The sequence below is a fragment of the Hydra vulgaris genome, chromosome 10 (genome assembly GCF_038396675.1).
Source record: "Hydra vulgaris chromosome 10, alternate assembly HydraT2T_AEP".
Taxonomy (NCBI): domain Eukaryota; kingdom Metazoa; phylum Cnidaria; class Hydrozoa; order Anthoathecata; family Hydridae; genus Hydra; species Hydra vulgaris.
The window spans coordinates 34,088,680-34,232,858 of record NC_088929.1 but is presented as its reverse complement, the minus strand read 5'-3'; the positions used below and the strand labels follow the sequence as shown (position 1 = coordinate 34,232,858).

At 27.7% G+C, this 144,179-nt stretch overlaps 7 protein-coding genes across 7 annotated transcripts in view; 6 read left to right on the top strand and 1 right to left on the bottom strand.

Annotated features, from left to right (window-relative positions):
* The window catches only part of LOC100209554 (CD2 antigen cytoplasmic tail-binding protein 2 homolog), a 6,214-nt gene extending 5,558 nt beyond the window's left edge, over positions 1–656 (top strand). The window contains exon 4 of the mRNA XM_065807886.1: positions 2–656. Within this exon, the coding sequence (XP_065663958.1) occupies positions 2–567 (566 nt within the window). The 3' untranslated portion in view covers positions 568–656. The remainder of the gene's footprint in view (position 1) is intronic.
* An 18,890-nt stretch (positions 657–19,546) lies between these two features.
* Positions 19,547–20,485, top strand: LOC136086298 (uncharacterized). Its single transcript, XM_065808591.1, has one exon. It carries the CDS (start codon positions 19,547–19,549, stop codon positions 20,483–20,485), a length of 939 nt encoding a protein of 312 aa, XP_065664663.1.
* Positions 20,486–21,010: 525 nt separating this feature from the next.
* LOC136086297 (uncharacterized) lies at positions 21,011–22,306 on the top strand. Its single transcript, XM_065808590.1, has one exon. It carries the CDS (start codon positions 21,011–21,013, stop codon positions 22,304–22,306), a length of 1,296 nt encoding a protein of 431 aa, XP_065664662.1.
* A 2,951-nt stretch (positions 22,307–25,257) lies between these two features.
* On the top strand, positions 25,258–26,322 carry LOC136086296 (uncharacterized). Its single transcript, XM_065808589.1, has one exon. The coding sequence runs from the start codon at positions 25,258–25,260 to the stop codon at positions 26,320–26,322; it is 1,065 nt and encodes a 354-aa protein (XP_065664661.1).
* Positions 26,323–40,889: 14,567 nt separating this feature from the next.
* On the top strand, positions 40,890–42,902 carry LOC136086568 (galactose-3-O-sulfotransferase 2-like). The gene is made up of 2 exons (XM_065808809.1): positions 40,890–41,325; positions 41,439–42,902. Exons 1-2 carry the CDS (start codon positions 40,908–40,910, stop codon positions 42,221–42,223), a joined length of 1,203 nt encoding a protein of 400 aa, XP_065664881.1. The 5' UTR covers positions 40,890–40,907; the 3' UTR covers positions 42,224–42,902.
* Positions 42,903–59,361: 16,459 nt separating this feature from the next.
* On the top strand, positions 59,362–101,749 carry LOC100206079 (leucine-zipper-like transcriptional regulator 1). Its single transcript, XM_065807885.1, has 22 exons — positions 59,362–59,563; positions 70,069–70,131; positions 70,368–70,516; positions 71,883–71,979; positions 72,095–72,178; positions 73,073–73,127; positions 73,239–73,378; positions 75,812–75,958; positions 76,442–76,490; positions 76,574–76,783; positions 86,884–86,967; positions 90,515–90,698; positions 91,180–91,244; positions 91,359–91,475; positions 93,909–94,031; positions 94,122–94,164; positions 94,546–94,652; positions 96,820–96,842; positions 97,491–97,542; positions 97,872–98,021; positions 98,155–98,208; positions 101,430–101,749. Exons 1-22 carry the CDS (start codon positions 59,418–59,420, stop codon positions 101,643–101,645), a joined length of 2,358 nt encoding a protein of 785 aa, XP_065663957.1. The 5' UTR covers positions 59,362–59,417; the 3' UTR covers positions 101,646–101,749.
* A 19,228-nt stretch (positions 101,750–120,977) lies between these two features.
* LOC100201138 (matrilysin) lies at positions 120,978–132,381 on the bottom strand. Its single transcript, XM_065807884.1, has 8 exons — positions 132,231–132,381; positions 131,745–131,780; positions 125,576–125,828; positions 125,366–125,486; positions 123,065–123,195; positions 122,820–122,990; positions 121,292–121,492; positions 120,978–121,132 (listed from the first exon to the last, which is right to left on the bottom strand). The coding sequence occupies exons 1-8, from the start codon at positions 132,291–132,293 to the stop codon at positions 121,011–121,013; spliced, it is 1,098 nt and encodes a 365-aa protein (XP_065663956.1). The 5' UTR covers positions 132,294–132,381; the 3' UTR covers positions 120,978–121,010.
* Between the last annotated feature and the right edge of the window lie 11,798 nt (positions 132,382–144,179).

Below are 144,179 nucleotides of genomic sequence, written 5' to 3'. Positions count from 1 at the left end.
GGAGAAACAGTTTTAAAATCATTAAGGCGTCTTGGTGGCAACAAGAAACCTATAAGCTCTGCTGATCGGTGGAAGAAAAAAAAAGCAAACATCCCGATTGATGACAATGAAGCAAAGAGTAAAGAAAGCATGTTAAAATTAACTGGTCTAGCAGATGACGTTTTACAAAGTGGAGACTTTCAAATATATGAGAAATCTTATGAACAATTAGCTTTTGAAACTAAAGATAAATTATCTTCTCAGTTTGAAAATGCTGAAGAAGAAGAAGATGAGGATGAGCTAGAAGCAGCTTTTAAATCTGCTGATCAAAAAAATAAAGATAATCAACTGATTGAAAAAGTTAAAAGTCCTCCAAACACTATAGAGACAAAAAAAAAGGATGAAGTCCTTTGGGAATACAAACTTGAAAATAATGAAGACTCTGAAGTGTTTGGATGTTTTTCTTCTTCACAGATGTTAGCTCTTCAGGATGCTGGAAAGTTTGAAAAGGATGTTTTTTGTAGGAAAGTTGATTCTAATGGGCCATTTTATTCTTCAAAGAGAATTGATTTTGAATTATACATTTAAGTAATCCAAAACTTTTTACTTTTTTTCTTTTTGTATGTTTTTACTAGCATACTACTAAATATATTAAACTTGATTTCCTTGGCTATAAAGTTTTCTATTAACTGTTGTTACTTTTTAGATATTTGAAGAGAGCTTAAGTCAGTTTGTGAGTTGTATTTATTTCATAAAGAAGTATTAGAAAATCAGTTTAAGATAATGTATACCAAAGAGTGTTATTAAAGCATAATTTAATTAATATATAAAGCTATTTAATTTTTTTTTCCTGCTTCTTTTTTTTTTTTTTTTTTTTTTTGCATCACAACATAAAAAAAATATATTTTATTATCTGGTCTGTTTAATGAATGTGCTTGGGTTTTCCTAAATTCTTAGTTTTTAATGTCTTTTAGCAAACTTTTCTTTTTTAGAAAATATCTTTTTTTTTCAAGCTGTTGTTAAACTTTTTTTGTACCTTTTTTTTTTAACATAAACATAAGACATCAGAATTTCACTTTGAAAAAAAAATGCATGAAAATGAAGTTAATATAAAAACTTTTTATGAATTTTCTTTTATGAAGTTTAAAAAATATTTTTAGTATGTAACATTTTTCATATATCACATCAATTTTGAACATATTATCACAAGACATAACTTTTACCAAAACTATTGATTCTATACAAGCTACAGACTGGCATTACCAGACTAACATTAAGGTTGATATCCAAGTTGTGCATTAGCGGATATTGTTGCATTATCACACATATTGGAATTATTAGTTTTCTGTTATCTAGAGTTCAGTATTGCTATTTTTTTTTTTTTTTGTCTTTTTTTTTTTATTATTTATGTATGTCATTGCATCATGTCAAAACTAAATTATAAAAATTAAAGTTTATATTTTAAAAATTATTTTTCTTCTTTTAGAGAAAATATAATTAAAAAGTGTAAAATAATTTCTTTAGAGTTGCTGATGCAAGTCAATAATAAAAGATTAGACGCCAATCTATAAAAATTATTTTATAAAGTTTTTGTCACCTACATTTTTACCACTTATTTTTGTAATATGGAAATCATTATAGTTCATATAATGAAAATCTTTTCTTTTATTTACTTTAAAATAATCCGCCATATATAAGCAATACATACATGCAAATATTATAGTTCGGAAATAAAAAATTTTGCAATTTATTTTTACTGAAAACATATAAAGTTTTTCAGTAAAACTGAAAAACATTATTAGTTATAAACAACGTTTTTTACTTGATTTTTTAAAAGTAAATTAGTTCATTGTATATTGGCCTTTGACTAGTGGGACACCATCTTTGATTTTCCTGATTTTTACATATTCTCTAATTTTTAATTTATTTACATTATGTAAAGAGATTAAGTTTGCAATTTCAGACTTCCAAGTAGCTACTCTAAGTACGACTGTTTTTTTAAAGAAAATTATATAAAAATGAATTATCATATAACTACATTAATATATTATCGTTTTATGAAAGAATAATTTTTGTTTTTGACGTAAAGTTAAAGAGAAGCTTATGTTTTCAAAATATGCTCAATATATTTTACTACATTTTTTTTTTAATATTTACAAGAAATTTTTGTTTTCCTCAGGAAAGTTAAAACATCAATGTGATGGAAAATTTTGATTCAAGATCATTAAATCTCAAGAAAAAATTTATCAGGCAAAAGGATAATCTTGAAGTAAAAACTTGCAAGTAAAGTTGTTTGCAGAATTTAACTACTTTCATTCAGTGGTTTTAGTATCTTTAAGTCTTTTAAAGGGCATATTGGTAAATTCTTGATCTTGTAAACATGTAGTAACTGTATTTTATTATTTATTCGAAAAAGGTTATTTGTTTTTAATAACTCCATTTAACTCTGATAGTTAGAAAAAAATATAAACATTTTTATTTTCAAAACCTAACGGTCATATTTGTTGGTAATCTTGGATCAATACAAAGTGTTAATAAATTTACAAGCTATCTCATAATGGTTGAAAATTGGAAAAAACTCTTTAGGTGAATTGGCTCCTTTTTTCTAGATACATTTGAGTTTTAGAATGTAACCAGCTGTTCTTATTTGCCTGTTTGGTAATCAGAATACTAACCTATAAAAACTTGTTATTAAATTATGGTATTTATGAAGCTATAATTTCTAAACCATTTTACTTTAGAGGTATAAAAATGCAAAGTTGTTTTTTTAAATTTATTGAGTAATTAACTCAATAAATAAAGTCTCAAAAGATAAAGTGCTTTTAACAATGTCTACACACACCATTGTAGACATGATTACAACTCTACAATAGACAGATTAGGCATATTGTGCATTTGAATGTTTCCTTATGATGTGAACACAAAAAGCAAAGAAAAACTCTCTAAAACAATATAAAATTAATGTACCAGATTTTTAATGATTTTCGACGTAGCATGTTAGTTTTAGTAATTAGTCGTTTTTTTTTTGTTGAGTTTTTAAATTGTTTTAAAGTAGTTTTTAAATTGCTGTTTTTAAATTGTTTAAAAAGAGTTATTATTAAAAAAATTTTCATCAACATAAAAGTAAAAGTTTTAGTTTTTACATCTTTCTTATTTTGTGTTTTACTCATTTTTTGCTCAATTTTGCAAATTTGATCACTATCAAGAGAAAAACCTAATTCATTAATCAGACCAAATTATAGTAATGCCGATTCTCCATTCAGGTTTCTGTTAGAAAATCGCGCGTGGAAAAGCATTTTAAGCATACGCAAAGAGCGGTAAATAAGCAAGTTGTGATTATTTGGCAATGCTTCTGTCAAAGAAGTTAACTATAAAAGAGAAAAAATGGTGTAAATTTCAAGATGTTTTTTTGTCAATGTCTTCATAAATAAATCTTTGGTAAATTTAAATAACGTTTAACTTATATTCTTATATTTCTTTATAAAATTATGAAGAAAAACTTTATATAAATGTAAACCAATATTTATTTTTGTATTTTTATTTAATGGTATTCAAAGTTTGAACAATAGTATTCTGTGACATGATAATAATTAAAACAACAGTACTCTTTGACATCATAATTAATACAATGATATTATGACATAATTTAAACAATGGTTTTCTGTGATATCATAATTTAAACATGATTATTCTGTGACGTAATTAAATCATTTTTATTAAATTTTAAATTGTTAATTGATAATAGTGATAATATTACGATAACATAATTGTCTAATAGTTTTTTTTCTTGTATTTTTTAAATTGCAATAGGTCGGGTGAATAAAAAAAAGCAATTGATCAAAAAATCGTTTTTCAAGTAATTGCTCAGTTTTACGTGAACAAAATCTTTTGCGATTTTGCTCAAACATTTATTCACGTAAAGCTGAGCTCAGCGTTTTTGGATTGAATTGCTCAGCTTTACGTGAATAAAAATTTGAGCGATTTTCCTTAAAGTTTTATTCACGTAAAGATGCGCAATTACTCCAAAAACGCTGAGTAAAAGCAAATGCTTTTTTTTATTTTCCCGGCCTAATACAGAGTAAAACTAGCATAAAATAATCACTTAGCAATAGAAACCTAATAACTTTCGAATTTTGAAATATTTTGAATAGAATTTTTATTTTCATTTTGACTAGTTAGACAATAAAAAAAACAGACAATAAGAATTATTAACATCATAATATTAAAAGGATAATAATATTACGAATTGTAATTGTTACATATTATTACAAATTATATTGTATAATTTAATAATTTGTAATAATAATTTGTAAATAATATTACGTTTTTAAAAAATATTTAAAAATATGAAGACCAAAAAAAAAAGTGATTCCTTTTGACAGACAATCTGTTAATTCAATTAATTTATAATACATTTAATAACATTATAACTTTACATACCAAGTTTAAAATATATATTTTATATAGTATACAGAAATAAATTAAAATTTTACAATTTTGACAACAAAAAATTTAGAACCAAAATTTAAAAATTATTTTGCAAATTGCAGTGGCAAATGTTGCAACTGAGTTTATTTTAAGACTTGTCTGAATATAATTTTTTTTTTTAAAAACACATTTTGCATTTGACAACTTTTTTTTTGCAGTTTTTTAAGTTATAATTATTTTCATTTTTAGCTGATTTTATTTGCTCTATTATTCCTAACTCTTTGAGATAATTGATTAAACCGAGTTTTTTTATACTTTGGTTCGCATCTTTTAGAATATCAGATAGCCTAAATTTTTTTGCATAGATTTTCTTTTTATTATTATTGTGATGTGCTTGGTAAAACAAGAAGCTGTAGTGTTGAAAATTATTATGGTAATGACTGTTTAGTTAACATGATGATTAGTTAACAATGATGAATTCCTGAGATTGCTAATAGCTTCTAATTTATGCTGTTGTTTTTTTGTAGAAATAACCTGGTAAAATGTAAACTAACAATAATATGCAAACGTGTAAAACACCTGTTTCAAAAAAACACCAGTTTCATAAAAACACCAGTTTCATAAAAACAAGCAGATTACACAGGTAGAAAATGAAATCTACTTTGACGTTTAGATACAGAGAATATAAAATAATAAGGTATCAATTTTATCCGCGTAAATTTTAAATTTTTAAAAAATATTTCAAACTGTTCTCCTTGAGTCTAAAAAAGTTTAAAAATGGTTTTGTTTTTTCTAAAAAATTCAAGAAATTTATTTATCACAGACACAAACAAAATAAATTGATTTTATGTTATCTTTAAATTTTTTTATGAAGAGAGAAAAAGGTGATAAGGCAAATATTTAGTTACTTTATGATTTTTTTAATCTCTTTGTCTATTTTAAAACACGCCGGTTATATTTTCTTTTCTTTTATTATTTCTAAAGTCTGTATCAGCGGATAAGGTAACATTTCAAATTTTTCATAGCTGAATATTTGTATCATTTGTATCATTACACCCAGTGCTTGAATTAAGTGAAAAAAGTAACGGGATAGTTTTTTTATAATTTCTAAATGCTATCCCCTCTAAGTATTGTTAGGTTAAAAAAGATGTACAAAGATTTTTTAGCAGGTTGGCATACCGCCTCAGTTTTTTTTTTATTTTTTATTAGTGACTAATAATGGTAACTAAGTGTTACATTTTTTTGGTAATGATTCTAATAATGGTAACTAAGTGTAATTTTTTTTTTGTCACTATTTTAAGATGATTTTGCTTTTTATTGTTTATATTATAATATTTAGGAGTAAAATAATAAAAGTAAATATTTAAAATTTTAAATGTGTTAAAGTTGTTATTTTTAAATCCTAATTTTTTTATTTTTAATTTCGACATTACCATCTCTAACTATTTTTGTTATAACATTTTAATGACATCTTTACCCTTAATAATTTTGTATGCCACTTTTTAAAATAATGTTTTTTATTTTAAGTTTTTTTATAGTGAGTCTTTAATTTTATTCTATTTTGTAAACAATTTGTTATTGTCTCTATGACAATGCTTTTATGATATGTTTATTTTCTGGCAATGCATTTGTGTTAACTTTAACAAACCTTTTTTTAGCTTAGATTAAGTTATAATGAAAATAAATGACAAAAGTTTGATATCATATGCATGTTCTAAAAGTGGGTTTGGTAAAAAAGGGTACTTAAACAAGAAGGGAGAGTTAAACCATAGTTATAAAAGAAGATGGTTTGTCTTGAAAGGAAACTTGTTATTTTATTTTGAACAACCCGATAAAGCACCTCTAGGTATGATTGTAATTGAAAATTGTAGTGTTGAAGTGGATGATGCTGACCGCTTTTCGTTTTGTATTCGTTATCAAACTGAAAACCTAACCAGTAATAGCAGGGCATATATTCTATGCGCAGACTCCGAAAGCGATATGGAACAATGGATAAGATCGTTAGCGTCAACATCATATATGTTTATAGCAATGGTTGTAGCTGAGTTTAAAAAAACTTTACTCGGTTTCAAAACTGATAATGATATTGGTTCACCGTCGAAAACAAACGTCTCACGTAATATTGACAGTAGCTTAAAAAAAAAAAACTCATACCACTCTACCTCTTCCTCGATTTTTCCAACTTCAAACGACGATAGTGTATTAAGAATAAGAACTGCTACATCAAAACCTCTTGATATAAATTTTAGAAACGATAAAAACAAGACTGACATGTTTACTGTTACACATAATCCTAAAAACAAAACAAAGTATAAAACATTAGATACTGTGCGTCGTACTAAAAGTACGGAGAATATTCATAAAATTGGAAATCTTCAAATTGGCTGTCCGCAAAACAAGAAAAATGGCCTCGCTAATAATTCGAACAACGATTTTTGCAGAGATTTTATATACAAAAATGATAGAACAACATTTGAAATTTTACATGACAGGTTCGGTGCAGCAATATGGACAAGAATTGGAGAGACTCTATGAGCCCATATATCACCTCTTAAGCTATTCTTTTAATCCGATTTATTGAGGTTTCTATAGTTGTTTTTTTCGATTTTGTACAAAATTCATTACTATATTAAGAAATGCATTTATTCTTTCTCAGTACCTAGCGCCTTTTAAAACTGTTGCGATAAAGTTGTGCAATTCGATGTATAGTATGTGCAATATAGTTCTGCAATATAGTTCTGCAACTTATTATATAATATCGTGTGATATCAATTGTACTATTTAATATTTAATATCACAAATTATAGTTAAGCATATGTAAATTAAATTCAAAATTTATTTTCTAATCAATAACAAATAAAGTTACATAAATTTCATTAATGTAAATTTTTTAAAAATTGTTAAAAATATTTTTTGTAATGTGTATTTTTATAATAAGGTTAAATTATTTATAATCATCTGTAGCCTTATTGATGCTACCGACAGTAGCCTTATAGATAAAAAAACCTCATCTCAAAGAAATCGTTATATCTGCTAAAAAAAACTCTACTCTAAAAACGACATCTTTTTCATCTAGTAAAATATTCATAACAGTTAGGAAAATAACCGATACGCACATAATCAGGGTTCATGCGGTCTGGAAAAGCCACGAACAGAAGTGCGGTATTCATCTGGGTCACGGGATGTCAGGGAAAATCCGGCAATTCGTGTAGTGAACAGGAAAAACTTTTTTTTTTTAGTGAGTCAAAATGTAATATAGAATTTCATTTTAAATTTCATTTTTTAAGTATAAAATTTGAATGTTTTATATTTTGAATTTTTTTATTTTTATGACGCTTTACTTCTGTTTATCTGATTTAATAATCTACCATCGAATCTTCGTCAAAATTTTAAAATCCTTGTACCCTTATTAAACGAATTTAAAAAAATTTAATGCTTATTTCGAAATATTTTCAAATTATGTTATTTTAAAATAATTTTAAAATCCTAATGATTAAAACTTTCAACATAAATATCAATTTAGTGTATTTTTAATCTATTTCTTGTATATTACATTTAGTTTTTATCTATCTTGTATTTTAAAGAACTCTGATTTATAATAGTTATACTTATATATTTACTGAAAATGGCAATCCTATATAAGCATTTTTAAATAAGTTTTTCTGTTTTATTAAGAAAATGTATGGAAAAAATAAAATCTGGGGTCTGAGATTAATTTAGTAGTGAAATTTTGGGTAATTCTCATTGAGAAAGATAAAGAACGATATTGGGGTTCTGTGTTTTTTAGATGTCACTGCATTATACATCAATTATCAATTGATAGTCCTGTTGTGAGCTGGAAGGTTCTCCGGGAAATGCAATTGAGAGAGGAAGCTAGTTTGACTAAACTAGTAAATATTGACAATTCTAATCTTCAAGTTATTTATGGAGCCCTCTAAACAGCTACAGTAGCCACAAGTTGGGCCAAAAAGCTGTCAAGATAGGATCTTTCCAACTTTTAAAGAATTCTCCTGCTAGGCGTAACGATTATATTTCTGTTACAGATTCTACAGTCTTTTGTTGTATTTTTGTTATTTTATATGGTCTAGGATTAACAGGTGGCACTAAGACTAAAAAGGGATATAGCCAAATGCAATAAAGATTGATTTCTGACAAATCTACTAGCTTTTAAAATCAAATAGTTATTTAGCTATAAACAAAAGTAATTTAAAGCTTCAATTTTTCTCCTATATTGCGAGAATTTTGCAACCATATTCAGAAAATATCAAACAAATAATGTAATTTTTTTTTGGCAAAAACCTGGAGATACTAAATAAATCTCTAATACAATTTGTTTTTAAATCTGATGCTCTTGTTAAATGTGCCATTGCTGTTGACTTGTTAGAGCTGAATTTTTTTAGTAAAGGTAATTATCTAAAGATAAAAAATACCCAATTCGGTTTTTTAAATAAGAAAAATCTTCAGAATTTATTACGTAGATAAAACCTGCAAAAATGAGAGAAAAAGATTAAAAAGGAAGCTACAAAATTGGTTATTGTCATATTGGAGAAAATCAATCAAAAATATTGGTTGCATTATTGCGTAGTAAGTAATGTATTTCATCAACGTTTAATATCCTTTATACTACTAGTCTAATTACGAAACAAGATGAAACAACTCTTCTGCATCACCAAAGATTCTTAACATTTAATTAGAGGAAGTTAAGCCACAATATATAATATATAAAATAATATATAACATTTATGCCCGGACAGGTCCGCTGGGATACATTTGCTACTTTTTGTGTAATGTAACTTTTTGAACTTACATAACCCTAATTTATTTAACAATTGTTAATAACAAAATCTATAAAATTTCAGATCTGTTGACAGTGTTATCTTAAAATTTCAAAAAGAAGAAATCTTTCAGTTGCAAAGTATTCGGCTATATAACTTTTTTTTTATAAACCCTCTATCAATATAGAACATCATGAATTAGAATATGTTTATACATATAATATTTTAGTTACAATTCATGGTAAAGCAGGTGTACAGAGCGGATTTAATGTCAATAAGATTGTAAACAAAGTTAATTTGAAGGAGAAATCTTTGATATTAAGAAGGATTATAATAAACGATATGCAAAAGAACCTGATACCTCCAACAATAGAACTAACAAACAAGTTTTTTATGGGGTCTTTCACAAAGTACGTAGGCAGATATAGGGAGGGGGAGTTACCCTAAAATATACAAATGGTTTCAATGGAGGCTATATTAAAGGTGTAATAAACAAAACACACTTCTTTTGAATAATGATAATGATCTAGATGTAAACTTTTTTGAGGACGTCATAATAAACTCTAACTATTTTGATATTGAGGAAGTATCTAACCTCATGAATGGCGCGTCACAAATGTTATTTTTAGCTCTGACTTTAAACATTAGTAGTATGAATAGAAACTTTGAAAGTTTTAAATCAATGCTCAAAAATATAAACTCTGAGTTTACGGTAATATGCTTAAAAAATAATTTTCAAATTCCAGGTTATAAGGCAATTTACCAAACTCGAGGTGGTGGCATTGGTGGTGGTGTATGCATTTTTGTTCATGACATAATCCAATTTCAGAAAATAGAACTTTTATGTATTCAAAACGCGGACTTTGAATTTCTAATTATCGAATTATTAAACCACAATAATAAAAAAAAACGTTTTAATAACTGCATTGTATAGACCGTCATGCGGAAATCTTTTTTAAAACACTTAAAATGCTACTTAAAAAAAGTAAAACACAAACAAATTTACATCACGGGAGACTATAATCTAAATCTTCTTAATGTTAAAACCGATAGCGATGTAAAACGTTTCTCAAACAGTCTATATCAGTACAACATTATTCCCTTAATTAACAAACCTACTCGCGTAACTCTTCAAACCGAATCTCTCATTGATAATATTTTTACTAACAACTTTACAACATGCAACGTTCAAAGTGGAATCATAAAAAGCGATATAAGCGACCACTTTCCAATCTTTTTCATTTTAGATTTTTAAAAAAAAAGAAAAAAAAAGCAAAGTACTAAGGGAAGTAAAAAGGTAGATTAATGAATTTGATATTGAGCCGTTTAGAAATTATTTACTTAAACTAATATGGAAACTACTTAATAATTGCAAAGGTGCTTATATAGCAGTAGTATATATTGAGAGTTCTGGGCCATGCTGTTTTTAACCATTAATTCATCCACAATTTCAACATCAATTTTAACCATTAATTCATCCACAATTTTAACAATAATTTTAACCATTAATCTACCTGCAATTTAATTATTATTTTAACCATTAATCTAACCACAATTTCAACAACAATTTCAACCAATAATTCAACCACAATTTAATTTATTATTTCAACCATTAATCTAACCACAATTTAATTTATTATTTCAAGTATTAATGTAACCACAATTTAATTTATTATTTCAAGTATTAATCTAACCACAATTTAATTTATTATTTCAAGTATTAATCTAACCACAATTTAATTTATTATTTCAAGTATTAATCTAACCACAATTTAATTTATTATTTCAAGTATTAATCTAACCACAATTTCGATTCATAGTATATTTAATTTTTTATCTTAATTATATGCATAATGTTCTAACTTCATGTTTAATCTAATTTTTTATAAAATATAGAACTATTTTATAAAAAGAATTTCATTCTTCATTCTTCTTCTTTGTCAGAATCTTCATCATATTCACTTCCTAAATCTAAATCTGTCATAATGCTAGTAAGATTAGAAATCTTTTTTAGAACTACTACTTCTGGTAATTTAATTTGTATTGATTCAATCATTGAACCGATAAAAATACCTTCAATTTTTAAACATCCAACGACATTACATCTTTGATTTATATAATCATGACCTGAAGTTTCAGCAAGTGATTTATTATTTTTACGATAAAATAGTGAAGTTATTCTTAAATCTTTTTTCTTTTGTGTAAATAACTTTCCATATATTACGGGAGGTGCATTTGGTTTATCTGTATTATATCTTAAAATCTTTAAATTTGAAGTATTAACTTGGGATTTTCGCCCACCTTTTCTTATTTCATCTTTATAAATTTCAATTTGTTCTCTACAAAATTCTTCAATAGCTTCAATCATTTCAATAAATTTTTGTTGTTTTTCAGTTTTACCTTCTTTTTCATCAAAGCATACTAAAGAAAGTGAATAACCATTAAGTTCATTCGTTTTTCATATCTTTATTTTCGCAAACACCATATGAAAATAAAGGTAATGTTTTTACAAGAACAGGTCCCTCATTTCCATTAGCATATCTATATGCAAGATTTAATTTTTGATATGGAACGGGTTTGTCAGCTTTAAATACTTTTTTTACAAATAAGTTTTCAATGTTAAATTTTTCAGGAGTTATAAATATTTCATTAGCATTTTTCATTTCCATTTTATATATGCAAGAAAATTATTTATATTATTTTCAAAAAAAAATTTATTTTGTAAAACTTAACTGTAATAATAAAGTACTCCAATGACATGAAAACTTCCAGATTGTCCTACTTGTTCATCTCCAGAGTTTAATGTAACTACTAATCTTCTTCCAGCTCCAACAGCAGGCATTGAATCTTTAAAATGTCTATAAAATGAGATAGTAGTTGTAGATGTAATTGAAGGTGTTGGAGCACCATTAGTGTCTACTTGAGCTAATAGTCCAGATTCTTCATTATTAAATGAATAAAGATTAGCACTATTCCATGAGGTGAGATAAAAATCTTCTAATCCAGATGACATGAATATACATATACTAGTACTAGACTGATTATATGCATCTACATATCCACCAAATATTGAATAATTAGCATAATTATATGGAGTCCAAGGTGTTATAGCATTGCTAGTATGTTTGGGGGAACACTACCATCATACATTCGCACTCTTGATTCCCACCAATTTCCAGATACGCCAATAACATGCATTCTAATATATTTTAGATAGATTCCTCTACCATATCCTGCAGTGTCCATTAAAATATATTCTTTACCATAAGATGTATTCATATATCTAAATACATCAGATCGTAAACTAAGATCTGAGATGTAAGGTGGTAATGATGGATTTCTACTAACAAAAGGTTGTATCCAATAGTTAAGAACAGCTCCAGTAGCGTTATAAAGTTCAATTTTTAAAGTTTGTTTAAATGGCATATCAAATGTAAAATATCCTCCAAATTGAGTAGCATTGTGCATATTACATCCTTGCAAAGAGTTAGCATAAAATGGTCCACCAAGTGGGGAACACAAAAAATCGCAAGCTAGACCAGTAGCATCCATTCCAGTATTAACTGTAGTATAAGCATGATTTCCTATACGAAGTTTGCCATCTGCGTATATTTTAATAAATACGTTACCTGCAACACTTGGTCCAGTAGTAACTGGTTTATATAATGCTAGCCATAGTTTTCTTAGAATACCACTGCTATTATTATTAAATGATATAGTGTATACAACTGTTCCCGCATCACCTGAACTCGGTGGAAGAGTTTGATTTTTTGATCCAAGACATGTTAAACTTGAATCAGGTACTATTTTTACAATGTGAGAAGCAGGTACTATATGATCGATGTAATCTTTTGTAGCAACATTATTTGGTAGTATAGGATTTGGTAGATTTTCTATTGTGTTACCATTCATATCAATTTTAGCAGTCATATTATTCATTCCATCTCTTCTAAGAAATGTGTTATTAGCTTGAGTCATTGTTAATCCATCAACTACTGTTTGTGAATTTGAATTTGAATTTGTTGTTCTTCCGAATATATCAACAGGCATTTTTTTATATATAAGATTTTTTTGATTTAATTTATTAATAATATCTTGAAAATCAACTCCTTCATCAAGCTTTTTCAATACGTAAAGGCACAAATGTCCACAGAATGAAGTGTCTCCAAATTTAACTCTTTCACTATTATAATAGACATTATTTTTAAAATAATCGACAAGTTCAACAGGTGGAGGTTGTGCATAAGAGTCAAAGACATACTTTTTGTCACCGACTTTATACCAACAGATCCAATGAAACCCATCTGTATTTGAATCTCCTGTATTTACTATTCCGCATTCTTTTTTATTCATATTTTTTGGTAATTGATCTCTTACAAATACACCTCTAAAATTTTTTATTTTTAGTTTTTTTGCTGCTTTTTCTAATTAAAAATTTGTAAGTGGTACATTAGGTAGAATTATTCCTTCAACATTTATAAATTTATTCATTTTATATATGAAAAAGGATTTTTTTTTCATATATAGATTTCAACTAAGTTATAGTATCCTTTATGCGGATCATAATTATCAATTTTTTGGCTGTAGATGATATTAAATTCGACATTGCCAATACATTTTGCATGGTAAAATTTGTAACATTTTTTTACTGCGTTTATGAGATCATTTGTTCTATTTTTAAGTGTCATTTTATCAGCATATTTTGTTAAAACTGTTATTTTACCCTTTTTTCTATTCAATATAGTTTTTAATTTATATCTTCTTTTCATATGCATTTCCATTTTATATAAAGAAAAAAATATTATTATAAGTTATAAATTTTTTGTAATTTATAACTTTATTTACTTAATTTTATTATATTTATGACATTATTACAATAATTTTCAATTGAATTAAATTCGCCAATGTTTTCGATGCATAAGACGTCAATAGCTAAATCGTCTTCAACATAGTCATTCTCGTATAAATTTTTTGCTTCTTCTATTGCTTCTTCTAATAAATCTATATCAGAATTATTAAGGGCTATTACTATTTTATCATTAGTGCATATAGATTTGAATTTTAGTTGACGTGAAGATTTCATTGTCATTTTATATATATAAAATTTTTATAAAATATTTCTATAAGTTTCTTAATTCTTTATTATCAATCCAAGAGTTAAACGAATCAGGATGCCCATACCACTTTACAAATGATTTGTCTTTGAGCTTTTGAATTACTTTTTCGAATATAAATATTTCCTGATTTGTTTTTTGCAATTCTTGTTCATAAAATGTACCTTGTATTTCTTCACCGTTATAGTCGTTTATTTTATAAGTTGGTGGATCTGTGTATTGAATTTTTGATATAGTATAAACTTCTTCAGTCCATCTTGGTGTATATCCTTTTTCAAATGTTTTCTTCTTTTTAGTTATCCTAACTTTATCACCTATTGAAAATCTAGGATGCATTGGTCCTGATCGTGTATTTACGTTCAAGTTTAACCAAACAATATTCTCATTCTTTTTATCACTAGCTTCAACTGGTGTCATTTTAATTGAAGAATGTCTTGTATTGTTATATTTATTTACCATTTCATCTAAAATATCAATATATCTTCTAGTTGAATTAGCTGAAAAGTATTTAAACATTTTCTCTTTCATGGTTCTATTCCAACGTTCAACTACAGAACTTTTTTCTTCATTTTCAGTTGAATATATATCTATCCCTAACGATTTTACATACTTATTATAAAATTCTTTACCTTTATCTACCCACAATTTTTCACACTTTCTATCCTCAAATATTTTATTTAAAGCATGAGCAACATCAAGTCCAGTTTTACTCTTCAATGGAACAATCCATCCATACTTTGAAAATACATCTATGACCATGAGTAAGTATTTTATACCGTCATTGAATTTCGATAAAGATTGCATATCAACTAAATCAGCAGCCCATATTTTATCAATTCCATTGACAATCACTTTTCTTTTTTTAAAATGTTTTATAACAGGTTTATGAAGTTCGTTTGCAAGTTCGTTAGTCCATATTAATTTTTTTTCCTTGTCTTTTTTACTGGTCGATTGCAGTTTTTTTGATCTTTCATACCTACTCCGCTTGGGTCTGAAAGACCTAAAGATTATCAACTCTATCTATAGGTTTACTCCATTCTTTATATGCATCATTAGAAGTGAGCCTTTCATCTAAATTAGTACCAGGACCAGCAAAGTTCATTCCAGGTAAATGCATTTCACCAGGAAATTTTGCCCATGGTAATTTTATTTTTTTAGTTATTGAATTAATTGAATTCACTAAATCTCCACCTTTCGAAGCTGAGACAAATTGAGTTTTTTTTGTTTCGCAAACTTCACAAGTTCCACGTAACATATTTCTATTGTTTTTACTAACAACGTTTTGTAGGTTTAGTGTATCTGTTTTTCTTTTACATTTGAAGCAATACATTTTTATAATGTAAATATTTTTTTATATTTCCAATAAAAAATGAGCATCATTGATTTATCATGGAATAAGAATAAGAATAAGAGAAATAATAGCAAGTTGCTCCCTAGAAGTATAAGAGGCTTAGTTGTTGGAAAGTCAGGTTGTGGAAAAACTACTTTGTTATTAAATTTACTTTTGAGACCTGGTTGGTTAGATTATAATAATTTACAAATTTATGGAAAGTCGTTATCAAGATGAGTATAAGATAATAAAAAAGTGTTTTGAAGAAAAATTACCAAAAGAAGTTATTCTTAATTTGTTTAAATATCAAGACAAAATAGAAAATCCAGATTTAATGATTGAAGAAGTTTCAAAAAATATAAAAGATAAATCTGATATTGAGTGTAGTTTTTTTGAAAAAGGAGATGATATACCAGATCCTGCAGATCTTGATTCAAAAAATAACAATTTAATAATATTCAACGATATTTTGCTTTCAAACCAAAATAAGTGTGAGGAATATTATACAAGAGGAAGACATAGTAATGTAGATTGTTTTTAATCTTTCACAAAATTATTTTAGATTACCTAGACAAACTATAAGAGAAAATGCAAATTTTATTTGCTTATTTAAGCAAGATTCGAGTAGTTTAAGGTATATTTATAGGGATCATGTTATAGGTGATATGCCAATAGAGGAGTTTAAAAAATTATGTAAAACTGCTGGGTCAGAATCTCATGGGTTTGTTGTTATAGATTTATCTTCTAAAATAGATAATGGAAAGTATAGAAGTGGACTAGATAGTTTCTATTTTACGAATGAATTTTTTAATAATTAATTTTTTTCTTTTATATAAAAAAATGCCATGTATACATGTTAGTGGAAATACAAGTTTAATAAAAACTAGATTCTCATCCAGTATATCTCTTGCTGATGATAGAGAATATGAAATGGCTCTAGTAAGTTTAGAGACGTATTACAGTTTTCCGAATATTGATTTATCAAATAACAATTTTAAATATAGTTCAGACAATGGAACAACTTGGTTTAATATAAATATTCCTACAGGAGCTTACGAGATTGGAGATATAAATGAATATATTCAATTAGCTATGATTAAAAATGGAAGTACTATATCAGGAGCTGCAGCTATTACAATTGGAGCTAATAACATTAAGTTCAACTTTAAATATTCCCACTAGATATAAAGTAGATTTTGCAGTTCCAAACTCAATTAGAACGCTTTTAGGTTTTGAATATCAGGTTTATTCATTTGGATATTATGAACCAGAAAATATTGTAAATATATTAAAAGTGAATAGTATTCGTATAACGTCTGATATTTTAGGGGCAACTTATTTAGATGGACAAACATCTACTATTGCATATTCATTTTTTCCAGATGTAGGCCCTGGATATAAAATTGTTGAAAAGCCAACTAATTTAATTTACTTGCCAGTAATTATAAAGCAAATTTTTCAAATGGAAACTAAAATAACTGATCAAGATGGAAATTTATTGAATTTACGAGGAGAAAAAATAGATATTAGATTTCATATAAGGAGAGACAAGATTCTATCCTTGAAAGAACATTTACAAATGCTAATAGTAAATTTTTTCGTAAGTTATAATTTTTTTTTCGTGAGTTATAAAAATGACTAATTACACTAATATTAAAGTAAATATTTCAGAAGGGCAATTGAAAAAAATTAAAAAAGCAGTTAGTAAAGAACTCAATGCTAGTATCAAATTATCGTATGATGATTTAAATGGCGAGCATGTATTAGCTGTAACAAAAAGACAATTGAATAAAATTAAAAGTGCATATGAAAAAGGTACTGGAGTTGTTATTAATTTAAGTAAAGCTCAACTTATACACAATTCTAAAATAGAAGGAGGATTTCTTAGAGCACTTTTACCTTTTCTAACATCAGCTGGTAGCTTTTTAGCATCAAAAGTTATACCATCACTTGCAACAGGTCTACTTACAGGAGTAGGTGCTGCAACTGGAAACAATTTAACTAATAAAATTGCTGGAAATGGTATTTCTAAAACATTATATACTAAGATGAATGGTAAAGGAATTAAATTTACTAAATTAGGAAAAGGTTTCTATCTATCACCATGGAATAAAGGAGGAAATTTGGGAGACGGTCTATACTTGAATAGTGTTAATGGCTATGAAAAGACTAGTAAAGGCCTAGGTCCTAATTCACCATTTGCTAATATTCCATTTTTAAATTTAATTTTTTAAGTCTTTCGGACTCATGCGGAGTAAGTACTTTGAACCCATGAAAAATATTAACATATATAAAATAAATTTTTATATATGTAAAAACATGTCTAGATATCCAATACATAAATTTATAAATAAGATACCAATGGTTGATACTTATGCATCTAATTCACATTTTAAATTTAATGAAAAATTAGATCATCCTACAGTATTAATAAACGGTACAAAATGTGAAATATTTGCACAGCAAGATATTAAATTAGATTATGTCTCAAAAAAGTATTTCATTAAAATTAGGTATTGAAATTAATGGCAATAGTGTTGCATTAGTTTCACTTAAAAATGAACTTAAGTTAAAATTGCTATGTTTACAAAATTCTGTTATATCAGAGTCTGTAGATGATATAGTTATTATCATTAAAAATAATTCATTTGAAGATGTAACAATTAATAAAGGAGATAGTTTATGCTTTATTAATTTATTATAAAATTTTTTTATTTCCTTTATAAAATGGAGTATTCAGCTAAACCTAATAATAAATTATATCCGTCTTTACCAAACGAATATACTGAAATAGAAACTCAAGTAAGTGCTACTGTATACCGTTTGAATAAAATATGTGAAATTCAAAAAGAAATTGAAATGGAGAGAGAAAAAAGATCTACATTAAGTAAAAAGTATAATAAAGCAATAAAAATAATTTCAGCAGTTGATGTTGCATTAATTGGAAGTACAATGGCACTTGGAACTGTTGGTATTGGTTTTTTAGCTACAATAGTAGCAGCACCAATAGCTATTGCATGTGAAGGAGCAGCATTAGCAATAGGAGCTCTTTCATTGATAGGAGGACAAGTGAATAAAGAATTAAGTTTAAAAGCACAAAAACATGAAAGTATTAAAATACTTGCAAATTCAAAATTTTATACAATAATGGATCATATTTCTAAAGCTTTAGTAGACGGACAAATAGATGATAAAGAATTTGAGCTGATACTTAGCGAATTTGAAAAATTTAAAATTATGCTTGAAGATATTAGATCAAAAATTAAAAAAGATATTGATGAACAATCTAAAATATCGTTTATTAATCAAGGAAGAGAGGAGGCAATTAATCTATTACAAATGAGATTTAATAAATCTGAAAATATTAATAAAATAAAATAACTTAAGTAAATTCTTTCTTGTTATTAAAAATATGTTTTACTTTTAACCTTTCTTTTTAGAATGTAGCAAGCGTGAAAATGATTTGAATAAAAAAAGGTATTTAGAAAAATTAGTATTTGGAGAAGCAGGCTTTATAAGAAATAATATGCTAATTACTGATAGAGGTAACTTTGAAATACCTACTCAGTATAGTGATGAAGCTAGAGATAAGCTATATTATCTTATTCAGTTTAAATATTATAAAGATAATGATTATCGTAATGTTGAAAATATGATTAAAGAATCATATAAAGAATGGAAAAATACTAGTAAGAAAGAAAAATGTAGATTAGTTGATAGATATGTATATAATTTAGATTGTAATCTTAAAGAAAAAAAATTTACAAGAAGCAAACTATTGTCTGATTTAATATTTAATCCGATAGAAGATATTGATATTAATTATAGTGATTTTGAAATTAAAGATATCATTTATAATAATTAAAAACACATAACATCTTTTGTGTTATGTGTTTTATTTTTTTCTTAAATATATAAAAATGTCGTTATTTAAATTTACAGATCCAGATAAAAGAGATCAACTTGTAAAAGAATACATTTATCTTAAGAAAAAAGTACAACAAGATAATATTGCTGAAAAGGTGGGTGACTATAACCTACAGATGGATTTATCAAAGTTATATAGACCCTTAATTGATAGTCAATCTGGAATAAATAATACTATATCTAATTTGAAAGATCAATTAGCACTCACTTTTTCAAATCCTGAAAAGGATCTTGCTATACTTCGCATGGGTCCTTCAGAACTACTTCCTCCTGATGGTATGGTGAAAACACTTACTGACTCCAAAGTACAAGAAAAACCTAATATTTTAAATTTTGGAAAAATTGCAACAAATTATCTTAGATTGTATACAAAAAGTAAAAAGTCTACAGATCCTATATTTGGTATACATTCAAATGGAGATGAACTATATATTGGTAAAAAACCAATTACAATTAATAATGATGATATAACTGTTGATGGAAAGAAATATGATGGTACACCAGGTCTTTGGGAATTAGTAACAAAGTTTAAACCTAATAAAGAGGTATATAGTAATGAAGGTCTTAGAAATTATAGAGAAATATTAATAAATACAGATGCTCTTACTACTGATAAAGGTAAAGTAAGATCATCTAGAAGTGAAAAATATAATGAGTTAATATCTCCAATTTGGAAAGATATAAGGACTCCTATATTATCGAAGAGAAAACTTGAATATGGAACTGGAGTTAAAAGAACAAGAATACAAACTGTAATTCTTCCTAGCGATCCTAATGCTCTAGTTGAGATGCTTGAGTTACGTATAGCTGCATGGGAAGCAGGTAATAGTTCATCAAGAAATGAAGCTGTTGCAATTAGCGATGAATTATTAAGACAAGGTGTATTAAGTAAGGGTAAGTATGAAGCAATACAGAATAATCTTGCAATATAAAAATTTTTTTTCTCTAATTGAAAATGATTATTGTTCAAAATAAAAGATTTGTGAAAAAACATGTTATTGGTGGTAGTGGATTTTTTGATACTTTAAGAGAAATGTTTAGACGAGCAGCAGCATCAAATGTAACAAAAGTATCATCAGCTATGATTAAAAAGCTTGCAGCTACTGATTTAGGACAAACTGCAGTAACTGCTGCTAAATCAGCAGGAAAAGAACTTGCAACATCAGCAATAGAAGTTGCTAAAAATGTTACAATTGAAAAAGGAAATAAATTAGTTAATAAAGTAGCTCCAAAAGTAAATCTTAGTAAAAAAAGTGAGGATATATTATCAAAATTAGCAAAGTCAGGAGATGAAGCAGTAACAAATTTAAATAATATAATTAATGGAAATGGAGTAGGTTTGAAAGGCCCAAGCGGAGTAAAGCTATCACGTAAGAATGCTATCAGAATAGAGGATATAGTTAAAAAAGGGAGAGGCCTTCGGAGTATATAAAAAAAAATTTTTTTCTATATAAAAAATGACAACTTCTCAATCAATTTTAAATATTACAGAAACACCAATTGTAGATGAATCAATTGAAAAATATTATTATCGAGATTATGATCCAGCATCTCGACCTAATCTAAATAATAGTGGAAATATTATAATAAATATTGAACAATCCAATTTATATTCAGTACCATCTGATGCATATCTGTTGTTTGAAGGAAGACTTCTTAAAGCTGATAATACAGCTTATGCTAATGCAGATGCAGTAGCTCTTACAAATAATGGCATTATGTATCTATTTAGTCAAATATCTTATCAATTATCTAATCAAGATATTGAAGTAGTTTTTAATCCTGGACAAGCAACTACAATGTTAGGGATGCTTAAATACCCGAACGATTATCAATTAGCTCAAGGGTTGAATCAATTATGGTATAAAGATTCAGCAACAACAGCAGTTATTGCAGAAAACACAGGATTTGCAGCAAGACAAGGATACTTGATTCAAAAACCAACTGCAAAAGGTACATTTTCATTTTGCGTACCTTTAAAGCATACCTTTGGATTCTGTGATGATTATGATAAAGTTATTTATGAATTTAAACATACAATAATTCTTACTAGAAAATCTGATGATGATGCTATTTTTAGAGGAGCTACTGTAGCTGCTGGAAAAGTAGACCTCCAAAGAGTGACATTGTTTATGCCGTATGTACAGCCAGCTCTAGCACAACAAAATGAACTTTTAAGTATTATAGCATCTAAAGCAACAATTCCAGTTGCTTTTAGAACTAGACAATGTGATAGTTTAGAAATCCCACAAACTCTATCAACTACTTGGAAACTTAGTGTAAAAACATCTAGTGAAAGACCAAGATATATTGTTGTCGGATTTCAAACAAATAAAAATGGAGATCAAACAACTAATCCAGCAATATTCGATCATTGTGACTTGAAAAGTATTTACGTTATGCTAAGTTCTGATAAATACCCAGTAACTGATTACAGCTTATCATTTCCAAATCAACAATTCTCAAGAGCTTATAGAGATGCAGCTGTATTTAGTGAAAAATATTATGGAATGAACGAGTTGATTACTCATAGTAACATACAACCTCTTGATTATAAAGATTTGTTCCCTATATTTGTTATTGATGTAAGTAATCAACCAGAAAGATATAAATCATCAGTAATAGATATACAAATTAAAATGAACTTTAATACAGCAGTTCCTCAATATACGATAGGATATGCTGTAGTAATATCAGATAAATTAGTGAATTTTAAATCAGATGGAAGTAAATTAGACCTTATTATTAATTAAAAAATGATATAAATAATTTTTTTTCTTTATATAATAAAAATGTATTATACAAGGACAGCATTGCAAAATTTATTAAAAGAAAATAACATTTCACAAACATCTAAAAATTATGTCACATTATTAATGCTTGCTATAGATAATGGTTTGATTGATAAGGATGCAATCATGTCAAAAGCAACAGAATTAACTGATGTGAAAAGACCTATTGGAAGACCTAGATTAAATAAAGTAAAAGAAGAAAAAAAAAAACAAGAAATTGATCCAAAATATGAAAGATTAAGAACAATTAGGAAAGAACCAGTCACTATTAAACTCACAAACATAGAAACAGGAGAAGAAATAATATATAAATCATTATATAGGGCTATGAAAGAAACTGGACATGGATATGGTTATTTTGAATTACGTGATGGAAAGATTGAGGATGGTTATAAGATTGAAGTACTCAATTCTAAAAAATTTAAAAAATCTTTAGATTTTTGATGTGCTAAAAGCGCTTAAAAAAAAAAGATTGATATATAAAAATGGGAGATAAAGGTATGGAATTTTATAAAATGTTTAAACCAACTTCATGTCAATTGTATTGGAAAAAATCAAAAGGATTTGTGCAATCTACTTCAGATCCTTTTGAAAAATGTGAATCTTACAAAACCGCTATAAAAAGACCAAAAAAATAATATTAAATTTATAAAATATTAAATTTCATATGATTTTATCATATAAAATTTTTGATAAGAAAAAAAATTTTTAAAAAAAAATGATATAAAGAAATTTTATTTTTATAAAAAATAAAAATCTTATGGATATAAAAATGGAAAACAACACGGTAAAAGAATTAAGACAAATCGCCAAAGAGCGAGGAATTAAATATTACTATACAAAGCCAAGACGCGAACTTATTAATGAATTATCGCAATTAACTAATTCACAGGAGCCTATTAGACCAATTCCTGCTCCACGTCCAAATGCCATGCATTCTGATAGATATGTTCCTGGTAGATATAACTCTGTAATTCAAAGACCTATTCCTGCTCCACGTCCAAATGCCATGCATCCTGATAGATATGTTCCTGGTAGATATAACTCTGTAATTCAAAGACCTAATCCTGCTCCACGTCCAAATGTCCCGCATCCTGATAGATATGTTCCTGATAGATATGACTCTGTAATTCAAAGACCTATTTCACAGGAGCCTATTAGATCAATTCCTGCTTCTAGTACTTTTAATCAAAGACAATTTAATAATCAACGTCATTTCAATCAAAGACCAATTTATATTCAACGACCATTCATACAAAGACAATTTAATACTACTAGAAATGTTAATCAAAGACATGTAGAAATGTTAAACAAAGTCTAAAATTTTAGAAAATTTATCATTGTTTCAACAGGAAGGATCAAACTGGGCATTTGTTTCTATTAAAAAAATAGATATAAATATTATAGAGTATAATCCACTTAAAGCTAAATCTTATATTCCATTTGATAAAAAATTAACAGCTAAAAAAGCAATCATTAATATGCAAAATGAAGATAATCAATGCTTTAAGTGGTGTATAGCTAGATTTTTAAATCCAACAGATAATCATCCTGAAAGAGTAGATAATGATCTTATAACTCAAGCTGAAAAAATAAATTGGGATAAAATAGAATTTCCAGTTTCATTAAAACAAATTGATCTATTTGAGAAAATCAATCCAGATATAAGTGTGAATGTATTTGGGTATGAAAACTTTTATGTTCATCCTTTGCGATTATCACATAATAGTGGTCGAAAAAATTTAATAGATTTATTGTTAATAACTGGTGATGAAACAACTCCGAATGGATCTGAAGTATCTAATCATTACTGCTTGATAAATAATTTAAGTAGATTACTTTCAACGCAAACATCAAAAAGAAATGGTGCAACTCACTATTGTAGAAATTGCTTATTAGGATATAGTTCAGAAGAATATTTATCTAAGCATAAATTGTATTGTGATGCACATGATTCAGTTCGTATTGAACTTCCAAAACCAGGAACAACAATGTATTTTAAACATTATTATAAATCGATGAGAGTACCCTTTGTAATATATGCAGACTTTGAAAGTTTTATTAAACCTATCAATACTTGTACACCTAATCCAGATGAATCCTATACGAAGCAGTATCAAAAACATATACCAAGTTCATTCTGTTACTATATTAAATGTTATAATCAAAGTATATACAAAGATAGATTAGTAACATATACTGCAAATAATGAAGAAGATAGTATTGCTCAAATATTTATAGAATATCTACAAGAAGATATTATAAAAATTTGTAATGAAGTAGATTTTAAGAAGCCTATGATATTTACAAGTAAAAACAAGAAAGCATTTGATGCAGCAATAAAGTGTCATATTTGTGAAGAATATTTAGGAGAAGACAGAGTGCGAGATCATTGCCATTTAACTGGAAAATACAGAGGTGCTGCTCATAAAATTTGTAATTTGACATATAGGATTCCAGAGTTCTTCCCAGTACTATTTCATAACTTATCTGGTTATGATAGTCACTTATTCATAAAGAAGTTATCAGGAGGTAAATTAAGTTGTATACCTAACAACGAAGAAAAGTATATTAGCTTTTCTAGGGAGATTAAAGTTGGAGAGTATATTGAAGAGGATAAGACTGTTGATATTAAACGAGAGATTCGTTTCTTAGACAGTTATAGATTTATGCCATCTAGTTTAGATGTCTTATCAAAAAATCTAACAAAAGACCAATGTAAAAATATTGGAGAATTTTATAAAGGGAAACAATTAGATTTGTTAATGAAAAAAGGTGTATACCCTTATGATTGGGTTGATTCTATTGATAAATTTAATGAAACACAACTACCTCCAAAAGAATCATTCTTTTCTAAATTAAATGATAAAGGAATTAATGATGATGCTTTCGCACATGCGTAAACTGTATGGATGGAATTTAAATGCAGATCATTTAGAGATTATCATGATTTATATAATGTTTCAGATGTACTTTTACTAGCTGATGTCTTTGAAAATTTTAGAGATGTTTGCATGAAAAATTATAAGTTAGATCCAGCTTGGTATTATACATCACCAGGATTAGCTTGGGAGGCTGCATTGAGAAAAACAAAAGTAAAGTTACAACTGTTGAGTGATTATGATATGATCCTCATGATAAAGAATGGAATAAGAGGTGGAATCAGTACGATATCAAATAGATTAGGAAAATCTAATAATAAATATATGGATAATTATGATGAAACTAAACCATCACAATTTATCCAATATCTAGATGCTAATAATCTATATGGATGGGCTATGAGTAAACCACTTCCAACACACGGATTTGGTTGGATGGATCAAGATGAATTGAAAAACTGGAGATCATTTCCATGTATACTTGAAGTTGATTTAGATTATCCAGATCATCTTCATGATGAACATAATGACTATCCACTTGCTCCTGAAAGAGTCAAAGTGGATAAAGTTGAAAAACTTATACCAAACTTGAATAATAAGAAAAATTATGTAGTACATTATACCAATCTTAAATTGTATGAAAGATTAGGATTAAATATAACAAAAATCCATAGAGGAATAAGCTTTGAAGAAAGTGCATGGTTAATTGATTACATTGATCTGAATACTAATCTTAGGACTAAAGCAACAAATGAATTTGAAAAAGATTTCTTTAAACTCATGAACAATTCAGTCTTTGGAAAAACAATGGAAAATATTGAAAAAAGAGTTGATGTAAAGTTAGTCACAAACAGAGATGAAGCTGTTAAATTAGCATCAAGACCAAACTATGAAAGTAGGACAATATTTGATGAAAATTTAATAGCGATTCACATGAAAAGAACTAAATTAAAGTATAACAAGCCAATTTACTTAGAAACGTGTATATTAGATTTGAGCAAAACCCTAATGTATGAATTTCATTATGATTATATAAAGAAAAAATATTCTGATAAAGCCAAACTCTTATTCACAGATACAGATTCATTAGCATAAGAAATAAAAACAGAGGATTTTTATGAAGATATTAAAAACGATATTGAAAGTAAATTTGATACTAGTGAATTTGTTCCAAATCATCCAGCAATTAATAACGGATTTAAAGTTGGATTAAATAAAAAAGTACTTGGAATGTTCAAAGATGAAGCAGAAGGAAAACAAATAGAAGAATTTGTAGGATTAAGACCCAAATTATATTCATACAAGATTCATGAAAAAGAAAGCAAAAGATGTAAAGGAGTAAAAAAGAATGTTGTTAAGAACTACATAACACACGATGATTATAAAGATTGTTTACTTAATAGAAAAGAGCACATTAGGAAAATGAATATTATAAGATCACATGCACATGAAGTTTATACAGAAGAGATTAATAAAGTAGCATTAAGTGCAGAAGATGATAAAAGAGTCGTATTAGAAGATGGAATACATTAGCATATGGTCACTATATATTAAGAAACAAGACAACAGAACAAGATGCAGAACAGGAACCAGTAGAACAGGAACCAGTAGAATGTGAAGAAGATAAAAAATTAAGTATGCTATGAATCGAAATTGTGGTTAGATTAATACTTGAAATAATAAATTCAATTGTGGTTAGATTAATACTTGAAATAATAAATTAAATTGTGGTTAGATTAATGGTTAAAATAATAATTAAATTGCAGGTAGGTTAATGGTTAAAATTATTGTTAAAATTGTGGATGAATTAATGGTTAAAATTGATGTTGAAATTGTGGATGAATTAATGGTTAAAAACGGCATGGCCCAGAACTCTCAATATATACTACTTATAGCTTATGATTTTTTTTTACAATGAGTTCATTAATGTTTACAATAAAGCGTTTCCGATGAAGGAGTTAAAAATTAAGCTTAGAAGCCTGCAAAGTCCATGGATTACAAAAAGGCTTATTAAATCTTCAAAGAAAAAATAATGACTATATGAAAAATTTTTGAAAAATAAAACTTATCAAAACGAAAAAAAATATAAAATTTACAAAAACCTGTTTGAAAACCTGAAAAGAAAAACTAAAAAAGTTATTACTCAAAATCCCTTAAAAATGATATAAGTAATAACCAAAAAACTTGGGATATAATAAAGGAAGTGATAGGGAAAAATAAACAAGATCATGGTAATACTTTACCAAAATATGTATACACTGAAGATAAAAGAACAGTAATTAATGAGCGAAAAGTTGTTGCAGAGAGTTTTAATAATTTTTTTATAAACGTCGGTAAAAACCTAGCAAATAAACTCCCGGAAATAAAAATTTTAAATCATATATGAAAGAAGAGGACTGTGTGATGGATGAGCTTGAAGTATCCAAATGATCTTCGGTTTGCTTATACTATGTTAAAACCAAACAAAAGCTCAGGTCTTGATGACATTTGCCCTAGGTTTATATTGACCTCTCAAAGGCCTTCGATACTGTAGACCATAATATCCTTCTTTACAAACTTAGAAATTATGGAGTCAAAAATAATAATTATAAATGGTTATTTTCCTATCTTTATAATCGAAAACAATGTGTATCTTGTGACAAAACCTGTACTAAACTGGAAAATATTTCTTGCGGAGTTCCACAGGGATCTATTCTAGGGCCTTTATTATTTATTATCTACAAAAACGATATTTACTTATCTTCTAGTGCATTAAACTTCAATCTTTTTGCTGACGACAATCAGGTTTTTTATACCCACTCAAACATAGAGTCAGTCTTTATCACTATGAATCATGAGCTTGACAACCTCAATGAATGGTTGAAAGTCAACAAACTATCTCTAAACAAAACTAAAAGCAAATATATTCTTTTTTCTAAACCCTCGAAATCTGAAACTTTGCCCCTTAAACTTCCAAATATTTCATTAGACGTTTTACTTGACGAACAAATAAGTTGGAAAGACCACATTAATTTAATAGAAAATAAAATTTCAAAGAGTATTGGAATTATGTATAAGACAAGAGATATGTTGGATAAAAATTGCTTAAAACTTATCTACTTTTTATTTATCCATAGCTATATCAGTTATTGTAATATTGCGTGGGCCAGCACTTATCCATCAAATTAACGCGTATCTTAAATAAACAAAAACAAGCAAGCTGCTTTATATTAAATGCTAATAAAAACACATGTGGCAATCCGCTGCTTAGAAAGCTTGGATTGCTTAATGTTTATCAATTAATTATTTACAGTATTCTTTTATTCATGTTTAGATTGAAACATTGTATGCTGCCAAATATTTTTGACGACCTTTTTTTTATTATAAATCATGAATATCATACAAAGCATTCATTGCATAACTATCAGGTACCAAAAACCTTATTAAAACAATCTAATTTCTCAATAACATACCGAGGGCCACATTTGTGGAACTCATTCCTTCCAATTGAAAGTAAAACTATAAATTCACTTCAAACTTTGAAAATTATTTTTAAAAAACACTTGATTATGACATATCTCAAATGATTATGACATATCTCAAATGATTATGACATATCTTAAATGATTATGACATATCTCAAATGATTATGACATATCTCAAATGATTATGACGTCATCTCAAATTCTATTTTATTTTTAGTATTTTCTTTTTTTTATTCTTAAAATTTTCTTTCGTTTGCTAAAAAGCAAAAAATATTTTTTTGCTTATTTTTTTAAATTTGTATTCATTTCCTTTTTTTTATATATATATATATATATATATATATATATATATATATATATATATAATTTTCTGCGTGTAAAAATATTTTTTTTTATGTATAAAAAAAAAGTTTAAAATGTTTATTTAAAAGTATTTATATTATTTTACTGATACTGTAAAATTTAATGATAGATTAGATTTATTATAGTGTAAACGATACAACGGGGCTAGATGATACGACTTTTGTCTTCTGCCTGCTCCGGTCATATCTTAACTCAAAATATTTTGTAAATAACTTATTATGAAAATGACGAAATAGATTTTTTTTTAAAAAGGCATCGTATAAACAAATGCATTGAATTTCATTAGTTTAAAAATATTATGTAACGGAAATTTTAAGGTAAAAACAAAATTGCAAAAAGATAGACAAACACAGTCGGAAACCACTCAACAAGGTTCAGAAATGTTGCGATTTTCTAGATTATGGTTATACTGTGAATCACTTTCTTGAAGTAGCCCCCAAATGTAGTCCCACATCATGTTTTTGTTATACTTGATGAAAGGGCTCGTCTTGCTCCTTGGACTTGTCGCTATGCGAATCAAGGATATGATCTTTCAGAGACATTCTGGATCCCATTTTGGCATAATTCTTTATGAAAGTCTGCATCAACTTCACATAGTTTTCAGCTTTGTGATTATCTAGGAAACTCTGAACAACTGCTACAAAAAAGGTCCATGCCACTCTCTCCGTCCTGTTCAACAGCTTTGCGAAATCCTTATATTCTATGATCTTCTTAATCTGAGGTCTGACTAATATACAAGCCCTGACCTTAGCCTCGGACAGCTTCGGAAAAAGATCTCGGAGGTATTGAAATGCTGCTGACTCCTTGCCAAGAGTCAGCAGCATTTCAATACCTCCGAGAAAAATTGCTTAACGAGCAATGCAACATTTTGACATTTAGGTGTTATTTTTTAGATGCACAGTGGGCCATCGGGAGGGACGGGTAGTTGTTTCCATTGTAAAGCAACACGGCTTTGAGTCTCCGGAGTGAACTGTCTATGAATAGGCACTATTCAATAGGATTACACGCAATACCTATATACCAATATATTAATGAAGAAGTTGCAGAATCTTTGATGCCGCTTCTTTTGATCCGTGACTTGTACGCTATCATCAAACAAGTGCCACTGTTTGAGCCTGGATATCAGAAGCTCAGCATTTAATTTTGTAAGCCCGAGGTCCCTAATTAGATTCTTCACGTCTTTCTGGTTAGGGAAGTACAGCTTTCCATACCCAACTTCATCAGCAGAATTGCAGTCCATATTTACAGTATCTGCCTTGCTATCTGATTTGCTACTGTCTCCTGAAGATGGTCAATGCCGCCTAGGAAGAGTTGGAACAAGCAGATTGGGGCTGTGTGGTACTGGGGCAATGGAAGAAGTTATGTCCGGATAAACAATCTGAAAGACATTTTTACCACTGCGACAATTTTTTGGGTTTACCATCCAGAAGTAGCAGTTGCTTGAGTGGTCCGTCAGTTCTTGCCAAACTTGTGGGATAGCAAACTTTATGGCTCGCTTCTCTTCTCTTCTCCAACCTGTAACATAGCACATAATAATACATAAGAATTATAATAATTTGAGGACAGGAAATTTCAAAATATGGAACGAATTCATGGTGGAACGTATTTGCCTACAGTACACAACTTATTTTAAACTACGACTCGTTGAAACGAACTAGATCTAAAGCATTTAAATTTTATGAAAATAAATTTAAACAAATCTAAGCGAGAAGCAACTGTTCATTTTACCTTCAAGTTTTTTCTTGCAATACTTGCATGAGAAATGCGGTGCTCAAAATTTGTCTTGGTCCCCGACCAGCTCGCCGAAGTATGTCTTTTAGGCCTTCAAAATTATGCGACTTGCTTCAAAGGAATCATTTTTTCGCCATTGTCTTTATGAATTGTCCGCACACGTAGCAGAATGAATCAGCTGGATGCAAATAACCTTTTGATGCCATATCAAATAAATAAATTCTCTTCAACTAAGAATCGTTATCCTTTCAGTCTGGAATAACACAAATTAGAATCTTGGTTCTTGACACCTGTGCTTTTATACTTGTACAGCTACTTTTAGAACGTTCAAGAATGTTCTAAAAAGTTCTGAGATTATCTTGAAAGTTCTGAAAGTTTCTTGAACATTCTAGAGTGTTTAGGAGAACTGTAGAAACATCTTGACAACTCTAGCAGTTCAGGAATGTTATCGGAGGAAGCTTGGCATTGGAAGCAAATCGGCAAATTGAGAATTTTCTCGTAAACGTGTGATTTTCCATATTTCATAATCCTGGTCACATAACCAAAAGGAAATTGCGGGTATGCGCATATACCTGCGCGCTAATATAGGGTAATTATATCTTCCATCTTTCAAATTTTGATAGAGTTTTGTCCGAGAGACATATTAATAAAAAAGTTGGAAAAGTTCTGATTTACGTAATGTAAACCATTTTACATAGGAATAAATTTATTCATCAAACAGAAATAATAAGTGGATATCTGAATCATATACTCAAATAACTTTCCCAATCTTGCAGCCGTGGTGTAGTGATTAGAGTTCTGGCTTTAGAACTAGAGTTCTGTGGTTCAAAGACGGTATTAAGAAATATATACTGCCCATTATAAAATAATCCCCCGCTCAAAATATACTTTCCGGGGGAAAATTTATATCGAAGTAATATCTCCCCCCTCGTTTAATTTTTTCCCCTATCAACGAAATAAAATTTTCTCCATGACATTATTTCCCCCTAAATATTTATTTAATGCATACTTTAAAATACACAAATTGATATAATTGTGCAGTTAAATGTTACAAAATAGATTATAAATTAAATAATATGTATAAATATACAATCTGTTTAAATGCCAAATTAAAAAAATCAACTGACATTATTACAAATTTGATTGTTAACAAAATAACTTCTTGCAGGCTTAGAATGTGTTTGAATGTTTTAAAAAACAAACGCTTGTTAGTTTTCCAATTTTCTTTGGACTATATATCACCTAGTTATTCAATATTGCATATTCTATATGCATTTTTTTTATGCTTAGTAAAATAACTTTATAAAATTGCGAATCATTTTTATATGAAATAACGTATTTTATATATATAACAACTTTATATGAAATAACATAAATTTTGCATTTATTATAGTTATTTGCTTTCCAAATAGTAAAACTATTGATTACGTTTTAAATTTATTGATTCATCGTTTTCAAAAATCACGTAAACATGGACGCGAGAAGGTGTTGCAAATTATCAACAATTAAAACAAGCTGAATGATATTTTTAACTGTATTTTAACTTCTGAATCACGTTTTTACTTTTTCTTTAATTATCTTTCTTTTTTTTTTTTTTAATAAAATACTGGGGGCCGTATGAAAATTCTGCATCAAGATCCTCCAAGCATATCAACGCTCCTTGAAAAGGCAGATCCAGCATTTTTTGGTCTTTGAGAAAGTTGATAAAATATTTTTTGTACTATTCTTAATTAAACTTATATTTATCAATCAGTTTTAAATTTTATAGTAAATTATTTTAGCGTTCAAAAATTATGACCATACAAAGTTTAAAACCCCTCAATTTAAGGAGGTTACAAGTTTTATATAGTCATAATTTTTGATTGATGGGAGATTATACTATTAAACTGATGAATATAAGCCTAGTTAAGAATAATAAGAAAAATATTTTATCAACTTTTTCAAAAACCAAAAAATGCTGAATCTGCATCTGCAAGGAGCGTTGATGTGCATGGAGGATCTTGATGCAGAATTTTCATATGGCACTTTATTTTATTTATTTTATAGTAATTTATTTAAAAAAAAAAAAAAGAGAAAGTAAAAGCGTGATTCAGCAGTTAAAATACAGTTATCACAACTTAGGGTATTTTTCTTCCCAGGCTCCAATCATCGCAATTTTTTGTAAAGCATCCTTATTTGATGTAAGTATAAACATATAAATGTTATGGAGCTCCAAGTCTGGAAGTTAGCTAGATCCGCCCCTGGCTCCTTGGTTTAGTTTGTTTAATAATTAAAAAAGCATAACAGTAATTACAAAAAAAAAAACTGTTTTATTAAAAAAAAAAAAATTTTTAGTAAAAATTTTATCCGGGGCATATTTATTACGGGCCTCTGCCTGAAGAAATAGTGTATCTCCCCGGAATGTTTATCTTAGAATATACTTTCCGAATAGAAAGTTTGTCCCGATACAAACTTTCCAAGGGGAAAAAATTTGGTAGGAACACCAGTCAAGCAACACCGGCTCTGGCCATATGCGAGTATGCATATTGGTAAGGAAAATGGTATAAACTTTCCGGTTAAATGGTATTTTATGGTGCTCTGTGATATAAGACTGTTGGAACTTTTTGGAGCACCTAAAAATAATAGTTTAAAAAAAAAACGCTATGTTGAATGTTTTGAGAAATTCTGATAAAATTTTATGGTAATAAAGAAATCGTAACTATTGAAATTTTTCCAGCAAGATCTTCAAGATCTTTGTTCACATACTAAGTTAATAATGTTAAACTTTTATACTACAATTAATGAATTTAAACTTTAAAAATGCATGAAGTAAATTTTAAAATTATCAAATGACGTTTACCCGTCATTTAATAATGCTACTCCGGCAGTAACCCGGTGGTTGGTGCCCGGGTATCCGTTGACAGCTATACTCAGAAATTGACAATGGTTAAACTGCTTCCTGAATTTTTATTTGAATTAATATAAAGGTAGATACGCCTTGAAAACAACAATAAAAATTGGTGTTTTAATATGTTAACTTTAAAATTAGGAATGAAAGTTAAAGCACTAAAGCTTTTTATATCTTATGCAATCTTTAATTTAAAACAACAACTCATACAAATGAAATGCATCAGTTAGCTGCTATTTCTGGTTCAGGCTTCATTTCTTATTGTATTTATGGTGTTGAAAAAATTATTTTTTATTAGATTTACCATAAGGACAAAAATCTAGTGGAAAGGACTGTAAAACATTAAATGTTTTACAGTCCTTTCCCCTAGATTTTTGCATAATATGTTAGAAAGAACAGCTCCATTACTAGTAAAGTGCAATACAGCAGAACCAATAGATACAGAACCTGAAATTTTTAGCATTGGCAGAAATGACAGGAAAAAAAACTAGTACGTTCCGTTCGTTGTGTTTCCTGTACATTACTTGTTTTGATTTTACATTGGCAATCACAATATTTATTTATTTGTATTTGAAAAAAAATGTACAAAATACATCATGGACAGGTAGTTATTAAATTAAACTTATGTAACAAAAAGTAGTAATAATAGTAATAAAAAAAACTTCAACGAAATTGTTAAGAAACCAAGTTAGTAGACTGCACAATGATATTTTAAATTTAACTCAATATTTAAGAGATTCGAGTCAATAAATCTTGATAAGTAATCGGTGTATGTAATATGACATCTTTTGAAGACAATTCTGGTAAAATATTTTTGAACTTTTTCTATGCAGGGCTCCAAACTAAGATGCAAAATTCTAATACAGGATGTAAATATAATGCACATAAACTCTGTTAGCTTTTAACAAAAGTTGAGAATTGTTAGAGATGAAGGATTTTAAGAGTAGATAAGAGCGAGAGTGTAAAACTTCATATTAAAAGACACAGTGATCCTAAATTGATTAAACAGTTTCAATATTAGTAACGGAGTTTAATGAATAAGGATGAGTAGGTATATCATATCTTCCTTAGCATAAATAAAAACATTTGTTGGTTAATATTTTGAGTTACCAAATATTGGACCACGTAGAGATTTTTTTTAAAGTGTTTACAAGATGAATGTTGTTGTAAACATTTCTCGGTTGATACAATTTAACATCACCTGAAAACAGCTTAATACCAAAATTTTTTTTTTTTAACCCATTTATTTAACCATAAAATATAAAAATTTACAATAATATTTTATAAACTCACATAAATAAGGTTAGGTGTCACTCATATAGTTAAAAACTAGTCAATGGAGTGACACCTAAAAAAAAGAAAAACAAAAAAAAGAAAAAAAAACACTATAGATAAAACATAGAAAGAATTTAAATTAAAACAAAAGAGGGAAAAAAAAAAGAAAAAAAGAAAAAAAAAAAAAATGAAGAAAGAAAGAGAGGAAAATAAGTACTTATAAATAAAGATAGTATTAATAACTGCAATTATAATAAAAATTATAATACATAATAAAAATAATAATAATATCAATAATAATGTGAATAAAAAAATAATACAAATAGTAACTATATCACTATAACTTTACTAAAAATTATAACCAATGATAAAACTATGGTAAAAATAGTTATGGTAAAGTTTATAACTATGACAGAAATTATTAAAATAAACATAACCGTTGCAAAAATTAGGAAAATAACCATAAAACTATTACTACAATTGAATCACTATCACTATCATTATAAATAATATTAATAAGATTTATAAAACAAAGGTAAATTAATGATAATAGTAATATGAGTAGAGTTAAAAAAGACAGTATAAAATGAAAGTAAAAATAGTTTTATAAATACAGTAATATAAAAAGAGCAATAATAATAAAAGATAAAATTAATATTCATTAAATATATACTCAAATAAAAATTTCTTAACTTGGTTTCGATTGAGAAGAAGAATGTTGGTAATAAAAGGGTATTTAGTTAAAACCTTTTTTTTTATAAATGATATTATTTGGTTCCAGTGAGAAATACATTGATGTTTTTTAGAGAGCTTGCCATATTTGATAGTGTTGAAAAAGGAATTGTGGAAATTAAAATTTTCAGTATTTTGAGTGTAATATTTGTGTGTGTCACGTGTTTAAATAAAAAAGTTATAGAACGAATTTGTTAGTTTATTTTGAAGAAAATTAAACACAAAGAAACAATTATAAAGCTTTACAAGATCTTAAAATTTTAGAATTTTTAATTCAGAAAACCTATTTTCGATATTAGATCGTAAAGGAGAAAATGTCATAATTCTTAAGGAAGTGCGTTGTAAACTGTTTATACAATGTAATAGAAAACTACCTTTTTGACACCAAACAGTGCAACAATAACTTAGATGTGAGGAGAACAAAAAATAGTAAATTGATATTAGAACATATTGGGAAACATAGTGTCGTATTAATGACAGCATACTATTGGCACATGAGAGTTTTTTATTTAATTGAATTAGTTGATAGTACCATGATAGGTTTTTGTCAAGAAATAGCCAGAGGTATTTTATATATTTTGATGGGAAAAGTCTTTTACCATTAGTTCTAAGTTTCACATTATTACTATCAAACTTTTTTTTGGAGGGTGAAAAATAATAAATTCAGTTTTATTGATATTTAGGGAAAGGCGGTTACTATTTAACCAATGACACAAATGATGGAGATCTGAATTAACTTTTTTACAAAGCTGAGCGAGTGATTTATTTATGCATAGAAGATTAGTGTCGTCAGCGGAATGATGAACAATCGAAATATTTATAGAGTGAGGCTGATCGTTAATATGTATTAAAAACAGTAAAGATCCAAGAACAAAACCCTGTGGGACAACATACTTAATAACTTTACTTGTGGATTGAAACCCATTAATCGAGACAAACTGAGTACGATTGGTAATATAGGATGAAAACCAATCATTAGCAATACCCTGTATACCATAGTGAAACAATTTTTTGTTTAAAATCTTAATGGTCAACTGTATCAAATGCTTTTTGGAGATCAATAAAGACGCCACAAGCAAAAGAACCACTATCAATTGCACCACGAATCATTTCAGAAATGTTAATAAGAGCATGGGAAGCGGAGTGTTTCAAACGAAGTCCAAACTGGCGACCGTAGAGACACTTAGAATTATCAAGAAAGTGGTAATCTCAATCAGTGTAGTAAACTATGTCGTTAATAAATGTTAAGAACAATATAGGTCCTAATACAGTTTCTTGTGGTATTTTACTCTTAACTGAAATATTTTCAGAATCTGAGGTACCATTACACACACATTGAGAGAGATTAGTTTCAAAATTTTTCATCCAAATAAGCAGTTTGTATTTATTACCATAGATTTGCATTTGAAAATTAGTTTAGGTTGGGTAACCAAGTCAAATGCTTTTTCAAAATCAACATTGATGATGTCAACTATTTTATTGTTACTTACAGCAGTGGTCTATTCGTTAAATGTTGCCAGTGGTCCATTCGTTTAAAGTTTGTGAGCATATGGATCTGTGATTTAAAAAACAAAATTGAGGTTGAGAAATAAAGTTATTTTAAGTAACTTCTCAACAGGTTTTTATAGTTTTAGCAATGATTGGTTTCATGACTTTGCAAACAGTTTAGGTCATTGGAATAGGTCTGTGTTAGTTGGTTGGAAAAGGTTGCCTTTCTTAAAAATTGGACAAATTATTGTATAATTACAATTATTTCCAAATTTTAGGTGTAGTATTAGTGGTGACATTGATATTTTTAACAAAATAGAATAAGGAATGGTAATGGTAGTTGCAATTAATTTTAAAAATATTGAAGGTTAACCATCCGGAGATTTGGAAAACTTTGCTGGGAATTTTTTTAAATAGTCACAGGAACTAGTTGAAGGGACTGTAATTACCACGTTTTATACATTTATTTTATCATTGGTTAATATAAAATCCAAAATACTGTTGAATCAGGTACTGTTTGATACCAGTTTGGTTAGGGTGTTTACCTTACAAGTTTCTATAAACAAGTTGTGAAGAGAATCGCCAACGCTATAGGTGTTGACCAATCAATGAGTGTTAGATTAAAATCGCCTGATACTACACAAGTATGATCAAAAGTTGATGAAATTATACATAGCATCTTAAATAAGACTTTGGTTTCCAAAATACATGAAACTGCACATGGGGGAGGGGGGTGTTAAATGTATGAAACGCATAACTTTTTGAGACATCAAAATTATTTTGTATAGAATTACTTTGCACTAATTTGAGTGAGCCACCACAAACGTCATTACCATCACGTCAAAGTATTTGGTAATCATTTCCATTTAACAATAGCGAGTTTGGAGTTTTGTTGTTAAGCCAGATCTCCGTGATGAGAATAGCATCAAGATTACAGTTTCGGAGAAGATTATGTAAATGATGTAGTTCATTTTTAAGTGAACTTCCATTGAAGTATGCAAAACTAATGATTTTATTCAGAGTTCCGTAGAATTATGTTGCAAAGATTTATTAACAAATGTATAGGTGAGATGGAAAATTTTAGTGAAACATGCTGAATTGATAAATGTGTGGTTGTTGGTGTTGCTAGTTGATTTTTGATTGACATTTGTGGCTAATGAATATTGCTATTTCTTTTATTGTGTTACCTTGAATAACATTGATTGTTGTAGCAGTTGGACTAAGAGCAACGTTACGTTTTTTGCATTCAGCTCCTTTTTTTTTTTAATTTTATTTAGGTGCCCCATGAAGTCCTTACGGTCTTATCACAGAGCACAGCGGATGAGCATTCAATTGGAAGTTCACGCCTCCTTCCTAACCGATGTCGCAAAACTTGCACAGAGGTGGGGTTCTGAGGAGGTAAGACTGGTTTTGTTTGTTTAAAGTTATATCAGGGTGATGAATAGGGAACCGTGATCTACTCTGTTGCTGGTGAAACAAAAAAAAGTGAAAGCTTGTTTAAGTACTTTGTTTCTGGATGATTTGTCCGTGAGGACCAATATTATTGGACTGGGTTGTTCAAGGGTCCTTACATTAGGTTTAAGACGGAAATGATTCACAATTAAAGACTTATCTGTCACCAACAATAAAAATATTTTTTCTACCTTATTTCTGTCATGAGCTTTTGCAATTAATGGATCGGTACTGTTAGATTTTGGGGCACTACCTTTTACTATGTTCTTAGCTCTGTTTTCTCGTTGTTTTGATTCGAGGGCAATTGAGTTGATAATATTCATTTGTTCTTGGTCTTTCGGTGTGGGTTTTAACTCTTTGGCGACTACAAAGTTCCATGCAGTGGTGTTTCCAGTTCTAGATTAAGTTTGGTAATCCGTTCTTCAGCAATATTGAGTTTATCCACGAGTGTCCGTATAATCGCATCGTACTTAGTAGACAGTTCTATTCAAAGATTTTCAGTTACTTTAGTTATTTTATAATGTTATATGGGAAAAGAATTTAATACTATAGGATATTTACAGTTTAAGTTGATGTTGATTTAGGAAACGATTTCGTATAGTTATTTACAAATGTCTTGTAAACACTGTATAGAACGTTTACATGTGTTTTTTTTCCTTCATGTAATGTGTATTGGTGTAATATCAGCTGAAAGTTTTGCATTCAATTTGCTCAAAAATTTTTAACTGTTTTATCATATTTTCAATTTTAGTAGAACATTTTTTTCAGAATTTTATTAAACTTTTCTTGATAATTTACCACCTAAATGTCATTACATGCTCCACTTTGTTCTACTAATTAGCAAAAATGGGTCAGTATAATTTTAGTAGTCCGTGTGTTTTGAAGCGAAACATTAATAAAAAAAAATAATTTAAACGTTGCTTCTTCCATTAGAAGTTTTAAAAACAACCAAAGCGGCATCAGCAGAAACGCACTTTTCAATGAAAATTATGAATCGTCTAATCTATGTTTAACTTACCTTTAGGAAAAGTTATTTTATTTATTTATTTTTGTTTTATTTTGTAATAATATTATTAATAAAATGGGAAAAATGTTTTTCAAAATTTTTACATAATATTCTTGTGATGTTCTTAAAGAATTTTGATATACTTAAATCTTTAATTCAGGTTGTTTTTGTAAATTTATTCAGAGATTTGAATAATGAACATCTATTTTGCCAGTCAAAAGTCAAATAGGTTCTTTAAAGAACCTCTACTGGTGCTCCCTCAGCACTAACGTCAACAATCTTTTAGGATTCTTCAAAGAACCGTTCGGTTCAAAGTACACTGATATACTTGTAATAATAACCGATACAAAGCTAAAACATTGCCAAACGTGATTGCAGCAATTTTTCAATAACAAAAAATATGTTTTATTCCTTGGTACAGCAAACATTTTATCTTTAGTTTATAAAATAAAAGAGAAATATTTTCATAGAACAAGAAATGTGTTTGTTCAAGTTATGAGATACTAACTCAGTAATTACTTGTTCTCCACGTGTTCTCCTCCTTTCTTTTTTACAGAACACTCACAAATAATTTTATTTGATGTTGTTCTACTCAATTACTACAACTTTACCCCAAAATTGGATTACATTAGCCTTTGGTTTGTCTAAAAACCTTTATAAATCTTTGTGCAAAATTAATGCGTTTAAGACTAAAGTATTTAAGAAGAAATTTGTTTTGTTTTTGAAGAGGTTTGCTATGACGGGGGGAAAGATTTTATTAAGGTCTTATTAAGCTTAGAGAGGGTGAGAAAAATATTCGAATTAAGTCCCCTTCCCTTGTATTAAGTACGCGAGAGTAGCCATTTTGGCATCAATTTTTGATTTTAAATGCTTGGTTTTAAAATTTTAATTAATTTAATAAAAAAATGACTATAATAATAACAAAATAAATAGTAAGAATAAAATAAAGTGAGTGTAAAAGTATACTAGTATAACGTTTAAGTATTTTTTTTTTTTTTAAAGCAGAAATTTTAGGTCGCATTTATCAATTAACTTTGTTGTCTCGCCTTCTATTTTTTTTTTTAACGCTAGGTACAGCCTCACAATTAATATCGAGTAGGTACACAACAAATTCAAAAAATAGAACGGTAAAAAATTAAGACAGCAACAACAAAAAGAAAAAGTAAAATCTCTTAATAAGGTTGCTAAGAGATTTTATTTTTATATAGAGAAATGTTTACAAAACAACCGGAATTATACACGAAGATAAAGACTCTTTATATTTACAAAATGTTTTTTAGAAATGAGGTTACTAAATCGAAACATTGTAATTATCGTATTCTTAATTGTGTGTTTTTGCTCGATTTCTCGAATAAGTATAAAACTAGTTCTAAGCTACTTTACAATAAAAAATTTCAAACAAACTTTTGGCGATATTAATCCTTTCTTTAAAAAACAGCAAATTTGGCAGAAAACATGCGGAACAGAAACAAAACCACATAGTTCAATACTATATCTAAAAGTACAAAAAACAGGCTCAACAACTCTGCGCAGTACTCTTCTAGTTTACGGAAAACGGTATAATTTAAGTATATGTTTTGATGCAACAAACCTGTGGGGGTTGAATTGGCCATATGCAGTTGACGAACTGAAGTTAACAAAATTACACAATAAAAAATGTGACTTAATAGCAGAAGAGTTTATTTTTGATCCTGTTAAAGGCAAGAAATAATTTTTATTAGTTAAGTAAAAATATTTTTTAAATTAAAAAAAAAAAACATAACAAAAATTTTCTTTTTTTGTTTATAAAATAAAATTTTTATTTTTATTTTAGTGAGAAGACTTATGGAAAAAGATGCTTTTTTTATGGCATCTGTACGGCATCCAGTAGAACATTTTCTTTCTTTATTTAAATATTCCAAAATACAGGCAGCAGTAGAACGATTAACTATGAAAAGACTCGATAAATGGGATAGCATGAGATTATTCTTTAAACACTATCACTTGGTTCTAAACATTTACGCAACTTACAATGAAAATGAAGTAAGAGACAAGTATCAAATTGATTTTATTCTTCCAAACCGCCAAACACGCAGTTTAGGAATTATTGAAGGAACAAAATTAGAAATAATTGAACGTGTTGAATCTTTTCACTTTGTTGTTGTTGCAGATAAATACGACGAATCCATGGTTATACTGCGAGAAAAACTATGTTGCACAGTTCAAGACGTACTTTATCGGAGGCAAAATGTCGGACGAACCAATGAAGAAAATAAAGAGCAAGTTCCACCAGATGTTGTTAAATCTATTTTAGAGTTTAATTCAGCTGATCTTACCTTTTATAATGTTGCAAGATATAGGCTGCTTGAGGAAATTAAAAAACACAGCTACTTTGAGCAAGCTCTAGGAATTTTTAAAAACGAATTAGAACTGTACGAATCTAAATGTAACACCCAAAGTCTTGTTCAATCATTTAAATATAGCGTTTGTCCACCGATATCAGCAATGCACACAGGTCATTTTGTTGAAAATATAAGAATAGAGCAGAAGAGAAAATTGTTGAGTGAACTAAGAGTAAAATACGAAACCGCATGCAATAATACTTTACACATCGAATAAAATTAGTTTCATCTTTTGCTCGCGAGTAATAAATGCTAGTCATTTTTGTAGCTTATTAACTGTTACGTAGAATAATTAAAGATGGTAAAATCTTTTAAGGTAAACAACTTTTTAACACCGCAAGGTTAACCACACTAAAATTGTTATCAATTAAATTGATTACTTTTTGCAATTTAAACTTTCATAATAAACTTAAAGTTGTGTGCTGCACATTACAGAGTATTTAAAAAGTTTTCAAAAAGTTACGATTTTAATTTTAAAATCTTTCAGTTTCCTTTAGACGGTTTTATTGAAAACGTTTCTACAAAATCTATTCGAAAGTTAATTGAGAAAAATTTTGATCCCTTAAACTGCATCCTATAAACAGCACCTACTTCCCTGCAAACTTCCCAGCGAATAGAAGATGTCTAACACGTTTAAAAGACGTATTAAAAAAGCCTTTTTTAGATCAAATGTTTGCGTCAAACTATGTTATTACTTATCTACACGAATACAATGATCCGAATACTCATGAAACTAGTTGTATGTAAATAATTAGAACAAGTTTAAGAATTTTTGTTTTACAAATTTTGTTAAAATCTTTCACATCAAGGGCGGATAAACAATTTTTTTGGTGCTTGAGAAAACTTTAAAAATTTAGTTGTTTATGTCATATAAACATATGTCAAATAAAAAAAAAGCTTTTTTTCTTATTTTTTAAATAACTATAATAACTATAGTAACTATAGTAACTATAGTAACTATAGTAAAGGCGTTAAATATACAGTTTGTGGTGAAAAACAGCTCGCAGCTTATCTATGGTTTTTTAACTGAAAAAAATTAAGGTTAGATTATTTTTAATAATCTAACCTTAATTTTTTTAGGAAAATAATTAAATTTAATGTTTTTTGAAAAAACCACAAAAACGTAAATTAAAAGACTACACCTTTTCAAGATGTAATTGAGAACTAGAAAGTTGTAATTAAGAAAAGTAAAGTGTAATTGAGAAATACAACATGTAATTAAGAATTTTTATAAATGTAATTGAGAAACCCAGCATGTAAATAAAAAATCGCAATATGTAATTTGAAAAGCAAAAGTTGTAATTAAGAAATCCTTATATGTAAATGAGAATACATTATTTGTAATTGCGAATTCAATGTAAACTTAAAGGTCATTATAAAAGACCTTCTTGGACATGCATTTTAATTAGTTAATAATATCAAATTTAGCATTTGTATGCACCAGCAATACAGTAATACAGTAATGGAATTGAAAGATCGTTTTGTTATTTGTCAATGCAATATGAATAGAAAGTCTGTTACTGTATTGAATCCGTGCAAGCATTTATTTCACCAAATTTGTTTACAACCTCTTCTGGAACAACCAGAACTACCTTGACCAATTTGTAGACATAAAATACATACTAAATAAGTTGAAAGAAAACACGTTTTATCTTCATCGAATGATAGAAGATGATTGATTAAATGTGCTGAGCGAAACGGCGATTGGGTGACTCTGGCGCAAACTTTAGGTGTCACATATAAGACAGCATACAATTGGGTCCGCAGCGGAAATTTAAATTTTATTGGAAGAGGTGGTTTTAAACCAAAAAAATTAACCGATGATCAAATCGAAGAAACACTAACATGGATTGAAAGTGACTGTCAGTTGACATTGGTGGCCATTAAAACAAGGGTATTAAGACAATTAATATTAGGGTCAGCACAACCACAATTGCCAAATACCTCAAAGGCAGACTATTTTCATTCAAAAAAGTGCGCAAGAAGCCTACTAAAATGAATAGTAATGAAAACAAACAAAAAAGAACTGAATATGTTAGGAACATTAACGAACACATCACAAATGGCATCAGATACTTTAGTCGAATGCAACAAATTTTATTCTTTTGTGTAGAAAAACTCAAGGACATGCCAAACAGGGGAAAAGAGTAATAATGAAAATACCTTCTTCAAAAGGTGCAAACATACATTTGATTGCAGCTATATCAACAACAAATGTCGTCGTGATGAAAACTCGCAGAGGATCATTTAAAGCAGATTCAAGTAACAATTGGATGTTGGCTTTGTTTAACCAGTGGGTTACATCCGGGAATCGTTTAGAGGATTTGGTCGTCGTAACAGACAATGCTCCATGTCACGCTCGTTTGGAAAGGGTGTTTGAAAATTCACCGGCTTAGTTGTTACAATTAAGACCCTACATCCCAATGTTAAACCCAGTGGAAGCTATCTGGTCCAAAATAGAAATAAACGTTAAAAATGTTATTCGCATTCCACCTGTATTCGGCGCTGGGATTATGGAACAACGAATGCAGTATTTAGAAAGAATTGTTACTGCAGCAAAAAATACAATAATGGGAGGTGATTGTAGACGCGCTGTACAACATACGACGACGCATTACGCAACAATTTTAAACATGGAAGACGTCCAAGTTGGTGCTTAACTTAATATTGCAATGATTTTTAATGACGTTGTTTAAATTTAAATTTTAAATTTTTAAGTAAATAAATTATTTGTGTTTTATTTATTATTCATCTGAAATCTCAATTAAATTTTTCACAAACAAAAATAAAAAAAAGTTTTAATTGACACCCAATAGGATTCTTCCAGTTACCGTCTAAACCTCAAATGCCTTTTTCGTCACTTTATATATTTTATTGATATTATTTTATTATTTCAAGCCTTAAATTACAAAGTATATTAGGACTACAAAATTCAAAGTACAAAGAACTTTGTATTCTTTATACTTTTCTCAATTACATCTTACGATTTCTTGTTTACAACTTTCATGTTCTAAATTACATCTTACATTTCTCAATTACAATTTTCATCTTCTAAATTACATCTTACGTTTCTTAATTACAACTTTCAAGTTCTCAATTACATCTTGAAAAGGTGTAGAATAGGTAAACCTAGTTAAAAAATACAAATGTAATTTGTATTTTTAATCTCGGTTTACCTACAGTTCTTCATTGCACTGTAGGATAATTATCTAAATGACAAAAATTCCGTCTGGATCTCCGGTACATCCCTACTTAAAATCTATTTTTAAATTTCAAGATTTTAGACTAACTTAATTCTTACTTTACAATGCATTGTGACGTGAAAAATTTATTTGTCTTGAAATTTGAAGTTTATATGATGTTAAAGACTAATTAGTTAATAATTGCTGCGATTTGATTGCAATTGTGTTCCGAAAGTAATAAAATTATTTGATTAAATTTACATTAAATTATAGATATTTAAATTTTCTCTTGAAGTAGCATTATTAAAACTCTTATCTTATAAATAATAAGTTATCTTATAAAAATGTTTAATAACATAACTCGACTTGAAGTATTTGAAAAAACTAAAGACACTATTTCATCACAACTTACGTCAAGACATATCGTAGATCAGTATGATAATATGCTAAAAAACGAATTAAACTTATCCATCAATTTAAATGATGGTTTTACTCGTTTTGAAAGCTCTTCTTGAATTTGTATGAAAATGCTGATCAAAACTTAGCAAAAAATATTTTCGCAATAAGAGCATATTTTTAAGTGTTGAGTCATTTTGGCTTAATAAAAAATTTTTGCCTTTGATTATTCAACAACCTAGCAAACAATCATCACAAACCGTCGATTTAAATGTTTCTTGTTTAAATGAACACTCATTTGAGAGAACATGTCAAAAATACGAAGATATGTCCTACCAAAGTAAACGTTAACACGCTTCCATATTGTTAGTAAATCATGATCATTATAAAATCTTACAAGCAGCAGAAATGGGGTTAAAAAAGAAAAAGCGATATAGTTTGCTGTGCATGTTAAAAGAAGGTTTATCAAATACAGATTCGGTCAATGAAATAAAATATTTTATTCAGGATAAAAACAAGCAAACTGTAACTAATACGCCACAAGAGGGATTAGCATTAATGACAGCTATAAATTTATCGAAGACACAATATCAAGTTATGCAAAATAACTCAATTAAGTGTAATGCGAATATATATCCTACATATAACAACAATCGCGACGAAAAAAAAAAGTGTTATCCTGATGGTATTTATATCGCTGAAGATGGAATGAGAGGCGAAGTTCCACTGAAAGAATTGGTATGCCATACAGTTCATCGAATGCTGCAACTAACTACTGTTAAAAATGAAATATCTCAACTTGATTCCCTTGAATTCTGTTTAGAAATGACTTTGTATTGCAAATGAGGCTTTAACGTTGCAAGTAGCCAAAAGCAGTACACTGTAAAAAAACTCCGTAGTATTTATCAGACTTTTTCCGTTGTTATGTTACGATAAAAATCCGTTTTCAATAAATTACGGTCATTTACCTCTACTTTTACGACTTTTAAGGAAATTACAATATTTTATATGATTTTGTATGTATTTATGATAAGGAGAAGTTCCGTAACTTTAAATTACGGACTTTAACCGTATATTTCAGCATAGCAGAGCGCCAAATTTTTTTTAGGAGAAATTTTACATGTATATACTTTCAAGTTAGAGATTTTAATATATTTATAATTGTTTTACTGGAACTAAAGTGCTATATATTTTTAAAGAAGTGTATTCGCAAAATATTCTTTTTAACTTGCAGCAACACTCCTGTGTAGCAGCAAGCTACAAGATAGTCAATGTAATAGCATTCCCAGAGCAACAGGCTATAAGATAGTCGATGTATATACTGAAGCCAATAAAGATTTCTTAAGTTTAAAAAGTCTCCACTTTGAGCAAGCCTCCACACGAGAGCGCAACAAGCGAAAAAATAAAACTATTTTAGACCGCTTGATTGTAGCTTTACCCCTTTTTTTGTGTGTTAAATTTTTTAAAGTTCATATTATTTAGTGTTAAGTTTTTATAGTATATAAAAGAAACACTAAACAATATGAACTTTAAAAAATTCAATTCATAAGAAAAGGATTTTATTGGATTAATAATGCATCTTATTGCATAAATAAAACATTATCTACTAATAAGTCAAGTTTTATTTACAATTTTATTTAGGCATTATACTAAATTTGCGATTGACAGTGTATTTATTTGAGATTATTTATTTGTTTCCTAAAATATATATATATATATATATATATATATATATATATAATATATATATATATATATATATATATATAAACAACTTTAAAATGTATTCTACACAATAGAGTGCTCAATGTTCTTAAAAGAACAGAGCAATTATGTATTAGTAGAAAGTCACTTTACAAAAAAAATTTTTCATTTTACACTGTGTTTCATCAACAAAGATTTATCAGAAATCTGTATACATACATACATATATATATATATATATATATATATATATATATATATATATATATATATATATATATATATATATATATATATATATATATATATATATATATATATATATATATATATATATATATATATATATATATATGTATACATATATACAAATGTAATAAAGTTTATGTAAATTATGTAGTATGTTTCAAAGGAGTTGATATATCTGTAATTTTAACCATGCTTTTAATATTTGTTAGGTTATAAAATGCATACCTAAATAATGTTGATGGTTGGTTAAAGCTATTGTTATACACCTTTTTGCGTATACTTCATGCTATCTTAACTGGTTCTACCTGAATGGTTTTCAGATATAAAAGAAAATTGAGATCTAGAGCTTACTAGGACTATACCAATCAAAACTTAGAGCAAGCCTGTATTAATATTGAACATGGAGCTATGAGTCAACAATTTGCTGAAGAACAACTTAGAATCAGCTGTTCCAGCATTAAGAGAGCTCTTTGAAGACGACACCTTTCTATCACAAAGAAAAATAAAAGGCATCCAGCTGTCTTCATGCCTGAAGAAGAACTGTCATTTTGTGATCACTTGAATAAAGTTTCAACTTTTGGCAACCCACTGATGTCATTTGATCTTCGAATTATTGTGAAATCCTATCTAGATCGATTAGGGAGTGATCTTAATTGTTTCAATGAAAATCTCCCAGGTGTTGAATGGGTAAAAGCCTTTATTAGAAGACATCATCAGCTATCCGAGAGATATGCCGGATACTTCAAAAGAGGGAGGGCTTTTTACACTATGGGTTCAAGTAGCCCCACAACAAGGGCTACTAGAACCCAATCTTAATCCCCCCATAAAAGGGGGACCGAAGTCTACCCAAATATTTTTTTATCTACAATCATCATTACTAATTAATAAGTTTATGAATTAGCAACAACAAGTTTTTTTTACTTTGAAATAAATATGAGAGTGAACCACAAACATCAAACTTGTATCAAATTCAGGTCCAAGTAGTCCAAGTAGTATGACATTATTTGTTTGTATTTATATAATTTACATTATATTTATTAATTTTGATTGTTACTGTAAAATAAAATGCTAATATTGGAAGTTTTTCTCAGGTTCATGCTTTGGTTTTGGTTTCAATCCAACCTTGAATTTCAAATGTACTTTCATCTGAATCTTCCAGTGCTATGCTAGACAATTGGATATGTGTTTTCAAAGTTTCCTGGAAAAGCTGCGAGCTAAAATCATGGATTTACTCCACAAAAATGCTTTTTTTCAAAAATGCTCATAACTTTATCTACTTCTGACCTACACTTTCTTCTATCACTGCATCTTGATTATCTGCAACTGTACTCTCGAGTCCTTAACACAAGGGAGGAGGAGGGGGTGGGAATTTTAGTCCAGATGACTTGAGTCAAGAAAGATTAAATCTACCGGCTTTACATTATTCAATCTGTCATTGATTTGAATAAAAAAATTAGCATAGCCAAATATGAAACATATTGTTTGGAAACAGCAAATAATTTTGCTCAGTACACAAACTACTCATTCATAGTAGTCTGACAATACCTAGATTTATGCTACCAATTGGAATGTACTCTGAAGAAACAATTGAAGCTCGGAATAAAAATAATAATAATATTCGCTTACAACACACTCGTAAATTTGATCGAAAAGCTACAATGACGGACCAATTCAATTATTTAATGCTTTCGAGTGACCCAATTCTTTCATCTCTAAACAATGCAAGATCAAAATGTAAACATAAAAAAATGAATAAAGAAGCAGACAGTTGATCTACTAATTCAAGAAACTGAAAAGGAAAATACAAATGATGCTAATAATGATATATGTGCGGATGAAGAATATCTTGCTGCATGAACAGAAGTAAACGGACGTGTTTCTGCAGCGTGGTTGTTTTGAAAATTTAAAAAAAAATTATTATTTTTTAAATTGTTTGCAATTATTTAAATAAACAAATATACATAAAAATATATTTTTAAATAAAGACATATTGGTTAATTATGGCTATTACAATGGATCAAGTAAAAAAAAGATGTTTAAAGAATTTAAGAACGAAATAGACAAGATGATGAAGTAACAGGAAAAAAACGTGTTAAACATATTAAGCGCAAACACAAAAGTTATATACGATAGGTAAGATAAAAACTAGGAGAGATGGAGGATAGATCTCGCAGAAACAATTTAAGGGTTAACTGGTTAAAAGAAAACAAAGGTGAAACGTGGATTGACAGCGAATTAAAAGTCAGTAAAGTTTTTGTAAAGCATTTGGGGTTAACATATATTAGGATTGAAAGAGCTCATAGAACTGGTCAGAGAGATTTAAGCAAACCAAGAACAATTTTATTAAAACTGTCAGGTTATAAAGATAAAGTTGAAATTCTAAAAAAAACATCTCAATTAAAAGGTAAAAATATTTATATAAATGAAGATTTTTGTGCTGAAACTGTTACAATTAGGAAAGCTCTACGGGATCAGATGAAAGTTGAACGGCTGGAAAATATGCATTCATTTCTTACGATAAGTTGATCATTCGGGATTGGGCAGCGAACAAAAGTAAAGCATTATTTTTGTAACATTAGAGGTCAAATTTTCATTTAATTTTAATGATGAGAATGGTAGTGATGATAACTATGGAAAAAATGGAAAAAATTTAGAAAGCGAGTATTAATGGAAAAAATTTAGAAAGCGAGTATTTTTCAATTTCTGAATCTACTCAATATCTGTGTCAGAACAAAAATAATTTTTCTACATTAAATGTTTAATAATTAATTTCAAATAATTTATATCACGGAAACTTGGCTTAAAACCAGCAGAAAAAATTCAAATTTTGAATTAAGTAATTACGCATCAGTTCACTTACGGCGTTTTAACTACGCTGGTGGTGGTGCTAGTATTTTTGTTCACAAATCAATTAACTTTATTTTACGTAATGATCTTAATGTTAATGAAACAGATTGTGAGTCGTTGTGCATAGAAATTATAAACAAAACCACCAAAAATATTGTAATTAGTTCTATTTATAGACAACCATCTGGTAGTTTAAGAAAATTTAAAACTTATTTAAGCAGTTTTTTATCCAAAACTAGTTTAACACAGAAACATGTTTACTTTGCTGGTGATTTAAGCTTAAATTTGCTTAACTATGCTTCAATAAAAATGTTCAATACTTTTTAGATACTCTATAACCCAATATAACCTAATACCAACAATAAATAAATCAACGAGAATAACTAAGACTACATCGTCATTACTTGATAATATAGTTACTAACAATTTTAAAAACTGTCGTTTAGGAACGGGCATAATCAAAACTGATTTAACAGATCATTTTCCAATATTCTTAATTACTGATAACATTACCCAAAATAATCCCCCCTCGAACTCTACAATTTTAACGCGACAGATCAATGAAAACTCCTTCTTGTATTTTCTAACTCTTTTATCAGAAAATATTGATTTAAATCTTATTTTACAATCCCATGAAGTGAATAGTGCATATGAACTATTTTTATCGCAATTCTGTAAACAGCATGACATAGTATTTTCTGTTAAAAAAATAATTATAAAATCCAAGTCTCTTTTAAACCCCTGGATGACCAAGGGACTAATAAAATCGTCTAAGAAAAAACAAAAACTTTATGTTAGATATTTAAAGCATAAAACATATAAAAATGAAATAAACTACAAAAACTATAAAACTTATTTGAAAAAACAAAAAAGCACACTAAAAAAATTTATTGTTCAAAATTGCTGGGAAAAACCAACGGCGACACTAAAAAAACGTGGAATATAATTAAACAAATAATCGGTAAAAATAAATGTGTAAAAAATAATCTCCCCCAAAAGCTTTAAATTGGCGGGGAAATGATTTATGATAAAAAAAAAATAGCTGAAAAACTAAACTCATTTTTTCTTGAAGTAGGGCCGAACTTGGCGAGTAAAATTCTGCCTAGTACCATAGAGTTTGAGTCTTATATTAAACCATGTAATACTATTATGAAAGAATCTAATTTAAATCTAAGCGAGATAAGGAATGCTTTTAATAGTCTTAAAAGTAATAAAAGTGCGGGCATTGACAAAATTAGTGTAAATGTTGTTAAGTCAGTTTTCGATACCATTGAACCGTCATTGTTTCATATTTTTGACCTTTCATTAAAACTAGGTGTTGTGCCAAAAAAACTTAAAGTTGCCGTAATCACTCCAATTTTTAAATCTGGTGACAAAACTAATATTTCAAACTACAGACCTATTCCCGCCATACCTTGCTTCTCAAAATTATTGGAACGAGTTATGCACAACAGACTTTATAACTATTTGATGTTAAACAGTTTGCTGTACAGTAAACAATTTACCATGCGGTAATCGAACTGATTAATCATGTATCAGGTGCATTCAATAATGACTGTTTTACCTTAGGAGTTTTTATTGATCTGTCAAAAGCCTTTGACACTGTTAACCATAAGATACTTATAAAAAATCGGGAACTCTATGTAAAAAGTAAAAAACAAAGACTTACTTTGGTTTGAAGATTACCTGGCGAACAGGTCACAATGTATTATTTATAAAAAATTGAAAAAGAAAAACACATTACATGTGGTGTGCCCCAGAGTTCATTCTTAGGACCGTTATTATTTTTATTGTACATAAATGATTAGTACTTAGCATCAAATATTTTAAATGTTATACTGTTTGTAGACGACTCAAATCTTTTTTATTCCAACAAAAACATAAAAGTTCTCTTTAATATATTTAATAAAGAACTATTAAAAATAAACGAGTGGTTTACAAGTAATAGGCTTTCGTTAAATGTAGAAAAAACTAAATTTATTTTATTCTCCAAACTTAGTAAAGATGATGATGTTCCTCTAAAATTACCTAATCTTTTAATCAATAAAACATTTATTAAAAGGGAGCCAATCGTTAATTTTTTAGGAGCAATACTAGATGAAAATTTGTCATGGAAACCTCATATAAAATACATACATAGAAAATAAAATCTAAATAAATATTTCCATATTATATAAAACTAAACCATATCTTTACACTGCTTCCTTGAAAAAAATATACTTTTCATTTATTCATTGTTTTATCTCTTACTGTAATATTGTATGGCGTAGTACTAATTATAGTAATTTAAAAAAACTTTATAGTAAGCAAAAACACGCATGCAGGATTGTATTTGGTGCACACAGAACTTTTCATTGCGAACCTCTTTTAAGTCTTTGGTGCCCTAAGTATCTATAAACTTAATATACACCAAGTTCTACAATTCATGTTTAAAATAAAACATGGACTTTCCCCTGTTGTATTTCAGTCTTACTTTATTGAAATCTCGCACAAGTATCCTACTAAATTTTCAATTAACGACTTTATTGTATCAAAAACTAATTTAAAACTAAGTTCTTACCAAATCCAGTACCGTGGATCGTTTTTATGGAAACACTTTTCAAATTTTATAACAAAAAAAATAATATTCATAACATCTCTTTGGAACAATTCAGGAAAGAATCTAAGAGTCTCTTATTACAAAATGACTTTGATTAAAAATATCTCTTTAAAAATAAATTCATAAATGATACAAATTATCTAAAAAACTAGTTATTGATACTCTTTTGTTGCAGTTTTATTTTTATTTAAATTTTTGTTGAAAAACTTTAATACTTTTATGTTATTAACCTTTGATATATTGTGTTATATTTCAACACTAATACTTATATTATTTTAATATTTATATTGTAACTAACGTGTGTAAAATTCTTATTATGTACTTAGCTACTTTTCATTTTTGTATATAAACTGACGATTTTTTCAATGTAAATGGGGCTCGATGATAAGACAGTTTATGTCTTCTGCTTGCTCCAGCTCTCTTATTTAATAACACGATTTATTTCATTGTAAATTTTAATATACGGCATATAAAAAATAATAAAATAAAAATATAATGAGTTGGATGAGGATGATGATTTTGATGATAGAAAGGAGGAACTAAAACCAATAAACATAAATGAAATAAAAAATTTAAATGAGCAAAATGAAATTGAATTATTTAAATTATCGAATCATCTAAAAATGAAAACACTGATTTGCCATTTTATACTATGCTGACTTGAATTTACTGACTAAAATTTTATTTATATTATTTTAACTTTTTGATTTGAACGAAATTATTATGTGCACTAATTTGTAAAATAGGAATAAATTTTTAAACTTGAGCTATAAAAAATAAATTCTCAGCTTTCAATATTTATTTAACTAACAATATAAAATATAGTTAGTCTAGTTCACCAAAAGTCTTTATGCAGGATGTTAGTGACTAATAGTTTAACTATTTTTTAACATTTACAGTATATGCAAGTGTCTAACTTCAATTTTCTCATAGTGTCTATGTTAATTTTTTATGCTTAAGGCTTGTTAAAGTTTTTAACGTTACAGTTTTTTTAATCAAACTGCTACAATTATCAACTAATAAGTGTTCAATATCATATAAACTTCAAATTTCAAGACAAATAAATATTTTCTCGTCACAATACATAGTAAAGTAAGAGTTAAATTAGTCTAAAATCTTGAAATTTAAAAGTCGATTTAAAGTCTAAATTATAGCTAGTCGCAGCTGATTTTATTTAATAGTATTAAGCAACCTTTATACTTCCTAAATATCATTAATTCTAATTTCAAGAGAGTGGCATTTGGTTGGAATCGAATACTATAAATATTTGATTTTTATGTATTTATAGTGAAATGATTTTCTTTTTTTTTCCTTTTTTGAAAACATTAAAATAATTAAAAAAAAAAAATTAATTTTAAACAACAATGGTTCGGTGTGGTTAATAAAATAAAATAAAAACTATATTCCTTAAACAAATATCTTAACTTTAAATCGGTCTTTTTATAAAAGCACAAAAAAAGTCGTTGATTTTGAACTAAAAAGTATATCATAAAGAATACATAGTTTTTTGTTTTTTTTAAACAATAACTGCCGTTATAATAAATGCAAAAATCAGAAAATTAAACAATCTTCGAGTGGCATTTAGAAAAAGGAAGATGAGAAAATTTAGAAAAACACTTTTAAAATACTAACGATTCTAAGACATATTATCATGAGCGCCGCCAGGCAAAAGCAAGGAGGGGAAAGGCGGGGGGGGGGGGGGGTAGGGGATGAGATTGCTCCCCTCCCCCTGGAAAAGCAAAATAACAAATTTAAATATTCATAAAATTTATATCAACTGTTAAAAGATTTTATTTTGATATCTCATCAATTTAACTCATTAATAGTGTTTACTCACCGTAATGTAAATGACACAGTTTAAATGAAATATTACTATCAAATGCAATAACTTTCACGATGGCAGAAGCTTTTTCATGAAGACATATTTTATAATTAAAAAAAAAGATGTTTGAATGAAAGATTAAAAAAAAATGACACAAATAGATCATAGAAAAATAAAAAAAGGATAAATAGAAAAAAAATAGATAAAGGAGAAGTATAGAAACCAAAATGAAGTGAGAAAGAAAATGAAGGAAAATAAAGGAAATAATAATAATAATAAAAAAAGAAATTGAATTACAATAACAAAGTTCTTACGCAAACAAATAAACTTCGAACTAACGAAGAAAGAATTGGATACAGAGATCAAATTTTTTAAATTATTTTTTAAGGTGTCAGTTTCATTTACTTTTCATTTTATTTCATTTTAAAATACTTTAGCGTTCAAAAATTATGACCATATAAAGTTTAAACCTCCCTCAATTTGTGGGGGTTGCAAATTTTATATGGTAATAATTTTTAAACGCTAATAGATAATACTATGAAACTTAAAATGTATCGATGAATATAAGTCTAGTTACGAATAGTACAAAAAATACTTCATCAACTTGTTGCTGTCACGTTTGGGGCAGGGGGGGGGGGCAAAAACTTTAGGGCTTTTTTGTTCCCAGCCTCCAATCATCGCAATTTTTTGCAAACCCTCATTATTTGACATAAGTATAAACATATATATGTTCGGAGTTTGCTCCATGTCTGGAACTTATCTCGAACACCAAAAAAATCTTTCTACGCCAATGTTTGTATATTTTATGTTTTTGCGTAATTCTCTAGTGGCAAGTAAAACTTTATTGCGTTCGCAGTTTTCTGGAAGTATGTCAATAATGGGCGGAGGAGTTTTTGAATCTTTTTTGTTTTTTAATCTTATTATTTTAATAGGTTTTTGATTGCCTTAAATACCAATTTCCTTAAATGTCTGGTCAAGTATTTTTTCATCGCCGTTTTTTCTTTTTCAAGTTCGTTTAAATTATTTGATTCTGGAATTACAAAAACAATAATGTTCTTTTCACACTTTTTTTCTCTTCCTGCTCAGATAATATAGTTTTAGTACTTGAGTTTACAACCATAGCTTTTTCTGCAGATTTATTTTTGTGACCAAAACTTAGCTGAATTATTTTTGATTTCTTTTTTCGATTCTAATAATTCAATTCTTTTTATTACACTACTTTTTTTTTTTAGAATTGTCATCGGCTCTGTAATAATGCAATTTGTAGAATAAAACATGTAAAAAATTGAAAAATCAACAAGATTCAAGACAAACAATCAATCAACCAAACGGGTTAATTAACAATTAAATGTCACTAGAAGTTTGTAGAACATTCCGGCATTTTTTTTGTGACGTCAGAGTCTATCAATTTTCATGAAACAACTTATTTATTAGTTGTGTTTCATGAAAATTGATAGACTTAGTAGTTTACTATAGGTAATTAAAGTAATTGTAAGTAGTCCTATGCAATGCGTCACTTATTATTGCTTTAATTTTCTATTAAGAAATTTTAAAAAACTATTTGTTAACACTTTATATTATTAAACTAGTTTTAATATTATTAAAATAAATTTTCATAGTAGAATTAACCCTTTTTATCTTGTTTTTTATTCAAGAGTTTAAAGATAATTTTAAATCCAAATACGTTTCAAAATTGTTATTACTTTTTTTAAAGTTACATTATCATACCTAACATATGCATATGGTAGAAATATGTAAAAAATAAAAAAGAAATTTTAACCATAAGACTTAATTAAGGTAACAGTTGGGTTGCTTTTGTTTGTGTTTTTTTAGATGTTTATCAGAAATTTTTATAATTTAAAGACGTTTCATTTTGTTGTTATTGGCATTTGTGGTTACAAGTTTTTTGTTGATTTGAATCGATTTTTTCTGCATCCTCCAGATTTTAAGATAGAAACGCATATAGTTGAAAGCTTAGAACGAGTTCAATTTTTGAAGAATTCTTTGACAAACTTTTCATCATTTATTCAACCAAATCCTGAAATTGTGATTGTTATTATTTCATCTGAGCGAGATTATGAAGGTGTAAATCTTGATTATCCATTTCAGACCGTTGGTACTTTGTTTCTGGAAATGAAGCACAGTAAAAAAAAACTTGGATTTCTTTTTTGCAGCACAACATATAAAATTAATGGTTATTCAGGAAGTTTAGATTCTTTAATTGGGTTACCATATATTTATAAATTTAGCAATATACTTGCAACAAATGACAAACAAGGAAGGTGGCAAAAAGAATTACTTGATTATATTTCTTGTCTTGTTGAAACTAAAAAAAGATATCCTTACACAAAATACATTTTAGTCAATGAAGATGATGGGCTTGTTATAAATGGTTTTTATGATAGTTTAAATAATGTAGTTTCACAAATTGATTTTTTATCACTTCAAGACAAAAGGCAAAGAAGAAAAATAAGTCATATCAAGTTATTTCATCCGTTGCGTTTAAGAAAAATTCCTTGGTTTATTTATCTTTTGGTTGTCCCAATACTATTTTTAAGCATAGTAAAGATGATTTCTTTCTATTTTTCACTTCCTATTTCTAAATTATTTTTATTGACAACTTTTTTGCTCAGTTTTTCTTTTCTTTTTGGACTTGGTCCAAATAAAGTTGGTTTTTTACATTATGCAATAACAAACAATATAGCACTTGTCGATCAAGAGTCCTGTTGCACAGTTTCTATGCTTTTTCCATCGTATACTTTGGATGCAACAATTCAATATTTGATTAAAGAAAGTAAAATTTCCATTGAAACAGGTATTTATAGAGCTAAAGACACTATTTTAGACGAATTACCTCTAAAAACAGATATGGATGTTCTAATGACAGAGTTTAATCTTGTTGAACATATCGGAATGTTTTCAACAAAAAAAATACAGTAAAGAAAATAAGTTCATAAAATAATATATAATAATATAATTATATAATAATAATATTGTAATAATATTATTATATATTTATATATTATATAATATATAAATAATATATAATTATATTATAGTTATAATTTACCTTTTGTTTGAAAAATTGTTTTTATTAAAAGTTATAGATGCTAATTTATAGTAATAAAATTAAAGTAATAGGCCGGGTGAATAAAAAAAATGAATTGCTTTTACTTAGTAATTGGTCAACTTTACGTGACTTAAATTTTTTGATATTTTGGTTAAGTTTTTTTTCACATAAAGCTGAGCAATTACTGAGTTAAGTGCTTAACTTTATGTGAATAAAAATTTGTGGAAAACTGCTGAAGTTTTTATTCACATAAAACTGACTGATTACTGAGTAAAAGCAATTGCTTTTTTTATTCACCCGGCCTAATAACTTTGTAATGCTAATAAAATATAATTTAAGTAATAACTTTGTCGTCTATTTTACTTATGCTGAAACAAAATAATGCAGTGAAAAAATAATAGTTATGTACTCACTATTTTTTATATAAAATCATTGAACTTCAATAAACCATTACTATATTATTGAAGATAATTGGAAGTATATTAGTATAATTGTACCATTGATGATATATTAGTATAATTGTACCATTGATGATATCACTGCTAAGTTTTACAGTTACTGTAGAATTATAATTTACATTTACTGTAGTTTTACTACTGCAGGATTACTACATTTACTGTAATATTCCTATAAATAAATTAAAAAAAAGTTTTACAAACAAGCCTAATAACTAATATTTTGTAATTAGAATTTTTGTATATTTTTAAGGAAGTATCATAAATATTATTAACTTGATATATTTTATTTTTATTATAGAAAAGAAATTCTTGTAAATAATGAATAGTTTAACTAGGTTTGCTTTTACTTTTTGTCGCGAAACATTTAACAGATTAAATAATTTTGGTTCTTGGAAAATTGTACCCTCTTTTAATTCAGTATCTTCAGCTTTACAGACTCGTGGTGCAAAATTTGGTATGGAATATCAGCCCAATAATCTTCAACGTAAAAGGAAACATGGTTTTTTAAAACGGCTTAGTACAGAAGCTGGCCGTAGAGTTTTGGAGAGAAGAAGATTGAAAGGAAGAAGATTTTTATCACACTAAAATATATATTTAAATGAAATGAAGAGTTTTTATTATTTTTTAAACAGTTTTATTGATTTTATAGACTTATAAATTCAAATTTTTTATCACTGAGTGTATATTATAGATTATTGCTTAATTATTTTCAAAGTAACATTTGATTACTCATTAGTTTTTATAGACTAACATCAATTTACTCTGTGTATTAAAAAGGCTGGGATAAGTTTAAGTTTTTTATACTTTTTTTTTTTTTACTGAGTAAAGTAAAAAATATGACTATAAAGAAATATGAGACCATTATCAACCATTTTTATTCTAAATCATTACTCTCTATGATAAAAAGTAAATTGTCTAACAAATAATACATAAATAATCATTATTTATGCTCATTATTTTTTCTTCAAAATTTTTACTTTTAACTAAAAATATATGTTTTTTTCACTTATATTTTTCTTTTACTTTACGTATCAGAATTTATAATAGTTAATCAAAAATAAAGGAAAATAGTGCTAAAGGTGTCATGAGTCGTTCAAGTTCACCTACTTTTTGTGACGACGAAGCTTCACCACAAGCAATAGAAAGCCTTATTTTGGATTTTGAAGAACCATCTGAGAATGTTCATAAATGGTGCAAATTACCTGAGTTGAATGAATTTGTTGGATCAAAGTGAGTTTTGAGTTTATAAATCAATGAAGTGAAATTGTAAAATAGTATATATTGCTCTTCTATATTGTTGCTCTTCAGAAAAACTTTTTTTTTTTAAATCCACTATTGTTATTTATTTTATATTATATATATATATATATATATATATATATATATATATATATATATATATTATATATATATATATATATATATATATATATATATATATATATATATATATATATATATATATATATATATATATATATATTAAGGTGTCCCAAAAAACAACTTTTTAAAAAATGTCTGGTTCCACCCTCTACATGTCTACAAATATTAAAATCTTGGAATTAAAAAAATTATTAGGAGTAGCTTAACTACCTTAAACATCAGACGAGTTCCCTAATATTATAATAGTATATAATGTTGGGTCTTAAAGCGAAATTTTATTAAAATTTCAAAATAGTTATCTTTTTATAAAAAAAATTTTATTTTCAATTTCACTGCTTAAAAAATTACATTTTAAACTAAAAGTAAAAATATGCATTTTTACATAAAAGTTATAAAAATTTTTTTCTCAATGTTTTTTTATAAAATGGTGATTATTTTTAAAATGTTTATAAAATTTCCCTTCTTTTGAGGCCCAACATGACATAATTTTGAAGAACCTTTTTTTTTTTTGATAATTTTTAGGGACCCGTCTGATGATTTAATCTACCCCTAAAAATATTTTTTTTTCAAATTTTTTTTTATGTCTAGTATTATTTTATATAGAACACTTTTAGAGGGATTTTTGGAATAAGATATTTAAAAAAAAAGTTTTTTTTTGGGGCACCCTAATATATATATACATATTTGTTATATATACATATTTGTTATATATACATATTTGTTATATATATATATATATATATATATATATATATATATATATATATATATATATATATATATATATATGTATATATATATGTATATATATATATATGTATATATATATGTATATATATATATGTATATATATATGTATATATACATGTATATGTATATGTATATATATATATATATGTATATGTATATATATATATATATATATATATATGTATGTATATATATATATATATATATATATGTATATGTATATATATATATATATATATATATATATATATATATATATATATATATATATATATGTATATATGTATATATAATTATATATATATCAGTCTTTCACAGGAAGACGTGCGATCATATCGTAGATTAAATGACCAGGCAAACACATTTTGCTTTGACGATTTGACCGCAGCTTTTTCAAAAGTATTTTAAAAATACGCTGAATGAAAAATATTCTGAATTATACCTTAGGCGAAATAAATTACATCAAGACTTCTTTACAAATGTTTTTATATTAGCGAAATGCTTTTAAATAAAGTAAAAGTTGACTGATAATGATTTTTTTTTAAGTATAATTGACAGTTGTATAAAAATTTTTTAATTTATATTATATAAATTGTTTAAGTATGCATGTTTTGTAATAAACGTTATTAAAAAATAAAAACATTTTTTTTTTTCATTAACAATGACTTTCTACGACAACGAAAGTCTCTTTAACGAATTTTAATATAAGAATAATTAAAGTTAATACATTTAAAAAGATAAACAAAGTTTTGTTAAAAAAAAAAGGCAAATGTTTTAGAAAGCCATTACAAATAAATAAGTTCGATCTTTGTTGCTTTTATCTTATCGAAAGACTTTTTAATGAAGTAACAAAACACTTCTAATGAATTTTTATAAGTATTATTAAACTGTTTTTTTATTTTTTTATTTATATAATTATGTATTTTTTATAATAAATGTTAATCTTTAAAAAAAAAAAAAAAATACAAATAAAATACAAATGCAATGTATGTGATGGGGGGGGGGGGAGAGGGTCCAGACCACATACATACAGACCACTGAGAACCTATAACAAAATAGAATTTAAAGAAATAATGGTTTCATTTTGGAATTAATTTAGATATTTAGATGTTAAGAATCTAAATATCTAAATTAATTTAGAGACCTTCATTTAAACCATAATTAAGGTCTCTAAAAAGTTACCGCCCCCTTTATTTGTGCCCCTACCTACTATAAAGACCAGATCAAGGAGAAGACAACCAACCATATCTTTCTTTTTATTAAGAAATGACATAATTAATTCACATAGGCCAGTTGGCAGATTAGAGGGGCATTGGTTTCTAGTAACACATTCAACTGTTGATGATTGAAAAATAAGGTTATTTAAAAATGCTGGCATTTTTGATGTGGATTTGACAAGTTTTTAATGTTTGCATTTTCAGATAGTTGGGTCTAATGGTCTTATATGCTGTTAATCTTAGATCAAAACAAAGTGAAAAATTTACAAGCATCTGAAAATGGCTGAAAATTGGACTTTTTAGGGAAGTGGACATTTTGGTTTTAGATATATTTGAGTTCTAAACTGCAACAAGGTGCCTATATTTTACCCATTTATTGCAGACAGTTTTTGCTAATCAGAAAACTTATCTGTAAAGACTTGTGGATGAATAGAATAATGCTACAGTTAGTTTCATTTTGGGATATTGTAGCAATTTTATGATTTTTTCCAAAGTTGAGGAGGTCATAATTTTTTTTCTAATTTAACACAAGTTAATAAAACGACTTTTTAAAGAAGAGAACTATCCAGAAAATAGTTCTAGAAAAAATTAGACATCTGTTGAAAGTGATAAAAAAGTTATACAGCTCTAAAGTAGTCTGTTTTGACCATTTGTAAATTGAGGGGGGCCACTGTGTCATGTTTCTAAGGCTATAATTTCTGAACCGTTGTACTTGGAAGTCTGAAATTTCAAACTTAACCTATCTACATAATGCACATAACAATATGTAAAAATCAGGAAAATCAGAGATGGTGACCCACAAAGTTTTCTTCAAATTGGTTGAAATATTATGATTTGACCCTAATATAAATTTAAAAAATTATACACAACTGTGAATTATACTTTAAAAAAAATCATTATCAGTAAATTGTTACTTTATTTAAAAGTGTTTTGCTATATAAAAATGTTTGTTAAGAAGTTTTGATGTAATTTATTTCATCTAAAGTATAATTCAGAATATTTTTCATTTAGCAGGTTTTTAAAATATTTTTTGAAATAGCCTTGGTCAAATCGTCAAAGCAAAATGTGATTTGCCTGGTCATATAATGATGTGGGATAGCACGTCTTCCTGTGAAAGGCTGATCTAAATATATAATATATACTGCTAAAAATGTATAAACATGTTATCCGATGAAAGAATAAATTCTTTTTTTTTCAAAACACACAATGATATTGACAAAATTAGGCAAAATTATAAAAAAAATAATACAAAACTGACTAAAATTTGTTCAAAAAAATGGTTCATTTAAATAGTTATTATTTCAAAGTGTGTATTATTATTTGCTTTTAATGTGAAAAAATATTTGAAAATAGATTATCCTAAATCATTCTGACATTGAAACATAAAACATAGAACTTTATAAACATTTAGTTCATATATGTTAGGAACTTTCATGACTTGCAAACTTTTTTGAACTTTCAAACAATTTTGAAAACATATTAAGCGTATAGCGATGATAAAAAAGTTGCAATTTTTTTTTTGCTAGTACTTCCCCAAGCATTTTTTGCATAGTTTATATAAATATGTATAAGTGAGTTGTAAACTTGCATAAGTTTTTTTTTGTTTAAATAATTTCTTTTTTTAATAATTTTTATATAATAATTTGTTTAAATAATTTAAATAAAATTCCAAAAACTTTTAGTAATTTTAGAGCTGATGTAGGTAATATGTGGTTTCCATGGTTTCCATGTAAACATTTTTATCTAAATAAACTCCTAAAAACTTTACGGACGATTTTTTTTTTATTTCAACTTTGTCTTTTAATAATTTATGTAAGATTTTTGGCATTAGAGATTTTTTTGATAAGGAGTGAAGCAAAATATACTTAGTTTTCTTAACGTTCATGGTTAATTTATTGCATTTAAACCAATTTGATATATGTCTAAGTTTTTTTGTCAAAATTGGAAAATAGTTCATCAATGTTAGCATCCTATAAGAATGAATTTGTTTCATTGGCAAATATAATACTACTTAGTTCCAATGCCTTGTTAAGGTCATTTTTATAAAATAAAAATAAAAGGGGTTCTAAAATAGAACCCTGTGAGATACTATATATTATTTCAGTTTTTTCATTACAGCATTCATCATTGTATGGAACTCTTTAAATTTATCTGTCAACAACATGTCTAATGGTTTTTCAAAATTAGGTAACAAAGTCATTAAGAATGTTATACTACTACTCAAAGTGCGCTAATTACATTAAAAATTTATTGGCATTTAATCATCATAGATATTATCTAAAAGCTTTGTATTCCACACTGTCAAACAGGTTTATAACATATATAGAGACTAAATAAAAAAACACAATTCACTAACAACTGTCCTATAAAAAAGGAGTCAAAGAATCGACTCTTTAATAAATCGAGGAAAAAATACATATGAAGAAAGAGCTCAAAAAAATAATAAAAACATTACTACTTTATTTAGTATTGCAAAATATCAAATAATATATATTAAAAAAAAAGCAAAAAAAATATATATATATATATGTATATATATATCAGGCTTGGTCGGGAAAGGCGTGCGATCCCACTCTGATCTTGACCACGCATACAATATTTAGTTGCGGCAACTTGCCCATGGCTTCATAGATGTTTTGAGAACATTCAAGTATGTTTCCATGTTTGTCCGCATAACAATAAGTTTTAAAAATACACGCAAAAAAATTAACTTCATAACTTTAATCTTTACTAATTAATTACTTTACTTTAATGATTTTATATTGGCGAATGCTTTAAAAAGATTCACTAATATAAATTTGTTTTGTTTTAATACGTTGACTTGTTGTTGGAGCCACACACACACAGATATTTAAAAGATTTAATAAAATGGCAGCGTATAAACTTTTTAATAACATATTTTGATCTATATTATTAAAATGTTTTATATATACAGCATATAATATATACATATATTAGCAATATTGTTTCGTCCTTCAGGACTCTTTAGTAATGTACATAAATATAAAATAATGTGGGATAAAATTTATATAATACATTGTTTATCCGTCTGATTCAGATATAGAACTTCTATCTTCACTGGTGCAGCTTTCTTTGCTACTATAATCAGTGGCAATGCTAGCAATAGCTGAATCAAGGCAAAAAACTCTTCGCTTATCTAAGAAAATATCCACAGCGCGACTTAAAATATCATCGTGTTCTTGTTGAGTGAAATTCGTGTCATTCCCTGCTATGATTATTGAGTCTTCCATTGTTGAGTGTTTCATCTTTAAATGCCTATCAGTCAAAATCACAGTCAAAATACTGAAAACGCGTTCAACAGCTGAATTAAAACCAGCAATACACATCAGAAGTTCAAGACTCAAGTTTGGAAACTTAATTTTATGATAAAGAAAAATATTCTGCCATATTTGCAATGGTGTGAGTGCATGGTGTACTGCGCATTTATTACTAGTTTTGCAGCTCTCCATTCCGAAAAAACCATTTTAAAATCCATTCCTAATTTTTCTAGAGGGGAAAAAAATTTGTTTAGTAATATAGATATGCTGGCATCACCATACATGCTGTCTTCTGTCCATACTTGCGGATCTAACCAATCCATTGATTCGAATATGGGATTTAACAGCAAACTAAATCTATCATTTATCAATGGCAGAATGATTTCAATTGCTAATTTTCTTACTCTAATGGCAGAATGAATACATTCAAAGTTAAGATTAGCCATATTGTTGAGTTCAATCTCAACAAACTCTGGGTTTCATTTTTTCAATTCGTTACCTTCTTTGAAATACGAAGAAACAAGATTGGTTGAACCATCTTTTTCATTGATTATAAACTTGAGTAAATATGAATCAATAATTTTATCAATATCTTCATTGCTTAATTCCGCTAAGCTAGCCTTTGTTATATCCACCGCTGGTTTTAACTCATTCACCATTAACATTTGTTTTTCAAAAACCAATGATAATAGTGATAACTTTTCTAAGATGTCCAAATAACTACAAACCATACATAATAGTCTGTAGTCATGCAACCGTTTGGACAATCCAGAAAGTTTAGCACGCATATCTGCTTTAGTGTTGCGATCAGCAAGAGCATTATCGAAACCCACAATAAGCGAAGGCCAATTATGTAAAAGTTTTGTAAAGCCGCGTCTCCTGTGACTTATAAAGCACGTTCCAAATATTTTAGGCAAGGTGTAATATGTAATGTTCAAAGCCTCAGCAGCTTTTTTAACTGCGCATTTTAGTTTTCCGGAATTGCAAAATAAATTAAATATGGAAATGTAAAAACGTTCACACTCTTTATACTGGGAAATATCTTTCACAGCATCTTTTATTGCTAATTCTAAACGATGGTTTACGCAGTGAATTTTTATCAGCCACATTCTATCTTTTTTTAATTGTGTTAATACACCATTATAAATTCCAAAATTAACTCAAGCTCTGTCGGCTGTAGCGCTTACAAGTTTGTATTTGTAAGCTGACGCAGTTAAAGGAACACTACCGGTTTCAATAAAATGCTATCAATAGCCTTTTTAATGGTATTGGCACTAATACCACCCATACTGTTCATATCAAGTAAAGAAACTACAAAACAGGCAGGGGTCCCCTCACGTTCAAAGCGCACAAGAATCAACTCTTTTTCATCCTTTGTTTTTCTAGCCTGAGAACCATCGGAAAGAATGGAGAAAAAGTTTGTTTCATTGACAATTTTAGCAACTTTTTCTTTAATGGCACTGGCAATGCATGAGATATATTCACGTGCTAAAAATGAAATTAAAAAACAATAAAAAAAAATAATAATATAACTAATATTTTTCAAATTAAAAAATCAAATGGATAAATCAAAAGGATAAGACCATTCGGATGTAAAATCTTGAAAAAAAAAAATTAAACTTTCATTATAGTAGTAACGTAACTTTAATTTGATTTTTTCATTTGAATTGTTTTATCAAATTACAAAAAAGAAACTGAACCTAAAAACCAATAACCTGCTTTATTGTTGTCTTTTCCTTCTAAAAGGAGTACACCATTAAGTCTTTGGCATTTGATCAGTGTCTTAAAATGGCTATGTGGCATGCTCGGTTTTAGAGCCATTTCATAGGCTGTTCTAATCATCTTTAATAATGCTTCGCGGTTGTCTTGTGTAATAGGTAACAAGTTTTCCATATCGAGGTTAGCAACACAACTACTTCCAGGATCTTCTGAGTTACCATTATCAATCAGCACTGCTAATCTATGGCTTTGCTCTCTAACATTGTCATAGTAACTGAATGATTTAATTGTTTCTTTTGTTCGTCGTACTACAAAGAATTGTATGTAATTTGTAAAAACAAAACTCAGGCCAACTACGCAAAGCGCGAAATTAAAATAAAGATTGATTTTTTTATTTGTTAAATAAATCAACAAACGTTTGTTTATTAGAATCTTGTTGAAATAAATCAGAAGTATTCAAATAAAAGAAATTATACTAAACTCTTTGATAAATTGAATAACAATTGTTTCTTTATTAAACAATTATTAATAGTAAGTTTTTACTTTATATAAAAGAGTGTTGCCTAATTATAAAAGACAAAGTTTATTAATTATTCTAAACTTATTTTATAACAATTTAATCAGGCAGCTTTTAATTTTTGTAATTGTCTCTCATCGGTCCAGTTAAACTTTTTTGCGCTTGATTATTTTTTGAAATGTTCTCAAAACATCTATAAAGCCGTGGGCAAGTTGTCGCAACTAAATTTTGTATGCGTGGTCAAGATCAGAGTGCGATCACACGCCTTTCCCGACCAAGCCTGATATATATATATATTTATATGTATAGATCTATAGTTTGTTGTCTTTAAGAAGAGCAGAAGGAAAAAAGTGATTCTTACGCCAACACATACGTCACTTTTAATTACTTTTGACTTTCGTCCAACATTTGCGTGTTGGACAAAAGTAAAAACCATTAATTTAATTACAAATAAATCGTTTTTTAAAAAAACCACAAAAACGCAAATTTAATTGACCAGAATGTTTTTAAAAACATTCTGAATGTTTTTAACAATATAAACAATGTTTTTATTTTTATTTTTTTTAATAAAATGTTTTTATTTTTAATTTTTTTAATAAAATGGTTTTATTTTTATTTTTTTATTGTAAATCCTGACCCGCAAGGGAGTGCTGCTACATCTACTATCTTTTAGCCTGACCCGCAAGGGAGTGCTGCTACATTGACTGAGGGTTTGGTTGGGGCAGGCAGTCTATCAATTAATAAAAAAAAATAATTCTGGTCTTGCATTTTAATTTTTACTTTTTGTCAACAAAATATGGAAAAAACTTTCGGACAACATATAAGGGTTCTATATATATATGTATATATATACATGTATATATATAAATATATATATATAAATAAATAAATATATATATATATATATATATATATATTTATATATATATATATATATACAGGTATTTATAAATACATACATACATACATGCATACATATATACATATATATAGTTGGCAAAAAAATAAATAGCACAATTTTTTAAAAGTTTTTTCTTTTTACTCAAAAAAACATGAGTAAACTCCGTTTACTCATGTTTTTTTAAAAACTGTAAAAAATTTAAATGTACATCAAAGAATGCTACTATTATGAAAATTTTTATATGTACTTGTTCATGCTTTTAAAAAGGATTATTTAAAAACATTAAAAGCACACAAGTTTTATGCTGGAAGCAAAATAATTATTGGCACAAAAATTTTATTTAGTATTTTTTGGATTTTTGTGGGGAAAAAAAAAAATTCTAAAATTATATTTACATATGGAACACATAAGGTATTTACATATGTAAAATATAAAATATATAAGTAACCCATGAGTTTTGATTAGTTGAATAAAATTGATTAATTTATAGCAACATGCGTGTTGTAAAACAACATTGGATGGTTTCTCAAAGAAACTTAGTTGCAGATTTGGTAAATAATAGTAAGACCTGCAGAGAGGTTAATTAGCAGACTTCCCTTTTTGAACAGTCAGCAACATTATAAAAAATTGTAATTTGAATGGGACTACAACTGATATAGCAGTAAAAGGCTGTAAAAGAAAAATATCTGCTGCCATTGATAGAAATATTGTTTTACAGGCCAAGCAAAACAGATTTGAAGCTGCTCAAAAGATTACAGACAAAGTTAAAAATGACTACAAAATCATGATTTCAGCTCAAACTATCCGAAGCTGAGAGTAAGGATTTCATGGTAGAGTATCTTGAATCCTATTTGACTCTAAGACATATGAAACAAAGATTATTGTTTGCAAAAATGTTAACAAGACTATTGAGTACTGGAAGAAAGTAATTTGGAGTAATAAATCCAAAGAAAATAACTCCAGAAGAAACCATATCTCTTGTGGAATCGATGCCTCGACGTCTGCAGACAGTTTTTCTGGCAAAGGGTGGCTTTATTAAATATTAGCAAGTAGTTTTTTGTCTAAATTTAGAAATTTTTTATATTTGTGCCATTATTTTTTTTCCGAGAAAATATTTGATGCATATAAGTACAGTTGTTTTTTCATATGAACTTGTATTTGACAATTTTTGAATACAATGCTTTAATATAATGCTATTTTCAAATAATTGATAGTTTTTTCCCTTAAAAACAAAAATTAACTACTGTTTTTTATTATTCTTATACAAATTTTCACACAAAAAAATTTGTGCTATTTATTTTTTAGCCTACTGTGTGTAGAAGGACAATATCAATAAAAATTCTTTATATTTTGTAGATTAATAACAATAAATATTTCCAATGTCACAAAAATGCGGTAAAAAGTATATTCTTGACTAACACCCTGCAAATATAGAATAAATTTCACGATTAAGGAAAGAGTGTAAATTTTTTTTCTGAGTTTTAGATAAAATTTCACTAGATATGCGTTTTCACTAGATATGCGATTTTGTTTTATATTTATCTTTAAATCTCTTCGTTTTTTCACTTTTAGGTTTTTATTCCATAGATTGAGTTAGTTTATTTTGCCGTAAAATAAATTCAACTGAGGATCAAGAAATACCGGTCAATTTTTACATGTCAACTTGTGAAAATGAAAAATTTTGAAGAAAAAATTTTAAAACTTTTTTTAGATTTAATGTTTGTTAAGTAGTTTTTGAATAATCAACTACTAAAGGGTGCTGACTTTCATTGAGTTCAATTGATAATTTTATTATTTAAATTTTAAATATTATGTTTGAGTAAAAATATAAATATAAATGGTTACAAATAAATTAACAATTAATTGAATATTACTTTTTCTTATTACTTTTTTAATTATTTTTTATTTATTTTCTTATATATAAATTATGACAAGCTGTTCGATTAATTTTATTTTAACCCTATTTTTAGACGCAGTAAGCACTCAATTGTTGCATGGGGGGATTTGCTTTATGTTTTTGGTGGTGACAATGGGTAATTTTTCTATAAATAGTTTTTAATAATAACAAAAAGTAAAGTCTTTTAGAAGTGTGTAAACTACCTTAGAGAATAATTAACTACCTTACTACCTTAAAACCTAATTAAAAAAATGTTTGTCATTTTTTAACAGCATACTTGTAACATTGATAATCCCATATCAAATTACCGTATAAATTTTTTAAAGTTTTGAAAATATATATTACAAAATACTTTTTAAAACTTCTTTTAAGAAAGCGTATGTTAAATGATTTACTGCGTTTTGATATCAAAGACAGTTCATGGGGTCGTGTTGTAACATCAGGTGCATCACCAGCTCCTCGATACCATCATTCAGCCGTTGTTTTTGCAAATAGCATGTTTGTTTTTGGCGGTTACACTGGTGAAAATTAATTTTTATTATGTCCTTTTTTATATTGCTTTTTATTTTGTTTTGTTGTTTTAGTTGTTTAGCTGAACCTTAAATCTACCAATTTTATTTGTTTATTGTTAATTTATTGCTATGTTGGCATTGATTAATGAGAACAAAATTTAGTTTCTAACTTTGAAAATTTGGCTAAAAATAATTTTAAAATGTGATCTTTAAGTTTGAATGTAAATAATTTTAGAATGTGATATTAAAGTTTGGCTGAATGAAATTTCAGAATGTAATCTTAAAGTTTGAATAAATTTTAGAATTTGATCCTAAAGTTGTTTTAACAATAGTTATTGACATAATTAACGTAAATTAATAACCCAACAGTATAGGTTGCTTTTATTGGGACTAAAGTCCAGATATCACCTTAATCTCAATAGATAAAGGAAAAAATTCTTTTTAGATAAGTCTAATCATGTTCTTTGTATGCAATTGATATATAAATGAACAAGTTTAATCATTAAAAAAAGAATATTCCATCTAATAAAGTCTGACTACATATTACCTCAGTAACATTACATTAGTTTTAAACTTTTTTTGTTATGGCTTATAATATTGGTGATGTTTTTTTACAAATCGAGTCACAATCACAGAGTTTAACTCTGTTTGCAGAGTTACAGCTCTGCAAACTTTTTTACTAATAACTCGATGCACATATTTACAGGCATTGATTATGTTATTTGAACAAAGCTTTAGAACTGATAGTGATGCTTAGTGATATCTAGTTATCAAAATATTAAAATCGTTTGTCTCTCCTAAGTTTTTTACTGGCTATTTCAGTAATTAAAGAGTTCCATATTTTTTTGCTGTAACATGCAACCATTTTGTGCACTTTATTGAATGTTGTTGGAATACTTTTGATTTGTGTAGCTATAAGATCTGCACTTTAATTAGCTTATTACTATAACAAGTATTTAATATTTTAAGTATTGATTCCAAACCTTTTAACACGGTTGTTACACAGTTTGATTGAAACTCTTTTCCATGTAATCTCTGATTCTTTAGGCTGCTTACAATGTAGTTAGGTGTTATTTGAATTTTCTACTAACAAGTCCAATCCTTTTCTACAATTGTTTTCTATACAGGTTTAAAATAATAACATGAAAATCTTTTTGAAAAACTTGAAAGCTTGAATTTGTAAAAAACTGAACCTTTTTAATGAATTGATTTTATATAATTTTTTATAGAAAATTTGAAATATGATTAAGTAAAGTAGTTTCATATAAAATTTGATTTGAAAATTAAAGTTGAAATCTGTTAAAATTATTCTGCACCTGCTTTTTTTTATTTTTTAATTGTATTTGCATTAATAAAAATATTTAACCGCTTCTAGGTGACATTTACTCAAATTCAAACCTTCGCAATAAAAATGATTTATTTGAGTATAGATTCAACACAGGTCAATGGATTGAATGGCAAGTTAATGGGAAGTAAGATTAAAATTTTTTTTTTTTTTTTAACTATTTTCAGAAGTAGAAAATATTTTATTTATAGGCAATAAAATTAAATGTTTTGATAATAAGAATTTTTATCATTTTGTTACAGCATTCCAGTTGCTCGATCTGCTCATGGAGCTGTTGTTTACAAAAATAGCATGTGGTTGTTTGCAGGTTATGATGGAAATGCTAGGCATGCTTTTTTTATTAAATGTTATTTTTTTTACACAGTTTACACCTGATCTAAAGTATTTATTTTGTTTGTTTTATTATTAATAAAACATAAACAGTTATTATGTTATAATACTATATCTAGGTCTTGTTTTAAAACATTACGCTGTACACATTTTATGTATGCATATTAATTTTTTGTATGCATATGTTGTTTTATATATGCATTTGTTATTTTATATATGCATATGCTATTTTATATATGCATATATTTTGTTTTGACTTTAAGTTGATTAGCAGTTATGGTGCAACTGCATCGCTTATTGCTTAGGATTTCAAGTACTACCTATATTTGCATCAAGTTCTCTTTAATAATGTAAATCATAAATATATTAAATTTATCTATTTTAAGGACTATTGTACCTTCTCTGTAAAACAAAGCACACCTACTCACTCAAAACACCATATTGCTCTTATTACATCACCAGATAATAGTAAGTTTATAAAGGATCCTCCTGCTATAAAGGCTCCAAAAATGCAGTTTTTTTTAGTTTCCTGAAAGTTTTCATAGTTGAATTTCCGCCCTTTTAACATTCACCAATTCATATATATTATGTTAGTGTATTCTATAAGTAGAGTGCTCAATGTTCTTATAGAACAGAGTAATAATAATTTAGTAAACACACTTTTTTCAACAATTTGTTTTGTCATCAATAGTCTCATCATGAATATATATATATATATATATATATATATATATATATATATATATATATATATATATATATATATATATATATATATATATATATATATATATATATATATATATATATATATATATATATTAGTAGTAATATACAGCAATAAATTATTTATTATTTCAATTATTGATCTATTTAAATATACTTTTCAGATTGAATGATCTATGGAGCATTTGTTTATCTGATCCAATGCCTGTATGGAATGAGGTAGTATGGACTGTTTAGCATAGTTAATAAGCTAAAAAGTTAAAAAAAAATTGAGTTAAATAACTTCTTTGCTTATTTGTAGATTTTAGGATTTACTTTTTTTGTGTGTAGATCCAACAAATTGGTAAACGTCCTCCAACATGCTGCAACTTTCCAATAGCAGTTGCAAGAGATTCAATGTACGTTTTTTCAGGACAGAGTGGTGCTAAAATAACTAATGACTTGTTTCAGTTCCACTTTTTAGAAAAAAAGTAAGTGTATTATTTGCTTGTTACCATTTTTTTTTACTGTTATACATTTTCAGGGTTCAATTTAATTTTTTATAAAGTCCTGGACAAAATGTCAGATCGAAACTTGTTTGGGTCGGACAGTGTCCGATCAAACTTTTAAATATAATTTTTACAGTTTTACGGAACCAAGTTATGCAATTGAAATCTTTGTCATGTTATTCAGTTTATTTAACGTTAGTCTAATGAAGTTGTAGTTTCTTTCCTTATTATTTAGAATATTTCATCACAGACTTTTTAATAAAATAGTTTAAATTTAATATTGTATGTTTTTTTAGATAACTTAAATTTTCACGCTGTAACTGGCAATGCTTATTTTTTTTTTTTTTTTATTTACAATTTGACAACGGCTGTTTTGATGTTTTAACAATTTAAATGCAGTTAAAAAAATTGTTACATTATGAATAACTTTTAATCGTTGATCTTTTTTAAAGTTTTTATTTTACGCGAAGGCTTTAAATAAAATCAAAAATTAATTACAATGATCATTTAAAATAAACTTATTATGCATAAATTAAATATATTAAAATTTTTTTCTAGTATGTATTTTTTATGATAAATTTAAACATTTGAAACTATTTTTCAATGTCTTTCTAAAAATCTTTCAAAAGATTATTTTTTTAAGTTACTTTAAAAAAATTTAAATTATGAATAAGTTAGATTTAATCTTCCTATAATTTAATTGCTTTATTATTTTTTGTTTCTATTTTTAAAAAGAATTGTTCAAAAGTTTTTATGCTTTGCTTTAATAAAACGTTTTAAAAGATGAGTTTTAAGTAATTTTTTCAAATGCAAAACAAAAAGTAATTTTAACTTCTATTTTTATGGTTTCATTTTAAAGATATTTTCTTTTTCGTAAGGATTTTTTTGCTTACTCTTTAGTTTTTTCAACTTTTTTCCTAGTTTAAGTTTAGCTTAACGTTTTTTTTTTCAGCGTATTTCTAAAATGTTTAAATCATCAAAACTAAACAGTTGTGGTCAAGTTGTAAACAAAAAAAATCGTTTGTGTGGTCAGCAATAGTCTTCGATCGCACCCCATTCCTGTCCAAGCTTAATTTTGTAGAATTTAATTCCTATTGGTCAAAATGTCCGATTACTTTGTAAATTGATCAGACAATCTAAGGTTTTAGCCGGACAATGTCCGATGTCCGACCGTTAAATTTTTTTGGGTACTGTTTTGATTTCTCTACAGTGCACAGTGAGCTAGGTTGTGAACAAAATATCAAAAGTTTATTATTATTAAAACCATATAATAAAATATGTTCATACTATTTTATGTTACTTTTTTTTAAATGGTATCCTAAAACAGCAATGTGTGAACTAGTAAATGCAATATGCTTGCAATCTATTAAAAGTATTTGAATTGTCATTCAATTCCCATTTTAGGTTTTGTTGGCATTATAAAATAATAAATTTTAAGTCAAATTATTTATGAAATCAACTTTCTTCTTTTAGGCATTATATTTTTTTATTTACTAATGATTATAATGCCTAAACTTGGAACTTCCCACTTATAAAGTGCTCTATGCACTCTACTACTACACCCCTATCACTAAACAAATCAAAAATTTTAAAATCATAAATTAAGTTTATATATAAGCATTAATGTTTTTGCTTTTTAAACTTATTTTTATAAATATTTTGGTTTAGTAAATTTGACCTGTTTATATCTTTGTTTGTAAGTATTTTATGAAGAATTTTATGATTTATTCTATAGACTGTTTATACCTTTGTTTACGTTGTATATTCTATATATTGTTAATGTGCTTTGTCTATTATATATTGTTCATTAATTTAATATAATTATTGCTGCTTTTCTAATAGGATTTATTTTTGCCTTGACAACTGTCTAAATTTGTTTTGATGGAAAACTAATTTGCTTTATTTATTGCATTCTTTCCTCAAGTATTCACTGCTTTCACTTGTTACATAAGTAATTATTGATAATGGTCACTTAGCAATTGTGGTCTCTCAGCAATAGTAGTCTCTTAGTTGAGTTGCTTAACTTTAAATTTAAATTAAACTTAACTTTTAATTTAAATTATAAATATTATAAAAGCTTTAAAACAACTAGTTAAGATTGAAAAGGTAAATTGATTTTAAAAAGTTTAATTGGTTATGAAGATTTTTATTAATTTAGAGAAGATTGATTAATTTTGAAAAGTTTCATTGATTTTGAAGATATTAATTGATTTCAAGAAAGTTAATTAATTTTAAATAGGTTAATTGTTTTTGAAATGATTAATTGGTGTTCAAAAAATAAGTTGACTGTAGTGCCCCACCAAGCCTAATCAAAGTATATGTGCATGTGTGTATGTTATTACATAAACTGCGATGACAGAAAAATTTTATTTTTTTATTTGTTAGCACTATTTTTTATTTTTATTTTATAATTAGATGGACTCGAATTACAACTGAGCATTTATTGAAAGGTACGCCTCCACCACCATCTCGCAGATATGGACATACAATGGTTACTCATGATAGACATTTATATGTTTTTGGTGGTGCAGCTGATAACACTTTGCCGAATGACCTTTACTGGTATGATATCTTATAATAATACTTTTATGTAGTCTAGTTTAAAGTATACTAATAAAATTCCTAACTAAATAAAACTAACAGCTTCTGCTTTTATTAGATTTTCATTTATCCAATCATAAAGTTAACCAGTTATTAATGTTTTTAAAATGTTTTTACAAAAAATTTTCTTTCAATGTTAGTGTTAGTGTTAACACAAACAACTTAATATTATGTTATTTTTGTTAACTTACTATTTTTCCAGTTATATTACAAAAAAATAAAAATAAAACAACTAATTTTTTTATATTGTCAAGCCATGATGAAAATTTAACATCACTGTCGTCATAAATAATAAAAAAAAAATCCTTATTATATCGATAAATGAGAATATATTTATGGTAAATAATTTTTATTTTTTTTGAAGTTGGGTGAAGAAAAAAATTTAAATAGGAACTTTAAATTTTGAAAACTAATTTTAAAAAATTTGGCATTTAATTTTACCAGGTATGATCTTGAAACAGAAACATGGGATGTCATTCAAACTGAAGGCGAGGTTTGTCAAAAACATTTTATAGTTATATTTTATGTTTACATGATGTTGTTTAAAAAAGTTTAAAACAAAAATTTGTATTTTAGTTGCCGAATGGAAGATTATTTCATGATGCAGACGTTATTGGTGATCGTTTGTATGTCTTTGGAGGAACTGTTGATAACAATGTGCGTAGTGGTGAACTCTTTTATTTTACTTTTTCATCTTACCCAAGATGCACTCTCCAAGAAGATTTTGGTAGACTTTTGGAAAGCAGGCAATTTTGTGATATGACATTTTCACTTAATGGTGAAGAGGTACTTTATACTTTTAAATATGAACATTCCTACTTTATTTATTCTTAAAAGTACTTGAATCCATAGAAACGTTTTCAAACAAAGAAGTATAAAGAAAAAACCAACTTTTTTTTTCTATATTATAAAAACTTTTTTTAATTTTATTTTATTAAATGTTCCAAATGATTTTCATGAATATCTATACAAAGTTGTATACTATTTGTTAAATGTTTTAATATATTGTTCTTTGGGTGTGTTTTGAAATAGCTTGCTTAAGTGTTTTGTATTTTTACTTTTGATGTCAGTGTAGTCATCATGGGTTTTTATGTTAAATTGAATAGCCAAAAATCAGATAAAGCTAAGTTTGGCAAGTAAAGTGGTTCAGATAATTAGTGAATTTGAGTAACATTATTTTTGATCGGGCATTATCTAGTCAATCAGTGCTGGCCATTCTTGTTTTATTATATCAAACATCCAATTATATAGGAACCTTATTGTAAAAACTTGTTGCCTTATGTTATGACCATTATATAGGTGTAAATATCTGAAACAACGAAAATGTTTTGGATGTCCATACTGCACCAGCATTACCAAAACATGTTTGGGTTTGTCCCTGTAAAATGTAGCTAATTAGTTGCCAGCTTATGTAGCTAAAAATCCTCATAGCTTAGTTGTCTTCATTTTTAAGAGTTGTTGCTAGTAAATCTAGTTAACAATCATTACAACCATTTGCTGTCTCAATAGTTGTGAATATTGCTAGCTAGTTGCTAGTTACACTGGATAATTACTTTTTTTAATTTTTGTGTCCTCATCAATTGAACCTAGTTTTTAGTTAGACCCAATATTTATATTTGGATGACCTTCATGCATTTCCAACAATGGATAGGATGTGGTGAAAGAAGCTTCTTACTAAGTATTATTCAAAGTATTGTTACCTTTTTTTTGCTGAGTTCCTAATGTTGTCAAAATATTGTCTCTAATTTATAAGCTAAGATATACAAAAAGCAATAAGAAATGAAGCAAGTTTCAAGTCTTAAAACAAATATAATTTTATTGAGATTATCAGAATCATTACTCTAACTTATGTTTAAAATACCAGCTGACTGAAATTTTTTTTAAATTCTGGTTCACTACCAACAAGGCTGCAAGTAACCACTATAAAGTTGCAAGTTACTAGAAAACAAGAAGAGAGTTATAGAGCAAGTAAACGGTTGACAAAAGACTTGAAAAGTTGTAGGTTGTATGAATCAGCAAAACATGAAGATGGGAGAGAGTTTCCAAAGAGTTAAAGTGCAGGGGAAAAACCAAAATGAATAAAAGTTTTTAGAGCATTCAGGGATAGATACAGTAAACGAATGGGGTTTTGCTGAATGAAAAGTCTAACAAGAATGAGTTTTAGTTGATTTTATTAGAGACATTAGCTCTTTTGAGCAGCGTCTATGGTAGTATTTATAGAAAAGAGAAAGAGATGTAAATTACGGACGATGGGAAAGAGACTCAAGAAAATGGTAAGCACAATAGAGAGAAACAACCTTAGCAGATGCGAAATTAGCAATCAAATGTATACATGGTTTTCATGAAAGGTCAGTACTAAATAATAATCCAAGAAGACATAAAAAAGAGGACTCAGTGAGAGGGTTGCCATTCGTTAATATAGGAATGTTAACAGTACTGCGATAGTTGTTTGCGGTAAATAACTGAGTTTTGTTTGAGATAGAATTTACAACCCACTGCAGCCTCAATCTGTTACAGAAGTGAAATCAGGTTCAAAATTGGCTGCCTGTTTTAAGCAATCAAAAAGAGAAGACAGGAGTATATATAAGTTGAATCATCAGCAAAAAGAGCTACTAGAATGTAAGGTTGTTAGGAAGATCATTAATGTAGATAAGAAACAAAATAGGATCAAGGATAAAACCTTAAAGTACCCCAGAAGTTACTGGAAATAAAGAAGAGTGTTGGCTTTCAAGGATGATTTTAATAAAGCAATTAGAAAGAAACAATTTGATAATCTTAAAAACTTTCCCAGATACATCATATAAAGCAAGCTTATAGAGAAGACCGGCATGTTAAACTTTGTCGAAAGCTTTAGATGTCAAGAGCAATAGCCCTAGCCATCTAATGCACAATAAAGTCTTTCTTTCAAAGCGATTAGTAAGTCAGCCGTAGAGCGAGAGGATCGAAAACTGTATTGATTGTATGACAGTAAGTTTTTTGACTCAAGATGGGATGTGAGAAATTTGTTCATTAAAGACTCAAAGACCTAATAACAGAAAGAAGGCTGATCAGACAATAATTTTAGGGGTCAGAATTTTCACTGGTGTTCTTGAAAACTGGAACAACAGATATCATTTTCCAGCAGGCAGGAAAACAAGACTCAGTCAACCATTTATTAAATAGTTTAGAGAGAATTGAAGAGAGTTCTGGAAAACACTTTTGTAAGACAATGACAGGAATGTTGTCTGGGCCACAAGCCGTAGATGAGTTCAATTGAAATATGACTTTAGCAACTGCTAAAGCTGAAGTGATTTGAATGTCTAACAATGGGTTAACCTGTTTAATTGGAAAGGAAGAAAGAGAATGGCCATAAGATTCAAGAGTCGAATTAGAAGAAAAGTTCTTTGCAAATAGTTCTGTCTTATTCTTGGGAAAGGCAATAAGATCAGTTCAATGAATGAGAGATGGAATATTAGACCTACCCTTGTTAATGATGCTGTTGAAGATTTTCCAAATGTCTCTAAAGCCTAACTTCTGAGATAAGATACAAGATTTAGTGAACTGAGAATAATGGAGCTTACCTTCAGATAGCACCTTTTTACATCGATTTTTTGTAACAATAAATAGCCGTTTGTTCTCAAGAAGAAGAGAGTTGTTATTCTGAAAAAGATAAAAAAAATGATTGTGGTAGATCAGCAGCTGCATAAGAGGGTGAAAATCATGGAGTAGAATGACGCTTGACTTGGAATAGAAGAGAAGGAATAAAAGCATCCATTTCTTGCTGAATCCAGGAGGTTACATAGGAGACACATTTATCAGCTGAGTGAGGAAAGCCATCAACCCAATGACCATCACAATGAAAATCACAAAAAGAATCTCAGTCAGGTTTAGGGTAGTAGTAAGTAGTACAATGATAGGGTGAGTTCAAAATGGAAGTACGAGATTAAAGATTTAAAGAGATCATTAGATTTAAAGAGATCATTGCATGGTCAGAACCACCTAAAGGAGAAAAAGAAGAAACTGAACATAAGATAGGATCAGAAACAAGACATAAATCAAGGAGTGAAGGTAAATGATTAGGGTTGTTGCGAATATGAGTCACAAAGTTAACTATCTGAGTAGGATATTGAGAAATGCAGAAGTTATAGGTTTTAGTGCCAGTAGCTTCAGTGACATTAGAACCAAGCCATTCAGTGTGATAAGCAATAAAGCTACCATAACAAAAATATTGGTAGAGGGGTAAAGAGAGAGGGCAAGGTTAATTTGATCAGAAAATACATCTTAAAGAGTACAGTCTTGAGAAGAAAGAGAACGATAAAGAACAAAGAGAAAGTTGATAGAGCCAAGCAGAAGCACATAAAAGAATGGTCAAAGGATTTAAATCTGATTTCATGACAAATAAGTAAATTGATGCGTATATATACCCCAAGCCAAGTCTGTGACAATTGGAGTCTTTGCAAATTAAAGGATAGTACCCATCAACACTGAGATCAGAAGAAGTAATAGCAGAATTTAAATTTGTCTCACTAAGAGCAAGCAAGTATGGTAAATTTTGCAAGAAGTAAGGATCAAATGATTTAAATCTGCTTTACAGACCAAGAATATTAACAAAAGATATATTATAACGGTTAGGTGGTGGGGATGGTTTTTTATGTTTAATATTTTGGGTTACTTTTGGCATATTTTAAGTTTCATTCACGGAATGAAACTTAAAAAATGCCAAAAGTAACTCATTTTCATGACTCATTCACAGCCTCCTAAGCAATAAGCTATGCAATTGTCTCAGTCCTGTTAATTAACCTTAAATTTTAACATATAGGCCTCGACAATGTGCACCATAAGCATTATCAGGGACACCATCCATGCACAACATGGCACTTTTAATACTCTGATATTTTGAAGCTGTTGATGGAATCAGCCTCTCTGAGGGCTACCACAGAGTTTGGGAAACCTTACTACTAGTTGGCCTCAAAACCATTGAACTGATTTTTAGAGATGTACCCTCATGGAAATAATGTAACATGACACAGTGGACCCAGAAGGCAAAGTTTTGTAAATAGGATCATAACTAATGATTAAGAAATTCTAGAAAATTTATTGAGGACTTTTTAGAAAGATATTTTTTTTTCTTTTTATAGGAAAATTTAAATTTTTGATATTAAACTAAATTTATGGAGTGGGTTCAAATTACCATATTTGGTCATTTTTGATAAATTAGTATTTTTTTTAGATGACAATTAAAAAAGAAATTTATTAGATATACTTAAAGAGAAGAAAATTCAAAAATTTAAATAATTTGGGAGTCTGGTTTCTACTGTTCTATTGATAAGAAGTTTAGTATTTAAAAACAAGTATTCTGTCAAATTTGGATTTAAAATAATGTTAGTATAATAAAATTATAAAGGAAAGAATTATTGAAGATAAAAAATTAAAATAGTAAAAAATGTTAATAAATTTTTAATTAATCATAAATAAGGTTTTCAAACATACCGTCAAAATATCTCTTTGGTATTGAAAACATACGCTCATGAGATCTGCTTGTATGCTCATTTGAACCACAATCTTGGCATAACTTTGGAGGATGCAAATGGATAATTTGTTTTAAAACACAAGGATCTGATCTCTCTAAAAGACGACTCATCACATCTGTAAGTTATTCTAGATGCAATGTCTTACGAGAGAGAAGTTTTAAATAGTTTATAATATCTTTGATTTTTGCTTCTAGACCTTCCTTCGATAAATGGCCAAGTTGAATGATGAAGGACTCCATGAAGAGTGTGGTTAATTTGTGCCCATGACATATTTGTAATGATGTTAAGTGTAACATTATTGCATAACTCCTGAAATTCGTCCATTTTTAGACAAATTTCAGGAGTTATGCAATAATGTTACAAATAATGTCACAGGCCTTGTAAACCTGTTGTATATGTCCCTCCCTTCTCACCAGAGTTACAATGCATATCTAATCGCTGTCTTGTGTTTTCTTTTATTTTAGTAATAACTCTGTCTTTTGCATTATGTATTGGTTCACCAAGTGGTCCTGTTTTTGTAACTTAAAGTCTATAATCTAAATGACACCGATAAAGTAGTTTTAAAATCTAGGCAGTGCTATTTACATATGAATCTGTAATACATATGCTTTTTTGATCAGATTTGGTTTGTGGTTTTTTAGTCAGTCCTTTTTATGTGTCAAAATCTCCAATTTTAGTAGGAATGATACCATCCTTCTCAACTAGCTTTTCGTGCAGCATCGAAATTTCTTCTGATGTTCAATCAGTCGGAAATCCTTCACTAATTCTCCTAATATCTGTCTATTCAGTAGTTTTTGTTATGCAAAGTATTCAATCTGCACCTCCTTGTCTGCTGATGAGCCATTTAAACTTTAAATCCTTTTGTATTTGTTTACTTGATATGATTTTGTGTTTTTTTCAGCAAGTAAAATAAAAAATAAATTTAATGGAGAAAAATAAAAATGCAAAATACATCACAGAAATAGATTCACACATTTTATTAAAGCTGACAACTGTTAAGTCAAATTCAATAACATATTCAGCCATTAAAGAAATACTTTATAGAAATTTTGAACTATCAGTTGATTCACTGGAGTTTGAAAATGTGTGTGAAAAAACATGGAAATGTTATAAACGCCTGAAAGAGAAACATTTCAAACAAAAATGGATATGCATTTATACTTTCACAAGCATTAAAAGATATTATTTATGAAGTAGAGGATGCTTACATAACAGAACCATGTTTTTCAAAACAAAGAAAATCTTTTACAGAATTGGGTGATAAGATGAAAAAAAAGAAGACACAGGAACTTCTCAGTTATATAAACAACTTTATCACTAATGAGTGCCTAGAGTTGCATGTTAACCAGTTATTGGGTTACCTCTTATATAGAGTTAACACACAAAATAATAAAAGTATTGCTCGTGTTGGAAATGCTGTTTTTAAACTTAAATTTTTTATTTTACTTGCTGAAAAAAACACAAAATCATATCAAGTAAACAAATACAAAATTAAAAAATTTCAATTTAATAACCAAAAATAAAATATTCACATATTTTAAGAAAAAAATAATCACTGTTCAACTTTTTTAAATCATGTAAATAAAAATAAGTGCTAACTTTTTTTTAACTTCCCTTTAAAATATTTTTAAAATGTATGACAGAGTAGAGGCAAGTTAGCACTTTTGAAGAAATCTGTGATTTAATCTGATTTTTTGTAAAAAATAACGACATAAATTTATGACATTAAATAGTTAAGTTTTAAAAGCTTTGAAAAAGAAAGAAATTAAAAAAAAAATAACACATTTTTAATTTTTTTATTCAAAAATATATTCCAAGTCAAATTAAAAACAACTTTTACATAATTGGTTTATCAATTTTCATGTCGGTAAATTCATTTTGAATGGAAACTAACCTAAACTTTTATAGATACACAAAAAAATTGGAAATTCATCAACTTCAAAATTCCATATTATAACTTAGAAATTAGCTAGAAACATATTTTTTTTTTATTTATTCAAAAATTTATCTGACTTTATTCTAAATCAGAGGTCGGCAAATTGTAGGCAGCGGCCCAATTGTGGGCCTTTGCTACATAATTTGTGGGTCCCAAGCCACCTAACTGCATAATATACAAAGTAGTGTAGTTGTGGGCCTTTTAGTTGTTTTCCAGGCTGTAAAATTTATAAAGCCTCCTTATAAAAAACTCTTTAACACCAGATCTTGTCATTTTAGACATAGTAAAAAAATAATTTTAATGCACTCTAACACTGTAGCACTTTAAGACTTCAAATAAGATCCTTATACTTAAAAGTTAAATCATGCTAAAAAATTACTCTACAAAAATAAAAACATTCGAAAAGCACGTAAAAAATAATTACAACATTCGAATTTGTTCAGATGAAGTAACTCAAACAACAATTTAATTAATTTAACGCTGTAAAAACTATTTCATATCAAATATACCAGTGGTAAAAGTTATCGTCTTTAGAATGTTTTTCGTACTTTTCTTGAATAAAAATACTACATTGTTTAAATTTTTTACGAAATAAGTATTATAAAAGAAATAGTCGGCAAATCTTTAATGTTTTAAATAACCGGTTTTTTAAGACGCAATATTTGGAAATTGAATAACCAAAAATTACTCGAGTATAACCAGTTATCGAGTAACCGGTTATCGAGTTTGGATGCTTTACTCAGAAGTTGCAACTCTGATAAATACACACATTAACTTGCAAAGATATGTCAGGTAAACATTAAGCAAAGCGTAAATATGCACGTCAGTGGAATGAAAAATGGGAGCTGATTTATTTCTTCACTGAGGGGCCAAGTAACAATGCTCTATGTTTAATATGTAATGAGACTGTTAGTGAACTGAAAGGAACCGAAAGCTTGAACGTCATTTCGTATCAAAACATGAATTGTACAATACTAAATATCCTCTTGATTCAACAACCAGAAAAATAAAATACGACTCATTGAAAAGCTGTTTAGAAAAACAGAAAAATTTGTTTCAAAAAATGTCTAGCAGTGTTGATTGTGAAACTTGTGCAAGTTGTGAAACTACTGACAGATTGTCAAACAATCTGTCAGAAGCTGAATTTGTGAGTATCGCTCTCAATGAGTCTACTGACCTTGTCGGTAAAGCACAACTCTGTGTTTATGCACGTTTTATCACTACGAATTGTTGTTTATTTGAAGAACTGCTTGGAATTGAACCACTGGAAACAACTACAACTGGACAAGACATTTATGACAAATTGTTCAAAATATTAAAAAATAGGAAAGTGCCTCTTCAAAAAATATCTTCAGTTGTCACAGATGGCGCTTCTGCTATGATTGGAAGAATTCGAGGAGTTGTTACTTTGCTGAGAAATAGTGGTGAGTTTCCTAACAAATTTATGTCATATCACTGTGTGATACACCAGGAAGCGCTGTGCGCTAAAGTTGCGACAATTGATGATGTAATGACAGCTGTAGTAAAAACAATCAATCATATACGTTCCAATGCACTCAAACGGCGTCAATTTTGTGTGCTAATGGAACAAAATGAAGATGAACATGGTGATCTTCTTCATTCAGAGGTATATAGACAAAAAATAAATAATTTACCATTACAATTAAAAATAAATGTTTGTCTATTTTTTGCAGGTTAGGTGGCTATCAAGAGGAAATATTCTTAACAGATTTTGGGAGTGTTTGCTAAGTGTACTGCAGTTCATGGTAACTCAAAAATTTTCATTCATTACAATGTCTATTGAAGAGTTTAAGTGTAAACTGGCTTTCCTTTGCGACATCACAACATAATTCAATGTTCTGAATAAGAGATTACAAGGCCGCCATGTGCTGGTTTGTGATTTGATCAACCACATCACAGTGATGAAGACAAAACTTAATTTGTACAAAACTCAATTTGCATCTGGTAGTTGTACTCATTTTCCTACTTTAAATGAATGTCAACCATCAAGGGAAATGTTATCGTCATTTTCATTAATAGTGACTGCTCTGTATGATCAATTTGAAAACAGATTTAATGAATTTGAAGACTTAAAAAAGCATATGGTTTTTTTGTGAATATGAATGATATTAGTATTCTAAAGAACTTTGAAGAAGCTGATATTTTAAAAGCAGAGGATGAACTAATTAACTCAATGTGACGACAAGTTGAGAAGAAAGGCACCAAAAAAAGATGAAGATGGCACTTTTGGTGAAAATTTAATTATTTTCTGGCATGCTGTCATGAAGGAACGTTTTCCAGTTCTTAAAAAACATGCAAATAGACTTATCTGTATGTATGGCACTAGTTACCAATGCGAACAAACATTCTCAGCCATGAAAATAATAAAAAATGTTTACAGAACAAGACTGACTTACACACATTTGAATGACCTTGTGCTAGCTGCAACAACAAAATACTAATCAAATTTTTAATTGTGTTTTATGTGTTTTTTTTCTTAAGTATGTAATTTGTATTAATACAATTACTAGTTCAATAATCTAATTCTATACTATATTCTGTTATATAGATAATATAACCTATTTTATATATAATTTATTTATTGCTGTGGGCCGCAACTAAAACAAGAATTTTGCAAGTGGGCCCCTTTGGAAATATGGTGCCGACCACTGTTCTAAATGAACAATTTTTATAGACTTTCTCAAACAAATATTTTTTGTCTATTTCCACCTCTGGGCCGACTGTGCACAGGGTAACATTTAAGCCTGCGTAAAAGATGAAGAAGGGGTTTGAGGCTGGTTAGCAAAATTATGTTGCTTACCCTAAATACTTTTACCTAGGAGGTCTTCTACAAGACAGTAGCAGGATACAGTTAACATCTGGCCAAAATGAGTATTTTTATCGAGACACCATCTCAAGCCTTTACTCAACTAAGCCTCAAGTCAGGGGATTTTTAAATCAGAGTTTGTTTCTCCTAGCCTTTGCCTAAAAAAACACACCTACAAGGCAGTAGGGCATTGGGTAGGTAGTACTGGGTTACATGATACCAGTAGCAGGGTGATTGTGATATAATTGTCATATAACTTTCTTTTTTATGAATTTCATAACCATTGGGCCCTTTTTTTAGGTTATTGCACTTTTAAAAAAATATAAAATAACTCAGTGTTTTATTTTCAACTGTTGCTATTGAAATGTAGCTTCTGTTGTTAATTTTTCCAATATTTGCGTGTAATTTTTTCACTGTTTTTTTCTTTTGTCTTTTTCAAAACTAATTTTAAGTTAAATAGGAAAAAATAAAACATTTGTTTAATACACTGCAACATGTTGTAAACGATATACAAACACAATTAAAAATATATTAATGCAGCCCCTGAAAAAATACTTTCATTATTTTGTGTTAGTATTGCAATGTGTTCATGTTATCTATTTCATAAATTTAGGAAAAAATTGGTTCCCATATTTCAATTGTTGCTGCAAGATCGCCTGTCCTTCGTGAACAACTTAGACATCTACTTAACAAAGAAGTACATTTTCATTTAATTAGAAAATTTAAATCTTTTATTTTTGTTATTTAATTTATTTTGTTTACATTTTTTTAAATGTTTTGACAAACCACTTATCCGCAATGCTACCATTACAGTTCTTTCACCAAATTATTCATATATGTAAACAAAGACTCACTTTCTTAGCAATCAGGTTGCTAGTTAATGTAATTGATTAGATGGTTTCACATTATATTCCAAATGATTTCAAAATATGCAAAAACTATTTAAAAAACTATTTATTGTGTTTTATATTTGCTTTTTTTTTTTTATTTGAATTCTAAAATAATACAAATTTGCCAAAAACGAATTTTGCCTAAATACTCCGAATTCTGATTGGGTTTATATTACTGCAAATATTGGTGTTTTAAGTATTACAATAATATTCCATAAGAAAGTGAAATAATTTTTTTAGGTTTGTAACCCGCCAGATTTTCTTCATACTTTGAAATCTATTTGACTTAGACTACCTTGTAAATTGGTTTTCAAGATATCATTACTTCAGCTAATTTTGTGGGTTTTTTGTATAGTGGCCATTTTGATATCGTTTAACTATATATGTGATCAGATGAAAATTAGCACCAGTATAGTTTTGAAGACAAGGAATAAGAATATGGTATTTGTTTTCTATTAAAAAAAAATAATTTAAACTAAATCCAAATGGTGAACTATCTTTCATGGAAAATGGAGTAGAGACATAATACAGGCCTGGTAACGATGGTAACAAATTATTTTAATATCACTTTTTAAAAAGTGTTTTATTGCAAAACTGAGGTTTTTTGAAACTTTTTGTAAATAAAGTAAAGAAGAATTATTTGCAAAAATTAATATTGTTGGTATGTGTTCATGCACCTTGAAATCAAATATTCCCTTTTAGAAAAAACTAACATTGTTATAGTTAATTTAGATATCATCGATAAGGTGTAAAGTTTTTAATGTAATGATCAGTTCAGTCAACAATTGCAAGTATAAAGAATTTTGTAAGTTTATCCAAAAATAAGCATGTTTTTAAGCAATTGTTTTTTTACATTTTAAAGGAATTATTTGTTAAATTCAATCTTGAACTCCAAGCCAAAATAGGATTTTCCGAATTTAAAGTAGCCTCCTCAACTGTAGTGGCCTTCATGGCCTTGGGGAGGTAAATTATAATAAAATTGAAAAAAAAAGTTCCCACCAATTTGTTCCACAGGATGCAACAAACATAAATATAAAAAGAGTCTCTGAGCAGAAGAAATTTAATCTAACATTCAATCTTACTGGCTCAATACATTATCTTTAAGAAATCACAGCAGGAAAATATTATATTTGCAAATATAATATAGTTAACTGGGTTGGTTTAGTATTATAAATTGATGAAGAGAATGAAGGTGCTTTTTATAAATTTTTATAAATCCTCATTTATTTAACACCTAGTTAGATTGGCCAACCAATGATGGTTGGCCAATCTGATAAAAAATAGATAAAATAGAAAAAAATCGATAAAAAAACAAATAGATTAGATTTTTGGTAAATCATAAAGTGCATGCACTTTATGATTTACCAAAAATCTAATCTTTAAATTAACTCAATCATATTAGCACACAAATTTTTTTTTATAAGCAATTTAATTTATAATTAAATTGCTTATAAAAAATTGCTTTTTGTTTATAATTAAAATTTTCGAATAAGAAATTTCTAACATGCAAATGTATTATTTCGTTATAATTTGTTTGATAATTGAAATCCACACCAAAACATGGTTACTAGGCCTCCATTCTGTTTTTATTACAGTTTCCAAGATTAACTATTGGTGAAGTGCAGTCCCCATGAAAAAATAAATATCATGTTCTGGTTTCTTGTCTTCAAAACAAGATAAACTTCGATAATTTTTAGCTTGATCTTATGTATAGTTTAAAATTAACATGTAAAACAAAAATAATAGTAAAGTCAAAATGATCACAAAAAACAAAAAAACTCCTAAAAATTGTTGGTTTTAATATCAGTGCTGAAATATTGCAAGATAATTGTGATTTAGATGACCAATTTTAAAAATTATAAAGAAAATCTGGCAACAAAGCCCTGCATTAGTTCAGCAGCCCCTATAGACAGCTATTCCTTTATAACATCAGTGACAATCAAATGTGTGTTTATCGATTTACGATGTAAGTTATTAAAGGTTATTTTAATATGAAACTATTAGTTATGTTTTGCATAGACCTATTATGCAATATTATATGAACAGCTCTCAACGTTGTCATTGTCGATCTAAATGTTGACTGTCAGGTTGGCAGTTAGATCTGCATTGTCGAATGCTGACCTAACTGCTGACCATGTCAAATGGTCAGCAGTTAGGTCCTTTTAGGACCATGTTAGGACCTAACATGCTGACCATTTTAGGTCATGTTAGGACCTAACATGCAGACCGTGTCTGAAATTGCCAATTTTGCTACTTCAATTAAATTTAAACGGGCAAAATTTTTAAAATTATATTATAGCAAATGTTTTATTTAAGTTCTTAATTAAATAATTATAATATAAACAAAAAAAAGAACTTTTTATTACTTTATTTAATTTTAAATAAAGTAATTAAAAGAAAAAATTAAACTATAAATAAAATAGTAAAAACTTAAAAGAAAAATTTAAACTATAAATAAAATAATAAAAACTAAAAATAATAATTTAAAGTTAGTTCTATATAAAATATAAAAAACAAACAAACAGTGAAATAATAAAAAAAAAAAGTGAAAAAACAATTGTTTCATGTAAATTCTATATAAAATTATTTAAAAACATTAATAAATTAATTAAAAAATATATTAACAAGTTAATTTAAAAACACAACAGCAAACTAAATGTTTTAGTTAAATTTTAGATAAAATATTTAAAATAAAAACAAAAAAACTGGCATTTTAATTAATTTCTAGATCAAATAATATATATCAAAGAAAAGATTAAAAGCGATTTTATTTTTAAATCCCTTTTTTTGCTGTTTAATTTTATATAAAAATATATAAAATTAAACAGCAAAATCAACATTTTAATTAAATTCTAAATATTAATCTTTTATTTAAAATGCAAACAAATCAGTTTAAAAAAATTCTTTCATTTATCAAATTTTTTAGCAAACATAGACGAAAGAAAATTTGAAGAAGTTGGGGTTTGTTTTTTCTGTTCATTTTATGCTAAAATTGTGCATGTTTGTCAATTTATCAAACCTTGTTTCAAAACTTTTAACCCACCTGATGCCAACCTAAAATGGTTTTAGGTTGGCATTTATTTGCTGATCTTATTTTAAGGCTGTATGTATATTTTATACTGAAAAATCACATATATTACTACTACTAGTAAAACATTTACTACTACTACTACTACTAGTACTACTTATACTACTACTACTACTACTACTAATGCTACTACTATTACTGCTACTTTTACTACTTCTACTGCTACTACTACTACATGTTACTGATGCTACTAAAATATCCACAGGTTTGTATAGGATAAGGTTTGTTTAATTTAATATATGCTATAAAACTCTGTTATGTTATAGAATAGTTCAATAAAGGAGTCTGTAGAACGACCCTCAGATGATTCTACATCAAGTATAAGACAACTCAATCGATCTTCTAATTTCAAGGAAAAGATTTGTATTGATGTTGGCGATGTCAATAAATTAGCATTTAAAGTTGTCCTATGGTTTATGTATACTGATCAAATATATCCTTACATTAAAGGTTTATATTAGTTTTTTTATTTATAGAAATTTAATGAATATACAAAAATAATTCGATTTTTGATTCTACTGATAAAGGGAAAAATGATGCAACTAATGAATGATCAAATAGGATCAAAGCACTTATGAATACCGCTTATGCACTGTATACTGTACTATATATCAAAGCACTTATAAATACTGCTTATGCACTGTATACTGTACTATATATCAAAGCACTTATGAATATTGCTTAATGCTTGTTTTAAGTACTGTTTAAAACATTTTTAAGTTTTAAGTAAACATTACATATTTCTTTTTCATTTAAAACAGCTTCCAACACACCAATAAAGTTTCCAGGCCAAACATCTTAGAATTCAAAGTTATTATAGGTTGCAACGAAATAGTGGTCAACATGTCTGAGTTTGTAACTAAGTTTTTTTAACTTGAATAAGTTTGTGAGGTTATAAAAATGTCTTATGATTCTTGGCTGATTTTTTTAGATGAACATGGTGCAACAACTGATGTAATGAAGTTAATGATGGATGTTTATAACTTTGCTGTTAGAGTATGTTTTGGATGTTTTATTTTTTTAAATTTTTTATATTGTATGTTTTTATTTAGTAGACAAAAATATTATTTAGTACCATCATTTTTTTTCCTGTAATTTTTTACCTGTTAGTTTAATTTGATGCGTCTACGACTTTTGTGTGAACAGTACATAGAAGCGTCTATATCTACAAAAAATGTATTGGCAGCTTTAGAGTGTTCACAAGCACTTCATTTGGAATTTATAAAGGTATTTTAAGAAAAATTTATGTTCTATATTATATAATGATAATAAAAAACTTAACTTGTTTTTTAATGATTTTGAAAGTTTTTTCAACAACTATCTGATTCAAACATTACAACATCTTTAAGGTATCTCTTTCTCATCCTTTTACTTTTAAAATTTTTACAGTAATGTGAAAGATATTTTGACTCAATGTAAACTAGTACAAAAGTTTGTAAATTCCTAAAACTTTCAGTTTGTTGAAACAATGATAGTTAAAACAAATTGAGACTATTTTGTTCTAACTATTAACATAGGTTTTAAATTACAAAGTGCTCTTGGTAATTTAAAGTCTATGTTAAGGTCAGTTAATATATATATATTTTTTTATAATGTAATAGAAAATATTACATGGCCTCAAAATATGAAAAGTTTTTGTATGGTTAATGAAAGTGATATTTTTGTTCAGTAAATAGTTTTAGATCTGCTTTTTTATTGAGATCATGTTTATATATTTTATATTCTAGTTTTCATTTAGTTCAATTTTTGATAGTCATACAAAAGTTTTATCTTGTTTAATTTTAATGTAATATGGACATACAAAAAATGAAAAAACCTAGTTAAGTGTATGAACCTTATACTATACACAAACATGGTCTGCGCTGGGAGGTGCTTTTTTTTCTTGTTCTTATTCTTCACTACTTGCCATATTCTCATATTCTTCTGGATATGCTCTTCATTTAACTATTTTTTTTAATTCATAATTATATGAGATTAGTATCATTAATACATATAACATACGGTTACAAACGTTATTGCTGTTTCCGCGGGAAAATATGTTTGTTTTTGGAACATGTCTGAGCTAGCTTTTAGAACCAGAAGATGATATAAATCCTATGTATAGATGCTAAATCCATAATAGATAATTTGAAGTATAGCTGGGTTGGCTGGATATGGTTCAGGGATGAAATTTTTATGCTGGTTTCTAGTAATATGACTAAAATATATAGATACGGTTGCATACATAATTGTTGTTTCCATGGGAGAATATTTCTGGTCTGAAACATGTCTGAGCTAGCTTTTAGAACCAGAAGATAAATCCTATGTTTTTTCTGTTTGAAAGTTCTGCTTGAACTCTCATTTCTGGTAATTTGATGTCTTTGACCATATTTTTTGAAAATTGTCTGAAATTGTGAGCAATATTTTTATCCACAAATATTTCAACAATTCAAGACTATTAGCAATTGAATTTTGTACTTTTTCTTCTTTTTCGTAATGATTTACTATTTCACTTTTTTTAATATTATGGTTTTTTACAAACAAGACAAATATCTTGAAAAATATCTCGTTCTGCTGTATTTAACCTCATTTTTGATAAATTTGTTTTAAATAATAAAATCAATATTTTATAAATTTTTTATATATATACATCAAACCACATAATTGTTTAATTAGCAAGAAAAATTAAATTTTGTCCAATAACTTATGCATCATGCATTATAAGCATAATTCGTTATCTGTTTTTATTTTAATTTGCTAATTGCTATTCTACTCTTTAGTCTTTACAAAGGTTCTTAAAAGTTGATTTAAACATTTTTTTAAAGGAAATCTTGAATTCCATTCAAATTTTTGACCTGATTTGCGTGTGCAAATTAAAAACTTGTTTAAACTGTTGTTTGAGTAGATAATGCTTTGTATTAACTTTGTGTTGTGTTTTATGTGATACGTAGATGAAAAAATAGAAAATATTTCTTAAACAAGTTCCTTATAAAAAAACAACTTGTAAACTCTTTATAAAAATAGAACAAAAATGTTTTAATTCCATTATAGTTTTAATTTAATTTTTATTCGTTTTGAAAATTTAAAATTTTTGTTTTTATTCAGTTTTCTTCAAATAAAAAGGTAATGAAGAACAAAAATAAAGCAAAATAATATGTACAAAAATAAAGCAAAACAAATATGTACCAAACAAACATTATGTGCCAAAATAGAACCAACTGCTGATATTCTTTAAATAAAATAAAAATTTTGTTTTCAATTTTGTTCTTGTTCTCAAAAATATCACTTGTTTTGGCATGATTAAAATCACAGATTAGCTACTTTAGCTGCCCAAGTTTCATTTTTTGTAAATTAGCTTTAAACCAGAGCATCTAGTTATATACTTCTAAAATGTCTAGATGAAAAGTCTTCTTGTATTTGATAATCATTGTATACCATAATGTCATTATCTTTTTTATTCAAGTCATAAAAAATATTGTAATAAATTTGTCAGAAGCTCTTGCTCTATTCTCTACTGTTTTAGTTATATATTTACTCATTATATTTTTTATTTATAAAGCTGAATTTTTAAAAATATATATTTCTTCTAATAAAATTTTTTCACAGAATCAATTGTTGAATGAACATAACAATTTTTATTTCAACAGTTTTTATTAAGATCTTTAACTAACTATTGAACAGGAGTTTTGTATGCGATTTATTATAAGAGAAGTTCATTATAATCAAATTATCCACGGAACTGATTTTGAAGATCTTGACAAAAAGTTGATGATTGAAATTATCAGAAGGAAGCAACTTCAACAGGTAATCAAATTTTTTTTTTTTTTTTAATTTTGCTTTATCATTTTATAATTAAAATTTTTTATTATTTTTATGTCATTCTTATATGTTTAGCACAATTCAATTCCCGATACTCCCGGTCAAACGGTTTTACATGGTAATCCTTTTTTTTAATTCTTAATATCAATCATTCTATTTTTTTTCTATTACTTATTGAATAATATTAATAGTTTTTAAAACCTTTTTATTAAAAACTGAATATTTTTTTCTAAAATACTAATTTTTTAAATTTTCTAGTTTTATTGTATAATTATTTAATAATAATTTAAGTAATAGATTTAATCATTTTTTACATAATTAAATTCCATATAGCAAGTAAATATAAATCAAGACTTCTCTAAAATTATTCTTTACATTTACTCAAATTTATTATTGAACAAATTATTTTAATAACTCCAAACATTTTTAGTTCACTTTTTTTTTTGAAGGATAATATTTGTAAAAAAAACAAACACAGTTTAACATCTTTATAATTTAGCCCCTACTTTAAAAGATGATTTAAAAGCTCTTTTAACAAATGAATTTGGAGAATACTTCAGTGACTTTGTTTTATGTTTGAAGGGAAAAGAGATCAAAGTGCATAAGGTATTATTTTATAATTAAATAGTAATTTTATAATAGTTATTACTAGCATCATAAGCTGCATCACAACAACTGTTTGAATTGTTCAGCATGCATCAGCAGTAGTTCTGTGACAGTTTGACTTGTTGTTTAAATTAGGAGTAGTTTTAAATGAATTAACATTTTTGTGATTTGCTGTCTGATCATGTAGATTGTTCTATTTGAAAACAATGTAGTTAGTGAAGAACTGATGCAATTATTTCATTTCTAAGTTATGGACAAGTTTGAACATCACAAGTTGGGATAATTATTTATGGTTTACACCATTGTATGTTGTCATGACATGTATATTATCGCTTTTTATTATTGAATCATGTTTCCATATTCATGTGTAATCTATAAAAAACTGATGTTAAAACATTTGCACCTTTTTTTATAATATATATCTTTAGTTATATTGTATCCATTTTACCCATTGTTGAATTGATTGAAAAGGATTACTGTCTTGATTGCATACTTGCAATGCAAATTAAAGGTCTGGGCATACATACCTAGTTAAATTTACATCTAGTGGTTATCCTGGATCGCATTCAGTTATTTTGTTGGCTCTTATATTGGCTTATATTGGCATACATTAGCTTATATTGACTTTAGTTGCTTCTGCTAAAAATTTAATATCATTATGAATCAACTTAATATCATTATGATCAATAACAGCAATGTAAGATTTTAATGTAAAAGCTTAAAAAGTTTTACTTACAACATTTTTTAAGGTTTTATATTTTAACCTCTAAAAGAATGATGTCGAAATAATTGCCGACCTCATTTTTTCTAATTCCGAGGGTTGATATATATATATATATATATATATATATATATATATATATATATATATATATATATATATATATATATATAGTTTTTCCTGTTTTTATAGCATATGGCATTTTTAGAAGAAAAAAAAAAAGCAAAGAATAATAAAAGAAAAGATTGCTGCCCTAAACCAACCTTTCATTCAATTTAATAAAAAAAGTCAGCTTTTTTTTAAATATGTTATGATCTAGTTATATATTAGCAATATTTTGCTGACCTGTTTTGATCAGCAGATTTTTCAAGGTTTGAAGGCCAAGGGCAAGTGTTTCGATGCCAAAAATCTAAATTTTGGCATTAGGTCACAGTAAATTATCAGCAGACAGCAAATGCTGTAACAATAAAACCATATGTTACAAAATTAGACAAAAGTTATGCACAGAAATTGTCGAAATCAATAAAAATATATATTTGGAAATAGATATATATGAAAGCCAAAAAAAAAAATGTATAAAAAAAAAAAAAAAAGAATTAAATGATATTAGTTGTTAGCATTAACTAAGTCGAAAGTTTTAACTATAGCCGATAAGTATTTTTTAAAGAAACATCTAAGTTTAAAGATAACTAAAACTACACCTGATTAACAAATTACAAATTTTTTATTAAATCAAAAACAACGCAGCAACAAGTTGTATTTTTTAAATAAACTCTTTTTTTAATTATACTTTTAACTTTTAAAAAATTCTTTCTACTTTTATTATTATATTATATTTCATTTTGAATTTCTTTTTCTTTACTTTACCATTTTTTTTTTTACTTTTACTTTTCTCTCTACAAAAATTGTAAATTTTTTTTTCTTTAATTTTAATTTTTTATTTTTCTTTTTATTTTTTTCCCTTTCAATTTTTTTGTCATAAAAGTGTATGTGGAAATCACTGGATTGTATCAAAAGTTCTTTAGTTACATCTATGTGGATCAAACTCAGAGAAAAACATTATTTTTTATCTAAAATCAATAAAATTAACACCTTTTTTTTGAAAAGTCAATCTGAAACCCTTGCGTTTATCTTTAAAAGTGAATTTTTTCATATAAATGTGTGTGTAAGTTGCCTAGAACTATAAGTTACCTTGCGTTTATCTTTAAAAGTGAATTTTTTCATATAAATGTGTGTGTAAGTTGCCTAGAACTATATAAAAAGTTTTTTTAGTTTAAATCAAATCCCAGTATTTTATCAACAAGGACTTTGGATTTTGGTGAAGATATCTTTAATTTTATGTAGTCAATATCTTTTGAATATGTAGGTTGTTTAAACAAATTTTTACTTAGACAAGGTTTTATTTTACTGAAATATTATTAAACAATTTTTTTTTTTTTTTTGTAGGTTGTGTTAGCAGCACGTAGTAGGTAGGTTTTAGATAATTTAGGTTTGACTTCCTTCATTAAATTAAGTAATACATGTAATATTATCAGCAAATCCAATTAAACAATTCTGTTATATATTTAAAATTTGTTTTATAAAGTGTTTGTTATCTTTATACTAACAACTTGTGACTAAGTTTTTAACTAAGTTAGTAAATACTAGTTAAAAACTTACTTATTTAACAAGTTTGTTACAATAGTGGTACAATTGTAGAACCCTTTCTTTGTAAGTAGTAAGTGAAGCATTTTAAACGTACCACATGTCTGGTAGTACCACATTTAGTTTGTTTCTCTTTGCAGTGAGCTTGTTTGTCAAAGTTCATGTTTCAGAGTTATATGAATGTGAGATTATGACAACATTAAAATAAGCTCTCTAATAAAACGCAGTTAAATCACTTTGTTACTCTTTTTTTACGGACAATCAGCTAAAAAATCAGCTTTTATTTCCATTAGAATGTCAATGCTTAGTTTTTTTTTAACTTTTGCATAATTATCAATTATGGTTAAGAAAAGCGTTTTTTACTTTATTATTTTTCATTCCATTAATAATTATACTTGAGTTTGACATGATTTTAAATATATGAATTTAATTATTAATTTAAAATGAGCTGCTACTTTGTTTTTGAAATTTAGCTATTTTGAAGCGATGTTTCGTTCATTTAACCCTGTGGAATGTAAAGCTACTGTAAGTTTTAGTTTTTTCGTTTGGGTAGTTTTAAAAAAACAAACAGGAATTTTGCTGTTGTTGTTGATGCTATTTCATTTATGTAATATGAATTTTATTTTAAATTTTATTATGGGTTTGAATTTGATTTTGAATATTCATAAATATTTGAAAATTAATTTTACTTAATGCACAATTGTTCAATTATATTGTAATTATGACTATAAATAATAGTTGATTAAAATAGTAATAACGTTTATTTAAAATTATTAATTTAATTATATTAAATAATAAATTATGTAATAATTTAAGATTTTTTTTTATTTAAGTTAATTTTTATTTTTTTCAAGGTTAAAATTGGAGATATGGTGCCATCTCCACAATCTATTGAAACATTACTAAGATACATTTATTATGGAGACATTAAAATGCCTCCTGAAGATTCACTATACTTGTTTTCAGCGCCATTTTATTTTGGTTTTACAAACTCTCAACTGCAGGTATTATTTTGTTTATTACCGCAACAAGTAAAATAATATATAAAAATATATATAGGAAAGATAGTTGAAACAAATAGCTAAGATAATGCCTAACATAAATTTATCCGTTATGATAATTTTATTGTTTTACTAGGCTTACTGCAAGCATAATTTAGAGATGAATGTTACACATCAAAATGTCATACATGTGAGTTTTAATTTTTTTTTTTAATTTTTTTATAACCAAAATTTAATAACAGTTTTTTCTTTGAAAAAAGCGATGTTACTTGTTTTGCAGTCAGTATAAATATCTACAGGAGCATTATAAGATCTTGTTCTACAACCTTATATGATCTTTTGCATAAAAGCATAAGGACGACGTTTTTTAATTACAACTATTGTTTATATATAAATATATATAATATATATATATATAATATATATAATATATATATAATATATAGATAATATATATATAATATATATTATATATATATATATATATATATATATATATATATATATATATATATATATATATATATATATATATATATATATATATATATATATATATATATATATATATATATATATATATATGCACACATATATTTGTATATTTATTCTATTACATTTTAAATTTAGCACTATATTATTACATTAAATTTACATTTAAAAATAATTCTTGGTTCAACATTGTTTATTCATTATAGCGTTAATGTTAGCGATATTTTTTCTGGCAAAATTAAGCTTATTAAGAACTTTGAAATAACTTTGAAATGACTAATAGTGAAACCAAAAATGTATGAATAGATGACGTTTAACTTATTGTTATAGATCATAGACGACGCCAATTACTTATACCCCCGTATGCGCGTTATAATTAGTTGCTTCCTTTGAAATAATTTTACAAAATAAACCGACATTTATCCGACATTTTTGCTTTGTTAACTTCTTTCAGTAACTGTTTTATAAACAACCGCAAAATACTAACTTTTGAGAAATATAATTGCATTATTAGACAAAAAAATGCTTTATACAATTATCTTTTATTTGATATGTAGGCTTTATTTAATAAAACTTATTTGTAAAAAAAACTTTGACATCAAAAATGTTTTTTAAAAATGCAATGTTAGGGTTGTCAAATGTCCGGCTTTTACGTTGGATATATACATATATAATATAAACATATATAATATAATGCATAGCCGAAGCTATAAAAATTTTTTTTTTTAATGTTTACCTCCGTAAAAGTCGGACATCTGGCAACACCATGCAATGTGTGATATACTAGAATGAATATTGTAGAATAAGAGAATTTTCTGCGTCATGTAGGTCATATCATAGATCATATACAGATCAAAGTAGATATTGTTTACAATCATTACTCCCTACAATTAGATTTTACAAATCTCTTAAGGATTTAAATTTGATGGCGTTCTTTTTTTTTTTTCTAGATGAATTTAATAAATATACAATATAGAAACTTATATAAAACTTGAAAGTTATACTAGAGTTATGCAGTGGTTATTGAATAAGTATAATATTTTGAAACGATATGTTTAACAAATTAAAATACTTAACATAATAATTTTTTTTTTAATTGGACGTGTGAGACAGCTACGTTCGGGCATTCCTATTTCTGTGCGTGATTTTTTATTTTTCTTTGTTTTATTAATTAAAGCTGGGGCTTAAAGCAATATTCTATTATAATTTTCTTAAAGAAAAATTTTAACAAAAATATTTTTATCATATTCTAGGCTACCTGAATAAACTAAATATATTTACATTTTATTTTTTTCCAAAGCGCAACAAGCTAGACTTAAGCTAGAAATGTTTGATGACTGCTTTTTCTCGTCGAAAATATATTAAATGTGAGATGTAGAAATACTTCCTAGCAATTTATTTTTATAAAAATATTAAAGTTTACTTATCTACTAACTAAAATTTGCGTTTATCTGTTCCGTGCGTGATTCCGCTTAAAACTTTATTCTTTGGTAACAATACTAATGTATACCATTTTTTGTTTACAAAATATTTATATAGATTAGAATGAAATGAGAGTAAAGGAGATTGCCAGTTTTATTTTTATGAAATTAATGGACAAAACATATACGATTTTCCGTACGTGATTCTTTGGAAATCCCCGTATACAAAAGTTTATAAAAGATAATATATAAGTTAATTTTACAAATAATCATACAATATATATAATGTATTCCCAGGTGGCCTAAAAAATTTTCCGCGAAACGGAACGGTAAAGAAAATTATCCAATGTTACAAAAAAAATTCAGATGCGCATTTTTTTATGTTCCGTGATCTTGAAATCATGGAACATAAAAATGTGTGGTTAAGGCGAATTAGTATAATTCAAATCGAAATTTTATAAAGATCTCATTTTTGACAATCTATAACTTTGGTTTTAAATGAAATGAAATAATTTCAAATTTATTTTTGTTTAATACAACTTTTTCTGCTTGTATTTAAAAAAAAAATTATTTCAGATTTTTTTTTCTTTTTTTGTTTATACAGAATTTACGACTTTATAAAGTATCTTTTTGAACTTTGTTAGGGTTTTGCTCAGTCGGTTTGCTTCAAGTTATTATAAATAAAATTTAAAAACGTTCTTAATTAGGTTATTGATCCAAAGAGCTAGAACTTTTACAAAGTGTTTTAAATCAATAAATTTCCTAAAACATGTTTTTTTCACTTATTAAATAAAAGTAAAAAAAAAAAATTATATGCTGGTATTAATAACTCTTTCTCTTCTCGAGGACTTTTCTATTGTCTAAATGTCTTTGCGACAAATTAAAATGACTCCAGCATCGAACTAAGTCCTCGCTTAAAATTAGCATTCAAGAACTTAAGATTTCACAGGTCTGGAAATTAAAGTTAAAGTTACGGGTTCCATGATATACCGCAATTATATTATATTAAATTATATAACTTAAAATCTTGATATATGTGTTACATTTTAAATGAATTTTAAAAGATTGCTTGTAGTCCACAGTAGATTTTTGGTATTTTTCCTATAAACTATCTAATCGTTTATTTTGCAGACTAGATATTTTACGGAAATATCTTGATTGTTTAAATTAATAACCGATTGACGGCAATTTCTTGAAAGCACTTTAATTACAAAGGTTTTCTTTTCCGTTCTGCGGAAATTTTCCTGTAAGTTAAAATCCGCCTTAATAGCGCAGTTATCTTTTTTTTTAGGCAATGCGTTAAATGTCTATCTATTTGTACGTCCAATAAATCATTATTTAAGTTCCCCTTTTTCATACCAGAAAAACCGCTGTAAATTATTTTAAAATGTGGGAAGAAAGTAAGAATTTTTTTGTATGAGTATAGTAAAGTATATCATAGTGTTAAAAGAGAGAAGGGCGTTGCAAGAAGTTCAACTTTTTTTTAAATTTATTTAAGATTTTTGAGGCATCACATGGGATTGGAGCAAAAGACATGAAACGTCATGCATTGAGTATTATTGTGCAGCAGTTTCCAAGCGTTGCTCGTCATCCTGATATTCGTCGTTTAAAACGAGAACTGTTACTTGAAATTATTGATGCTATAGCTGATAGTATGTTACCTGAATCAAACACGGAAGTTGTATCAGTGATGGCTTTTGACCCATACAAGTAGCAAGTAGTTTTTCTGGCTGTCAAGTCTCGCGAAAAAAATGTTCTATACGTCTGTAAATAATATTTAAAATGTGTAAATAAAAATTGTAGATAAAATTTTTAAAATTAGAAAACTAGTTTGGGGCATACATAACGCATCCGTACGCTGTAAAACCATTTAATTTAGACTCCTTGTGCGCGCTCGTACGTTGTGTAGGTACGCGTCTTTTACTACAATGTTGACCCCTGTCTCCCCCTCCTTCCATTATACAAGTTTTAAATATGATAGATTTAACACCTTATAAACATTAAAAACAGTAAACATCAATTTAGGTTTATTTTTTTACAAAAAAAATAAACCTAAATTGATATTTTTTTACTTAAAAAGAGTGGGCAGATAGCAGGCGGAAGAAAAAAATTATTTGATAAAAGTAAAAAAGAAATAAAGTTTTGAAAAAACTCATGAGAAAAATAGTCAAACCGCGCGCACTGGCTGAATTGAATGTTCCCCTCTTTAGCGCACTTGAACGCTTTTGGCTTATCCCATGCGTACTATATGGATGTCTCTTATGTAAATAATATTTACCTATTTTATATTTATATATATATGTATATTATTTATGACCACTACGATGGCCAGAAGTGTATTGTATGTATTATGAGATGAGACTGTTAAACTTTAAATCACTAGCAGCAAGTTGCAATTATTATTATGACTTCAAAGACTGTTTTTGAAGTTATTGAATTTAATCTACTTAACATCAGCATGAATTATAAAAAAGTTTTGTAAAGTGTCACATTTGCTCTCAGTCTTTGCGCTTAACTTAATAAAATACTTCAGCTGGTAATCGCAGCAATTTTTTAATATAAATATTAAAGGAGGCTTTAAACAAAAGTTCTTCAAATGCCTGATTTTTGCCTTTTTTGAAATTGCCTGCAAAGAAACATGATCATTTACACAAAATAAATTAACAAAAAGTTAGATAAAAACATGTGCTGCATCATTTGACTCAATTGCTTTGATTTTTAGACTGAATAATGTCAAAATAAAGGCTTTGTAGTAATCAGGAAAAATAAAGTTTTTCATTTATAACAAATTATTTATTAAAAACTATATTTTATGTTAAAATAGCTGCTCTGTAATGCAGGCTATCGCTAAATTTGTATTGTGGTAATTGACCAATTTGTTTCTTGTTAAAATGGTTTAGTTGGGTTAAGTTTTTTCAGCATAATTTTTTAAATTAGCAGTACTAATATTAAAAATAAATCGGTGAATGTTAATAGAGCGGAAATCCAACTATGTAAACTTTTTGGAAGATAAATAAAACATTATTTTCCCCGTAGTAAATTTTTGTTAATGGTTTAATAATTTTTTTTTTTTTTGAAGAATATGTTTTGCACTTTCAAAAAAAAAAAATATTGAACCGTTAACAAAAATTTACTACGGAAGAAAATGCAGTTTTTTTTTAGTTTCCCGAAAGTTTACATTATTGGACTTCCGCCCTTTTAACATTCACCGATTCAAATGTCATCTGTTGTTTGAAACCATGAATAGTACCTTTCTTTGAAAACTTTTTACATTTAGGCTTATAAGAATTACTAGCATATTCCTAAATAGCAGTCTTTATCGTTAGTTTTAACAAAAGTTTTTATCGTGAGTTTGCATTTAATTTTTTCATTGCACCTAATTTTTTTTTGTTTGTTCAAGAATTTCGTCGACTTTTTGACAGATCAGAACCTTATCTTAAATAATTTAAAATCTGATTTTTAAATACTAGCGCATTGGATTGGTACGACAAAAATTTTAAGTCTAACATCCTTTTGGTTTTGGATTTATCTTTTTTCAAATGCTATTTTTAGCCGTTGTTAATTTATTACTTATTAATTACTTGATATTTAATATTATTAATATATGAATATATTATTACAGTACAATCTCTCTAATTCGAATCTCCTTAATTCGAAAACCTCCATAATTCGATTAAATGCTGAGTCACCGCATTAAGTCAACTTTCTGTAATTCGAAAACCTCTCTAATTCAAACTTTTATTTTTTCCGGTAAAGCTCGAATTAGAGAGACTGTACTGTACTATTATTTATATACATTTTAAATAATATATAGCTCTTCCAATAGCAGTGATTCTATAATCTACCTAAAATTAGTAAAGTTTAATACAATCTATTTAAAATGCTGTATACAATGCAAACTGACCTTAATTATTAAAACTTACGCGTTATCCAGTCGGAATGTTGTTCTGTTGTTATAATAAGAATATTGATGTTTCAATATATTCTTTTGAAGAACACACATTTTTAGTTTTATTCACATTCGGAGGCAAATTATCAGAGTTAAACTGTAGAGTCTATCTTCCAATTTACGCTTGACTTTTTTTTTTTTTAAAGTTAACACAAGCGATTTGAAGATTGTTTGAATTTGATTCTGCTAGTTAGGGGCAAATTTAGATAGAAGGTAATACATTTGTATGGCCGTGGCGCAGTGGTTAGAGCACTTGCTTTATTAGGAGGAGATCGAGGTTCGAAACGAGCTTTGGACATATTTTCGCGTCACGGTAAGGAAGGAGGCGTGAACTTCCTGGTTAAATGCACTTTCGCGGTGCTCCGTGACAAGACTGATAGGTTCTTGTTGCACCTAAATAACAAAAAAAAAAAAAGAAATTTTCATTCACCTTAATCTTTTAGAATATTTGGCAAAAATGAATGTATTTTTTTTTCTTGAAAAACATGTAAAAATTACGAATTAAAACTTATGATAAAATAAGACCGTGTGGTGAAACATTGATTATCTAGAAAAATATGGTCAACAAGTCAAATAGAAGATAGCTGTGCTTAACTTCTCTAATTGCTAGAAGAAAAAAAACTTATTTTAACTTTATATAATCGCTGTTTGCTTTAGCTGATTTTACTTTTCAAATAAAAATGTGTTAATTTTTTGAAATGAGTTTGTATACGTAAAAATTTAGAATTTAAATTTATCAATTAGTAATAGAACTAATTAGAGTGCTAGCTATTGCTTGAGAATTAAAAAATGTTATGTCTACTCTGGTCATACAAGTAACGTTTGAGTAGCCGTAGCGCAGTGATTAGCGAGCTTGCCTCAGAAGCTAGAGAACTGTGCTTCAACGCCTCTGGGCAAGTTTTATAACATCGGTAAGGAAGGAGGCGTGAACTTTCATTCAAATACTCTTCCACGGTGTTCTGTGGTAAGATTTGGACATTTTAGGTCTTTTTGAAGCACCTTGATAATGAAACAATTTGTTTACTTTTTTTAGTTAGTTTTTTTATTAGGTTGTTGATATAAGTTTTGAAAACAAAGAATAGAGTTAAAAAGCGAGTAAATGGTTGACAGAAGACTTGAAAAGTTGAAGGTTTTATAAGTCAGAAAAATATGAAGATGGAAGAGAGATTCGAAGCATTGAAGTGTGTGGAAAAAAACTAAATAAATAAAAGTCTTAAGAGCATGAAAGGGCAGGTACAATAAAACTTTGCTAAAAAACGAGAGAGAGAGAGAGAGAGAGAGAGAGAGAGAGAGAGAGAGAAAGAAAGAGAGATGATAGTTCTCTGAGAAGTGACCATGATAGCATTTGTTGAAAAGAGAATAAGATGCAAACCTTATGACGATGGATGAGTAACTTTGGTGATTAGCAACAGATGCTAACTTTGCAAAACATTATATTTGTGGTTTCCATGTGAAGTCAGCAGTGAATAATAATTCAAGAAGACGAAAAGGTATTGTTATTTTTGCTATGAATAACTGATTTTTGTGGGAATTAAAGTTACTTTAAGAGCTACCACAGTGTTTGGAACCTTACTACCAGCCGTTCTCAGAACTATTAAACTGAACTTTAGAGCTATACCCTTATAAAGATATACCACAGGAAGAGTTTCATAGCCACTATCAAGAAGGCACAAGCAAATACCTATGAGTAAAGTCAAAAAAGATTCAGCATTCATCATCCTAGGCAGAAAACAATGTAAGGCAGGTTTATATATATGCGAGTTTTATAGATAAAGAAAGGGGGGGGGGGAAAGAGGCTAGTCAATCGAATTATTTTGTTTACGCTATTATTTTTGCTTAGGAGGCTTTCTATAAGAAAGTAGCTCAATGCAATTAAAATATGCTAAATATGAGTATTTTTATCAATACACCATCTCTCGTTGCTATAAAGCATCGTCACTTGTTGCTATAAAAATAAAATGCCTCAAAAACAAGACATAATTAAAATTATTTTAAGTTACTTAAATTTCTATTAGCCAGGTTGTCCATGTCTTTTTTGTTGATAGCTTTATTTTACAAATTACAGATTTTAATTAAGAATATATATATATATATATATATATATATATATATATATATATATATATATATATATATATATATATATATATATATATATATATACATTTATATATATATATATATATATATATATATATATATATATATATATATATATATATATATATATATATATATATATATATATATATATATATATGCAGTGGTGATTCTATAAAATGAGGGGCAGGAGCGAGTCCCCTCAAAAAAAAAAAAAGAAACTTAAAACTAAAACTCTCTTGGCTGAAATGCAAATTAGCCGACTATTTTCCTGAAAAAGTTGACTAAATGTTGAAAACAGCCTTCTTTTGGGGGATGTCACACCCCCTTCTTAAAACTGCTACTATATAGACGTGTTTATACAAATACTATATACATACATTACACTATAAAACCATACACATGCATTACAACTTTAAATAACTCATTTTATTTTCTCATGTATGCAAGCATACACAAGATGTATGCAAGTATACACAAGATGTATGCAAGCATACACAAGATGTATGCAAGCATACACAAGATGTATGCAAGCATACACAAGATGTATGCAAGCATACACAAGATGTATGCAAGCATACACAAGATGTATGCAAGCATACACAAGATGTATGCAAGCATACACAAGATGTATGCAAGCATACACAAGATGTATGCAAGCATACACAAGATGTTTGCAAGCATACACAAGATGTATGCAAGCATACACAAGATGTATGCAAGTATACACAAGATGTATGCAAGCATACACAAGAAAATAAAAGTGAGTTTAGCACTTAAGATATAAAAAATTTCTCTTTTAATATTAATAAAATATTTGATGTAGTTTAATATTAATTTTTAAAAACCTTTCAAAGGGTGTTTATGTATTGCTTTTAAGTTTATTCTGCGAAAATAGTATTTATTATACATACTCTATACAAAAAAGCGCTTTGATTTAATATTATTTATAATTGAGACATTTAAGAGTAAAGGTTCCTTTTTTCTGGGACTCAGGGTAAAGTTGCTACTCTAAAAGGCTGTTGTTGAAGTCTCTTTCTTTTGTTATCTTCATGTTGAAGTCTCTTTCAATTAAAATATGAAAATAATATAAAAAGGAAAGCCAGTCATAAAGATGATTTCTTTAACTTAATAAAAACTAGCAATTAATACAAGTATTTACAAGTGTTGATTTGTTAGGTTAAAGGACTAACCTTGTTTTACGCGTCGCGTTATCAACTACACGTTGGCGCGTTATCAGCAACACTTATTTTATAATATTCAAATACAAGCTGATTGTTTACTATTAACTTCTATTAATAATTGCACACTTTTAGATTTGCTTTAGTTCTGTAATTATACCAATTCAACTTTTTTGAAAGATTGATTTCCAAAGATATTTGTTGTTATTAATAATAACATTTGATATTATAATACATTATTCATATACTGCCATTGTACACTATTTACATCTGTTCAAATATATATACAATTATAAAAGAGAGAGAAGTTAAATTATTACAAAAAAAATAGTTTTACTAGAACCTAGTTTTTTAGCTCCAACTTTATTTTCTGATGATATTTTTAAATGCTCCCCAATAATCACTTAAATCGAACTTTCTAAACCCAGAAAGAAGCATTAAAGTTTATTATAGTTGTTAAAAAATCTGGTTAAGTGCCGTTGTTTCTTTTCATTCTTCAAGTACGACGTCTACACATCCGCAAGGGCGTATTTTCGTATCACCGTGAATTAAGTTGAGAAGGTTGGAGTATGGATGAGCTGACCAATCAAAACTATTTTTTAATTCTTCATTTTCAAATTGATTTGGTAAGGTGTTACTTCTGCTTCTTGGTTTCTCAGGTCTAGGGGAAAAATAGTTTGGTAAAAATGAAAGTTTTCTTTTACCTGGCAATACTCGTCTTTTAGCAGAAATTCCCCCAACAATTATGTGGTCACTTTTCTCGCTACAAAAGGATGGGGAAAAACTTGACTTTGTAGAAATGTTTTTTTGGTAATCCGATTCAATAGCACAAACATTAACCTGAAATCGACCGGTTTTATAAGATTTTTCTACAAAATTATTTAGAACTTCATTGCTTTTTTCCTCTTCAGTTAGTAAACTCATAACGCTTAAAATATTTTACAATCTTTATTCATTGGTAACTATAATACAAGATTTTGTGAAGGTGTGCTCATTTAATTCCGATTTTATACGCTGTTGAAATAGGATTAAAGTTTTTGAGATTAACTTCTAGTTAATCATCAAACGATTTTTTGTATTTATTATTAAAACTTTAATCGAAAAAACTTTTTACCGAAAAGAAAAGTAACAGTCCAAAAAAATTGATTATGTAAAAAAAAAATATTTATTTATTCTACTGGTGTTCAACAATTTATAATTAATGAAAACGTTCCGGTATTTTTTTATTTAAAAAAAAAATACTCGCTTTAAGTGAATTATCAAAAAAAGCTATCAAAGATTTCATGTAGTACCGTAGAGTTTTGGTGACATCACAAAATGATTTTGTCCGCATATTAATCCCATGATGACTTGCTTAATTAAGAAACTCTATTATTTCGGTAATATGTTTGTTCGCATATCATCAATCCCATAATGATTTGCTCTTCATAAAATAATTCTATTTTAGAACTGCAACGTAGGCTATTATAGAGGATGTCGCATTTTAATAGCAATTTTAATTCTGTAGTTAATATAGTTAAGCTGGAAGAAAAAACAACTAGACATGTTTGATTGCGTCACGCACTTTGTTTTATTAAGCTTTATAAATATATTTTTTATGTATTTAAATAATATAATTTATATCCGTAATAATTTTTTTAATTAAAAAAATTTTTTTTTGCTTGTTTGAAATTTTTATAGCGATTGTGATTTTATTTTAATTTAAATGCATTGGATTACTTAAGATATTTTATCTTAAAAATGGTTTCTGTAGGTTTATTTTAAATGCATTGGATTCAATGAAAGAATTTTTTGATGTTCGAGATAGGTAACTTCCAGACATGGAGCAAACTCCAAACATATATATGTTTATACTTATGTCAAATAATGAGGGTTTGCAAAAAATTGCGATGATTGGAGGCTGGGAACAAAAAAGCCCCAAAATTTTCGCCCCCCCTGCCCCAAACGTGAGAGCAACAAGTTAAATTTTAGATTTCATTTTAAAATATTTTAGCGTTCAAAAAATATTACTATATAAAGTTTAAACCCCCCTCAATTTGAGGGGGTTGCAAATTTTATATGGTAATAATTTTTAAACGCTAATAGATAATACTATGAAACTTAAAATTTATCGATTAATATAAGTCTAGTTAAGAATAGTACAAAAAATACTTCATCAACTTGTTTGGAGTTTGCTCCATGTCTGGAAGTTACCTCGATCTTCTAAGTAATCTCGAACACCAAAAAATTCTTTCTACGCCTCTGATTGGATTACTTTTTTTTTTTTTTAATTTTATTTTTAGGTGCCCCAAGAAGTCCAAACGGTCTTGTCACAGAGCACCGCGGAAGTGCATTTAACCGGGAAGTTCACGCCTCCTTCCTTACCGTGACGCGAAAATTTGTCCAGAGCTCGTTTCAAACCTGGATCTCCTGCTTATAAAGCAAGCGCTCTAACCACTGCGCCACGGCCGCACAAAATATTTAATACTTAAGATATTTTATTTTAAAAATGGCTTCTGTAGCTTATTTAGTTCTAAAGATATACGTGTTTTAATATTATCAATACATGGACTTTATATGAAATATTTTCTTAAAGTGTCTCGTTAAATTTTTGGCACCGAAAGTTAAAAAAAAAATACTTTTATATCTTTTTCCTTTTGTTGCGTTGACAAATTTATAATAAAATATTATTGAAATTAAATCGTAAATCGAAATTGTTTAAACAATTCATAAACTTTTTTTTTCTTTTAATTTGAGGAGGGGGAGGGGGGGGGTTCCATTAAATGTTCATTTATCAGTAGTAGATGTTAAAAATTTTTAGTACTTTAGGCGTAACAAAACTTTGAGGAAAAATATTAAGGTGGTTATATAGTAAAGAAAATATTTTTTGATTTCTAACTTTTTCGACATACCAAAATTAGTAGCAAGACTAAATAATGCTTAATTTAATTTAAAATGCTGAAATAAAGATTTATTTACCCTTTTTTATGCTGGTTCAGCATGAAATGGAGAAAAATCAATAAAAAGGAATACTACATTTTTTAAGCTTTTTTATGACATTTTAAGCTAAAACTTACCCCACTGATGGATTATAGTGTGATAAACAAAACCTTACTAGAAAAACTTAAAATAATAATTATTTTTAAAATTGCAACTCTGTTAATTTTAAAGAATATTTTTGATGCAAAATCCATTGGTAAAATATAAATATACTCAAGTGGAAACAAGTTTAAGGTTAGTTCTTGTAAGGTATTGCAGTTCTATCTATAAAGAAACAACCCTGAAAATTTGAAGTTAAATGCATATCTGGTTAAAAAGATATAAATGATTTGCTGTTCGCAGTCAGACAAAAAAATACAATTAAGAAATCAAGCTTCAAAGTTTAAAAACAATGTATTAATTAAAAATTTTTGTATCAATGTATTAAAAAAAAATATTTGTAGCTGCTAAAGCACGATTTAATTAATAAAAGTGCAGCTCATCTTTAGTAAAAGATGTACTGTTTGCAGCTGTAGAAAAAAAATGCTTGTCAATTCTATTCTTAAATGCGTTAACTGACGGAACCTTTTTGCATGCTGACGACAAGTTATTCCAATCATTGGCAATACGATTTGTAAAAAAATTGTGACGAGCATTATTATATGTGAATTCACGCATTAGGACGTTGGAAGATGATCTGCAAATTGGTGGATTATGCCAATTGATACTCTCAAAACCGTTTTCTAACTTAAACTGTTGGATTAAATTGCCACGTCTCCTGCGAGTTTCCAAAGTAATAAAATTGAGCCGACGACACCTTTCAGCGTAAGGTAATCCTTTTAAATCATGAGGTACTTTTGTTGCTTTGTGCTGAATTTTTTCGATTTTTTGGATGTCACCTTTTAAGTAAGGACACCATACCGGAATAGCAAATTCCAGGTGCGGCCTAACATACGTAGTGTATAATTATTCCAAAGCTTCATATCTTTTGATCTAAATGTTTTTTTTAATAGGCGAAGTATCATATTTGCTTTACGTGTTGCAACCTTTATGTGTTGATTTCATTTTAGATCATTAGATATGAAGATATCCAGGTCTCTCTCAATATCCAATAAACAAAAAAAAAAAAAAAATTTGAATTTAAATATAACTCAAAATTAGTAATAATATATACTAAATAAAATTATAACAGGCTACAAAGAATAACAGGCTACAAAGAATAAGATCTTTTTCAAAATCAATTAATAATGGAAATGATCATAGTTCATCAGATTCGTTATCATACTTAACATGGTATGTGGTTCGTTTCCCATTTATTTGATCAATTCGTACTCCTTAAGCACGTTCACAAGATAATTCAAAAGAATTTCCTTCTCTGACACGATGTTGAATACATATACCTAAAAAATTGAATGGATTGTTAATAAATCTGGATAATGAATGTGTTTTTTGTTGCTCTATTAATTTGTTTAATCTTGTATCCTGAATTTTTTCCATTAATTCTATTTTTTTTGTTTTCAACAGCTGCATCACGTAAAATACGAGTTTTTAAACTTACTCAAATTACAAGATTATTTGTTTGGTATTAAATTTGCTTGACTAACAATTTTAAGACTTTCATATAATTCCTCCCAAGACTTTCATATAATTTCTCCCAAGACTTTCATATAATTCCTCCCAAGACTTTCATATAATTCCTCCCAAGACTTTCATATAATTCCTCCCAAGACTTTCATATAATTTCTCCCAAGACTTTCATATAATTCCTCCCAAGACTTTCATATAATTCCTCCCAAGACTTTCATATAATTCCTCCCAAGACTTTCATATAATTCCTCCCAAGACTTTCATATAATTCCTCCCAAGACTTTCATATAATTCCTCCCAAGACTTTCATATAATTCCTCCCAAGACTTTCATATAATTCCTCCCAAGACTTTCATATAATTCCTCCCAAGACTTTCATATAATTCCTCCCAAGACTTTCATATAATTCCTCCCAAGACTTTCATATAATTCCTCCCAAGACTTTCATATAATTCCTCCCAAGACTTTCATATAATTCCTCCCAAGACTTTCATATAATTCCTCCCAAGACTTTCATATAATTCCTCCCAAGACTTTCATATAATTCCTCCCAAGACTTTCATATAATTCCTCCCAAGACAAATTCCTTCTTTTAGTTCCTTTAACCTTTGTTTTGCAAAAAAGTTTTTTGTCACGTTTCACATCTAAGATGACACGATAAAAATTAAGCTGAGCAAGGAGTACTTTTGATTTTAATGGTTCTCCCATATTATTAACTGATTCTTCTGCTTCTTGCAATCAAATCCATGTTTTTACATTTAAATTTATTAAGTTATTACAAGCTGAAATTTTTTTTGAGTGTAGTTTAATTTCTTCTATTTTTTCTTCTTGCTTTGCTTAAAGACGTATAGCTTTTTTAAGAGCTTTTTTTTTTTCATCATACTTGTGTTTCATCATACTTGTGTTTCATCATATTTGTGTTTCATCATACTTGTGTTTCATCATACTTGTGTTTCATCATACTTGTGTTTCATCATACTTGTGTTTCATCATGCTTGTGTTTCATCATACTTGTGTTTCATCATACTTGTGTTTCATCATACTTGTGTTTCATCATACTTGTGTTTCATCATACTTGTGTTTCATCATACTTGTGTTTCATCGTGCTTGTGTTTCATCATACTTGTGTTTCATCATACTTGTGTTTCATCATAGATACTTTGGTTCTTTATTAATCAAGTAACACTTTTCTCTCTTCGTCTGTTTTGCTATTAAGACATTCTAATGTTTGATTCTGAGATATTGTCAAAGCCTGGATAGTTTGAACATTTGCATTTGGTTTTGTTCGTATCATTAAATCCAAAATGGCATAGCCACTTTCTAATGCTTTGTTAGTAACAGGGAAGTTAGAGGATCTTAGCAACCGGATCAGATGGATTTCAATATTTACCACCAGGTAACTGATCAGCACACTGACGTCCCAAAATAAAAAGAATAGCATAAAAAATAACTTCAAGTGATTGTACAGTCAAAGAATCAAACTCATCATTTTGTATGTCTTCAAACAGTTTCAAGTAAATCATATCTTGATGAAGAAGATTAGTATCTTCCAAAATCTTTCCATTTGCAAACAATAAAGAAGAAGCACCCTTACAAAGCATCCAAAGCACATTATAAAAAGCATCCTTACAAAAAGTTGAAAGTCTGATTTTCAAACGAAGTAGGTAGAGGTTCAATAGCAAAATGCTATCAAGTGATTCGATAATTCGCCACAAAGGGCCTGTAAGTAGTTTTTCAATGATTCCCAATGCACGAACTTTATATCTAAATATAAAATTAGAAATGAATTACTTCAGTAAATCTTGTTTTAAATGTTATTTTAAAACAAATTATCAAAAAAATTCAGCTAGATATATCAACCAAAATCATACTATATCAATATAAAGCAGCCGTGGCGCAGAGGTAGTGCACTTGCAATCAGAAACAAAGGATCCGGGGTTCGAACCCCACATGGACAAGTTTTGCGACATTGGTTAGGAAGGAGGCGTAAAATTTCTATTAAATGCTCTTCCGCGGTGCTCTGCGATAAGACTGCAAGGACTTCTTGGGGCACCTTAATAAGAATTAAAAGTAATAAAAGAGTGAGTAGTAGAAATCCGAATAATTTTTCACTACGCTTTTTATGTAAATAAAACGGGGAAAAATTCAACAAATCACCTTAAAGAAAACAAAAAACCCACCCTCTATAAACCTGACAAAAAAAAATTTATGTACATTACAAATAAATAGCTGCAGACCCTATTTTAATGTGATTACGGATGAAATATTTAAATTTACCGATATTAACACAAAATTGAATAGCTTAAAAGAGAATAACTTTTTCAATTCGAGAGAAAACTGTCGTCATCCCATAGATAAATGTACTACGTTCTTTTTTGAAAAAAATGTTATATATATATATATATATATATATATATATATATATAATTTTAAAATTTTTGAGGGGGGCCTAGGCTCTCCTAGCCCCCCCGGTGGTTACGGCTCTGTATAAGATTAATTTTGATGGGTGGGTTTTTATTTTGCGACACTCAAATAAAATAATTTCTTGCTATTTTTGAACATAGTTTTTCAAAAACAAATCAAATTTTTTTTTGCGATAAAAAGTCACGTGGCTAAACTTCCGAGTTTGAATTTCATGCTATATTTTGCTATACAATGCTCTTATATCCAAACATATAGTTGGCTTAGCATAGGAACAGCCGCAAATAGTCATAAAGACTAATCCAAAGTAGCGTCAACATTTTTGCGTATCGAAGTTCTACTCACGCGCTGAGTTGACGGAACTCGTATCGCACAACAGTCCGGATTTTAACAATTTGTTTGACGCACTAATCAACTGAGTTATCCAGTCACTTTAAAAAGTTTTTTCCGTGTTTTTTAATAGTTACAATTAACGGTTAAACATAACACATAAACATAGTTAAATCTGCAAAAACTTTGACCTACTATTGGTCTACAAAAAAAAAAAACTTTGGTCTACTATTGGTCTACAATAAAAAAAATTTGCGCTCACACCAACAGCTGCTTTTTGTTATAATTTTTTTTAATGTTGTAAATAACATAGTTTCAAAGAACAACGCTATTAGTTAAGTTTATTACTAACATGAATGCATATAAGTCACTCAATGATGTGATTTGGACAAAATGTCCCAAAGGTGTGTATGTGAGAAGGTCAAATCTTGAAATTAATGTTGCATTTGCTGTCATTAAGTTTACTGATCGCGTAAACTGGTTTGATAGATGTTCTGCACAGTTTAGGACTTGTTCATTGACATTTTACCAAAAACTGATGTTCTGTGTGCAAAAAATTTCAAAGCTAATGAACAAAAAATCATCTAAGAAGGTTAGAAAACAAAGAAAAAAGCTTACAGCAACTAGGAAAGTGTTTGATGATTAATACAACGATGAAGAGGAAAAAGTATATGAAAAAGAGGGATTTTAACCTGTTTTTATATGTTAATATGTTTGTATATTTAGTATAAAAATATATTTTTATGAAAGATTGTTGGAATTTTTTTTTAAATATATTTTGATGTTTAACATAATCACAATAACCAGATATACTTTACAATATTTTACATAAGCAACGGCAGGACTTCTGAAAGATCACGAGGATCTTATCATAAAGCCCTTTACATTATATGGTTAATTTTTAATAAAAATACTGCAGTGAGGTTAAACTTTTAGTTAAAATTTATTTTAATTTATAAAATTTCAAAAAGTTAAGATGAGTTGTTAAATGAAACAATAAACGAAAAAATATGAAATAATAAATAAAAATATTTAAAAATGAAAATATATTTTTGTTTTAAGTTTTTATTTGAACTTTGTTCAAAACATAAATCAGTTTAGTAGAAAAGTCAAAATTTGGTAAGATTATTTTTTTTTTAGAGATAATTAGAGATGGTCTCGGTAGAAGAAGAAGAACAAGAAGCCCCTTTTTGCCAAAAAAGATCGTTCACAGCAAAACTGCATTTCTTAATAAGTAATATTTTTTTTAAAACAAGAAATATATTTATTGTTTTATAAAAATATTTCCCATTCTGCATTTTATTTCTCAAAACAAAAAAAATATTTCTTGTTTTTAGAAACAAATTTCTTAAACTATAGACAATGGATTTACGATTTTGCTGTGTTATTTAAACGTAGATTATATTTGTTTTTAGGTTTGAAACAATAAAGATTTGGAAACACATTTGGTGATAAATTTTCTCTAAAACATGAAGCATAAAATATCAAATTTAAGTGTTGATATTTATTATAATGAGCTTTATGTCTTAAGATAAAAAAAATTTAGAATGCAATTTTAAAAAATCTAAATTTTTGGCTTATAATTTTAGGAATTCGAATTTAATTTATACAAGTTTAAAAAGACCTTATGATGCCTTTAAAATCAAACAAATATTAAAAATAAATTTCATCAGATCATTTATCTACTTAAAAAGAATAAAACTGCAAAATATTAGAACTTAATATATTTTACTTTTTTTTTTTTTAGAGCGACTTAAATTTGCCCAAACGTACAAAAAAAAAAAAAAAATTTTTTTTTAAAAATGTGTTTCACTCTTTTTAAGAATTTTGTTAAAATACCAGTAACCAGTACAAACACATTGAAAACTGTGTGAATCCTGTTGATTAAATTCCTACTTAATGCCCAGCGGCTCAAATATTTATTTAAATTGAGACACTGAATTTAAAACCTTTTAAAATCTATAAAATTTTTTGAAAAAGGTATGTTAACAGCAGTGGTCTATTCATTTAAGATTATCAATGTCTGTAAACAAGTTGAACAAATATAGATTTATTTGTTAGTTGTTAAAACTTCTTAAGATTCGGACATACTATGGGAGATTACCAAACTTTTGGTAAACGTTTTTCAAATTTGACAAACAAAAAAAAAATTTAGCAGTAACATTTTGAGTTAATTAAAAAAAAATGGCCAGTGTGGCGTTTTTGAAAACTTTAAAAAAAGTTTTTGAAAAAATGATACCACAGTATTGTATTTACTACATTATTAGTAATGAATGACACCACACAACTAAGAGAACTAGACACCACACAACTAAGAGAAGATGTGCAAACCTAAGAAAGGTGCAATACCATTATTGATGACATAAACGAAGCAAAAAGTAATAATGGGATTTTAACAACATTTTGTTATAAGAGATTCATCAAATCTTACTAGTGGTGCCATATATTAAAACACTCAGACTTCACGAAAGAATTAAACTGGGTAATATTGGCCTGATCAATTAAAGTTTTTTTTTGAAAATACAAATTATCTTTTAATTTCTGCATCATACTTACAAGAAAAAACTTTTATATTTTACATAAATCAATATATTATCTTAAAAAAACGTTATTTTGAGGCAAATTTATGAATGGATAAAAGTTGAATTTTTTTTTCTATTGCTAATTCGCTCTCTTCATCATGTTTTCCTAATACATATAATTGAAATCTTTTAGGTCGTCTGTTAATCGTTATTTTGCTTCATAAACTTCACCTTTTCTCTTTTAGTAATTTCCAACTCTAATAGTGGTTACTTGCAGCCACTCTAATATTGGTTGCTTGCAACCACTCTAATAGTGGTTGCTTGCAACCACTCTAATAGTGGTTGCTTGCAGCCACTCTAATAGTGGTTGTTTGCAGTTAGAAGTGAAGTTATTAAATAATAATAATTTCCGGAACATGTTATTAACTAGTCAAGTTAAATATATACAAAGGTGTAGAGTGTTTGTGCTGCAAATATTTCTAAAAAATTTAGGTAAATTGACTTTATTTGTCACAAGATACAAAATCTATTAATGGCTGTAAAATCAAACTTCATAAAATGAAAATTCATTAGAAAATTAGAAAATAAAGACTCACTGTTGGTAGAGTGGTATATAGTATACCAAAAATCAAACCTTGGCAACACTACTTCTGCTTAGATGACTTTGAAAAAATTATCTTAAAAAACTGTAATATACACTTTCCAATTAAAGTAAAACTAATTAATTTTTTTTTTGCCTAAAGTAAACAAATATTACAAGACAAATTTATTACAAATATAATTGGTAAAACTTCTAAAAGATTACAGGCCCGTAGGAACAAAAATTATATTAGGGGGAGGGGCAGTACGACCCCGAAATAGTTTTAAGAACATTTTTTTTTTGGTCATTTTTTTAGTCGATTTCTTCAAAAAAATTTATTTGAAAAAATTATTTGGGGGAGGGGGAATATTTATTCATATTTTTATAAATATAGTATAAATAAATATTTTTTCTGTTAAAAGGATGGGTTTTTTTAATTTCCGTTTGATATAAGAAATGGTCTATTTCAAATACAAATCATATATAGGCAAAATTATTTAAGCATATAAAAAAAGACCGTGATAAGAAATAAATATCTGTTCGAGTTTAGTTTGGCAGTAAGGTTCCTGATGATTTTTTCCATTCCAAGGTTGTATTTGTCTATGCGTTTTATAATATAAAATTTATAAAGAAATTAGGAGTTACTTTTATATTTACACATAAAGCATAAAATACTATAAACATTTACAACTTTCATTTCTCTCAGAAAACGGTTTCGAATTTAAAAATCGATTTTCAAAATAACTTAGCGAGCTGCGTGTTTCTGATGCTGATAAAGAGATTTAAGTTTAGTTTTGTGCATGCCTCCCCGTATAACATTTAGATAATTAAAATTTTTTTAAATTTATTTTTAGGTGCCACAAGAAGTCCTTTTGGTCTTATCACAGAGCTCCGTGGAAGAGCATTTAATAGGAAGTTTACGCTTCCTTCCCAGCCGATGTCACTACACTTGCCCAACGGTGGGGTTCGAACCACGCATTTTACGTTTCTGAGGTAAGTGCGCTGCGCCACGGCTGATCAAATGGCAATGGATAAATAAATAATATAGTTGTTTAATTTGTTATTTATTATCATATTATAATAGGTTTATACATAATTCTAATACTTTTTAAAAACTTTCAATGAGATGTTATCAACTTGTTGTTTCCGGGATAGTTTTTCGTCTACAAGAAGTTTTGTAACTTTTTTTTTTTTTTTGGTATTGTATTATCAATAAAGAGGTCAGGCATTGTGTTTGGCAAGCCTTTTTTTCTGGAAATTGGGCAAAAAAGTGTCTATTTTGTTTTATTAATATTTAGAGATAATTAATTTTTTTTTAAATTAGTATGAGATTTTATCTAATTCTTGTTTTATTAAGTGTAGCTTGTTTTCATGAAATTGAGGTTTTTATCATCAGCAAAAAACTATAGTGGTTAAATTAGAGGCTTTGTTAACGTCACTTATGTATATTAAATTTGTACATGAAATTAGAGGCTTTGTTAACGTCACTTATGTATATTAAATTTGTACATGAAATTAGAGGCTTTGTTAACGTCACTCATGTATATTAAATTTGTACATGAAATTAGTTATGTATGTTAAAGATCCCATGGGTCCAATTATGTACCCTTGTGGGACACCACATGTTACTTTTATAAATAACTCCAAAAAAGAGTCTTTGATATTAACGATTTGCTTACAATTACTATGATGGCTTTTTAAAAAGCTTAGGGATTTATGTCTAATGCCATAGATTTCTAATATTTTTTTAATTGAATATAGTAATCGAAATGATCAAAAGCTTTAGTCAAATTGGTCTCTAATTGTATAATGAGAACTTTTTAAAAGAGCCAGAAATGCTGCGTGTTAGTCGGAGTATGGCATGTTCAGTAGAATTGTTTCTCTGGAAGCCAAACTAATTATTATATACAAGTTTATTGTCAACAAAATAACTGTAGATAGAACTGTACATTATTATTTCTAATATTTTAAAGAAAACTAGAAAAACTGAAATAGGTTAATAGTTTCTAACGTTGTTGTGGTTACTTTATTTGAAAATAGGAGTTATTTTTGCTGCTTTTAGAGAGTCTGGAAAGAATCCCTTACCAATAGATGCTTTAAAAATTTTAAAAAGGTTATCTTTTAAAGCGTCTAAGGAGTTAATTACAACATTTCCATTTATGAGATCAGCCAAAATTGCCTTATTTTGTTTTAGTGATCTAAATGCTGCTTCATATTTGCTGTATGCTAGGTTTGAAAAATTTAGAGTCGAATAAGGCGATGTAATAAATTCATTTTTGATTTGTCATTAAGCCAAAGAATTTTATTTAATGAGCTTGTTCCGATTGAAAAAATTTTTGTTTAATTCAAAGCCAATTTTATTAAGGTCGTTTAATAGTTTATTTTTTATTTTTACTGCATTTGGTACTGATAATGTACTTTTTTAAAAATTTTTTTTAAAATTTCTTTTATTAATTGCCTAATACGCTTTAAATTATTTTTTATTCTTCATAAACAAGTCAGAATAGTAATTTTTTTTCGAATTTTTGAAAGAATTTTTGAAGTGATTTTTATAAGTTAAGTAACTTTCATGCTTGATTGATTTTGATATTTAACATACAGTTTTCGTTTCATTTTCGATGATCTTTTAATATTTTGGTATCTAAGTATACGATACGTCCTCGGTGTTAACGATTATTTCACGGATAGGGAAGTTTGCGTCATAGATGATTTTAAATGTTTTAAAATTATTATTTGGCTGAATGACAAATTAATTGATAGATTTATTACATCACCTAATTCAACTTTTTCAAACCTAACATACAGAGAATTTGAAGCAGCATTTTGATCATTAAAACGAAAAAAGGCAATTTGTAAATTTCTTTAAAATAAGGGATCCTTTCCAGATTCTCTAAAAATAGCAAAATAACTCCTATTTTCAAATAAGGTGATCATGACAGCAAAGTGTAAAGAAGAATGCGTCAACTTCCTAGTTAAATGCACTTTTGCAGTGCTCTGTGATAAGACTGTAAGAACTTCTGGGAGCATCCTTATAACCACAAAAAAATAACAACAACAACAAAAAATAAATAAATAAATAAAATCAATGGCCTTAGGAGGTAATAATGCTTGAAGTAAGGATAAAAATTAAAATATAGTGGTTTTGAACCATTATTTCTAGATAACAAAAAGTACCCGTGTTCTTTTTATTTATTTATTTTAGAAACCTATCTGGAGTACAAAAACATTTTTAGCATTTTAACTCCGTCCCTAACATCCTTTACTTCATATTAATATATATTTTTAAATGATATATAAATATAATTATTTTAACATTTTCGTACGCAATGCAGATTAATGTACATAAATGTTTTACTTAAAAATGTAGCAGAATTTGGGACTGAAGGAAAAATAATATAACTGAAACTAAAGGAGAATATTGTAAATATGACATCTTTTCTTTTTTCTTTTGTTAACTACATTCTTTACAAGCTTTAGAGCAGTTTTCTCTCATCCAAACAAAATTATTTTTACATTCTCCTCGATTGGCCCAACTGTCACATTGCTTGTCTTTATTATCACAAAGCGCATTTTCTAGGAATAATAAAGTAAAGATTAAGTTTTTATTAACACAAATACAAACAATTTTACTAAATAACCAATATAAAGGTTAGTTTGAAAATTGTTGTGATATTTAATAGTTATGATGTATATTTTTTTCTTTAATTAAACAGATTCTAATTTTTATATTACTTTCACAATTGTTGCAACAATCGCTTTTCATTCTTGCTAAAGAATCGCTTTTAGCCGATGTGCAGTAGCCGTGTTGTGCCCAAAAAAAGCAAGCTTTGTTTTTATCCTCTGTATATGGGCATTTACCACTAGGTGGAGATTGAGTTGATGGAGCTCCGGTTGGTGGCGCTCCAGTAGGTGGATTTGGCGTGATTATTCCACCTAGATAAAAGTATAGTTTACTATTAAATAAATTAACAAAATTACAAAAAAAAAGTGAGGATTTTCAAACGGAAAAAAAATTCCAAGCCCTTATAGTAGATTATTTCATTTGCACACAAACTTAAATAAAATTTGTAACTAACAGTTTATAAAACATTAAAAATTTGATAAAGTTATCTAATATTAAATACTGCTTGAACATTACTTTATCTTTGTGCATACACTTTATCTTTGTGCATATACTTTATATAGTTTGAACATTACTTTATATTTGTTTGAATATACACTTTATTTCAAAACGTTTAAATATATTGATAAGCTTAAGGAGACTTCAATATTATCAATTAATTTAATTTAATATCTGATGTGTTGATTATTGGAATCGACACAATAGTTAAACCGTCAAAAACATTTATATCAAATAAGTATATCAAAGCCGTAACCACCGGTGACGCCTGTGGGCCTTTGCTCCCTCTGGTGAAAAAAAACTTTTTTAAATTATAATTATTCGGGAAAAAGTTATATATACAATGTTTATAACATATATATTTTCATATATGCAAAAATATGCTTCAAGACATTCCATATCTCTCATTTCTTTTAGATTTTTCTTTGTCTACCAAGTCAATCAGCTTTAATAATATTTAAAAACTGTAAAAAAGAGAAATAAGTAATGTTGAGCAAAAACTGAAACAGCATATGAAATTTGCAAACTTATCAAAAAATCACCAAAAAGAAATTCCAAACTTGATGCTATTTGAGAACTAACGGAGAGCAATTCAAAGTCTATTCGCAAACTAACGGAGAAAAATTCAAAGTTTATCCATAATTTTTGTCCAACAAGGTGTAAGTGGCGATGTTCTTGAACTGTTTCTAGAAAACTATTGCGAGCTAATGGAACTTTGGAGATGGTTCTTTTCAAAACAATGAAAAGGAAAAGTTGGGAAAATCATCTGCGATCAGTTTGTCACTTTTACTGTCAAGACATTAACCAATCTTTAGCTAAAACACAAATTGCTCTCCTCCCAAGCAATGTAACATCATTAGGTAAAAAATCACTATCAAAGATCTCATCTTGTTTTTCAAGAGTTTGGATTACTCTAAAAGAGCTTTACTTACCGAAGTTGTAAAGACTGCCAAGCTAATTTTTGACATGCCAGCTACTAATGCGTTTACCCCCTACCTCCTTTAAAACAACCATAGACCCCCCCCCCCCTAATATCAAAATTGTGGTTACGGCTCTGCAATATCTATAAGAACAATAGTAATAATAATTGTTCATTAAAAATTTAAAAGTTATAAATTTAAAAGCCGTTGGTTACTTTACCTGTGCCAACACCATATAAAGCTTGAACTGCTTTAATATCATCATCATGAAGTTGTAAATTTGGTCGGTAACCAAAGTATGTTGGAAACATAATGGTTCCGCGAATATTTGAATGCTGGATACCTATAGCATGCCCAATTTCATGAACGGCTATTTCTAACAAATCTGTTCCTAAAAAAAATATTTATAATTGATTAAATCATAAAATAAATGAATTCGTTATTATATAATTTAAATTAACTAACCTCTTTGATTGACCACCCAATTTTCATTTTCGTCAAAATGAAGGTTTCCGTTTTGCGGATAAAAAGCATGTGCTAATGTACCTCCGGGGCCAAAAAAATCTCCACCATCACCATGTGTTCCAGAATAAAATCTGTATAAAAATACAATTTCAATTTTTAACTAAAACAAATATTATAGTTTAATCTACGTCATGTTGACGTCAAGAAGAGTTAATATCCTTCCTTGATGAAGCTAAAAACTGAAAATTTATTTACTAATAACAATTTAAACTTATGAAGGAGTAGACTTTTCTTTTGTAAAATAAAATATTCTGCTTTAGACTAGGTCAAACTACGACTTTAAAATGATATTTGACGTTGTCTGTAATTTACAAGTGTCAAAAGTTACAAAAAAAATTATGATGGAACTCTGAGTTTCATGCTTTTTAGCATCATAAGCCATAGTGTATTATTAAAGTGTACACTATTTCGGCAATCATCAGCCGATTGCCGAAAGACATAAAACTCAGAGTTCCATCAAAAGTTGCTTTTATTTGTTTTATATAAATTAATATTGCTCTATTATTTGATAGCATTGAGCACTCTTAAACACGCAAAAGAGTATTTGTATTACTAATATACCATAATAAAACATTATGTATATGTGTGTAGTGGTTCAAGCGCTTGCATTAGATGGAGGCCTGAATGCGTATATATATACATACATATATATATATACATACATATATATATATATATATACATACATATATATATATATATATATATATATATATATATATATATATATATATATATATATATATATATATATATATATATATATATATATATATATATTATATATATATTATATAGGTTCCAGTAGCGGGATGTTTTCAGAACGCAGCCAATCCTTAACAGCCTTGGTACCATGACAAGGTGCGCCATCATGCTGGAAATGAGTGATTCCATGTATTGGTACAAATGGTGGCAGCTTATCCATCAGTATACTCAAGTAAACAGCACCATTGATCGTTGTATTTTTCAGCATAATCCAAATGCAGGCACAACCGCTACCAGAGACTGCTCCCCAAACCATAACTATTGGAACCTGTTTGACTGTTGGTATAACGTACTTTGGATCATGCCTCTGATTTGGTGGGCGTTTGACATGTCTATAAAATGAGTAGGATTGCGTGAATGTTGTCTCATCTGAAAACATCACTTGTTTCCACTGGGCTGGTGTCCACTGCCTGTACTTCTGACAAAACGCTATGCGATCGCGAATATTCTTTGGTGAAAGCCTCGGCTTCTGTGCTGGTCGGTAAGATTTCAAGCCTGCATCAAATAATCGTCTGCGTATTGTCCGACTGTTTGGTTTCTTGGATGGTGATCCAGGCAGTTTGCCTCTAATGGCACTTGAGGATGCTCTTGGTGATTTTTTTGCTGCCTTTGTTATAGCATTATCCATACGGTTGCGTGTAACCTTCGGGCGCCCAGCGCGTGAACGGGATTTAAAACTTTTCAGCTCTTGATTTCTCTTTACAGTAGCTACAACAGTGGAATGTGAAATACCGAGCTTCTTGGCTATCTGTCTTATAGAAATGTTCGCTTTGTACAATATAACGACCTGAGCTCGCTTTTCAGATGTCAGTTCTTTACCGCGTACCATTTTAACTAGTACTGCTTCACTACTGCTTCAAATAAGGTCTCCGTAATATAAAATGTTCCAAAATATTTCAGTTATATCTGAAAATAAACATGTAAACATCAATTTTAGACTCTAATTGACAATTAGCACAAATTGGTTCAAAATTGTAGCTCTAAAGTAGCCCAAAAGCAATTCAGAGTAGAATACATTAAAAAATATGCAAAAATCGCAGTGGTCGCAAACTTTTGTCCATGACTATATATATACATATATATATATATATATATATATATATATATATATATATATATATATATATATATATATATATATATATATATATATATATATATATATATATATATATATATATATATATATATATATATATAATATACCTAGAGCTTTCTACAAACCCTGGATCTCATGCTTCTAAAGTAGGCGCTCGAACCACGAGACCACAGTCGCAGTGTTTTGAGCGCATATATAATAATATATTATTAATACATTACTAACATATAATAATATATTATCATGTATTATTGTTTAATACACGTTTTAATTTTTTTTCTTTTTTTGTATTGTACAAACTGTATTTCTAAGAATTGAAGCAAAAATACTCATTTTTCAGTCTTAAAATAGAAATAAAGGTTATAAAGGCACCATACCCTATGTTTATATGACCACGGCGATCAGTTACTTCAGTGAAAGTTAAAGGAGTGACCGAGGACCACATATTAAAAGCTTTTCTAACTGTATCTTTTACAGTTTTTGGTGGAAGATCAGCACCTGCATAATTGATATAAGAAAGAAGCTATAAGCTTTATTAAAAAAATTACCAAACTAAAAATGAAAACAATTAAAGAATAAAAAGATGCCTGTGTTTTCAAATTTGTATGTAAGAGATTTCGTGGGCCATTTCGTATGCCACAACAAATAGTAACCATGACTACTATGAACTTTATCAGGATTTCCACATCTTGGCTTGTTCATTATTTCAGCGGTTGATTGATCGAGCTCTCCAGTTTTAGGAAGATTATAAAAACTTTGGTAATCTTTGATTGCTTCCGTTAGATTGCTACTAGCATCAAATGCAAATGGATTGTAATAACCAAGGCTTATCAGCATTTTCTAAATAAAACATTTTTAAACATTTAAAACGTTTTGACATATATATATACATATATATATATATATATATATATATATATATATATATATATATATATATATATATATATATATATATATATATATATATATATATATGTATATATTTATGTATATATGAATCGGTGAATGTTAAAAGGGCGGCAGTCCAACTATGTAATGTTTTCCACCTTCAAAAAAAAAAATTATTGAACCATTTACAAAAATTTACTACGGGGGAAAATGCAGTTTTTTTTGGTTTCCCAAAAGTTTACATTATTGGACTACCGCCCTTTTAACACTTACCGATTTATATATATTAATTTTTTTAGGTGTCCCTAGAAGTCCTTACGGTCTTATCACAGAGCACCACGGAAGAGCATTTGAAAGGAAGTTCACGCCTCCCTCCTTACAAATATATTTTTCTTATATTGAAAAAAAAAAAAAACATTTTAAAGGGTTTGTAATCATATACAACCCGTGTTGCAATACAAATAAAGATTATTGTAATTCTAAATATTCAACTATGATATAAATAAAAAACAAAAAATGACATTAAATAAGAAATTGTTTTACAACTAGGAAAATAAAAACTGAAAAACTTAAGCCTAATGTCAACTAAGCATAATGTCAACTAAGCAATGTGATTGTGAGAACCAGGTTTAAAAAATATTTAAACTTGATGCGGAAAAATGTGTAATAAAGAAAGCCAACAATATGCTGAATTCGTTTTTTACTACCAAACAAAAGGTTTACTTAAAAACATAGTCTCTCAAAGTATTATCCACACAACTATAGTGAAAGCATCATGATTGGCAAACCAAAATTATTCCTTAATTTTCCAACTAATGTTACTATAGCCGACTATCGTCATTAAATGCCTACATAGACATCAACAAAATTGTTGACTAAATAAAATGTCTATGGTAGTTTCATCTGTGTTTGGCTAAAGAAAAATTGCACTAAAAAATGGTTAAACCAATTAAAATTAATTAGGAGATTATCAAACCCAAAGAAAAATTTTTGTACTGCAATTTAAAGCTTTTTTGATTTAGCTAAAACTCACAAGTAAAACAGGTAGCAGGTAGCAGGTAGCAGTGTTTAGAAGCGGATCTCATTTTCTTTTTTAAATACATCTACATGCAAAATAATAGCAATGATACTAAAATTAACTAATATATTTCTTTTTTAAATCAATCCTTAAATTTATAACAGTGAGTAATAAAGCATTTTTTTTCACCATTTTGTCCAAAGTTTCATTTTCACAGTGGAAAAAAAAAAGTAGTAATGCTTTTCATCATAATTAAATCATCATAAAAGAGTAAGTAATACAAACTCGGGTATCTATATCAATGAAAACCTTTATTGGAAATATCACATAGAGTTCTTGTGTAATAAAGTTGCTAAAAGTATAGGAATATTGTAAAAAGCTAGAAGTGCTTTAAATAAACGTAATTTAACTCAATTATATTACTCTTTCATCCATAGTCATTTACACTATGCAAATATTGCTTGGTGTAGTGCTAATAAATCCAAACTTAGGCCTCTTTATCGTCAACAAAAGCATGTTGCTCGTCTTATTAATTTTAAAGATAGATTTACTCATGCCAAGAAAATTCTTGATATATATCAGCTAAATGTTTTTAATATTCTTTGTTTTATGTACAAATGTAAAACTAACTCCAACTCAGTTTCTTACCATAATTTCTATACCTCAAAAGATAAAAATAAATACAACTTAAGAAATGATAATTTAATTCGTTAACCATTTTTTCAAACTAATTTTGGAAAATCAAGCATTTCATTTCGTGAAACTTTTCTTTGGAATAAAATAGTCTTAAAACATTTTGATTTTTCTTTGGAATGGAGTTACCTCTCATTCAAAAAAAAGCTTAAGGGAATCATTTTGTCTATTGATGATATATTTTTGTATTTTTAAACATTAAATAATTTACTTTTTTATTTTTTTATGCCGTGATACAACTGAATACGTATATAAATGCACTTAAATTTTTTTTGTGCTTTAAACACTTAACCATGTATGTATGCATTCGATTTTTATGACATTTTTAAGTTTACGAGCGGTTCTCAATGAAAACTTGATGGTTTTCTGCGAGTGTCCGCTTTCTTTTTATTTATTAAATCAAATACTTTTATATTTTTTGTTTATTTATATTTTCTAGTAGTAAAAGGATTTTTTAATCTTAACGATTTAATTTATTTGTATAACGACTTCTATACTTTGTATAAATTTTAAGTTTCAAGTTCTTCATCAGCGGTTCTCTGTGACAAGACCTAATGGTCTTCTTTGAGTATCCACGTTCTTTATTTATTTATTTTTTATTTATTTATTTTTACGGTATCTTCACTTGTAATTTTTCTCTTGTATATTTGTATTTGTATCTTAAATATTGTAATAAAGAACAAAAATAATAATAATAATAATAATTTTTCATTAAAAAAAAAAATTTAGAAATGTATCAAAATGTAACTCAAGGTTTCGTATCAAAAAATAATATCCTTGATCACACAACACACAAATGTTGAAATATGATCAAACTTTTAAAAACTAAATTTGTTTTCTTCAAGTCGGTATATTAATACTTTCTGCTTCTTAAAAACATGAAGACCGCAAATAATCAAACCAGTACACAGTGAGACAGAGTGTGCCAAAATACCAAAAAATCAATATCAGCATTGCACGGTGAAAATTTGTCATAATGGTGAGGACATGTTCATTAGAGGAAATATCTAATTAAAAAGACATTAAATAATAATTTAGCGTAATTTTATGCGGTTGTTTACACGTTAATTTGACATGTGTTCCAAAACGCTATTTTGCATTTTTTATTTATCAACTTTCTTACGATACTATTGTTTTAAATTAACTTTATTGACTTTCATTTTAAACAATATTATTTTAATTCAGAATGTTTTTTTCGCTTAGGCTTTTAAAAACGATTTCACATAAATGTAATCATTAGTTTTTATGCATCGAAAACAGACAGTGTTCGATATTATTTTTGCTACTAACCTTTACTATTAGGTATCAGATAAACTATCCTCCAATATCCTCCAAACATTTGACTATGTAAATCTCATGCTAAATGTATGTAAATAGCCATGCATCATAAATATTTTGCAACTTTTTGCAATAAAAAAAGTTATAACAAAAGATTGGTCTTCGGTTAATGGTCAGTTGATGAGAAATACTGAACAAATAAAAAAGATGTTTTGTACACAAAGAATACCTACAAAATCTTTCATTACTGTTATAATATATTAGTTTTGTAAATTTAAATCTAAAAAAGTTATTTTATGACAAATACATGCGTCGTAAAGTAATATTTTTAATGTTCACACTGATAAAAGTTGTCTTGTCTTTTAAAAATATTTCGTATTTTTCACCAAAATAATTAATTTTTTTAATATATTTTTTTTATATTACATAATTACATGTTTATTACTTTATTTATGCATTTTATATATAAATATAGCTATTCTAATAAAAAAAACTACGAAAATAATTTTGGCACAAAAATTTCGATTTTATCCCACTGTGCAATGCATTGATTTGATTTTTTGCGGTTTTTATATTTTTAGAACCAGAAGAATATGAAGTACAAACAATGCTAAATAAATGAAAAATTAAGTATTTTAGGCACAATTTTCGGTTTTTAATTTTCAAAGAAAATTTTGGTTAATACAAAACTCATAAAAACTATGAAAACTGAAATTTCGATTTTGGTTTGATAGAAAATTTTGTCGGAAACCGAAACTCACTAGAACTGGAGCACGTTGGTAGCACAGAATTTTATACGATAACTAGCTAAAAAGCAAAAAAAAAAAATAAATTATTTTTAATCAAGATGAAGGTAAAATGACCTGTTCTATGGCTATAGTGATTTCATCAGTTGATCATGATTTTTTTTTACCTAACGGAAGAACTTGTTGTCTTGCTTGATAAAGAAAATAAAAAACACGTTTTTTTCTGCAAAAGACTCAAAACTTTTTGAGTTAGGAATCCAAAATTGAATATCATTTTTTAAAAATGGGATATCGTTAGTCTTTTTTTTTAAAAACGTCAGTAATCATACATTTTAATTAGCAGGTATAATTAGCAAGGTCTAATAAAAAAAGATATTAAATGTTAAACTTAAACAAATTTTAATTTCAAAAAACAAAAAACATTCCCTTGTTTAGGACAGTGTGACTAAATAATTCACATTTTATACAATTGTTATATTTATGTATTATTCTCTTTTTTTAATAAGTTTTTGTAGACTTCCTAATGCACTAAAATCTTTTTTTTTTTTTTTTGACATTTTAGATCTGTACGTTTATATTCTCGGGTTTTAGATCTATAATAACTAAACACAGACCCGGTTAAAACAAGCCGGGTCGGGTCTATGTCTGGACCCAACTCATTAACAGTGCTGATCCTATACATGTATAATATTATAACAGCTTGATCCAAAAAACGTTAGTTTTAAATTTTTAAAGAATGTGGTCAAAAAGTTATCAATAATGAACTTATAAAATACTTATAAATTGCCAAAAATAGTTACAAAGCTTTCTAATTTTAGTAACTAAACTATGGAGTTTGTAATAAAAAATGAAATTTTTTTTATAAAATGTATTTTTATTTTATCTCATTTTAAATAAATATGCTTATTTAAAATGACATAAACCAAAAAAAAAAATGTTTCATTTTGTTTGATTGCTTTTAAAGAAGATTTAACGAGCATTTGACGAAGATAGCCAATACATTAGAATGAAAATCCGTCAGCCGAGAACCAAAAGACCGTGTAATAAACATAAAAAACACAAAATGTCCACATTTTGTGTTTTTTCTGTTTATTATCAATAAATATTCAACAATCAATGGAGTATGTGTTCAATACATTTATTCTAAAGAATGATACGACTTTTTAAAATATTAAAATAACTAGTCGGACATTTTGGCAGTAAGTCTTTACAAATTAAATTTTAAAACTTGAATTAATCGGAAATACAAAAAAAGGACATACAGCCTCTGAGTTCTCAGCTGACGAATCGTTAAAATGATTAATCTTGTTTTTTAACTTTTATTCATCTAAAGTACATAAGAGAGTTTTGTTTTCTCACTGGTACAAACGGTTTGCTTTTGATGAAAGTTATCTTTTTTATTTTAATTAAACTGAATATTTATTTTGACATTTAAACTTACAATAAACCGAAGAGAAATTTTCAGAAAATGATTTTCAAACCGTATAATGTACTTCATCAGGTTGTTTACGTAAGGTTGTTTAAAATTATAAAAATAGTCTCGTTTTATATTTTTTGTCATGATAGTCTTTTTTTTTGAATAAGTTTTAAAATTCAAAACAAAATTTTGTTTTGTATATCATCTTGAGATTCGTAAATTTTTTTTGACCAATTCGTATAGTAGGTTGCCTCATTTCTCTTGCTTTTCATCTTCTCTATATACTTCACTTTTTTGATAATTACCAATAACTGTGTCCAGTGGTGGATTAAGACTTTTCGGGGCCCGGGTCTATTTTTTTGAGGTCTTTTTTGTGTTTCACAGCGTAAAAAATGATTAAAAAAAAGGTTTTTCAAACTATTTCGGGGCCACTAAAATTGCGGGGCCCGGGGCCACGCCTAAGCCACTCCCTTAATCCAGCACTAACTGTGTTATTAAAATGATATTTTGTTAAATATTACTTATATATGGAATATGTTTAACTAAATTAAAGTTAAATAGCCTAAAGTAAGATTAATTTTGAGTATTTATTGGTGCCAAACTAAAAACATTTTGTGTTGCTTAAAAACAAATACCGTAATAAATGCATATTTACATAAACTAGATTTAAAAATCTTATTTAAAACTAAGTGAAACTAGTAAATAAAACTTACCTCAGCTTCACTTTCTTCAATTTTGTTGTGTAGCACCTGTAATAAATAAACAAATTACACAATTGTATCTGCGTGCATTCGTTATAGTCATTTACTTAATTACTATAACGAATGAATTATTAATATTGAACCCGAAAAAGATAAAGATATATATATATATATTTTTTTTTTTTTATATATATATGTATATTTAAAAATATTGTCGACAGGAATAACTCATAAGCCTCCTTTGGTATTTATAAGAATATTGACTAGAGCTGTGGCTAGGCTACACCACCAGAGCCATGGAAAGGAGCCTCCAACCCACTGACCTAATTTTATTTCATTTTCAAAATGAAATAAATTTGTTTTTATTCAAAAGCAATTTTGTATGTAATATATATTTAACATGAAATTAATTATTTAGCATATATTAAATGTTTTCAAACATATTTTTCAATCCTACAAAAAATAAGTAAAGGTATTTTGTTTAACTTAGAAACTCACCAGGCCATTGATTGAAAGAAACGAAAGTACAAGCACTATTAAAGAGTACATTTTGCGTATCATTTAGACTTAACTTGCTTTAACAAGGTTTTATAAGTTAATGTTGTATTGGAGACACCTGTTCTAAATGTCAACATTATGATGGTGGATTAAAATAAATTTTTTCTTATTAAGATAAAAAATGTTTGAACAGGTTTTATGTTTATTGGTAAGTTTAGATTTTCATTTACATTCAGTATTCATAGCTGTGTCATTATACTAATCATTAACAGTTATGTGAAAGCGTTTGTTTAGGTTGTTTAGGTAGTAAAACAAACTCCCACTTTGTTTGCTCCTATATAATTTCTTGTCTAAATTTTGATGTATGTTTAAATCCTTTGTGACTTATAAATTAGAAAGAAATATAACACACATGGCTTGTTGTTTAAAGTACTTTTTACTTAACTAATATTTACGTTTTAATTATTCAGTTTATATTTGAATTAATATTTACAACGTTTTTATTTTTTTAAATATATTTATATTTGATATAATATATTTATATGTGATCAACTTGCTTCTCCGCGCAGCGGCCTTGTTCGTCAAGGTTCGTGCTTCGGAGTTATAGAGTTGAGAGAGGGTTAATAGCTTCTTTATCTGTAGTGGCCTTCTTGGTCTTGGGAAGGTGAATTACAAAAAAAAAAAAAAAAGAAGTGATATTTACATATATATATATATATATATATATATATATATATATATATATATATATATATATATATATATATTAACATCTTCGCTTCCAACAAGGCTGCAAGTAACCACTACTAGAGTTGGAAGTTACTGAAAGAGAAAAGATGAAGATTGTAGAGCAAGATAACGATTGACAGACGATTTAAAAGATTGCAAATTATATAAGGAAAGCAAAATGAAGGAAGTGAATTCCAAAGAACTGATGTTCGAGGAAAAAAACTAGATGAATAAGAGTTTTTGGAGCATTTAGGAACAGTCACAGAAAAAGGATGAGACTTAGTTGAATGAGGAGTAACACGAGAATGAATTTTATTAGATGGCACAACAGACGCTAGCTCTTTAGAGCAGTGCGCATTATAGTATTTGTAGAAAAGAGAAAGAGAAGCAACATTACGACGATGTGATAATGGTTGGAGGTTGGCTGCAAGAGCAGGTCCAACTATGTTTACAATGCGTTGTTGCACCTTGTCTAAAAGAGAAAGGGCATCATTAGAAGATCCGCCCCAGATATGGCAGCAGTATTTCATACAAGGCCGGATTTGAGATTTATAGTTATAGAGAATAGAACCCGGAGTAAGAAAGTGTCGAGCTCAATAAAGAGATGCAACCTTAGCAGATGCTAGTTTTGCAATGGATTTAATATATGATTTCCAAGAAAGATCGGAAGTAAGAGTTAATCCTAGAAGATGAAGGGTAGATGGCTCATCGAGTACATTACCGTTCATAAATATTAGAAGATCTAAATTATTGCAATAATGATTGGCTGAATAAAATTGAGTTTTATCTGAATTAAAAATTTCACCAGCCACTGTGAGTCCCATGCCGTAGCAGAAGTAAGATCCTTTTCAAGCTCAAATGCCCCCTCCAAGCAATCAGAGAGTGTTGGCTTCTTGTCATGACAAGAATAAATGGTAGTATCATCAGCGAACAATTCCACCTTAGATGTGAGAATATTTGGAAGATCATTAATGTAAATTAATAAGAGTATAGGTCCAAGGATAGAACCTTGAGGAACCCCTGAAGTTATAGAATATGAAGAAGAGTGCTGTCCTTTGAGGAGAACTTTTATACTACGATTGGAAAGGAAGGATTCAATATTCTTAAAGATGTTACAAGATACACTGTAAGAAGAAATGAGAAATTAAGTGTTTGTTAATTAAAGATTCAAAAACCTTGCTTATGATAGGAAGAAGACTAATGGGACGGTAGTTAGACGAACCAGATCGCTCTCCAGAACTTTTAAAAATAGGGATAACAGATGCCGCTTTCCAGCAGACTGAAAAACAAGACTCTGATAAGCACTTGTTGAATAGTTTTGAGAGTATAGACGATAGCTCCGGAGAACACTTCTGCAAGACAATAATAGGTTGTCCGGGCCACAAGCTGTAGAAGAGTCTAATCAGAAAAATCACTTTAGATACAGAAGCTGGAGTGATACAAATTTCAAGCAATGGATCAACCTGTTTGACGGCAAAATCAGGCAAAACACAACTAGTGGAATCAAGAGATGATATTGATAAAAAGTTCTTAGCGAACAATTAAGCTTTGTCTATAGGTGAGGTGACAAAATCTTAACCATACAAGAGAGATGAAATAACAAATCTGCTCTTATTATTGATGCTGTTAAAGATTCACCAGAAGTCACGAGAGCCTAATTTTTGTGATGAAATACGAGATTTTATGACCTGAGAATAGCGGGCATTGGCGTTAGACAAAACCTTTTTACGATGGTTTCTAGAAGTAATAAACAGACGTCTGTTTTCTGCAGAATTGTTTTGCTTATAGATATGTAAGTAATGATTTCGATGGGAAATTGCAGCAGCACAATGTGAGAAAAACCATGGAGAAGAGTGAGACTTGACCTAAAATCATTAAGAGGGAATAAAAGATTCTATGCCAGCCTGAACCCAAAAAGTTATGTAAGAAGCACATTTGTTTGTAGAAAGACGAAAGATTTCTACCCTTGGGTCATCACAATGAAAATCACAGAAAAAGTCCCAGTCAGCTTTAAGGTAGTTGTAAGAGGTACGATGATAGGGGAATTCAGATGATAAAGAAGAATAAGATAATAGTTTTATAGAGATCAAACCATGATCAGAGGCACCTAAAGGTGAATGTGGAGAAACTGAGCACTGGCTAGGATTAGAAACAAGGCATAAGTACAGTAGAAAAGGTAAATGATTCGGGTTGTCTGGAAAGCGAGTTGGAAAGTTGACAATTTGAGTTAGGGATTGAGAAAGGCAAAGGTTGAAGGCTTTAACGCCAGCAGAGTCACTAACACTAGAGCCAAGCCATTCAATGTGATGATCATTAAAGTCATCAACAACAACAATATTGGCTGATGGATAAAGAGAGAGGACTTGGACAATTTGATCAGAAATAACATCAAGAAAAGTGCAATCTTGAGATGAAGGAGAGCGGTATAAAACAAAGAGAAAGGCGATAGAGTGAAGTGGTGCTAAACGAAACCACGTAAAAGAATAGCATGTGGATTTAAACCTAATTTCTCAACAAATGGGTGAATTCTTACAAATGCAAATGCCCAGACCAAGCATGTGACTATTGGAGTCTTTACGATTTAAAGGAAGATAACCATTAACACTAAGATCACGAGATGAAACAGCTGAACTCAAATTAGTCTCACAAAGAGCAAGATAAATATTAAAAGATATGACCAAAATGAATTAAAGTGAATTTAATAAAACTCTATTAATATCTTATCATGACTCTATCGTATCGTATCGTTATCCTTAAGTATTTTACAATCGCACACAATTCATCTAATTTCATTTATGCAATATCAAAAATTAAAAAGAAAAAAGAAAGAAAAAATGAAACAAAATACATCTAACTCGATTTGCCATAGATTATTTTGTAAATTCTTACTATAACATTTTTAAAAACAGCCTGAACCTGGTAGCTATTTTCTTTAACAAGTTTTATACTTTTACATTTTTTTAAAAGTTTTTATAAACATTCAGAAATTATTTAATTTTTTTTTTTATTTAGAACAAATTTTAATCTATCACTATAATTTTGAATTTTAGATTAGCTGCTATTCTGTTAAAAACCAATACCAGTCACAAATTACTTATGAAGTTTATAATACCATTAACAAATAACTCATGGTGCTTATAATGGTTCTAACAACTTTATTATTATTTTCTATTTTTCTATTTTTACTATTGTTTTATTTAATTATTTACTTTTTTATTTTATTAATATTGTTATGATTATTTTTTGATATTATATTTTATTATGTAAACATTTGTAATATAATAAACTACGTTGTTATTTATTTATATTAGTAATATTTTATATTAGTGGCACCTAACCTTTTTAACCTTATTAGCTTCATATTGATACCATAAACTATTAAATAATGTAGTTAATTATGTAATAATATTGATAGAGTGCAACTGTCATAATACTTAATGAGTTGGCATTGGCTTGTCGCAATTAATATTTGATTCCGAAGAAGTCTCAAAGAGCTATCGCTTTTTGAATTTTATTTTTTATTAAATTCTTTTTGATATTTGGCTTTACTACAGAAAAAATGAGATACTGTTGTGTGCTCTTGAGTATTATCCAACATTTTATTTTTTTATTTATATATAAAAATTAGTTCATTTTAATAAATAAACTAATTATAATGAACTAATTTTTTTGGGTTCTTCTTTCGTTTGGTTGATTCCCTAACATTGGCTTAAGGTTTAACAAATGTAAGGAATTTCAACAATGTTCTCTTGATTCTTTTTCTTTTATCTCCACTTTTCTCAGATTGTGTGTGCCGAAGATGTTACAAAAGTACCGTTTCTATTTGCTGTCTTGCAATTGTTAACCTCCTGTGTTTTAGCTCTTTTTATCTCCTGTGTTTCAGCTAAACATGTGGATTGTATTTCTACTAAACTTATATTGACGATATCGTTAATTGCTTGTGTAATCTCATTTTAATTTCCATAATTAATTATTTTTTACAGTTGACAATTTTTCACTGGTAATTTTAATTAACTTTTGTGGAAAAATTGTCCAAGTTTTAAAAGCTGTCGAAGCATTTATTTGAATGCTCCACTGTCTGTAAATAGTTTTAGCAATTGTGGAAAGATTGCTTTATCTGCATTTTTGTATCGTGCTGTAATTCATTTCCCTCAACATGTTTTGACTGAGTTAAAAATACCTGCATTCAAAGGCTGTAAAATACAACTCGTATGAACAGTTAAACATAATAGCTCAACATTATATACTACAGTTAAGCCTATTTAACCTTTTTATTAGCTAAAGTTGTGTTTAAAAAATATTAGAAGCTTCAACCTTTTAGTTGTTTTGTTTTGGTAATAAATACTTCTACAAACCATTTAATGAATTAGATGGATTCCAACCACCCCGAGAGCACCTGTAACGTTCGTTGTTCAAATTATCATTTTAACAGATTCATTAAAAGCGGAATAGGACCTTTATGAACAACGTATGGTGATATAAATTGGCTGATTGCCAAAAAATTCTGCACTGTGAATATGGTTTTAGCTAAAGTAGGAAGTGTTTTATGCAGGTTTTACAATTTGAACTTGCAGAGAATGCTTTGCTTGCCTAGGTTGGTTTGAGATACTGTTTCATTCACATTTAATATAATGTGTAATTTGTTCCCTAGGATAATTTTCTCAACAACAACTATTAGTTTTTCAAGAAATTATCAACTATGGTTAAGAAATTATCAACTATGGTTAAGAAATTATCAGCTATGGTTAAGAAATTATCAACTATGGTTAAGAAATTATCAACTATGGTTAAGAAACTATCAACTATGGTTAAGAAATTATCAACTATGTTTAAAATTGCGTGAATAGTTACGACTAGTAGAAAGTATTTTAATTTGTAAGCTTATTTTTCCTTCTCTACTCAAAACCACGCATCCAATCAATGCCAGACTTGCCATTCTAAAAGGTATTAGATTTAATAACACAAATAGCTACTTTTTATGTAATCTTTTGCAATACTCACAAAATTGTATCATTCTATCCCAAATTCCCTGTTTCTAATGTGTACGCACAACTAGCGTTTCTTCTTCTATTTTCAAAATCGTTGGGCGTTTTACTCGTTAACAGTGTACTTCCTTAAGAAGATTCATAAATGTGCTTTTGATATTGTACATGTATCTCGGTCTACTTAAGCTAACATTAATTTTATTCACATCATTAATTGATTTCTTTATGGCGTCCCGATAGTTTTTTTTGAACTTGTTGTAATGGCAAGACATGATATTCTGTGATCATAAAATTGCAAAAAGAGTCAGTTGTTCAAATTTTAATTTCAGCTGAAAACATACTTTACAAAAAATGAAAATCAATTATTTATTATCAATTTACTTCATTGTTATTTGGTTCAAAAAAATCCGCTAAGAACAATCTCATATGATGGATAAACTTTGTCAAAACCACGGGGTAATTTTACCCCATTTAAATGAAAATCACCCCATGGTTTTGACAAAGTTTAGAAAGAGCACTGAAAAATAAATTTTAATCAAACACGTCCATTTATTAATATCATTTCTAAATGCTAAGAAATTAATATTTCCTTAGCATTTAGAAATAACATTAATGAATACATGTATGTGTTTTACCGGTAATATAAGTCAAGTTTTTCAGCAATAAAGAATAAGTTAAACTGTTGCTACTTATATTTATTATTATTATTATTATTACTATTATTATGCAGATAAATGGTGACTGGTAACGAATCTGAAATGGTGGAACTCATGACAACTCGTTGTGTTCTTTTAGAAAGAAAAGAATTTATTCAATTAAGAAGCACATTAGAGATAGCATAACCAGAAAGTTTGTGGAGCATAGGATCATGAGGTGGTGTGTCAAACGCTTTTTCATAATCTAGATATAAAGCATCTACACTATAGGCTCTTGCCATTGAGTGTGAGATCTGATCGACAGTTTTCAATAAATTGGTAATGCATAATTTTTTTGGAACAAACCCGTGCTGATTTTGAGATAAAAGATTATTTGCAGCAGGTAGAAGTTAGGGAAATTGGTCTATAGTTTGATGCATCAAGTTTAGATCCTTTCTTGTGAAGCGGTGTTATGTTAGCTTCCAGCCACGCGGCTGGGACTCGACCTTCACAAATATATTTTATAAATATGTAGGTGATGGGCACGTTCAGAGATGGACATTCGCTGAGGACGTGTGAGTAAATGCCTTCTATGCCTGCTGATTTATGCAAGTTTAGGTTTGAGAGTAACACTTGTATGTAGTTCTCGTTAAGTCTATTCAAGACTGACGTCTCATCAATCACAGAAGATGTGCGCTTTTCGAATGTTGGCAGCGATTGACTCAAACTTAAAAGAGTAAAAACAGATGAAAAGTAATTGTTAAGGATCGTAGCTATATGACTTTCATTAAAAGTAATGTTTCCATTTGACTCCTTTATAGACCTTATTTGATTTTTAACTTTAAGTTTCATGTTTATATACCTATATATAAGTTTTGGATTTGTCTTGGCTTTTTCGGATATAGATTTTTCATATTGAGCAATAGAATGAGTTAGAGTTTGTTTTACTTTATTGCAGCTATTACAGTTTAGTGTCCAGACGCCAGTTTGGGTTTTTGCTTCTATAATAAAGTTTTTTTTAATTTTTTATAGCAGAGGTTACTTTTTTTGTGATCCAAGGTGTGTGTAAAACAGAATAATTTAAAATTTTTTTAAAAATATTTGGTTGCTGGTATTTGAAGTATACATCCTTCAATATAGATAGATTGGAATACATTATAACATTCATTAATATTTACATTTTTAAAACGATTAAGCCAGTCAATATCTTTGAAATACATGTTTAGTTTATCAAAATTACCATTTTTTAAATCTTGTCGAGATGAAGAAAACCGATTTCTAGGAGGGTTTGAAGATTCTACAGCAAAATTCCAAGTTAGAATTAAATGAGCTCGTCCTTTTTTAGTGTACCCCAGTTGAGAATGTCTTTCAAGAGAAAATATACGTTGAGATGACTCAGTTAAAATAAGATCTAGAGTGCTAGATGGACCTAATATAGAGTTCGATTGAAAAGTATAAAAATTGACATGCTGTGTTAAATAATTTGAATCAAATGTTTCAATAAAGTCTTCAGCTAGTGAGTTTGTGGTAATTGCTGTGTTGTTATGTCATGTGGTATGGTCAAGGTTAAAACCTCTTGCAATAAGAAGACCAGAGTAGTGTTTTTTTTTGACTAAATTAGATGCAAAATTTATAGAGGGTTTAGTTTGATTATTTACAAAGTTATTGCTGAGAGGTGAACGGTATATACAACCAACTAGAAATTTTTCAGCTCAAAGATTAACTGAACACCAAACTTGTTCAGAGTCATTGTTAAGTTCAAGATGTGTTACTTCATGGCTTATTAGTGTATCAGATATATAGATGCAGACTCCACCATGAAGATTAATTGTGCGATCACGCCTATATGTGATATAATTAGTGAGATTAAAGATAGAGTTTTCATTAAACCATGTTTCTGTTATAAAGACAAGACTCGGTGGTGCTTTTGAAGTTTGAATAAGGCTTTGCAGCTCGGCAAGTTTCTCTGCGTTTAACGAGGTCGCATTTGTATAAAAACAACTAAAATTGTTAAGATGAATTGTTGTGTTTTTTTTTATTATTAAAAATCATTTTTATATTATTATTGATTCTGTTGTGGACTGATTTAAGTTTTAATTCTGTTTTAACGTGTCTAGGATCATAACTTTTTTCCAAGGGTCGATTCCCAAACTCCACCAACGCGTGTGACTCTACCACTACGGATGGCAAAACGAAAGGGCTGATCCTTTTGCTGAGTTTCAAGTTTTTCTTTGTAGAGCCTGTTGCATTCTATACGTAGTAGTTTAGATTGCCTTTGTTGAGCAGGAGTTTCATCTGGATTGATGTAGATTCCATTTCGAGCATTGTTGAGTCTAAGTTTATGGGCAACTTTGAGTATTGTATTTCTATCATCTACGTTATTAAAAACTACTTGTAATGGACCTGTTTGTGTAGAGGTGCTTTTGCCACCTCTAAAGCGTCTAATATTAACATGCTTACATTCAACATTTAGTTTGTTTAAAAGTGATGTAACTAGCGTTTTATCATGTTCGGTCGGCAGCAACTAGAGCAGAAGATTTCTCGGTACCAAAAATAATAACATTTTTTTGTTTTTTTTCTCTTTTCTGAACTTCACGTGCATTTGCATCAAGAAGTTCTAGTTGAGCGTTTGACCTTGTTGTTTTACCTCTTCCAGAAACTACTGAGGCCCAGCTGGAGTTTGTTAGATTGCTGCTGTTTGTGTAAGGTTTTAAAGTTTGTGATTCAGCAATGCTGTCATCTGTGGCCCACTGTTTCTTAAGTGCTGTTACTTTTGCATCTTGAATAAGTTTTTCTTTTTGAAGATACTCTATTTATTCACGCAAATTAGAGTTTTCATTTCTAAGCATACGAATTTTATTTGTCGTAGCTGTTTTAAATGCAAGAAACTCATATCGAAGTTCTTCGTTCTTACTTATTGCAAAAGCAACTGAATTCGCCTTGAGTTGTGTGGCTGACACAACTCAAGGCAAATTCATTTTGTGCCTATATATATATATATATATATATATATATATATATATATATATATATATATATATATATATATATATATATATATATATATATATATATATATATATAATCATGTATGTAAAAACGCTTTTTTGTACGTTTTAGTTATCGTCAAGACAAACAAAAGGAATTGGTTTTTATTGAGAAAAATGAACAGACGATTAAAAATTTTCAGATTAAAGGACTTTGCAGGATGGTGTTGTTACATAATTCAATTGATCTGTTGGTTTGTGGTCATTAAAATACGGGTATTTTCTTTAGACAGCAACACCACTGAAAAAGGGAAGATCATAAAAATTCTTTTAAAGAAGATTAACACCTTGGAAGAGAATATCTATTTCTAAACCAATCAAACAGCTTCGATCAAGTTGAACAAGTAACTTGTCATGAGATTTTATTTATGGTAAAATATATACTTGAAATGGCCTCCTAATGAAGATGATCTTGCAATGGGTTCAGACAGAAGTACCAGCTCTGTATTGATTTTTGCAAAAGTTTTTGCTTGTCCTAGATTTAACAACAGAGAACTTTTCAAAATCACTTCTCTAAAACTCTTTGAGTTTTGTCCCATAGGTTTTGGAAGTAACAGATGGTAACTTTGGTTAAAACAAACAAGGTTTGATTTAACTAAGGTTTGTTTTACACCTTCTTTGTAAAGTTTCCACTTTATAACTTATAATTACATTTAAAATTTTCTCATTCAATTGATAATTTAACAAAAATCATTTTGACATATTACCTCATCATGACTATATTTTTTCTTAAATGCAAAAGAATCTTTGGAGGATTGAAAGCAGCTTGAGAAATTTGTTTCACAACGAAAAAACACATACTTGTTCAGTTCCATATTATCATGCAGTTTCAGGATAATATGGAACTGAATAAGTATGTGTTTTTTTAAGTGAAATATAAAAAGTTGGCGGGATGGTTTAAACTTAAATAAAAAATGTCAGAACAACATTTTTTTTCTACCACGAGAAAATGTGCAAAGTTTGTTAATAACGTACGTAGTGTTATCAAATAAAACCTTCTAGTCCATTAGCTTCTTTCTTGTTGAAATTATGTTCATAAAAGTTTTTTCTTCAGGAGTAAAAAATCTGATGTTTGACTGAAATATATATTTGTGAAAAGTAACGTCCCAGTAGGCACGCAACGTTTTATTCACGTTTCAATCACGTGTATTTTAGGTGACCTCGTCCAGGTGACTATTCTACATGAATAAAACGTGAAAGTTACATTTCCGAAATGTTTTTTTCAAAAGTGTCTTTCGGAACGTTTTTTTTATTAGCTGTAAAAACGAATTTCTTTAAAAGCGTTTGTTATTGCAAACGAGGAAAAATATTTTTGTTGTATTTATTACTTTTTTATGTTATAGTTTTTATTACTTATTTTATTAATTTGTTGTATTTATTACTTTTTATGTTATAGTTTTTATTACTTATTTTATTAATTTGTTGTATTTATTACTTTTTATGTTATAGTTTTTATTACTTATTTTATTAATTTGTTGTATTTATTACTTTTTATGTTATAGTTTTTATTACTTATTTTATTAATTTGTTGTATTTATTACTTTTTATGTTATAGTTTTTATTACTTATTTTATTAATTTGTTGTATTTATTACTTTTTATGTTATAGTTTTTATTACTTATTTTATTAATTTGTTGTATTTATTACTTTTTATGTTATAGTTTTTATTACTTATTTTATTAATTTTTATTTATTTTAGTTTTATCATAATATAATTTATATTGCAGTTTTTTTTATTTTATATTGCAGTTTTAAAATAATTTAAAAATAAATTACTATTTAGTATACAAGTATCCCTTATAATGTCGGCATAATAAATACTAAATTAAAAATTACTAAATTATAAAAAACTAAATAATAAATTAATATTTAGTATACAAGTATCCCTTATAATGTTGGCATAATAAATACTAAATTAAAAATTACTAAATTATAAAAAACTTAATAATAAATTATCATTTAGTATATAAGTATCCCTTATAATGTTGCAATTTAGACATTAAAAAGTCACGTAAATATTTTAAAATTCAATATCCAAGTTTAAATAAACAGTTAAAACAAATACATTAAAATTCTTCAAAATTATAGATCCAATTGGATTCTGTTATTGCAGATGATTCTCAGATTGTCACACGAAAAAGGTCAAACCCTAGTACAAGGTGTGATTTTTTCCTACTTGATGTAGGTTCGTGCGTAAGTTCATAATTTGCCGTAAAAAAGCGAGCTAAAAACTGTGACCCAACTTTTGTAATTTGACCAAGACAAGAGTCAGCCCAATCGATACAGTGCTGCTGTTTATCAACCAAAATTTTTGAAATTTTGCAGTTAATTAGTACATACGTTGGTCTAATTTCGAGTCTCCCCAAGCACCCTTGGTACTTCTGTGAAATACGGATTTCTTAGTTTGTTTTGCGGTGTTCGTTTCTCGTGATAACGTGATAAATTTTGAAATTCAGATTAGTGCAAAATGCGTTATTCATACATACTAGTAGAAAGCAACCCGTAATATGGGTTATGGTCGGTCTGTTATATAAGTAATTTATAGTGGCTGTT

What these genes read in the sequence shown, in the direction of transcription:
- LOC136086298 (XM_065808591.1), top strand. Translation starts at nt 19,547, where the DNA reads ATGTCGTTATTTAAATTTACAGATCCAGATAAAAGAGATCAACTTGTA.
- LOC136086297 (XM_065808590.1), top strand. Translation starts at nt 21,011, where the DNA reads ATGACAACTTCTCAATCAATTTTAAATATTACAGAAACACCAATTGTA.
- LOC136086296 (XM_065808589.1), top strand. Translation starts at nt 25,258, where the DNA reads ATGGAATTTAAATGCAGATCATTTAGAGATTATCATGATTTATATAAT.
- LOC136086568 (XM_065808809.1), top strand. Translation starts at nt 40,908, where the DNA reads ATGAGGTTACTAAATCGAAACATTGTAATTATCGTATTCTTAATTGTG. An exon ending in TATTTTTGATCCTGTTAAAG is followed by an intron (nt 41,326 to 41,438) that starts GCAAGAAATAAT and finishes TTTTTATTTTAG; the next exon opens with TGAGAAGACTTATGGAAAAA.
- LOC100206079 (XM_065807885.1), top strand. Translation starts at nt 59,418, where the DNA reads ATGAGTCGTTCAAGTTCACCTACTTTTTGTGACGACGAAGCTTCACCA. An exon ending in AATGAATTTGTTGGATCAAA is followed by an intron (nt 59,564 to 70,068) that starts GTGAGTTTTGAG and finishes CCCTATTTTTAG; the next exon opens with ACGCAGTAAGCACTCAATTG. An exon ending in GAATGGCAAGTTAATGGGAA is followed by an intron (nt 71,980 to 72,094) that starts GTAAGATTAAAA and finishes ATTTTGTTACAG; the next exon opens with CATTCCAGTTGCTCGATCTG.
- LOC100201138 (XM_065807884.1), bottom strand. Translation starts at nt 132,293, where the DNA reads ATGATACGCAAAATGTACTCTTTAATAGTGCTTGTACTTTCGTTTCTT. An exon ending in ATACAAATTTGAAAACACAG is followed by an intron (nt 125,487 to 125,575) that starts GCATCTTTTTAT and finishes TCAATTATGCAG; the next exon opens with GTGCTGATCTTCCACCAAAA. An exon ending in CGTGGTCATATAAACATAGG is followed by an intron (nt 123,196 to 125,365) that starts GTATGGTGCCTT and finishes ATTTTTATACAG; the next exon opens with ATTTTATTCTGGAACACATG.